Below are 111,192 nucleotides of genomic sequence, written 5' to 3'. Positions count from 1 at the left end.
GACCCCCTGCAGTTCTGGTGATCCTTCCCTTCGCCAGCAGAAGTGTTGTCTGCCCCCACCCCAGCCCCCGTGCCTGGTCCCCAGGCATCTAGCAGGACCCAGAATGTTCCAGAAGAGCTCATCCCTCCAGCCTGGAGGAGGCTTGGGGACAGGGACAATAGTGGGTCTGTGTGACCCTGGCCCCCCGGTGGCAGCCCCACCACACAGCATCCCCTCCCGCCCCCTCTCGCCCACCTCTACCCCCCGCTCCCCGCCCCCCTCACCACGAGGCCCTCCGACTGCTCCCAAAGGAACGCGCCCACCCACCCCTGAGGGGCCAGGTCCCTGGGTCCCCACCCTCCTCCTCACTGAAGCCCCCCTGGGTCCCTAGCCCTTGCTTCAGGGGGCTCTGGGATGCGGGGGCTCCGGGCACCTGAGCACGAGTCCCCCTGAGTTCCAGACACTGCATCGCTCCCCCGGCCCAGGGAGCAGGGACAGGGTGGCTTTGGGCAAAGGCGAGTGGAGGTGCTGACGGCAGGACTCGGGCGGCCCCAAGCCCTTCAGGGAGGGGGCTCCTCTCTCAACAAAGGACCTTTGAGGGAGGGACCCTGGGCGTCACGGGGTCAGGCAGGGATGGTGGGGAGAGGGGAGGACCACACCGGGAGACCCGCCCACCCGCCATGGCCTTCCAGAGTGGGACTGGGCCTCGTGGGTGGCCATGGACGTGGGCCTTTTGCACCTGGTAGCATGGGAGACACAGTGGACGCAGCGGGACCCGCAGGGCCACCCCTGGCCGGGCACCCTGTTGCCTCAGCCCCCTGCCCCCGGCGCCTCTCAGAACCCCAGGAGCCCCCTGCTCTTTACCACAGCTCCCCTCCTCCTGGACCGTGCCCCAAAGTGCTCCAGCCACACCCCTCTCTCGCTCCATACCCCTCCGTGGCTCCCTGGGGCCCTGGGGCAGCAGCCTGAGAGCTCACTCAGTGCCAAGGAAAGCCCCTCCCCTCACCGGCTCCTGCCCATCTTCTCGCCCTGGCCATGCCCACCTCCTCTTCCACGAGCGTTTGGGGCTCCAGGACACCATCCCTCATCCCTTTGTTCTCCCAGCAAGCTCCTACACATCCCACAAAACCCAGCTAGACCAACCCACCCCACCAGGCCTACTCTTCCTAGGCCCTGAGGTTAACCTCCCCCACCTCTGCTCTGCTCCCGGCTTCACCCCCTGGCCGGGGCCTGGAGGATGAGTGTGCAGAGCGGTGCCGGCGGGATCCGCCCGAACTCCACAGCTGAGGGGTGGGGCTGAACTCCTCCTGCGGGCGGGCCCACAGGTTGGGCCCTGCACCCCGGCAGCGGGTCCTCTGGCCCTGCCTCTAGGCCTGCAGGAGCTCTGGACAGGTGCCCCCGGGGAGGGCTGTGGGGACCCAGAAACACGTGGGGCCAGCCCCGCCCCTAGGCTCAAAGTGGGCACAGAGCGGGGGGCTGGCTGATCCGTTAAATACGCAGGAGGAGGGAGGGCCTCTGCTGGGGTGGATTTAACCTTTTGGCAAATGTCTTCTGCTGGCACAAATATTGTTTCTTAATTCCTTTTCTACCAGAGCCGGCGTGGGGCTGCGGGAGAGTTAAGCATTCTCCATTCTCCCCTGGGGCCAGGCAACCCCAGCCAGGGCCGGGGCTGGTGAGGTAAGCGTGGCCCCTCCGGACTCCACACTCTGAGCAGCCAGGTGGCTGGAGGGGTGTCCGTACACCCAAGGGTCCCTGGGTGTCCTGCAGAGCCTTCGCCACGCTCCAGGACGGTCCTCCAGCCCCTCCTCTGCCCCAGCCCACTCACCAGCCTCCACCCTAGGCTCCCCGGGAGGGCGAGCTCTGGCGTGGGCCTTCACAGGCGAGGCTCCTGTAGACCCATTCTGCAGCTAGGAAGGCTGAGGCAAGCGGTCTCTCTGGGCCACCCGGCCACTGGCCCCAACTCCCAGGACACTGCCCTTCCAGGGGCCCAGGGGCTGGGGCAGCCCACCAGCATCCGCTGCCAGCACCCCTGGGTAAACAGACCCCAAAAAGCAGAGCAGGGCTGGGAGGGGCTCTTTGCAGGAAGGGGAGACAGGGGCGGGGGTCGAGGTCAGGGGTTAGGCTTTGGGGTGACCTGGGAGGGGGCTGGCATGGAGGGGACAGGAGGAGGGCTCCCACCCCCCGGCTCCCGCCTGCACGCCCCCTCCCCTCAGTCACACTGAATCGCTACAGCGGCAAGGAGGGGGCACCGAGGCCCCAGCGCTCTCTGCACAGCCTCTCCCCAGGGCTTCCAGGAACTTAATAGCCTGTAATGACAGCGGGCGCACTGCCGGCGCGGGCACCCGGTCCGGCGGGGGCACAGACAGGATCCGCAGCTCTCGGCCTGGCTGCGTGGCCTCGGGCCCCCTTCCCGGGCCTGGGAACTGCTCCCTGCTGCTGCAGACCCCCGCCCCCGGCCCCTCGCCCCTCGCCCCCTCCCAGGGCAGGGCCCAGAGGCAGCAGCCGAGGGGAGTAGAGGCGCAGGGCCAGGGGGCCTGGTGCTGCGGCTCCAGCATCCTCGTCAGAGGCTGCTTGCAGGGTGTGAGCAGGGGAGGGTCCCTGTCACCTGCATGTCATTAGTGTCCTGGGAGGATGGTGCACACAGAGCTCATCTGACTAGGTCCCCCGGATGCCTCTCCTCACCCACCCCTGGGCCCGGGACCCTGAGCCCGGACCTGGGACCAGCGTCCCCCTCGTGGGGAGAAGGGCCTGCCAGGACAGGGACGCACACCACTCTGAGGACAGAGGGCACGCTTGACGTCAGGCTACCTTGGGCTGTCCCTGGGCCCCGTGGTTCCCGGGGCTGCGGGGGACTGTGAGGTGGCCCCGCCCCCTCCTGTGGCTACCGAGGCCCCGGCAGAGACCAGTTCCCGGGGGGAGGGGAGGGCAGAGATGGAGGGGCAGCAGAAACAGAGGCCCCGCCCAGCCTGAGGCCCCCACGTGTGGGGGACGGTGGGGGAGCGGCCTGCCTTCCTGCACAGTGGGAGAAGGCACAAGAGCCTGTCAGAGCTGAAATGTCAGTGCAATTAGCTGTGGAGCCCCTGGCAGAGCCGGGCTGCAGGCCGAGAAGGCAGGCGGGGGCTGTCGGCGCCTGGGCCGCCCGCCGGTCGATGGGTGCGCCTCGGGGTAACTGGGTGGTTGGAAGCCAGACCCGCGCCCAGCGAGCCTGGGGCAGGCCCCCACCCCGGCCCCTCCGAGGGCCCCCACCCTCACCGGGGCGTCCTGGCTCCCCTCCCCTGCCAGACGCTGCCAGGTCCTCCGGCAGGTGGCCGCCCCTCTTCCTCCAGGCAGGCCTCCCTTCCGTGTGGACGTTTATGTGTGTGTGAATGTGTGTGTGTGAGCACGTGTGTGTGAATGTGTGTGCATGTGCGGGCATGTATATCACTGAACGTGTGCGCTAGTATGTGGTGGTGTGTGCGGAGATATGCTGGCACGTGTGTTGCATATGCACATATATGTGCAGACATGTGTGTACATGTGACCGTGTGGTGGTATGCGCGTGGTGCCTGTGAAGGTGTGCCGGTGTGTGGGGGGTGGGCACAAGCATGTGTGTACACACGTGTGTGATGATGCGTCTGAGCCTATGTGTATGTGTGTGCTTCTGCACACGTGTGCATCTCACTGGTGCTTGCATGTGCCTGTGGTGGCGGCAGGGGCTCAGCAGGCCCAAAGGACCCTGGGAGGTGACGCACAGGGTGACCGCTGGGCCCCGCTTCCCCAGACCCCCACGCCATGTCATGGCAAGGCCACGGGCTCCTGCTGGGTGCTCTTGGTTCCTGGGGTCCCTCTCCAGACCCCCGCATTACCCCCAGGACAGTGACTCAGCCCGGCCACTGCCCTGACCCTGCACCCTCTCCGGGCCGGTTCCAGGTCTGACACATCAGCCGGGAGACAAGCGGCAAGGGCGACATTCAGGTCCCATTAGTCACTCGCACAGGCGGCCGCAGCTGTGCTCTGACAGCCGTCAGGCCTAATTGCAAGACCCGGCCCCTCCGCCCCCTGCCCAGGACCTGGGCACTGGCACCGGCCTGCGGTCCCACAGCTCTGGGCTGCCTGCCCCCTCTCCCCTCCCAGGACACGCTCCCTGTCCCACAGGGCGGCCCAGCTCCCCGCCCTGGCCTGGCCTGCACCGTGGGACTGCACAGCTCTGGGTTGCGTGGGTGGGGGTAACAGCCACAGCACCGGCGGACAGCATCGGCGGGCAGCCCCACTCTGCCCAGCGGGGCCAGACCTCGCCAAGGGCACAGGGGGCGATCCTCAGCCCTGGCTCCGCTTCCCCACCATGTCCCAGCCCCCCCGGCGCTCCCGGCCCCCGGCCCGCCCTGGCTGGGATTCCCGCCGCCCATCTCAAGCCTTTTCTCCCCGGGGAGGGCTGCACCGCCCCTGCCTCACGGGGCTCCTGGGTCAGGGAGGCAGGGGGCTGCTCCCAGGTCCCCCCTCGGCCTCCACACGGACATTTTCAGGACGGCACACAGTGCTGCCTCCCTTCTGGCCAGAACAAAAGGCCCCAGAAAGCGCGCTGACCCTGCGGGAGGCCGGTGACAGATAGGGCTTGTCCCTCGACGCTTCTCTGTTCCCACCACCTGTCCCTTGAGACACCCCCGGCTCTGTGAGCCGAGACCCAGTCACTGGAGCCCTGGGAGCGGAGTGAGACCTACAAGGAGGAGAAAGCAAGGCACAGAGGGGGGTGTTCTGGGGGACCACACCCCCGTGCGGGGCAGGGCCGCTGTGAACCAGCAGGGAAACTGAGGCTCAGAGAGGACCTGGACACGCACCCATCATGCAGAGAGAGGGGCAGCCTTGTGGTTCCCTAAACCGCACCCCTGCCCCTGCGGGGGTCTTCTGGGGCTCCCCGTCACCCCGCCGCACCCCAGCTCCTGGTCTGGACTCAGGTGTTTGTCCCTTGCTCAGCTCCCCCTGCTAGACACCCCCTGCAGCTGGCGACCTTCCCCAGAATCCTGTGCGACACCCCCCCCCAACGAAGTTGCAGCCCTGGGAGCCTCTGCCCAGGTGGCCAGCACATCATTCCAGGTGCCGAGTGCAAATCCCGGGCCTCGAGGGAGGCTCTGCCCCAGCTGACATTTCCAGGCCGCGCCCCGCCGACCAGCTTGCCGTGACATTTAGACAGGGCTCATCTGTGATTACTTGTGTTTGGTGACTCTAGGGCTCAGGAGGAGCTCGCTGACACCCAGCTGGCCCGCCTTGGTCTCCAGCTCATTTTCAATAAACCGGGCCTGGCTGAGCCAGCTGCCTCCAGCCGCGGCTGTGGCCCCACCTGGGCCAGCACGAGAGCTGCGCCCAGGTTTCCTGGGGATGCTGGGTGGGCTCTGGCTTCCACACCAGGGACTGCCCCCGCGGAGCCGCCCAAAGCGGAGGCTGTGGCTCCTTCGTTCCCTGACTCGTACTTCCTAGAAGGCCCCTTTGAAAGCTTCAGGGCCTTACCACCTGAGGGTCTCAGACTTGCTTGGGGAGACCCATGGAGGGTCCCCACAATGCAGGTGAGAGCCACTCAGGACTCTAGCCCCAGGCCGAGTCCTGCATCAGGGGTGGGAGACCCTGGCTGGCCCTGCCCCCTTCCCATCCCAGCCTTGGGGTGGGTGCCCAGGCCAGGTCCTCAGTTGCACAGCCCAGGCCGGCTTCCCAGGGACCAGGCGACAGAGCCCTCTGGTCCCCCTCTCAGGGGACACAGTGGGGGCCCAGGTGGAAGCAGGGCAGGCACGATGGGCTGTCCCCTGGTTCGGGCGGGCTCGCCTGGCACAGAGGGTGGGCTGGGCCGCCACCCTCCAGAGCCGCACTGCCCCTGGCCTGGTCTGCGTGCGTGCCCCCACCCCGGGGGGCGGGCAGACTGCCCTCCCTGCAGATGGCCGGGCTGCTCGTCTATTCATTTCCTCTCCACGAGAGGCAGCGGCCGTCATTGATTTTCTCATTAGGATGCGTTATCTCCCATCGTGCAGCAAAGCGCGCAAATCCGGGGAAAGGAAGGGGTGGGGGCCGGACTCCCACGCAGCCGCCCTGCACGCAGTCCGCCGCCACATCCGTTACCCTCATCGTCGCCGCGGGACACGCACGGCGAGGCGTTTGCCCGCTCACCAAGCGCCCCCTCCGCTGTCCAGAGTCCCCCTAATTCAATCCGGCCTTCAGGGCACGGGAGCCACGGCCACGGTGATTGTTATCCGTCCACAACCACGCTGCCCGGCTGCCCGAGGCCTGGCGCGCGGACTGCGCGCACGCACGCACGCAGGAGGGTAATTGCAGGAGCGTGGAGACTCAGACCCCCATTGGCAGCGCCGTGGCGGGGGCTGGGCGGGTGGAGCCGTGTGTGCTGGGGCTGGTGCCGGAGGAGGTGTGGGGGCCGCAGAGGGATTCGCCCCTGTCGGAGTGCGCCCCGGGGCCAGGCGGCCACAGCGGAAGGGGGACTGGGTCGTCCCCAGAACCCTCTGCACCATGGCCGGTTTCACCAGCCGCACTGTCCTCCTGGAGTCAAGGGCCTGGGGTCATGTGTGGCTTCCTCCTTGTGACGAAGGAGCCTCCGTTTTAAGAAAAGAAACTACAAAGATGTAGTGTTTCCCGGCTGGAAAAGTAACCCGGGCTCTTGAGAAAAACTGGGAAGTAACAGACGCCCGAAGAGAAAAGAAGTGACCTCCCAGGTCTCCAGAGCACCCACCGCAGGCGCAGAGGCTGCTGGGAAGGCGCCCAGTCAGCCGGGTGCCCTGGAGAGACTGCCCCATGCAAGACGGCGGTGGCCGTGCTGGGACGAGACTGAGTGGACGTGTTTGGGGCCTCGACGGTTCCGTGTTCCGTAGCGTGTAAGGCAGGAGGCAGACGGGCCTGGCCAAAGGGTTGGCCTGACGGTCTCTGTGAATGGGAACGGCAGATCCGTGGGCACCCCCCACCAGGGGGGGCCCCTTATTGGGCCCGGTGTGACATCTGGACCCCATAAACCACCCGCTCCAGCTTGGCACCGGACCGCCTTCTCCACAGCCCCCACAACAAGAGGCCCCAGCCCAGGCCAGGCTCCCCTCAGGCGGCCCCCAGTCCCCACCCAGAGGAGGCGGTTTTGTCTCCGGTAAGAGAGGCGGTGCTGGGGCCCCGGGAGCTGTGGCCAGCAGTCAGCAGGGCAGCTGCCCCGCCTCGTGAGCTCGTGCCCACAGGGAATGGTGCCCGCCCGCTCCCCGGTAAGACCTCTTCTGGTTGAGGCGTCCCTGCCCAGGAGGCCTGTCCCCTGCTCCCACCAGGCTGGGGCACCTCCCTGTTGCGACGGGAATGTACCTGCTACCAGAAGGCGGGGGAGGGGGCCCTGCCAAGCCCCCAGGGCCTGGGCCACTTCTTCAGGGGAGCAGCCTCTGGGACCCCCAAGGCCAAGTGCCAGGGGCCTCAGGACCAGGCGACTCCGTGAGGGGGTGCCTGTGGCTGCTGGCCGTCCCCTTCCTCTGCATGCCCAGCAGGGACAGCAGGCCTCCGGCTCCTGGGGCTGGTGCCGGTCACTGCCCACACCCTCTGAGGACAAGCCAGGGTCAGGGCTCATGGTGGCCCCATAGCAGGGGGGAGGGGCAGCAGGCAGGCTTGGCCAGGCATGGGTGGGGGACCCGATGCTGCTTGGGGCAGAAGGCCCTGCTTGGCCAACCCCGATGTGCCCCGGTGTCCCCACCTGTACCGGGTCCTGACACCAACCCGGGGGCTGTGGTGGGGGTCACCAGGCCACGGCAGCAGACTCGCAGAGCCCAGCGCCCCCGCCCCAGGTGGCCGGCTGGCCGCTGCGGGCACACTGCGCTCTCTCCGGGGTGCACGTCCCAGTCGCAGCCTCGGGCACCTCAGAGCCACTGTGTTCCTTCTGCCTCCCCAGCACAGTGGCCCTGGTTTCTGTCATCCTGACAGGTGACACCCTCTCCTCCACCGGGAGTCAGCCATGCGGGGGTGGGGGGAGTGGGAGCCAGGAGGAAGGCCACAGTGAGAGGATGAGAGGACGAGGTGCGGACTGGGGGTTGGGGGCCGGGAGAACCTGTGGGGCATCAGGAAGTGCGGGGGAGGGGGGGCTCCAGCCAGGCCTGCCCTCGTGGGCAGAGGCAGAGCAGGCCTGGGGGCCCCTGGGGCGCAGCAGGGGCACACGCAGGGCAGGCTGAGCCCTGGACCCTGAAGCCCTGCTGCCCTGGCTGCCTCACGGGGGGAGGGCGCCGGGAGCGGTGGGACGAAAGCTCCAAGTCACCCTCAGCAGCTTTCTGCCCGGCGCCCATGCGGGGCCACAGGGGCAAAGGGCGCGCGCCCAGCTCGCCACAGGCCCCCCACCCTAGAGACCCCCCGGGGCCAGTGCTCCTCCCCGGGACAAACGGCCGGCCCAGCCCAGTGCACCTGGAGCCCAGGGCCCCGAGACACAGCGGCACTGTTGTGGCACACTGCTGTTTGTGGGCTGAGTGTGAGTGTGTGCACACGTGCACACGAGGGTTGTGCGTGGGTGTGCACACGTGAGTGTGTGACTGCGCCTGCCCTGGGGTGGGGAAGGGACAGCGGCGGGGGAGAGGGGTTCTGGTCCTATGGGCCCGGTGGGCCTGGGCTCCACCAGCACCGGGAACGCCAGGCCGAGGGCAGGGAGGGGACAGAGGCCCATCCTGACCCGGAGCTGGTTGGCAGCCCTCCCCACGCACCCTCCAGTGGGGGAGAGGGGTCTGGGTGGAGCGGGTGTTGGGGTGCAGATTTTCTCCAGGCTCTGCAGGGGTGTGGCACCCACAGTGGGAATGGCCATGGGTGGGGCGGGGTCCTGGGACCGTCCCGGCACCCCCACTGCCTGGCCCCTGCCGACCCCCAGCCCCTCAGCCTCACCCAAGCCCCACTGCCCACCCTGTTACCACCTGCTCCATTCTCCCGCATCACCCTGCCCAGGGTCTCCCAGGGCAGCGGCAGGCCAGTCCCCTCTGGCAGCTCCCAGACAGTCAGTCCCCCGCCTCCTGGCCCTGCTCCTTTCCAGCACTTCCTGAGGGCGGGCGCCCCCACGTGGCCATCAGGAGCATGGCTCCTCCCAGCCTGTCGTTTTAGGGGGTCAGCCCTCCTCCCAGGAGGGGTCCGACAGGTGGCCGCTGGTCCCACAAACCCTGCAGGGCCATCTGTGGGAAGGTGACGGGGCCCCTGAGGGACCCAAGGATGGCCTGCATCTGGCTGAACTTTGGGAAAAGCCAGGGGTCCCCATTTCCCAGCTCCCACAGCTAGAAGCAGGGTCTGCCATCCTCTGGGTCCCCAAGACCCTGATGTCGGCAGCCAGTGGGTGGGGTCGTCCAGGGCGGGGCCTGAAGCTCGGGTCAGAGTGCCAGAGACCTCACCCCAGCCCCAGACATGCAGAGGAAGCGAGGGACCAGGAGGCATCTAAACCAGGAGACGGGGTGCGTGGTGGGTGGGGTTGCCCTGCTCTCATGCGGTCCCCTCCCCCTCCCCACCTGCACAGCCCACCAGGGTCACCACAGCCCGGCAGTGGCCACTTATGGCTCCTGGCCAAAGGCAGGCCCAGGGGGCCAGAGCCCTCCACCCGGACTCCGGGCTCAGGCTTGGCCCCAAGCAAGGGCACCCCCAGCCCCCAGCCTAGCAGCTTCATCGGGCACATTTTTGGGTGCCACAGAGGGCTGGGGACTCTGTAGCCATTGCCTTCCTGGGACAGGTGAGGAAACAGGACCCAGAGGGGCAGGGAGTGGGGACGGGCCACGGGGCCTCCAGCACCTTGGGGGGCTCTCAGGGGAGGTGTCCCCCGGGCCCCGGCTGTGAATCACACCTCACATTCAGGTGAGCCACACCGAGGCAGCGGGGCTGGTCCGGGGTCCTGGTGGCGGGTCTGCGTCTGGTCTCGTGGGACGGACCGCGGGCCGCCTGTGTCCTGCTGCTGCGGCCCAGCGGCTTCGGGTGCGGCCACCTGCTCCGGATGTGAGGCTCTCTGCCTGGCAGGGGGAGTGTCAGTGCCCGTGTCTCTCCGTGCCTCTGTGCCACGTGAGAGGAGGGAGGAATCTGATCAAAGGCTGCAGAGCCGCCCTGCGGTGTGGCCAGGCGGCCACACGGTGGGGTCCCGGCCCCGCTCTGGAGCTGCTGTGGACCAGATCACTCAGGAGACGGGCTGGCTCTCCCCGGGGATGGAGGGGGATGAGGGGGTCAGAGGTCAAGGGGTGCTGGGGAGGGGTGGTTGGGACCCAGCGGCGGTCTCCGTCAGGATGCTCTCAGGGAAACCAGGGTGGCCCCCAGGGCCAAGAAAAGTACAGTGGACCGTGACATTTGGGGGGCAAGGTGGTGGTGCCCAGAGCCCCCTCCCCAGCCTGTGGGACTGGCCGAGGGCAGGCCCTTCCACAGAAGAGCATTGCTTGTGTCCACCGTGCAGGCACGGTGTGGAGTGGGCCCTCCAGGGGGTCTCACCGCTCGCCCCGAGGCAGCTCAGCACCTGTCTGCTCCCTGCGCCCCGCCTCCTGGGGGCCTGTTCACACACCCTCTCTCTCCCATCCTCCACACACCCGACCACCCTCAGTGCCTGCCCAGCGCTGACCTGGCCCCTTCACTGGTCTTCCTGCGCCTGCTCCGGTGCCAGCAGCTCCCACTCAGTGAGCACGGCGCCCTCTGTGCAGAACAAACTCAGCATCACGGTTGAGCAACAGCTGGGACTGTCCCACCTTGGGGACGGTGAGCACAGATGTCAGCGCTCTGGGTCAGCCGGCAGCCCCACTGCTGAGGGGTTGCCCCTCCTTCCACCAGGGACTCTCAGGGCTGGCTCCACGTGCCGTCTCGGTGGGCCTGAGAGACCTGGGGCACCAGCCCGCCAGAGGTTCATCATCTAGTAAGAAACAAATGTGTCTTAACTCATATCCCATTGTTTGTAAAAGTGACGAGGTTTAACGAGCAGATAGATGGGAGAATAGATGGATGAAAGGATGAAAAGAGGGAGGGAGGGAGAGGAGAGGTAGATGGATGGTGGGTGGTGGGTGGTGGATGGATGGATGGTGGATGGATGGATGGTTGGTGGATGGTTGGTGGATGGATGGATGGTGGATGGATGGATGGTGGATGGGTGAATGGTGGATGGATGGATGGATAGATAGTGGATAGATGTATGGATGGTGGATGGATGGATGGTGGATGGATGGATGGTGGATGGTGGTGGATGGATGATGGATGGATGGTGGATGGTTGGTGGATGGTTGGTGGATGGAAGGATGGTGGATGGGTGGATGGTGGTTGGATGGTGGATGGTGGATAGATGGATGGTGGATGGTGGTGGATGGATGATGGATGGATGGTGGATGGTGGTGGATGGGTGAATGGATGGATGGTGGATGGATGGATGGTGGATGGTGGTGGATGGTGGATGGTGGATGGTGGTGGATGGATGGATGGTGGATGGATGGATGGTGGATGGTGGTGGATGGATGATGGATGGATGGATGGTGGATGGTGGTGGATGGGTGGATGGTGGATGGATGGATGGTGGATGGATGGATGGTGGATGGATGGATGGTGGATGGTGGTGGATGGATGATGGATGGATGGTGGATGGTTGGTGGATGGTTGGTGGATGGAAGGATGGTGGATGGGTGGATGGTGGTTGGATGGTGGATGGTGGATAGATGGATGGTGGATGGATGATGGATGGATGGTGGATGGTGGTGGATGGGTGAATGGATGGATGGTGGATGGATGGATGGTGGATGGTGGTGGATGGGTGGATGGTGGATGGTGGTGGATGGATGGATGGTGGATGGATGGATGGTGGATGGTGGTGGATGGATGATGGATGGATGGATGGTGGATGGTGGTGGATGGGTGGATGGTGGATGGATGGATGGTGGATGGATGGATGGTGGATGGATGGATGGTGGATGGTGGTGGATGGATGATGGATGGATGGATGGTGGATGGTGGTGGATGGGTGGATGGTGGATGGATGGATGATGGATGAATGGATGGTGGATGGATGGATGGATGGTGGATGGATGGTGGATGAATGGATGGGTGGATGGTGGATGGTGGTGGATGGATGGATGATGGATGGATGGATGGTGGATGGTGGTGGATGGGTGGATGGTGGATGGATGGATGGTGGATGGATGGATGGATGGTGGATGGATGGATGGTGGATGGTGGTGGATGGGTGGATGGTGGTGGATGGATGATGGATGGATGAATGGATGGATGGATGGTAGATGGGTGGATGGTGGATGGTGGTGGATGGGTGGATGGTGGATGGATGGATGGATGGTGGATGGTGGTGGATGGGTGGATGGTGGATGGATGGATGATGGATGGATGGATGGATGGTGGATGGATGGATGGTGGATGGGTGGATGGTGGATGGTGGTGGATGGGTGGATGGATGGTGGATGGATGGATGGATGGATGGATGGTGGATGGATGGTGGATGGATGGATGGATGGTGGATGGATGGATGGATGGTGGATGGATGGATGGATGGTGGATGGATGGAGGATGGTGGATGAATGGATGGTGGATGGTGGATGGATGGATGGATGGATGGATGGATGGATGGTGGTGGATGGGTGGATGGCAGATGGATAGATGGATGGTGGATGGATGGTGGATGGTGGATGGATGGTGGATGGATGGTGGATGGATGGTGGATGGATGGATGGATGGATGGATGGTGGTGGATGGGTGGATGGCAGATGGATAGATGGATGGTGGATGGATGGGGGATGGTGGATGGATGGATGGATGGATGGTGGATGGATGGATGGATGGATGGATGGATGGATGGATGGTGGTGGATGGGTGGATGGCAGATGGATAGATGGATGGTGGACGGATGGGGGATGGTGGATGGATGGTGGATACATAGATCGAGAAACTGAGAAGGTGGACTGTTCCCATCTTCCAAACTCCCTTTAAATCTATACCCCTGGGACCCCCTCTGTGCTCCAGGAGGTGCTTGGGTGGATTGCCTTACAAACATGCGACCGAATTGCCTAAACCCAAATTCTTCCCAAAACTCAGACCAGTTAGCAGTCAACCCAGCCCCCAAAGTGCTGGTCACCTAGGTCCTCACAGCCCAGCATGGACACTGCCCAGCTGCTGACTGTGTGACCTTCCGAGTCCTCTGCCGAGTGTCCTCTCACCCAGTTGGGAACAAGTGGATAGACTGAGGGGTCACAGCCAGACAGACAGACGCACACATCTGCACAAGGGACTCCCCCCTCCAGCACTGAGCCTCAAGGCCCCCTCGGAGTGCTAAGAGCTACCTGCTGGTCCATGCCCCTGTCTTCCAGGCCAGCTGAAAGGGCACCCCTACAGGACACTCTCTGAAACAGAGGGGCTCCCCTGACTGGTCCATCTGAGAGCCCCCTGCACCCCGGGCAGAGCCATTCTCCAAGGTCCATGGATGGATGGTGGGTGGATGTTCTGTCCTGAGCAGGGAACAGGGCCTGAGAATGCCATGTGGGGGCAGGGTGAGGCTGAGGGCAGACGCCCTTCCCCTGGCCCTGCATCTTCCTGACAGCCCTGAACCAAGGCCCCCTCCTGCCCACCCTCCCTGCAGACCCCGCCCTGCAGAGCTCCTGGGGGTGGAGCGTGGCCCTGGGCACAGTGGAGACAGCAGGGGCTGAGCCTGCTCTCTGGACTGTGCCTGCAGGCTCGAGGAGGGGGGGCGGCTCCTCTATCCTGCCCCTGCACCCAAACCCACGCCCACTGGGGTGCCCAGCACCCGGCAGGTGTAAGGAGGTGAGGGGCCCCAGTGGGGGAGCCCAGCTTCCAGGCTGGGGACATCCTCTCAGCCCCTGCCCCAGAGTCCCCCACGGCACCCCCCACTCAGAAGCTCAGCAATCTGGAGTCATAACCTGCCGGTCCTGTTTGGGAGGGAAGGGCGGCCAGCCTCCCGCAGAGCACGCGGCTCGGGCGTGGGCCAGAAGGGAGCTGAAGCGTGCAGGCGGCAGGCCCACGTGACCGCGTGGCAGCCCCGTGGCGTGCCCATGGGGCCGAGCGCACGGGGGCGTGGCCTCCCCACGCAGCTCTCAGCACCCCTGATGGGCGCTCTGGGTCCGCAGGGTGACCCCCTGCTGGGCCTCATGGACAGGGGCTCCCCAGGGGCCCGAGGCAGAGGGCACCCGGCCACTCAGCAGTGTCCACGTTGAGCTTCGGGTGGCCACCCAAGAACAGGGTGTGTCTGGCATCTTCCAAGGCCCTGCCCCCCGGAGGGGTCCAGGGGTCCCAGGAAGTGGGGGTGGGGGACCAGAGGGCACAGTCCTCAGACCAAGAGACCCCAGCAGCGCAGAGTGGGCGGGGCCATCACTCTGCAGGCCCCGCCCAGTGCGGCCATCTCCGGGTGGCGTCAGGGCCGGTGGTCAGCCTCCCGGTGTCTGTGGAGGCCCGTGGGGCACTCCTCTGCTGGCCGTCGGCGGCCCAGGAGGGCATCAGAGCCTTTGTCCATCCCAGGAGCGGCCATGGGGGAGGCTCCTGCAGGCTCCCCTGGACCAGTGGCAGGGGGTCCAGGAAAGCCCCTCCGCCCTGGCCGGGCCGCCTGCCTGAGCAGCAGTGTCCCCTCCTGGCCAGGAGGTCTCTGTGGCCCCGAACCACATGGAGGCCACCTGCCTTTCTGACTCTGCGATTTTATAGCAAAATGAAGAGATAAGTCAGCTTTGATTCTGGCTCGGTTTTATGAGCTTGAGTTTTACTCCCTCTCTCGTTCGGGGAACAAATGGGCTTACGGCTGGGCTCCCGGTCCCTCCGTCGGCTGCAGGTGGGGTGGCGGCAGCCGCTCTGATCCGGCCGGCTCCGGCCCCTCCCGCACCCGCTGTGGGGTGGGCTGGGGCCTCCGGGGGACCGAGGGGGGGGACAGGCGCTGCCTTCCCCCCCAGGAAGGGCGTGTGGCACGTGGGGGCTGAGAATGGACTCTGCCAAAGCTCGGCCTCCACCCGGGCCCCCCAGAGACCCCTGGAGTGACAGACCTCTGACCCAGGACTGGGGTCCCATGCCTCCCCCCAAACCTGGGTGGACTGGATGCCGCTGGTTCTGCCATGTGGAGCCACAGGGCTGAGCCCAGTTCAAAGAGGCCGAAGGAAGACTGGGCCCCACCCCTGCCGGTCCGGGACATCAAAGGATGCGCCGAGGGTGGCGGCTGCCGGGGCAAGCACAGAGCCGTCGGGGACTCCATCTCCAGAGGGAGCGCCCGGGCGCCCCAGGAGGCCCCCTGTGGTGACCCCGGGCACCCCACCCCTCCCTGGGACCTCAGGGCCTTCCCCCAACTGGTGGCACCTGCAGCCAAGGTGAGGGGAGGAGCGGGCCTTGGGGGGGCTGGGATGCACCCCACACCAGGCTTGACGGAGGTCCAGCAGCTTCTGGACACTTGAGGCACTCACAGCCCCAGGACAGCAGTGCTGGGGACCCCACAGCCCGGGGCCCGCCCCCAGGGCCAGCTCAGGTGCCTCCCTGGGCCCTGCAGGTGCCTGAGGGCAGAGCGGCCCATCGCAGGGTCCGGCGAAGGGCTTGGGTGAGCCCCGCCTGCCCACTCAGGACATCACCTGAAGGCGGCCTGGGACGTCTGCTGGTACACCAGGGGGCCGGGGTGGGGCGCCGGCACCCCAGTGTGCTATAGGGTTCCAGCTCCCGAGGCCTGCCTGCCTCCATAGGTGGGGTGGGGCTGGCCCTGGCTGCCTGCGTTCGGGGACAGGGTGACAAATCGCTCCCCAGCGTCTGGCATTCGGGGTGGGGACGCCCCGACCTGGGCTGTCCTGGGACTAGTGGTTCCTGGAGAAGCCACGTTCTGCCTGCTGCCTCTCGGCCCCACCGCTGTCCCCTCTGCCCTCAGCGGGTGCAGTCTGACAGGTGACCCCTCTCCCCAGGGGGCCCCTGGAGTCAGGGCTGGGCTGGTCGTGCCATTGGGAGGACAGGCGGCTCTGGCCGGACAGGCCCCAGGCCAGCATCACAGAGAGAGAGGGCAAGGCGGGGGGGCTCAGGCCACAGCGACAGCCCCCCTCGCAGCGGAGGAGACTGAGGCAGCTGTCAGCCAGGCTTCACTGGAAGCCTCTAGAGTCTGCCTGGCAGCGGGGTCAGGCCCAGTGACCAGGCTGGGCTTCATGTGGGGGACAGTCCAGGCGAGGGGCCACTGGGGGAAGGGACCCACACTGGACACAGTTCACCGACCCAAACATTTTCAAATCTATTGTCTGAAGTCAGGTCTCTCTTAACATAGCCGTTGGCCAGGGCGGTCACGGTGTAGTGGCCACATCTCCCGTTACCTACTTGGGCCACGAGGAGGCCGGCTGCCGGGCGCCCATGTGGTCCAGCCCCCGACGCCTGAAGCCACAGACCAGGAGAAGGGGGGGCTTTGGTGTGGGGGTGGCACCCACTATTTACAGGCACCTTCCAGCCTCAGCGCCGCCGAGTGACTCGGTCCTCCAACCCTGAGCAGCGAGAAGGCACGTTTCCTGGTGGAATCCCGCTTTCCTCTCGGGGAGAGGGGAGCAGAGTCCCGGTGAAAGTCACCTCGGGGTTTGAGGCAAGGAGGTGCCGAGTCACCGTCCCTCACTCACGCCCTCCTTTCCCCTCCAAACTGCTGGCAGGCAGGCCCTGCCGTCACCCCCATTTTCCAGGCTGCAAAACTGAGGCTGGCTGGGGCATGACCTCTGCGGGGTCATGGGCTGGCAAGCAGGCAGTCAGCATGCCGGATCAGAACGCGCCATCGGCCGTCACTGCTGCCACCACAGTGACTTCTGACAGAGGCTGGTGGCTGTACCGCCTCCTGCAGCTCTGGCTGCGGGCTCCCCAGGGCCCACACGTGGCTCCGTGTCCTCTGGGCTTCTCCCAGCGCTGCGGCTGGGCCCCCAGGCCCATCAGCGTCCCGCAGACTGAGCATGTGTCCGTCCATCTGTCCAGTGCCTGCCGTGGCCCCGGCCCTGCTCTCGGTGCGGAGACGGTGCCAGGAGCCAGAGACAGGCCCTCCGACCCCCGTCACCGTCTGGTGGGGAAGTCAGACAGGAGTGACCGGCACACTCAGAGGGCCCGGGGGCCGGCACCCAGGCAAACCCGCCAGGCAGCGGGCTCAGGGGCTCCCAGCCGGGCCAGGGGCTGCAGGTCCGACAAGACGCTCTCGGTGGGTGTCTCTGAGAGGCTGTGGGGCGAGGATCTGCGTAGAGTGTCTCCCTGCCGAGCGAGGGGCTCGTGCAAAGGCCCGGTGGCAGGAAAGGCTGGAATGTCCTTCGGGGTTTAAGGAACAGCGGGAATTGTGGCCGCTGGGGGAGTGGGGGGGGGCTGGAAGAGCAGGTTGGGGTGGGGGGCATGGCCGGACCACAGAGGGGAGAGGGACGAGGGTGACCATGTCCCACGGGCAGGAAAGGAAGTCCAGGGCGGCAGCTGGGCTCTGGAGCCCTGATCAGTGGACCACAGAACGGCCAGCAGTTGGTTAAAATCCGGCCCCATCCCGGCTGAGGGGCCGTGACCCAGCCTCGCTGTGCCTGCTGATGCTCTAGGGACTGGCAGCCCAGTGGGCACGGGGCCTGGGGGGCCGGGAAGGTGAGGGGCAGGGACAGGTCCTCCCAGACTGGAGGGTTTGGAAAGTCAGGGGTAAGGGCTGGGGCTGGGGCCTGGCCTGCAGGTGACCCTGTGTAGCCCGGTTCCGAGGTGGGGTGGCCAAGGTGGGGAGCCCAGTCTCGAGCTGGTTGCCAGCAGAAATGGGGTCACTCCCCCTGCCTGCGAGCTGGCAGCTGCCCACACCTCTCCCTGAGCCAGGCCGGCCCCACATTCCAGAAATAACCGTCCCGGGGCTGCCCACTCGGCGGCAGAGGCCAGACCGCTACAGGTCTCAGCCTGTCTGCTTGGCGCAGCCTGGCCCTTATCCTCCCAGGATGGAAGTCGGCGGGCCAGGCCCGACAGCCCCAAACGGACAGGGGCGGGAGCTGGAGAGAGGCTGACGGGACGACTGAGGGCTGGGACTGGGAGCCAGCTCCCACTTGGGCCCAGAATGACCAAGACGCGGTGGCCAAGGGGGAGGCAGGCCGCGGGCCCCACGCGGCTCTCTGTGATCCTGCCAGTCTGGCCCCTCATCCGCTGGGGGCCTGCAGACCCCATCTGGCCTCCTCCCTCGCCACCCCCCTCCTGTCCCTGGGAGAGATGGTGGCAGTCAAGTCCTGCCCTCCCCGTGAGCGGGCTCCAGCCTCTGAGATTACATACTCCCGGGAGCTGGGCACTCACTACCTCCAGAGGCCACCCTGATGACAACATCCTGCCAGTGGCCCCAGCACAGCAGGGACAGCCCTGTGGAGACCCCAGGACAGGGCCGCCTCCCTCAGACTGACCTGCCCCGCCCAGCCTGGTGGCCTGCGCACAGCCACTGCAGGGGGAGGGTCCCGAGTCTGCAATCGAGGGCTTCCTGCACCCCGAGCAGAGTGGCTAATGTCCGGGCAGGTGCCAGGGGCACTCGGGCCTGGCCCCACAGTGCCCCTCCAGCAGGGCAGCAGCCCGCAGCCCAGCCACCCGCTGCGGGGCTGCCTCTGCGTGGCCGCTGCTGCAGCAGCCCAACCTGCCCCCGGCTGCCCTCCCCTCACGGGGCTCTCTGCTCACGAGGGTGTCCGGCCCCTGGGGACCCCATGGACATGTCCCAGGCTGACCCTACTTGTGGTCACAGCCCCTAAGGGCCACATGACCCGCCTCCTGTATCCCCATCCTGGAGTGATTGGCCCCTGAGATTGTGGGTGGGACTCACTGGCTTCTGACCAATAGAATGCAGCAGAGGTGACGACATCACTTCCAAGAAGAGGTCGCAAAAGGCCTGTAGTTCTGTTCACAAATCCGGCTGTCTCGTGCCTTACTCTCTGCTGTGTATGCCTGGCGGGGGTGGGGGTGGGGGTGGGGGACAGAGTTCATGTCCAGGAAGCCCAGGGCCGTCAGGGGTCAGAGAGAGCTGGTAGCCCAGGGTCCCGGGCCCTGAGCAGCTGTGGTCTCCCCAGAGACCAATGAAGGCACGGACGTTCTACTTCAGCCATTCACAGTGAGGGGGTGACTGGTCACCCAGGGGGAGCTGCCTGTGCCGCCCCCGTTGCACACGTGCTCACACTTGCACAAGTGCACACACTTGCGTTCCGAACACACACTGCCCCAGGCTTCTCGCAAAGAGTCAGTGTTCACGGTGTGGCTGACCGCCTACTCCAGAGCTGTTTTCGACCATTCCCCGCTGGACTTGGGAGGTCAGGGAAGGCTTCCTGGAGGAGGAGGAGGAGGGAGGCCCAGGTGGGAGGAGGGGAGTTGGGCTGGGCTGGTGCTCTGAGTCAGCTGCGATCCCAGAGGGCTCTCCAGCCCACCTGGCGAGGACGTACCTGTGGGGCGGGGGGTCACAGAGCCAGACAGCTGGGTCCCTTGTGCAGATGCTGAGATGACCCCAGAGAAGGGACAGAAGGGCAGGCCTGTGGGGAGGTGTGGGTGCAGAAGCCTGCTGGTTGCCTGAGCTGGGGACTGGGGGGCATGTCTGGGGGAGGCCCAGGCTCAGGGACAGGTGGGCCGGTGTCCCCCTGGGCCCAGGACAGCAGAAGTAAGAGCAGGGCCCCCGCCAGCAGAGTCCTGGACTCGAGCCGCTGTCCTGCCAGGGTGTCTTGAACTGCAGAGCCAGGACCCCCGCCCCGGGCCTGTGTCCTGTCACAGCCTGGGCCCCTGCCGCTGTCACCGTTCCTGCCCCCATGGGCTCCGCTGGCAGCTCTGCCTGTTGCACTTGTCCCTGCGTGTCCCTGCGTGTCCCTCTGGCCCCTGGAAGACAGGGGGTTCACGTCCAGTTGTCACACGCAGGCAAAGGAGCCGGCACAGCCCGGACCACCTGCCGCCCACTCGGCCCCAATTGGGTGGGGGTGGGCTGTGGGCCCACTGGGTCAGTGTGGCCACCTGGGGAGCAGACCGGGAGGTGGCACCCAGCAAAGTGTCCAGGGGCCCTTGGCACAGGCACAGAGGGTGCCAACTGTGCCCCGTCCGAAGGTGCCTGCCCTGGACACAGCACCCCAGCCACACTGGGCTTTAGCTGAGACCGCTGGTCCCCTGACCCCTGACCCTGGATGCCCACTTTGGGGACAGAGCCCCAGCAGCAGGTGCCTGACAGGTGACGGAGTCCCCCTTTTAAAGGGACCTCCTGGGCTGTAAGAAGAGAAGTATCTCACTCAGCCCCCGCTGCTTTGGAAAGCCCGCCACGTGGGAACTTGGGTGGGAAGCCAGGCGGCTCTGAGAGCCTGTCCACCTTCCAGCCTGCACCCGCTGGGCAGGCCTCAGGGATGAACAAGGGTGACGTCCTCAGGACCCATGCTGGGGACACCAGCAGGCCAGCCTGGAGAGACAACAGGCCTCAGGGGACAGGCCACTGGCTGGGAAGGCCGGCTGGCCCAGGGGAGTTCACGGCCGCCTAGCTGAGCCCCCAGCCCCGGCAGCTGGCCCGGCTTCTGCACCTGTCTTCTTGTTTGCACAAATCCCTAATAGACTTAGTCACCGAGCTTTGATGGCTGTGCCAGGGCCCCACGCGGCCCCCCTGGCCACAGCAAACAAACACACCATTGTCTGAAGCCCCACCGCCGTCCTGTTAATGGGTAAACCCGAGGCCTGTGTGGGGAGCCGCTGGCATGGCCCGGGCACACCCCCATCCCACCAGGGTGCTGCTGCCCTGCCCCGGGGCCCCGAGTGGGCAAAGAGCACCCAGCTTCTCCCCAGTACTGGAACCAGCCTCCAGAAACCTGCACTGGGACAGAGCCCCAGGGGACCCTGGCAGAGCCACCAGCAGGACAGGCACACTGCAGCCCCTGCGATGGGGCGGGCAGACCCGGACACCCCGGGCCCCCGTAGACACATCAGCAGCTCTTGCCATCTGTGTGCAAGATGGCAAAATGGTGTGAACCAGGGCAGCTCCTCAAAGCGATGAACCGACTCTTGAAGAGCCGGTGGCTCTGCTGCCGCATCTGGACGGAGGCGCACGGAGCGCAGGGCCTGGACCAGATGCTCACTCACACCAGTGGTGGTGGTGGGGCGGGGTGTGCCGTGGCCGCGCTGTGAGGCACCGTGCCCAGCGGAGGGCGCCACACGGGTGGCTGCCTGCAGGGAAACTGTCCCGAAGAGAACAGCCCGCAGACAGGGGCAGGCTGGTGGTTTCGGGCTGGGAGAGGGTCCCATTGGCTCGGCGATGGGGACGTTTGGAACTAGACAGAGTCGGCGGCTGTACGGCCTTGTGAATGGATTGGACGCTGCCGAACTGTGCACTTCGCCACGGCTAATTTGGTGTGAATTTTACCTCCGTTAAAAACATACACAAAACCCGACTGAGATAGGTGTGCGGGCAGAAGGTCCCGGCACGTGGCAAACTCTGAGAGGCGCAGACTCCGCCCAAACCCCAGCTCTGCCCTCGTGGCTGTGAGTCTGGGGACCCCCACCCGTCAGCGGGGCCCCTTGCTGTTGGGCGCAGGGAGCCACTGGGCGGCGAGGGCGCACGGTGGGGGTCAGCTGTCGCCCCCGGAGGCCCCCGCCAGCCGAGGCCACACACCTGCCCACCGGCCCAGGCTCCTTTGCTTACACCCACTCATCCCGTCCCGCCGATCAGTGAGACCTGCTTCTCGCCAGCCTCCAGGTGGCTTCCTGGGACACAGGAGTGAGCAGGCAGAGCCAACTCCTGCCAGCACTCAAGTCTAGGGGAGACAGTCAAGATGGGGTGACTGAGCACCCACAGCCCAGACAGGGGCGTGAAGGTGGGGGCAGAGAGTGTGGGGACCCTTGGGCACCTCCTCCCCCTCACTGCCCCCCCCACGACCCCTGACCAGCCTACTGACCACTGCTGGGTGCCAGGCCGGGAGCTGCCCCACCCGCCTCTGACCCCCAGTGTTTTCCTCTGTGAAATGGGGAGCGTGGAGGGATCTGCTCTTGTTCCTGCCTCTTGCTCATCTCACTGCCAGTGGGGACAAAGCGGCTTGTCCGCGGTCACCCGGGTCTGGAGGCCCCAGGCCGGAACTCCCGGGTCTGCACAGGACCCCACACAGTGACCCTGCGCCGGGTCCGCTCTCCTGCGGCACAGAGGCGCCCTCGGCAGCGCCCGACGCTGGTGGGCGCCCATCCTCCAGGACACCTGGCACCAGGTCACCGCCGCGCCTCCCGCAGGGTCCGGCGCTGACCCTCCTGCCCATTTGCTGCCCACGTCCGCGGGCTCGCTGGCCACACTCTCTCCCCAGGTTCTTCCTGCGCTTCCTCGGACCCTCACCTGAACCACCCCTCTCCCTTCTCGTCTCTTCACCTCCCCCCACCCTCCCTCTCCTCCATCCGAGCCCCCGCCTGAATAACCGCCCCCGACAACGGCATTGCTGGGGTCAGGACTTCGTACCCGGGGCCGCAGCCCTGGGAGCCCCCTCACCGTCCCACAGATCTGTGCGCCCCCTCTCCTGCGTCCCCCGTGTGGCCCCATCGGACCTACAGAGCTGTGCCCCCCACCCAGCCGACTCCCGGACAGGAGCTGCCTCACCATGTTCAACGCCCCCCCCGTCCCCAGCTGTCCCACCTGAGAGCCCACCCTGGACAGGACCCCACCTCCGTCCTAACGACCGAGTCCCCCCAACAGGATGCGAGTCCACGGGATTTTGTTTTATCTTTTTACCGACAGCCTTTATTTTTTTAGAGCAGATTCAGGAAAACTGAGTGGGAAGTACAGCCCTCCCTGCTCCTCACCACCGCTGTCCATCCCGTCACCAACACCTTGCGGGTGAAGGTGAGGGCCAGCCCGGGCTCAACATGGGCACCTGTGCGAGCCTGCGTGGGACCTGGCTGGGCTCCGCTCGCACCCGGCCCCACGGGCCCTGCTGGTGACATCCCGGGCTGTCGGGCTCCCCCAGGGCCGGGGGGTTGGGAGCTGCACCCCCCCCACCCCTAACAAGCAGAGACACCGCGCAGACGTGGGTGTGGTGACACCCACCCCGCACCCACAGCGACCCCTCCTCCCGGGTGCCGGCTCCACAGGCACCCACAGCCACCGCCACACCCACGGGACCCAACCCTCCCGCCCCAGCCGGCGGCGACACCACACAGGCACACGTCCCGGGCCCGGCCTCGTCCGCCTGGCGGGCAGGTTCAGACACACACGTGCCCTTCAGAGCCTCAGGCGGGGCGTTTGCGGGGAGTGCAGCCTGCCGGGGGGTGGAGGGGGGAGGCCCCAGGACACCTGCCCCACCCCCGCCCTGGATGGCTGCAGACTGCTCACCGCTGCCCGATCCAGGGGACTCTTTCAGGCAGACAGGAGGCCATGCCCACCTCCAGGTCAGCCGTCCAAGGAGGGGCCCCCGCTCAAGCCAAGAGCAGAAAAGGCCGGCGTTGTCCTCGGGGCAATCACTCGGTGCTGCCACCCAGGCCCCAGGGTCCCCACGAGACCTTCTCCTTGCTTATTTCCTCGGTCCTTCCCCTTCTCCCCGGGCACCCCTCCCACTGCCGGGGGGACAGGCCAGGGAGGCGCTGGGCAGCCCTGCCGGGGCTGAGCGAGCACAGGGACTTCCGCCCGCGGGGGCGCTGGGAGCTGGAGTGGGGTGTGTGCTGTGCTCCCCCTGGGCCGGTGCTGCGTCCCAGCCCCCGACAACGGCAGGGCCTGGAGCCGGAGGGCAGGGGGAGGGGCATCTGCATCTGCCCCTCGGAGTCCCGCGTGAGGGCCCCAGGGGGCAGCAGCCAGAGGGGCAGAGGCTCAGGCCGAGGGTGGGCCCAGGGCTGGGTCGTGCGTGGGGCCCTGAGCTGCAGAGGAGGCAGGACCGTCAGCCGGGGAGAGTGGCTGATGGAGAATGTGGACCCCGAGACCCTTGCACCGGAGACCTGAGGCCCCTGGGCCTTCTGGAAAGTGCCCCCTTTGGAAGGTAGAGCCCACACCTGCACAAAGACCACAGGGGGGCCTAACCCAGGCAGGTGCCTTACCAACCAACACCCGTCCTTCCTGTGCTCTGCCCACCTTCCTGACCAAGGCTAGTGTCCTCTCCACATGGCCCAGGGGAAGGGCTGGCCTGGATCAGGTGGCCAGAGGCTGCACACCCAGGGAGCTGCAGGGCAGGCGGCGAGTCCCTCAGGGCCAGGGGTGGGGTCCGTTGTAGCAGCGGGGCAGCAGTGGACAGGGGAGAGCTGGTGGGGACGAGCCCTGTCCTGCGTCACGGGAAGGGGGCCTGGGGGCCCTCGGGAACGGCGGAGGCCTGGCAGTAACGGAGGCAGAGGCCAGAGCCGTGTGGCAGATGGCGCAGGAGGGAGGAGGTCCGGAGAGGTTGGCGTCCCCCCCGGTCGGTGTGGAGGCCCGGAGGGTGACCAGCCCTCGGGAGGCCCCAGCGCACTCCACGTGCCAGGACAATCCGAGGGGCTCGGCAGTGGCCAGGACCTGCGGGCTGGGGTGGGGGTACTCCTGCAGACCAGGGCTCTGTCCAGCGAAGGGCAGAGATCCCGGGGGCAGCACAGGGCAGGGCAGGGTGGGCCTGCCAGCCACAAGGGGGCATGCCAATGTAGGGGGCGGTGTTCTGGCTGAACCGTGTCCCCCTAAATTCCACGATGGAGCCCCGCACCCAGCACCTCAGAGCAGGGCCGTGTTTGGAGACGCCGTCTTCACAGAGGTGGCGGAGGGAAAAGGAGTTCGACAGGGTGGTCTTCATCCAGGGCAACTGGGGGCCTTACGAGGAGAGCAGGGCGGACCCTGGCGCGGTGGCCCGGGGAGCTGGGGCACTGTCCCCTGCACCAGAAGAGTCTGTGGTCAGGACGTGTGCAGCTGGCGGCTGGTCAGCATTTCTCTTTCACACCAACGCCTCTCTCTCTCTCTCTCTCTCTCCCTGCCCCAATTCTCACTCTCAAATCAGCAAGTATATCCTTGGGTGAGGATTTTTTTTAATTTTATTTTTAAAACTCGGAGATCAGGACACAAACACACACAGAGGGACGACCGCGTGAGGACACAGGGAGGGGACGGCCGTCTGCAGACCCCGGAGAGAGGCCTCGGGGGCAACCAGCCCTGTGACGCCTGGACGGACCGGCACTGTCTCTGGTGCTTGGTCACGGCCGCCGAGCTGACTCACAGAGGCAGCGAGGCTCACCCCCGGGACCTGTGAGGACCCTAATGGAGTGTGGCGCTTTCAGGGGGAGGTGGCCGTGTGGCCTGCAGGCCATCGCCTAATCTGTAGAAATAAGAGACAAGGCCACACAACCTGAGGCCAAGGTCATCCTCATCTATGCAGAGCTGTGACCCTTGGCCAGTGCCCAGACTTGACCCCACTCCCAGGCCCTGCCCATCAACGCCAAGAGAAGCTGGTCCCTGGGAGGAAGGACCCTGCAACTCACCCCACGCTGCCCACAGTGTGTGTCCCTCTGTCCTCCCCTCCAAGGGGCCTCCAGCTACAGAGTCGGGCAAGGGTGACTAGGGACACCCAGACTTTCTCAGGGTTGTTGCATTGGGCGGGGAAGGTCTGAGATCATGTTGACACAGGGACCCGAAGTGCCATCCTGGGCCTTGTTTAGAGAAGGATCGCTGGGGGTCAGGGAATAAGTGACAAAAACTGAAAGAAAAATCAGACGGAAACACGAGAGGGAAAACTGCCGCGGTGGAGCTGGGAAGGAGTGCCGAGGGCTCGCGAGAAACCCAGAGCAGGAGCGAACCAGTGAACCTGAAGACAGGCCGCTGGGAGGCTTCCGCATGGCAGTGCCTGGGGGCGAAGTGATGAAGAGGGGGCCCCAGGGCAGAGCACCCAGCCTCTGACGCCCTCAGGGAGGCGCACCTGGAATCTCCGGGCCACGGTGCAGAGGACGGCCCGGAAGACACACCCGGGGGGTGTGTTTGGTGGGAGGGTCACACAATCACCGAAGGACGACCAACCTCGAACCCCAGGAGCTCAGAGGACACCAGACACGATAAACACCCTAGAAGAGAACCCAGGGCATGCCGCGCTCACACCGTGGAGGGAAAGGGGGCCACGCGGTAAAAACTAAACCTGCCTCTTTCTCGTTTCCATGGCGCTTGGAGACAGCCACCGTCCTGAGAAAAAAACAGTGGGCGCGAACTGCGTGTTTATAGCGTGACATGGGGTGTGACTGATGACCACAATTTCTCAGGAGATACAGCCGTGTGCTGTGATCCATGTGGGCATCGCAGTTGTGTACCGTAAAGCCTGGAACAACCAGCAGTGTTTGTAGAAAGCGACTTATCGCCCTGGGTGGTGAGGCTCAGTGGATTGAGCACAGATTTGCAAACCAAAAGGTTGCCGGTTTGATTCCCAGTCAGGGCACAGGCCTGGGCTGCAGGCCAGGTCCCCAGTAGGTGGCGCGAGAGAGGCAACCATACACTGATGTTTCTCTTTTTCCTTCCCTTCCCTGTCTCTAAAAGTAAATTAAATAAACTTATTTTTTTTAAAAAGTGACTTATCAGGCAATAGTGAAGATACAGTGAAATAGTATAAAAATACTCCGACCAAAAAGAGGCAGGAAAGAGGGGGAGGAAAGCCAGTCACAGGTGGAACAAACAGAAAGAGCTGGCAACATTGTAACACTGATGCACACACAATGACGTTACATTTAAACAGACTCAACCCCCCTGTGAAGAGAGAGGGCTTGTCTGAGTGAGGAAAGCCCGGCCCAGCCAGCTGCTGCCTGTAAGAACCCGCTTTAAAGAGAAAGACTAAATGGGCGTGAAGTGAGGGGTGGAGAACGCGCACGGCTCTCTCGCCCAGACAAAGCCGACTGCAGGGGGGAGGGACCTGGCGAAGGAAGAGTGGGGGCTCCCTCGAAGATAAAGGGGTCGGTCACCTAAGGCGGGAAGGCAGCCCTAGATGCGCAGGCGCCCGGCAGCAGAGGTTTCTGCACAGAAAGCAAAAAACAATCCAACAAAATTCACCATCTGCTCAGGATGTTTTAAAAAAAAAACCCTCTTGGCCAATGAGGAATAAAACAGAACCTTGATAACCTAATGGAAGACATTTTAAAAAACCTACTAAGCGGTGAGAGGCTGAACCCGTCCCCTCAGCTGGTCGGGAGGCAAGGACACCCCTCCGCTCTCACCACCAGGGCCCGGTGTCCTGCTGGAAGGTCCGGCCAGGGGGTGAGGCGCAGCCTGGGGAGGAAGATGCACGAGCTGTCGCTATTCACGGGGACAGGGGTGCTTATGCAGACCGCGCCCCAGCCTTGAAAACCACTACAGAAAACTCCTAGAACTAAGAAGAGAATTCCGAGAGATCTGGTATCATGTCAACACGCAAAAGTCATTCCACGTCCATGGGCAAACTATCAGAACCCTGCATTTTCAAAAACGGCCCCACTCACGATAGCACCCCACTCACGATACCACCCCACAATGAAACACTCGGGAGTAAATATATACCGAAAACATACACCAAAAGTGTGTGGACTCTGTACGCCGGAAACTAAAACCCCGATGAAAGAAATCCAAGGCCAAAACCAAGGGAGAGATGCCCTGCCCGCGGTGGGATGGGTGTGGACTCTCCCCAACTGACCGGCAGGCTCGCCCATCCGAGCGCTGACCCACCGACTGTCCGCTCCATGCCAGTGAGCTGATTCTGCACTCAGTGTGTCCATGAACCAGAAGGGTCAGGACGGTCTGGAGAAAGAACACGGGAGGACTCACGTCACCTGGTTTCACTTTATTCTGCCAAACGCTTTCTATGTACTGTCTGATTTTACTCACACTGACAGTGGCCAAGCCCCTGTGTTACCGTGACCGTGTGTCTCTGTGACTATGTGTCACCGTGACCCTCTGTCACCATGACTCTGTGTCACCATGACTCTGTGTCACCATGACTGTGCATCACTGTGATCGTGTGTCACCATGACCATGTGTCACTGTGACCCTGTGTCACCATGACCCTGTGTCTCTGTGAGCACATGTCACCATGACAGTGTGTCACTGTGACCCTGTGTCTCTGTGATTGTGTGTCAGTGTGATAGCGAGTCACCGTGACCCTGTGTCACCGTGACTGCGTGTCTCTGTGACCGTGTGTCAGCATGACTGTGTGTCACCGTGACCCTGTGTCATTGTGACTGTGTGTCTCTGTGACCGTGTGTCAGCATGACCGTGTGTCACCGTAACCGTGTCACCGTGACTGTGTGTCTCTGTGATCGTGTGTCAGCATGACCGTGTCACCGTGACCCTGTGTCAGCGTGACCCCGTGTAACCATGATCGTGTGTCACCGTGACTGTTGTGGTGACCGTGTGTCACCATGCCCCCATGTCTGTGTCTATGCAGGTGTGTGTGTATACTTGCAGGAATGTGACTCGTGTGGCTGTACCTGTGTTTGTGCCTGAGTGTGACATGTGTGGATGTATGTATCTGTATGTCTCTGTGTTGGCGAGACTGTGTATGTATGTGTGTCTATATGTGTGCATAGGAGGTTGGCCTGTGTGACCCATATGTGTAGGAGGAGGGGTGTCTCTGCCTGCCTGACCCTGAGCTCTGACTGTGTGACCTTTCCTGAGCAAAGGAAAGGGCCTGAGGCTGAGGGAGGGGGGGCACAGGGGCCGCAAGGCTGGGTGGGGGCGAGGTCGCTCGCCTTCAGGTGAAGTGAAGCAGAGAGGGCCCTGGAATCCACCCCCGGCGGCAGCGGCGGCTGCACCCAGGCCCTGCCCAGAACAGGTTGGACCTGAAGGAGCTCTCGGAAGGGAAAGGGGGAGCCAGGGTGGTGGGGTGTGGGCCTGGCTGAGCCCTCGCCTGCTTGGGCTCCTGCTGGGTCCCCTCCCCCTGGGGTCCTGCATGGCACGTGGGCCTGCTCTTGGGCCCGAAAGTTCTCCATCCTGTGGGGTTCCCCATTTCCCGCCCCCCCCAGGAAGCCCCCCCAGCAGTCCCGGCCCCTCCAGCCCACAGGCTCTGGGCTGTTCTGTAGCTGAGCTTTGACCACCCACAGGTCACCTCTAAGCACCCACAGGATTTCAGAGGGGCTGGGCACCCAGGCCTCCAGGAGGAGGGCTCCCTGAGACCCCCACCCAACACCTCACTTCAACATTCCCACAGCTAGGGACGGAAGACTGGGGTGGGCGCTGACTGCAGTCAGAGGGTCCTCACCCTAAGCCCAGCACCACCCGGGAGTCCGTCTGTCCCCCCAGCCACACCTCCTAGCTGTCTGACCTCAGACAAATGGTCTGTTTTCTCTTTGGTTTTATTGAAAGTCGGTGCATTTATTAATTTTAATGACATTCTGCCTCGTTCCAAAAGGAATGTGAGTCGGGGAAGCAGAAACTGGGCCTTCCAGAACACTGGGGTCCCTGACCGCCTGCCAGGGGCAGGGATGCCCACTCCAGGGGCGCCATGTCCCCTCTGTACCCACACACCGGCTGCTACCCTGGCCCCCCAGTGCCTCAGTGTCTCCCCACCAGCGCAGCTCACAGGGGCCCTCGGGCCCAGCTGCACACAAACCCACTGTTCTTGACAGAGGCCAGTACAGGGAGGTTGGGGGCCGGGGAGCCGCCAAGCAGGGACAGTGTGGGTGGGGATCGGGGCGCAGGGTGCACAAGCGTGTACGCACACACCCCAGACTCAGGAATTTTAGGTGAACTCTACCCCGACTGCCTGACAGTGTCCCTGAGACCCGCAGACCCTCCAGAGGCGCCCAGAAGGCCCAGGAGGACAGGGACCCAGGCTAAGCACAGGGTGGCTGCAGACTTCCAGAGCAGCCACCCCGTCTCCGCCAGGCAGCCCCTGAGGGGAGAACTGGGGGGCCAGGGCTCCAGGGTGAGTCCCCAAAGCCCAGGCTGCACCCCTCCCGCTAGGGCAGTCTGGAAGGAGTAAGCTGTGATGGGGGCTTGCAGGGCTGGGCCACCCGCACCCCAGGCAGGCAGGTGACTGCCCCCTGCACTCCCGCGGGGTGTGGGGGGCTTCCATCTCATCTGTCTGCGCCTCAGCTGGACCCTCCCGCCTGCACGCTGTGGCAGCCCCTCCTGCCCGGCTCTCCAGGGGCCTGCAGGCCGGGTCCCTCCCTGCTCCCCAGGCGAGGTGGCCCAACCAATGGGGCTGAGCCCCCAGGGGACAATCAGCTTTTCTCGTGAGACTGAGGTCATAACTCTGAGCCCTAAGGGGCTGGATGCTTACTGCCCCTTCCACCTCTGACACCACCACCAGCTACCTACCCCCGCCCCTCCCACGGCTCCTGCTCTCTGCACCCTCCCCCCAGAGAGGAAGGCTGGCCGGGGGCCCTCACTGGGCCCAGGGGTGAGTGCGGCCCACCGGATTTGGCACCTCTTGTGCTGCTTCCTTGGTCAGCCCCTCCTTTCTCCCTGTCTCCCCAGAGGGAGCTGGAAGCAGGCCTTTGCCAAGCCTGTCCCCTGAGACCGGCCTGGGACAGCTCGGGTGGCTCCCTGGAGGAGGCATCCAGAGAGGCCACACTGTGATCATGTTGGCACGAAGGCAGCTCGGCAGCAGTGTGAAGGCGGCGTGGGGCAGAGTCAGCCCCCTGCGGATGACGGAGTGGGCGTCAGGAACCCCGGCAGGCCACCCTGCCCTGCCCTGCTCGCCCACCCTAGCCCCCCCTCCAGGGTGCAGGGAGCCCCCACCCACCGAATCTTCTACACTGACGCTCTCATGGCCCAGCCCGGAAGCCTCGGCCGGACGGCCTACAGGCCAATGAGCGAGGTCTCGCTGGGCTGAGGGGCACTCAAGGGAGAGGGGATGACTGCCAGGGGCAGCTGGACACAGGGAGGGCGCCCCACCCCACCATCCCATCCTGGCAGCCCCTCCCTGGAAACAGTACTCAACCCTGACCAGCCCTGGGGGCACATCTGACACCCTGAGCCTCAGTCTCCAGGTCTATACCCTGGGCACCATTGCCCAGAGGGACTGAGCCCTCCGGGACCACCCTCGGGCAGCCAGGACAATGGCTACGGCAGCCTGGCGACTAGAGGGAGTTTCCTGGGGGGGGAGTCAGCCGCACCTCCCTGCACTAATGCACGCACACTCCGTGCCTCACGGAGACCCACGGGGAAGAGGCCTGGCGGAGCTGGGGGGCTCCACAGGACCCCTGGGGCTCCCGAAGGCCTCGCCAGGCGGGGCAGGCAGGACCTGGTCTCCGTGAAGAGGGGGCGAGCCTGGCACAGCTCAGGCCACCCCAAACCTCGCGTGCGAGAGCCGGGCTCTGTCTGCTGCGCCCCTTTTCAACCCGCTGGCCTGCCCACAAAAGGCATTCAAATGAGAGACAAATATTTGAGCTGGAGGGGAGGCCCGGCCCGGCCTCCGCAGGCCCCAGGGAGCCACTCCCAGGCCCTCATTTGGGTGTTAATTGGATTTCACTTAGAGATTTGCATGCCTATCAGTGGGGGCAGTGACCAGGCTCTGAAGCCAGACAGGACCCAGGGCTTGTAGGCAAATGCCCGGTGGGAAGTGGGGGTAGCACCTCTTCACTGAGATAGGACAGGGGACCCGAGCTGGAGGAGGGGACAAGCCCCAGGGGGTCCTGCGGGCAGAGATCTGATGCCAACCTCTCCAAGACACGGCTCCCCGCACCCTGCCCAGGGGCCCCCTGTCCCCTGGGTGGTTAGGACCGCCCCGTCACAAGAGGTCACAGACGGCCCCGCAGACGGGCTCTCCCTGAGGGGACAGGAGTCTGTGCCCCTCTCTGTGAGGTCCTTGGGGTCCCAGGAGGGGAGGTGCTTTGTCCAGGCCACCCAGGGGACCCTGGCCTCTGTGTTCTCAGGTCACCTCCCTGTGGCTGGTGGCAGTGTCTCTCTGAGCCGCCACCCCGGACAAGAGAGGCCCAGGAGGGCGAGGAGGCTGCCACCACAGAGACGGTGAAGACAGAGTGGTCCCGTGGGGAACGGAGGGCAGCGACCCCCGGGGCTGAGTCCTGGGACTCCCTCAGCTGTGGGTCGAGCTGCGTCCCGCAGATTCATACGGTGGAATCCTGACCCCGGCAGATCCGAGTGTGGCCGTGTGTGTGGACGGGGTCCATGCAGACGCCATCAGGGGCCCGACCCTGTGTGACCGGTGCCCTTACACTAAGGGGGACTGGGACACAGGCACCCAGGGAGGAGACACGGAGCCCGGGGCCGGGGCCAGTGGGTGCCTGCTGCCCGGGCCCCCAGCTCCGGCCTTTGTCAGGGGCCACCCCCACCCCATCCCACCATCGGGGCTCCGAGATCTCGCTGCCGCTCTGCCAGCCTGCCCTGGTGCGTGGGCCGTGGGTTCTCCTGGCTCACTGCGCACAAAGGGCTTTGCTGACGGCGGGCAGGCCGGACCTGGCTCCAAGCCCCGCTGTCCCCCCCTGAGTGTGTCCCAGGGGTCTTTCCTGCCCTGGGCCCGGCGGGCCAACCGGGCACGTCTCTCCCTTCTTCTGGTGTGGCCTTCGGCAGGAGTTGCTAGGCCGGAGGAGCTGGCAGAGTGGCCCCCCTGCAGGCCCCTCCCCGCCTCTGGGAAGCTGGAAGCTCAGAGCCCCGGCGACAAAGGCCTGTCTCATGGTGTCCGGGCCCGGGGCCCCAGCCTCAGCAGGGGGCAATGCTGGAGGCCAGGCTGGCTGATGGCAGTCCCGCGTGGCATTCAGGGCCCCCACCCCCTGCTGACTGGCCTGCCCCATCAGTCACAGCAGCAGCTGGGCCTTGGGGTTGTGGGGGGTGCCAGGCAGGGGCCTTGGGGGCCCCGGGAGGTCGGCGGGGGTCGGGGTGCAGCTCACAAACATTCCTCCACCCGCCCGCTCTCTATCCTTTTCCTTCAGCCCCGGCCCCGGAGAAGCCGGGGGAGCAGGCGGGGCACCTGGCGCCCGTCTGCATCCAGAGCCGGGCCCCTGGTGGCCTGAGTGCTTGTCCTGGCTTCTGTGTCCCTTAGTGCTGACAGCGCCGGCACCTCTGCTCCCAGCAGAAAACCAGCAATAACAGGCCGTCCAGGCAGGTACGGAGCCCCCGGAGGTGTGACAGGAAGCGTGACGAGGCTTCGCCTGGCCAGTCCGCTCTGGACCCTGAGCACCTCTGGTCCCTACAGCCTCGGACCGTCACTGAGGCTCCAGGGGCCTGGGTGTGGGGGCAGGAGCTCCCAGAGGGGCCGGACTCCTGGGGACCTGGTCCCACATCACCCCCTAATCACTCAGGACGGCATCGGCCAGGCCCTGAAGGGTCACCAACCCCCAACTTCTGTGGAGTGAACACTGAGCACCTGGCCCACCCCACCCGCCACAACCGCACAGTCATGCCCGGACCCTACCGCTGGCCAAGGCGCCCGGAGCCCTGCTAGCCAGCTACCCCTCACCGCCCAGGCCCCCCCGAGCCCCGTCTCCATCCCTCCCCCACGGAACATGCAGGGAGAGGCAGGGGGATCAGGAGGCAGGCCCAGTGTGGGGCCAGCACAATCCCTGCCACGTGCCTGTCCCCTTGGCCCCCTCCGTGGCCAGGCAGTGTGCCTGCTGCCGTTCTGGGTCCCTTTGGTGGAGCAGAGGTCGCAGCTGACCACCTCCCCTCCCGTGAGACTTCCAGCATGAGCCACCCACGTCGGGGACAACGACCTGGGAAAGGGACGGGCCTCGGCGCAGGCAGGACGTTCCCGTCAGGAGTGGCGTGAAGACAGCCACGCCGGCTGCGTGTGCCCTGTTCTGGTGCCAGCGGAGCCTCGAGGCGCGGGACCCGGCGTGGAAGGTGAACGAGTGCAGCTGGGCACTGGAGGCAGCCCCGCTCGGTGTCCACGTGGGAGCCGAAATCGCGCCCCTGTTCCTGTCCACTCTTCCTCACATGGAACTTGCAGGTTTAAAGCACCGTAAGCCAAGGCGCAGACCATGCCAAAAAGAGAAGAGCTTTGTTTTTTCTCCAGTTCGTGAACCGGGGTGCTGCATTCTCACTTGCCCCAGGACCCAGAGAGTACGGAGCCGGGCGAGGGGAAGGGCTGTGTGGACTTGCCCCCCCCCCCACAGACCTGTGGACTGCAGCGCCCCTCCCCCACGTGAGACCGAAGCCAGGATGAGCTGTCCCGGGCACCAGTGAGAGGGCCTCTAGCAGGGGCAGGGCAGGTCCCCGGTGGCCCCGGAGCTGACCTGGGTCAGACAAGCGCCCCCCACGGCACGGCCTGGACCGGGGGCCCGGGCTGCCCCACTCAGCCCTCAGCCATGTCCCAGGACCTGGCGTGTCCATCAGGGCCGGACTGTCTGCCTGACTCAGACAGTGCTGGGGGTTGGATCCGTGTCCCCACCCCCACCCCCGCCACAGAGTGTGGACTCTGGGAGTGTGGGCATCCCCTCCTGCACACCGGTGCACCCTGAGTGCTGGTACCGGGGCGCCCAGAACAGCATGGAATGCATGTGGGGGACTGTGACGGGCCAGCGGAGGCCAGCCCCAGTGGGCAGGGCCCTGTGCTTGTGCTGGCCTGCAGCGGGGCAGCCCTGGGTCCTCACGGCCCCCGGAGTAGACAGACAAAGGGGACCTGTCCATGTCCTGACATGTTTGGGACAAAGGGTTGGGGCATGCTCTGTCCGCAGGGCGTTTTGGGGATCCCACAGTGTCCAGACAAGAGCAAAGCACCCCGAGCGCCCCCCAGGGTTCTGGTCATCGGGGCTGTGCCACCCCCCCCACCCACAAGTCTCACTCTGTGCAGTCCCTGCCATAGTGACCTCAGCCCCACAGCCTCACCCCAAGGCCGAAAGTACCATCTCCCCAGCCTGTGGATTGGGGTTTCCCAGTGTTCCCGACCTAGCACCACCCTCCAGCACCTGGTCACCTTCCACTTGGAACCGGCTTCTAGGTGGGGACAAGGCCTGGGCCACCTGGGCCAGGTGGGGCTCTGTCCCTGTGAGCAGGTCTGGGAGGCCGGCTGGCTCAGGCACCCTCCTCAGGCAGCCCCGCTCCCTGGAAGGGGACTCTGGAGGGACTTAGGAACGCAGGATCTGTGACCTCAGGCCCTTCGTCCCTGGGGGCCAACATTCCGATGCTGTAATTGGGGAGGGGAGCGGGAGGCTGCGGGGGATGCTCCAACGAGGGTGACAGGACCGGTGTCCTGGCTGGTCACCAAGCACAGGTCACCCCTCTCAAAAAGCACCCTCACTTGGACAACTAGCGACCTGCCATGGGGACATGTCACACCCTCCGAAGTGCAGGGACCCAAACCAAGCAGGCGCCTGATTGCGTGTCTGCTCCTGAACCCCGCCCCCGACTCCCAGAAGGAGGACGCAGGGACAGGCAGGCGGCATCTAACACAAGGAAGGGAGGTGCTGTCCGCGGCCCCCAGGGCCCGGGAAAAGCCCCAGAACCAGCGTCCTGTTCGTTCAGCCCAGAAATGCTTACGGCTGAGAGGCTTCGGCACGTGGCCCTGGGCCGGTCCTGGGTCCGTAAACACCCGGACCCCCAGAGGCCCATGCCGCTGGCTGGCCATTTGATGGAATGAAGGGACAGGTGTCCGTCTGGGGGAGAGCTGTATCGGGGGACCAGTATTTGAGGACTCATGGATGTGTCCATACGGTGTCTGGGATCTGCTTCAAAACCCTGTGCGGAAGGGCCGCCGCCGCTCGGGGTGGGGGAGCTCCTCAGAGGGTCCCCGGCCCCGCAGGCCTGTCAGCGGCCTTCAGACCGACACGGGACACTGCTTGTGGGTTGGATCCCGTGTTCCCACTGGGCTGTGGGCCCCAGGAGGGCAGGGCTCCCGCAGACGCAATCCCTGCCGCAGGAAAGGTCCAGAATATCTGCGGGTCTGGAATTCTGTGTGATAAGACGGCAGAGTTTCGCCCGCAGGGGGCGTGGTCCTTCCCTCCCCCAAAGCCAGGTATGCTCCCACCCTGCCCACCTCCACCTCTCCCTGGGCTCTGGGTCAGAGGTTGCAGCAAAGCCCGGGTCCTGAGGCTGGGTGAGGTCCCTGGGAGAAGGCTGGGGGGGCCTTGTGTGGATCACGCCCCCTTCTGTCCCCTGGAGGGGGCCCGTCCCCTCCACCCTGCAGCCCCCGAGCTGTGGCGGGTCTCCTGACCCCAGCTGAGGCCTCACCAGACCCAGGACCCTGTGGCCATGCTTCCCAGAAGGCTTCTGCTCTTTGCCAGCCTCCCAGGGTTGCCACGGCTTTGAACCAACCACTCCCTGCTGAAGGGGTGCCTGGGGATCCCCACCAGCCCCGCCCCCACCCCTGTAATAAAAGGCAGCTTTGGGTGCAGCCTAGGCTTCAAAGCTGCCGAGGCCCAGGTCAAAGGTAGAGCTGAGCAATGTCTCCGAGGGCCCTCTGAGCTGGGGGTGCTGGGGGTGGGGGCCCGCCTGTCCCTCTCCAGGGTGCACTCGTGCGCCCATGCCAGGGGCAGCCGGGGCCTTGCCGCCGGCACCCTGGTCCCCGGGGCCGGCACCACACATGCAGGCTGGGGCTCCAGGCAGAGCGGCAGGGAGCCTGGGACAGGGTGCCCACCCCTTCTCCTAAGTCCCACTGCACCCTGCAGGCTGGCTCTGCTGCCATCCCCACACGCAGGCTGATCACTGGCCCAGGGTCGCCCGACGGGTGGCAGGACTCACAGCTCTGAACCCGGGGCAGCCCAGCCCGGGGCCCCAGACCCCCGTGCTGGTCAGCGGCCTCCAGGCCTCAACTTCCCACCTGTGAAGGGGCCCTGCCTGGACCACCCCCAGCCCGCTAACACCTGCAGGAAGCCCCCGGCCTCACAAGGTGCCCTGGTTTCTTCCACACCAGCTGGTGTCCAGACCTCACACCCCCACTCCCACCCTATGGTGGCAGGAGAAGCCTGGGGAGAAGTGACCCCAGGACCAGGTCCCCAGGGGCCGGAGTCTGGGCCTCCACCCTCCCACCCATGCCAAACCCTCCTCTGGGAGATGGGGGGGGGGGCTGAGGGTCTGGAGAGGGCAGCCCCCCAGCACTGCTAAGACACAGCCCTGGGTTACTTAGAGTCCACCTTCCCTCTGAGGGTTTCCGACCCAGGCCTCTGCCCAGCGGCTGAGCTGCCCGGCATCAACCCGGGGCTGCCTGGGGCCCCCTTCCCGGCACCCAGCCCCTCAGGGGCTACGGCGTCCAGATCGTGGCCAGGTAGAAAAACTCCAGGTAGTGGGCGTGAGGCGGGGTAGACCATCTTTATTGTGTCCCGAGTTACGGAGTCTTTGCGTGAAAATGTACTGTCAGCTCACCAGCGACCCGGGGAGTGCAGGGTCAGCGTGGGAAGGCGGGTGCTCTGTGTCCTCAAAACCTCGTCCCCCTTCGGAAAACGTCCCAGTGTGAGTATGGGCGCCTCGGCCCCAGTGCAGGGGGCGCCGGCAGTCAGTGTCCGAGGTCCTTGCCAACCGGGGCTAGGCAGGCCGTGCAAACTGGCACGTGGTCAAGCTGGACCACTCGGGGAGCCTCATCCTTTGGGGTCCCGGCCTGGCGGTGGCTTGGCTGGCCAGGCCGCGGGGACGGAGGCGCGGGCTGCCCACCATGCTGGTTCCCAGGGGATGGGTGCACTCGCCCCTCCGCATCCAGGGCTCAGCTGCCGGAGGCAAGAGAGACAAGAGCTCAGGTTAGTGCGGGATGCGGCCCTGCCTCCACCTCCCACACTCGAAGGCGGCAGTTTCGTTTGTTTGGTTGGTTTTGGAGCTCGACTCCGTGGGTGCCTCGGCGTCGGTCTGCAGCCCCAGCCAGGGCGGGGGGGCAGGGCAGCGCTCCCGCCGCAGTGAGTCAGGGCCGCAGCGCCGACTCATCTCTGCCACCCGTCCCAGGCGCGCGATTTGCAATGCAAACTCACCCCGCCTCCCAGCACCCTAATCTGCCCGGGGATCCGCTTGCACTCCGGGCCTCACCCGCCGGAGGGCCGCGCCCCCCGCCGCCCCACGTCCTCCCTCCCCCTTCCGCGGTGCGGCAGCGAGAGGAAGTTTTGCAATCCCGGACAAACAACGCTGGTCTTGCTCAGGCTTGAAAAAGCTGAGGGAAAATGAAGCGTGAGCGAAATCGAAGCTACCCCCGGGCCGGGCCCTGGACTCGGCTGGCTGTCTGGGAAACGGGCGGAGACGCCGGGGGTCCTGTCTACTCCAGCGCTCCAGGCCGCCCTGGCCTCTGACCCCCACTCTTCCCGGCCGCCCGGCGTTTACCTCGCGGAGCGGGGCGCTCAGTAGCCTCCTAACCAGCCGGAGAAGTCGAGCAGCTCCCGCTCCCCGGGGCTCAGCGCGGCATCGCAGCCGCTGTCGTCGGACGAGTAGGCGGAGCGCGGGGAGCCGGGCTCCGAGCTGCCCCCGCGGCCAGGGGACGAAGAGGTGCAGGAGGGCGAAGCGGCGTCCGCGGGAGTCCCCGGCGACCCGCGGGGCGCTGGGGGGCGCGCGGTTGGCGCCAGCAGACTCCCAGCCAGCGCGGCGCGCACGGAGTCGTGCTCAGCCAGCAGGCGCTGCAGCGCGCCGATGTACTCCACAGCCGAGCGCAGCGTCTCCACCTTGCTTAGCTTCTTGCTGGCGCCGCCGTGCGGCACGTGCTGCCGCAGCGCCTGGAACCCCAAGTTTACCAACTTCACGCGGTTGCGCTCGCGCTCGTTTCGCCGCGCCACGGCCGCCGCACCGCCCCCAGTCTCCTCCGCGCACGGCCGCCGCCGCCGGCTACAGCGCAACAGCTCCGGGGACGCGGGTCGCCGCCGAGCGGCGCAGCCGCCGGAGACGCCAGGCGCGGGGGGCGCGGGTGGGGGTAGCGCGCCGCTGTCCATCGCGTCCGCATCCACTCGCCCGGAGCCTCCTTGGAGCCCCGCGCACCGCGGGGAGGTGCAGGCCGAAGAGCCGGGGACGGTGGGTCGACGGCAACGCCACAAGGGGGCCTGTGGCACTTGCGTCCCAGGTCTTCAGAAGTCCGGGACGGCGAGCCGCAACAGGTCTAGAAGTTGGGCTGTGCGCGCAGTGGAGCGTGGGGCGCTCGTGTCTAGCGCGTGCAGTCTGACGCTCCCCAGGTCTTCTACACTCAGTGCAGACGGGCCGGTTTTTAAATGTATAGATAACCCTCCTCCGCGCGGCCGCCGCCTCCTTTCTCACGCCCTCCTTCCCTTGCCTCGCCCTCCCGCCACGCTTCGCCCTCCCCCTTGCTAACTCAACTTGCAAAGACCAAGCCGACAGCGCGCCCCCAACCCCATCCCTGGGGAACAGTGCGCAGGTCCGTGGTGCGCCCCCCTTCAGGTGCAGTCCGTAGGTCCCCTGTGGACCCCCGGTCACAGTAGGCGCTCAGTGCGCCCCCCAAGACGCGTTATGCAGGTCCCGTGAGAAACGCCCCCCGCCCACCCCCAGTCGCTGTCAGCAGGTCGCTGGTTGGACTCCCGCCCCCGCCCCATTGCAGTCCACAGGTCTGCGTCAGTCCGGTACTCCCACCCTGGCGCGCAGGCTGTTAGTCCCCGGAGCTGCCAGTCGCCCGCACGCTCAGCGCACGCCGTGGAGTGGGGGGCGTGGCCGCTGGGCCTGCACAGCTGTACCCAAGGCGTGCGAGACCCCTGGGGGCCGCACGCGCGGAGCTGCCGGTGTCCGCATCCCAGTCTCCTGGGGTCGAGAGGCGGAGGCCTGAGTCTCAGCCAATCCCCGGCCGCCCGCCTGTTCACCCAGCAGCTGCGGGCGGGGCCCCACGCCCGGGCCCCCAGGAGGAAGCGCGTACGCTCGGCGCGTGGCTCCGGGGAGCGCCTCTAACAAAGCTTGGCTGCCTCTCCGCCCCTCCCAGTCCCTCCCCCCGCGACCGGGGGGTTCGGGTGCGCGGTGGCGGCACACCCCCAAGCACACCTGTTCCCCCGCCAGCTGCCCACCTGTGTGATTCCTCCACCTGAATGGAAGCGGGCGATGCAGCCCTTCGGGTAGGGCGGAGCCCGAGGAGTACTTGGGACCCGGTGCGCTGGGGTTGGGGGGCGAGGGGAAGTTGGGGTTCAGGTGCCTGGAGTGCTTTCTCCTCAACCTCTGACGCACACTCCCTGCCTGTGGCTTCCGTGCGCCCTGGGCCTGGGGGAGCCCTGAAGCATAGGACCCCTAATCCTAACACTAACCCAGGGCGGTGGTCCACAGACCAGCACCCCCACAAATCCCTTAGGGTCCCGTAGTCCTCCCAAATCTTCCCGCCTTCCCGGTCTCATTTGCCAGGGCCGCACACCTGCCAGGGCCCTCTTTTTTTCTATGTGGCATCAACCCTGGTGGCCGCCCATCCCCAGCTGGGACCCCCTCCCGCTGCCCTAAGGGCTTGGAGGAAGGCTGCCCCGAAGCCGCCTTTTACCAGCTCAGTCCGACTCCCTGGGGAAGTGGGACAAGAGAGTTTCCCTCTGGCGGATGGAGGGGAAATGTTAGGTTTGGAGCAGACACCGCCGAGCTGGTTTTTCCACTAGGGTCACCAGACTCGCCTGGGCCAGGGCCTCTGTGAGTGGAGTGAGGAGCAGACCCCCTCCCCCACCGCCCCGGTGCCCCGCGCCTGGGGCAAGGCAGCTGGGGAGCATTTGCTGCGGCCCCGGTGCCACTGGCTCCCGCCTGCCGGGCTCCTGCAGGGCCCCCCAGGCAGGTTGCCGCCCCGGGGCCGCCTGCCCAGCAGCCTGGGGGTTAGCACCTGCCCGGAATGTGTTGGCCTGGGGCTGCACTGTCTTCTCGGAGCCCTGACTCAGAGAGCGAGGGGTGTGTCCCGAGTGACAGAGTCACACCTCTGGCCAGAAGAGTGATCCAGACAGAAATGGACGCCAGGACTCGGACTCCAGGTGCCTGGCCTTCTTCCCCTCCAGGGCAGGGGCTCTGGCTCCCCTCAGCCTCCCGCATCAGAGGCCCTAGGCCCCACCCTGCAGGTCCCCGGGCCCACCTCAGCCAGGGGCAGAGCCGCCTGTCCTCCTTCCCCTGCCCGGGTGTGAGGAGAGTCCCTGAGTCCTGCCAACAGGGTCCTGAGGGTCCTGGCTGGGCATCCGCTTGGCCCCTGGGACCTGGACACCCTCCTGTCTGCCGCCACGAAGCAGGCCACCTCGGTGCCAGTGGCCCTGATGGTGGCCTGTTATTTCCCAGGGTCCCCAGGGTGGTGGGTGGTGTCCCTCTGCCGCCGAATTCCGCTGGGAGCCTGGCGGGCGACTGGCCCTCCCCGGGTCCTCACCCCGCACGGGGCAGCTGCATCACAGCAGGACAGCACAGGCCCTGCCGGTGCTCACCCTCTCTGAGGTGAGGAGACGGCCAGCAGTGGCCGTGCGGACGGCCGCACAGCCCTGCGAGCGTAGTGACCACCACGCGGTTGTGCTCTCTAAACGGGTGGACTGCACGGTGCGTGTGGACGGCCTCTCGACAAAGCCGATCGAAAGGTCCCAGGCCCGCCGCCTGCGCCCCAGCACCCTCCCTGGGCCGCTGTCCCACCCAGCCTCGGCCCTCCCCTGTGTCTCCTTCCTGAGCTGTCGCTCGGTGCCCCCACCATGTACTCGGAGTGAACCTGACCCCTCTTTCCTGGGGCTGTGACTGCAGTCATGCAGTCCCGCCCGTCCCTCCGTGTCTGGCTTACTCGAAGTCAGCACACTGGCCTCAAGGTCCCCCCACGTGGTAGCAGGCGCACCTACAGCCAGTCTGACTGTGGACCAGCCCCAGTGGGTGTGGCCAGTGGTGACGGTACCGGACACTGCAGGTCTGGATGGAGGGAGTGTCGCAGCTGCGATGCCCCTCTCGGGGCCCGGCTGACCCTGGTGTGGTGGCCCTTCGCAGGGCCGGCCTGTAGCTGGAGGTCACGGAGGTCTGGGCTGCGAGCTCACCCCTCACACCCGCACCCTGGCGTGCTCCATCTGCCGTCACTGTGCAGGGCAGGCCCCAGACGGCCGGGGACAGCCCCGGCGCCTCAGAGCCCGACAAATTACCCAAATTAGCCAGCTCTACACCTGCTCACCCGCTTCCCTCGGAAACCACAGTAAAGGCCCATGTTCTGCCCTCCCTCTGCCTCCTGCACTGCCTGGCGTCCTCATGTGGCCCCGGATGGCGTCACCTGTCCTGGCCTTGGGGACTCTAGCAGACCCTTGGCCAGTGGCAGCCGAGTCCTGACCTCCTGGCCCTGCTGAGAGGTGAATCCTAACCAAACGCACATTTGAAATACGCTTAGCCTCAGGTGACAGGCAAGTAAACTGAGGCCAGAGAGGGGCAGCTGCTTCCTGAAGGCTGGCCCTCAAGCAGGAGAGAGGAGAGGACCAGCCGGGTCCCATGGATTCTGTCTCCCCCTCGTGGCTCCAGCCTGGGCCTCTCACGAGGCTGGGGCCCACAGGGGCTCCCGGGGCTGTGACCCTGTGACCCGGCCAAATCCGCTGAGCAACTGCCCCCCCGGCCTCTGGCTCAGAAGAGGCCGCCCCTACAGGGGTCCACCCCACACTCCCAGGGGCGTGTGAGGCCGTGAAGAAGGTGGACACATTCGAGACGGGGCCAGTCCTCCAGGCCACCCCCTCTGACCCAAGGCACAGGGGCAAGAGTGGCCCCCCGAGTAACTGGGGGTGGAGACGGAAGCCAACAGCTGGTGGGGGCTTCCAGGAACATGCCCACAACCACGGCCCCTTGTGGGGACCAGCCCCTCCGACAGCCTCAGAGCTCGGGCTTCTTACAAAGGAGGCAAAGGGGAAAAGAAGGCTGGAGCGGCCGCCTTCATGTCGGGACAAGGACCTTTCTGAGCAGAGTCGAGTCCCAGGGATAAAGAAGGTCATTTCATGACCATTAAGGGGTCGGTGGAGAGGCTCCGACCGCCCCAGTGTTAGACCTGCAGGTTCCAGGAGGGCGGGACGCCCGCCCTTGCACAGGAGAGGACCGGCGAGCAGAGGCCTTGGGACGCAGAGAGCAGTCACGGTATCTCACTGCGTGTGACGTGCACCCACAAGTTCCTGCACGCGACACACAGGGTCATGACATCCGTGGCATGTAATCACTGTACCCACGTATAATGAGCATCCTTACTTCTCCCTCAAGGGTTTGGGCAAAAAGTGCCCGTGACACAAGGCACGACGTGGCGCATAACGGTGTCATCCAACTGGGCCCGACGTGGAGGTAACAGGAAAGTGCCACTGTTTTAAATGCGCGTGGAACAGTCACCAAATTAAACCATCCGACGAGCCACAAAACAGTCCTTGAAAACTGTAACAGGAGCCAAGCTATGCAAAGTGTATTCTCTGTCTGCCATGGAACTGGGTTAAACTAGCCAGAGAATGATATCTGGAAAATCTCCAAATGCTTAAAAATTTTTTTAAAAAAGGTCAGAATAACCCCTGATCCGAATTTGAGACCACTCACTGAGTGGAGAGGAAAACCCAATGTCTCCAAATGGGGGGAGGCGGGACTTCGAGGGGAGTTTAAAACACTGGGCACGTGAAACAGCTCAAGTCACCGGCTCCAGCCTCCTGGGGGTGGGGTCGGAGAAACAAGAGCAAGTCAAACCCGACGTAAGCAGGAGAGACCCGGACGCGAGAACAGGGGCAGGAGCAGGGCAACGGGAAGCAGGAAACCATCGGCAGCAGTGGGCGGAGTCGAAACCGGGCAGGGAAGTCCGTGGAATCCAGCAGGTTTTCCTGAAGAAAAGGGAACACAAGACGGTAATTACCCACGTCCGGGACGAGGGCGGTGACCGGACAAATGCCGCAGAGAGTGAAGAACAGCGAGAGAATGCCAGGGACTGGATGCCAACGACGTCATCACCGCAGACGAAATAGACTCCTTAACACACACCAATGGCCAAAACTCACTCAAGAAGATACGGGACCTGAGGAATCCGCTGTCTCTTCAGCAAACCAAACGTGTGGCTGGAAGCCTTCCCACCGGGAAGACCGCAGGCCTGGGGGGCGTACCTGGGGGACCCTCCCAAACGGCCGCCGCGAAGTAAAACCGCTGCTACATAGGCTCACTCAGAACCATCGGAGGGCGGAGATGCCTCCCAGCGGGACGACTTTCCTCTGAAATCAGGAACGAGGCAGGGATGTCTCTTCTCGCCACTTCTCCTTAACGCCGTCCTGCGGGTTCCAGCCAGGTCAATAAGGCAAGAAGCAGGGGGGCGGGCCCAGACCGGGCAGAAAGGGGAAACGGTCTCTATTCTCGGAAATGGGACCGTCGACGAAGGGAACTGGGCCAAACCTAGAAACACAGGAAAGTGGGGTCAGCGAGGCTGACAAGAGGAAGACAAAGACGAACAAAACGCGGCAGAAGGTACAAAGCCCCGGGGGAGAGAAACCAAAGACAACAGTAATGCGGAGAGAGACCCCGTTCTCCGCCCCCGAATCGGCCCCCGGGTGCCGCACGGCCCCCAGCAAATCCACGGCAGACCTCGAGTGCACACGGGGGAGCCGAGGCACCCGCCCCATGCCCTCCATCACACACACATGTGTTCCCAGCCCTCGAGAGCTGAGCTGGGCCCCACCCCAGGAACGCACCGGACGCCTGCCATGAACTCAGTGGGGATGCGTCTCCCCTCGAGGCTCTGCCCGGAAGGGCTCTCACCACCCAATTCACATTTTTAAGCACAGAACCTGAGTGTGCAGGGGTCGGCCTCCAACCCCGGCCCCCCACACTGTCGTTGGTCTCACTGTGTTCCTTGGCACCCCTGTGCCCTTGGGGTTTTTTTCCTAAGACTTTATGTATTTTCAGAGAGAGGGGAAGGGAAGGAGAAAGAGAGGGAGAGAAACATCAGTGTGTGGTTGCCTCTCATGTGCCCCCTACTGGGGACCTGGCCTACAACCCAGGCCCGTGCCCGGGGTGGGATTCGAGCCAGCAACCCTTGGTTCTGGATCCACGGAGCCGCACCAGCCAGGGCCGTTTGCGGTTTTTCCATTGGCTTCATCAAGAGTCTTAACCTTGAACAGGGCAGGCCCCTGTTTGTCGTCCTTTCATTCAGAGCTGACCCACCTGCATGTGAGGACTGCAAGGTCAGTGTCACGGTGAGGTAAAGAGCGTGTCCAGCTCCCAGCCCTGATGGTGACAGGTGGCCCTGGATGCCCCTCTTTAGGGGGCTTTGACATCTTGTCCTTTAAGGCTGGTTGTTTACCCCGATCACATCCACGGGGGTCTTCTTCAGCCCCCGGGTTTTTCCACGGAGAGGCCCGGCCACACCCTGTGCCGGGGTGAGTTCCCAGACACGCCGGGTTTTGTGGCTGGGATGAGCGGTGTCCATGGCGTCCTGGCAGCCTCTCGTGGTGGTGGCAGGCACGAGGCAGCTCCGTCACTTGGCCGAGTGCCGGCTTCATGGCGTCTGCTGGCCGAGGACTTCGTTGGGGTGGATGCGGGTGTTCTGGTGGCAGGTATTCTAACTGTGCGGAGGCTCCATGCACCTGGAAGTTCGCCCCCCCCCCCTTAAACTATAGGATGCTGTCTAGGACCCTCCTCCCGTGCAAAGTTCCTTCTCTCCCGCTTTCAGAATTCAACTCCTCCTCTTGCATGTAGCGTTGCCCTGGAGAAGAAAAATGTGAACCTCGTTCTTTCTGCCGGTCTGAGGGAACGTTCTGGAACTTCGTGTTTTTAAGTGTCGCCGTGACGCCTCTCCTCTCCCCCTCGTAGGTCCCGTTGGCCCTCGAGGGCCCTCACGCCGATCTCTCTAGGGCAGGGGGGCTGTTTTACTACCCCTTCGAACGTGGGCTCCCCTCGTCCGGCAGGCCCGCTGATGGGCCTCCGGGCCGCCCCCCGCCTCGGGCTCTGCCTCGCTGCGCCTCCTGAACCCGCCCGGGTCTGCCCTCCGGTAGCCCGTCCCAGGGATGCGTCCCCGGGCCGCGGGCCTGCTCGTTCTGTGCTGACCCGCCACGCTCCCCGCCCTGACCCCTCCCCCGGGCCCCTGGCTGGGCCTCCGCAGCCCTGTTCTTACTGCTGATGCTGCCCCCGTGTCTCTGAGAGTCTCTTGGGGTGCCCCGGACGCCTCGTCCCCTGTCCCTGTAATTCTGCCTCCAATGCCACACAAGTGTCGGGCCGTGGTTTCCCTTCTCCAGTCGGCACCCAGGGTCTGTGTCCTCCCTGAGGTGCCGTGACTGCGTCTGGTCCTGGGCGTGGGGTGGACCCAAGCCCGGCCTTGTTGGGGTTGGTCAGAGCCAGGAGAGGGTCTCAGCCTCCCCCCTTTTGTTTTATATCATTAAACATGCTGTCGGTTTCCTTCCTGTGAGACAGGGGGGTCCTGAAGAGAAAGAGGCTGGGGGGCAGGGGAGGACGGGCGCAGGCCGGGCAGAGGTGTCAGGACTAAGGAGGCTGCTGGCAGGCCCAGGATGGGCCGGGGACCAGGCACGGGGGGGCACCAGTGGGTCAGGGGGTGGTTCCCGAAAGGAGGGAACGGCTCCGCGCGTGTGCAGAGGACGGCGGGAGCCGGGTGTCTGGTGGTTGGAGGGACTGGAGCCGGAGATGAGACGGGAGACGCCTGGAACATGCCCCGTGATGCTGGACTGGAGTCCAGGGGTGGCCGTGACCTCATGGCTTCTGATGTAGAGCCCGGTAGAGATGCAGCTGTGGGCGAGACAGACAGACTGACAGGCAGAGGGTTCTCGGCTGAACAGCCAGAGGAGTCGGAGCCCGAACAGCCCTGCGTACGCCTCGTGCCCAGATCTTGGCTTCTACGCACCACCTTCCACGAGTGGCAGCCGGAGCTCCGGGGAGCCGCGGCTGGTTCCCCAGCAGAGGAGGGAGATTGAAAGATGAACCTGTAGCATCCTGACGCTCAGAAAGTAAGCAAGCTGCTCGGAAAATGATGCGCGTTTCTCAAAAGGACACCAAAACCAGCTTGAAGGGGCTCCTTGTGGGCTGTATCAGGAATTTTAGCATCAAAATAAGGAGAGAGTGACAGCCCGCAGCCCTCAGGGGCTCATTCAATCGCTCGTTCCCTGCAGAGGAGATGGGGCTCTTCTGCAGTGGATGGAATATGCCACCTGATGACGGTGGACGGGTCGGGCCCCTCATCCGGGGGACGTGCTCCAAGCCCCCCGTGGATGCCGGAGCCCATGGGTAGTACCGAACCCTGTTCACACTGTGCCTTCTCCTGGACGTACATGCCCGCGATGAAGTCTAATTTGTGCGTTAGGCACAGTGAGAGCGTGAGGGCCGCAACCAAGCAGAAAGCAGCACCGCCGTGACAATGTGCCGCGTGTGAGGTATGTGGGTGCGGCACCCCCCCGGGATATCTCGCCCCGCGTCTCGTGCTGAGGTGGGACGCTAGGCATCCACCCGGAGGGCCGCAGCGCGGCGACTGCCGGGGGCGCCGGGGCGGTGCCGGGCCAGGCCGACCCCTCCAGGAATGTTCGGCATCCCCACTCCTGCGCTCTGGGGCTCTGACCTCAGGTGGAGGGAGGGACAGGCGGTTCTCCAGCAAAGTGCCTTTGCAGGGAAGACCTGCTGCAACATCTGCGGGAGCACACGAGCCCAGAGGCTCAGAGCAGAGCCGCTTTTCACGGACCGGGGCCCGGGGGGCTGCTGGGAACGGCGCCCCGGAGGGAGGTGGGGGTCAGTCCAGTCACCAGGGCTGAGAAGAAGGGCCCCTGAAGCACAAGCTCGGGGACACGGGGCCCACTGATCCGATAAGCGAGGTCGCCACCAGGTGACTAATAGGGAGGGACCCTGGACGGGGCAATGAGTCAGGTCCCGGGCTGCACAGGGCGGGGCCAGGAGGTCTCATCAGGCTGCTCGGAAGGACCAGCCACTGACAACTCGCAGATTGTTAGTTTCTGCCCTTTGGCACAGTTGGCCGCGGCAAACTGAAGCCTCGGAGGGCAAAACGGCGGCTGAGGGGGGCGACGGTGGCCCCCGATTTAAGTGCGATCGCCAGTTGATGCTGCCCAAGTGAGTGCAGTTCTGAGGGGCAGCGGGGGAGTTACACGGTCTCCGAGTTCCTCCCCACAAAATATAAACTAGGAAGGGCGAACGCTGACCCCCTTGGAGGACCCTGCCAGGCACAGCTTTAACCCAGGGTGCCGAGTCCACCCCCAGGGCACCCTGTCTGGGTGCAAGCCCCCCACTGCCTCCCACCGTGAGCACCTAGAAAACGCGGCCCGTGCAGAACATGTGTTCACTGGGACTTCGGACGACAGGTAGTGAGTGAGGCCGGAGGGGCCTGAAACGGACCCGGCAGCGCCCTGAGCGTTTCCAGGCTCAGCCCCGGGGCCTCCTGAGGCTGAGGAAGTGGAGCCCAGAGATGGGGAGATGGAGGCAGTTAGAATCCGCAGGGCAGGTCCCTGGGCCGAGGGCCGGGGAGAGGCGGAGATGGAACATGCTGGACATCGTGCTCCGTGGAAGAAGCCAGAGACGGACAAGCACGGCATGGTCCCACCCACAGAGGGCCTCTCCATCTGTCAGCTCACGGGGACAGGAGCCAGGACGGCAGTGTCCCCCATGTAGTGATGTTCACACGCACGGGAATTGGTGAAATAGCCACAGCAGCCAGAGCAAGAAGGGAAAGGGGGGCTGCCTCTACCCCTGGGGGGCCCCAGTATCTCAGCAAGGGGCAGAGCGGATGGAGTCCTCAGCAGCCTGAGAAACGGCACCCAAGTCGGTGACGCAGACACGGGAGAGACAGTGCCCTGGGCGCTGCGGGCTCTCGGGTGGAGGCGAGGCAAGGACGGGCGTCCCGCTGGACTCGGGAGCCCGGAGGCGTTGGGGAGACCGCGATGGCCAGGGGGATGGCGGGCTCCGGGCTGGACGGGCAGCGTCGGCCTCGTCCATCACAGCAACAGGGCGGCTGTCAGCTGGGTGCTGGGCGTCAGGGCTGCTGGGCCTGGGGCTGCCCGGTGAGGTGGCCGGATGAGCCCTGGTGGGCTGAGCAGCACCCGGAGCAGAAAAAGTGCCTCGGCTTCAGTTCCACCTTCAAGGCTCACACCTGGCACCTGGCCCGCCCCACCAGGAGCTGGGCAGGGAGCGGATTCGGGAAACACTTCCAAATGTCGCCCAAGGGGAAGCTGAGGGAGTCCACCAGGGGCCGCCCTCTGCCCCTGGGCGTTCATGGGCATCTCTCCTTTTTAAAATAAAAAGAACAGCTTTATTGAGACAATTCACATACCACAGAATTCACTCTTCTGAAGTGCTCAGGTCGCCCTGGCCAGGTTGTTCAGTGGGTCGCAGCGCCGTGCCACGCACTGAAGGGTTGCGGGTTCGATGCCCAGTCGGGACACATCCAGGAAGCAGCCGATGAATGCTCCTCTCTTACATCGATGTCCCCCCCTTCCTCTCTCTCTACAATCAATAAACATATTCTCGTGTGAGGACTAAACACATACGTGTGAAGCCCTCAGGTCAGTGGCCTGCAGTGCATTCGCAGCCACACGACTGCCACCACTGTCCAGTTCCGGACCGTTTTCAGCGTCCCCTGGCTGCCGCCCCATCCCCGTCTTCCTGCCAGCCCAGGCCACACGGATGCCCTCTGTCTCTGGGACGCGCCCCTCTGGACGCTTCCTGAGATGGAGTCTGTCGCCCCAGGCGCACCTTAGCCTTGGAACTGAACTTCCGAAGACAGACGAGGCCCTGGGCCGTGAGGACCGAGACGGAGGGTGGACTGGTGGGACCCCACTGTCACTGGTGCAGGGGCACGGGAGGGAAGGGGAAAGCCGAGGACTCCGGTCACATCCGCTACCTTCACCACAAAGTAAGGGAGGACGCGGACAAGGCTGCCCGGTGCCGCGGTGCACACCTCCCTCCAGAACCGCTGGCAGAGCCTCGGCAGCACCAGGCAGGTGCGGCTGGGCCCGGAGCGGGAAGGCACAGGCCTTCACTCCTGCAGGGTCAGTGGTGGCCTGGGCCCAGGGCACACAGGCAGAGCTGGGGGCACAAGTGACAGGCTCAAGGCACCCCAGGACACCTCGGTGCTGACCTGCGGCCTTCTCTCGGCCCTGCCCTCGGGGTCGGGAGCAGGAGTCACCCTGGCGCCAGCCCTCAGGCCTTGGCTTATCTCTGCCGGGAAGCAGGGCGCCCTCTGGGTGAGCTTTGGAGGGTGGAGGCTGCCCCCTGCTGGCCCAGGGAGGTAGCTTCGAGGTGACAAGAAGGGCCTGCGCGGGTGCTGGCTGCCCCCACCCCGCCACCCCCCCTGGATTCACGGGGGCCCAGGCAGCAGGCAGAGAGCAGGCAGGAGCGAGTGAGCAAGTGGAGAGCTGTGTGAATGAGGACGAGTGGGTGGGCGAGGAAACAGGGTGGGCAGGTGGGTAACTGAGCAGGTGAGCTCATGGGCAGGTGGGCAGCTGAGAGGGTGGGCAGGTGACATCACTGGTGTGCAGACGACTGGGTGAGCAGGCAGCGAGCTGGGGGCAGAGCCCAGAGCTCTGGGCCCGGTGAGCAGCGCCGGCTCCCTTCGGAGCCGTGAGACTGGGCTGCTGGATGACCCTGGCTTTTCAAACACAGTGTATGTAGGACAGACTTAGGGTGGCAGAAAAGTTGCAAAGACAGCATAGTGGGTTCTCAGTGCTGTACACCCGGGTTCCCCTACTGATGCCTGACGTGGGCGTGGCCACTTGTCACAGCAAATTGGTACACGCGGACCTGTCACTGCTCATCATGCCCTGCTTGGTGTCCTTACTTCTCCTTCGCCTCCTTTTCCCCCAGGACCCATCCAGGCCCCCTCACCACACTCAGCCCCCCGTCCCCGAGGCTGCTCTGGGTGGGGACGGCTCCTCAGACCCTCCTCGTGGTGGAGACTTGGACGGAGTTGGGGAGGGTGGCCGGAGGTTGCAGGCTGTGCTCTGCTGGGGTCTGTGTCTCGGTAGCCTGGGGGTGCGGGTGTGGGAGGACCCCACCACGTCACCTCGGGGCACGTGCTGTCCGCGTGGCCTGTCCCTGGGAGTCTGGCTGCCGTTGCCTGGCTGTCGGGTGTCATCCATCTGTCCTTCGTCCCCAGTGGAGGAGGTGGCTGTGCACAGTCCCACTCAGGGGGACGGCGGCTCCCTGCCCTAATGGAGGTGCCGCACGCAGCACCTGGGATTCTCCTGCACAGGTAACTGGGTTGTAGCCCAACCTGGAGGTTTTACTGCTCGATGGCTCCAGTCCCGGCCACTGGGAGGGCGGGCAACAAAACAGTTTTCCATGGGCCAACTGAACATCAGCTGAGGGAGAGAAATAGGGGGGCGGAGAGGTCCCTGAATGGCAAATAACATGCTACACACATGCGGGTGCACACACGCACACCCAGGCGTGCACACCCAGACACACTCATGTGTGCGTGTGAGTGCACACGTGTACCTGCATGTGTGTACATGTATGCACACTCACACAGACGTGATTGTGAGCACACATGGGCACACAGATGCAAGTACAGTCATGTGTGCACGTGCAGAACCACACTTGCACCCACACCCAAACACCCACACACATGCACATGTGTGCACACAAAGGCACGTGTGCGTGTGCACACCGCACATGCACACACATGCACACACATGAGCACAGGCACACGTGCACATGCAGACACAATAGCCCAACACCCAAATACATGTGTGGGCACATGTGCATACACGCAAAGGCACCCGTGCATGTATGCACGGCACACGCGTGCACATTGGTGTGGCACGTGGACATGTGCATACATGTTGCACGTGTACACACACGGATGTGTGCGCCCCCAGGTGCACATTTCAAAGCCCCGAGTCTCCGTGGCAATGCAGGCAGGAGGCAGCCAGCCCCCCTGGGCCCACCCCTTGGGGCTGCAGCTGCTGTGTAGGGTCCCTCCTCAGCCCCACAGGTTGCCCCGGGGTTGGGGGACCGCCCCAGGGGTCCAGAGGGGAGGGGTGAGTGGCCCAGGGCTGGGGAGGGCCAGTGGCTTTCTCAGGTGTCACTTCCTCTTGAGGCTGGAAAGGGAGGGCATTGCTCATGGGGGGGTAGGCGTGATGGTGCCTGAAGTCTGCAAGCTGCCCCTCCCAGCCAGTGGGCACTGGGAAACCGGGCTGTGGTCAGAGGCCTGGTCAGGCCCCGCGTGGTTGGTCTCTGGGAGAGCCTTCTCACAGTATTTGCCCACAGAGGGCTCTGGTGCCACCCTCTGGGAGGTGCTGGGCACACAGAAGGCGCTCAGCGGGGGCAGCCAGGAACCCAGGCCTGGCTCCCACTCCCAACGTTTTTCTCCAAACTCGCCAGAGAGGCGCCTGGCGAGCCGGCCACACGCAGTATGACCACGCGACTTCTCTCCTGCACCGGGGAAGTGAGGTGGACACGGCGCGAGTGCCTGGTCTCTGGGGGAGGGTGTCAGACTGCCCAGCCCCACAGGCCACACCCTCGGGCACCTCCCAAAGGTGCACTCCACAGGCTGGTGGCATTGAGGATCCCTCTGTGTCCCCACAGGACCAGAACCCCCCACATTACAAGACATGGAATGGAAGCAACTCCAGCAGAACTGGCGTCATTCACAGGTGGCCCCAGCCCGTCGGCAGTGGCCCCCAAGGTATACACTGGCCAGGACCAGACCCAGACAGCAGGTTCACCAGGGGTCTCCCGGGACCCACGCTGGCCCCCAGTGTCCCACTCAGCAGGACCTGCCCCTCCCTTGGGTTCCATCAGAGGCCCAGTGTGGGTGTGAGCCAGCCCCCTCCCTGCGCCCTCGAGACAGCTCGGTTCCAAATTACTCATTTGTGCCGCTGAAGCATCGAAAATCAAGTTACCTTTTCAAAAATTTAGTTGTCACAGAACATTTCTAATGGCGTGACATAAGACATGCTTCTTCAAGAATGAGGTTCCAATTAGACCTGCCTCCCAGATTCCTCCCAGGATTAAGGCCTGGGCAGGACTCACCAGGGGGCTAGCCTCTGCTTGCACACTCCCGAGACAGGGAGCTCACCCCCTACCCAGCTGCCTCCTGCTTCTGGCCCACCTCCTCCCAGGTGTCTTCTGTGGCCACACCGGGAACAAGGAGGTGCCCTTCTGGGACAGGCCTCAGACCCCCGTAACTGTCCTGGCCAGGGCTGGGATGTGGGGCCTCACCACCCCTCCCCCTCCTGCCTGCCCTTCTTCCTGGGCGCCCAGCCGCTCAGTTCTCAGGGTGTGTTGACAGGCAGTTGGGCGGACGCAGCCTACCTCCTGGGCGGGCAGCTGCGGTCTGAGGCCCCCGCCCGGCTGGAAACCACAGTGGGAGGGGAGGGGAGGAGAGGGGAGCAGAGGAAAGCAGAGGAAGGGAGACCACTATGGGCCCTAGGAGTCGAGTCAGGGTGGCCAAATGCCAGATGCTGGTCACCAGCTTCTTCGTCCTGGTAACGGGCAGGTTGAGTGGGAAGGGGTGGGGGCAGGGTGGCAGGGCAGAGGGGCAGCAGCCGCGTGACTGGCTGGGCCTCTAGCCCAGCAGGTCCCCGCCACACACCAGCTCTGCTGTCTCCATCCTGCCCCAGGGACACTCATCCGGGGTCCCTGGTGATGGGTGCCCCAGAGCACCTGTTGGGGTGACTGCCCCCCCACTGAACAGCAGGCCTGGAGGAGGTCCCAGGGGGCTGGTGAAGGAGATTGGCGCAGCGATGCCGGAGGGGGCACTGGGTGCTCTAGAAGGGGTGGGGGACGTGGCTGCCGGGCCGGGCCCGCTCCCTGCTCAGCAGGGTGGTCCACGGTCCCTGGCTCCTGGAGACACTGGACAGTGGGGGTGTCTTTGGGGGTGGGGCAGTGTGAGCACATTTATGTGTGTGTGAGTGTCAGGGTGTCTGTGTGTGTGTTGGGGGGTGTCTGGGGCAAAGGCCTCCCTGGGACCACCCTGCAGACACACCCGAAGCAGGGGCTGTCTTGGGTGAGACCGGGAAGCTGGAGGGAAGCCGCAGGGGGGGGCAGGGGGCACCCCTGGGGCCGGGCACCCACCAGCCCTGCCCCAAACTCCGGCTCTGCCCCACCAGCTGCTGGGCCTCCTCCTGGCCACCGGGGTAGTGCTCACCTACTTTGGGGCCCACTTTGCTGTCATCAGGCGGGTGTCTCCAGAGGGGTCCCCCTACGAGGCCCTGCACCACTGGGGTAAGTGAGGCCCTGGGTGGCCACTGTCCGGGGCGGGGCTTCAGGTGCTCAGGTGGCTGGGGCGGCCCCCCAGGGGAGCCAGACAGGCATAGGCCTGGGAGTCAGGGGCAGAGGGTCCTGCTGCACGGAGCCTGGGGTCTGCAGCCCCTCCCTGGGAACCCGAGGACAGTGTGACAGGTGGCATCCAGACTCTGGGCTCTGTGTCCTGGAGGGGGTGTTCCCACAGAGAGGGGCTGGGCCCCGAGGAGTCCTCCAGCAGCTCAGAGGGACGACGGTGTCCCTTCGGGGGCCTGAACCTTAGGTGTAAGCACCGAGGGGGATGGATGTGGGGAAACTGAGCCCCCTGGGTTGGGTGGTGGTCCCAGCCCCAAGCCTCATGCCCCCTGGGCCCCACTTTTTAACCTTGACATGCACCCCAGCCTTTGGAGCAGGAAGCCTGGGTCTGGACTGATAAGATTATAGCCCCACTCGGCCAGCTGTCAATAGGGCATGGGAGGGGGTGGGATGTGGCTTTGAAGACAGCCCCAGCCAGTAGGCAGGAAGCAGAGGTGGGGGGCAGGGCCCGTGCCCTCTCTTGGGTCCCTCTGAGTGTGCCAGGGGAGGGAGGCAGGGGAGGGGGTGTGGGGGGCACGTCCGGTCCCGATGGGGAGACGGGGACCACTCACAGCTCCCAAAAGTCCAGGACACACCCCCTACTTCGGGCGGATTTCAGACCCAGGCTCTGCACTGGGGACCCCTGGCCTGGGCACCGCTAACCCTCCTCCTCTCCCGCCCCACGCAGCCTTCTTCACAGGGGTCAGTCTGGCCGGCCTCCTCGGCCTGGGGGCTGTGCTGAGTGCTGCCGCCGCTGTGCGGGAGGCCGGACGCCTCATGGCCTCGGTGAGTCCTCACGCCTCCCGCTGCCCCAGCCCCCCGGTCTGCACTCTGGACTGGCGGGGCTACAAACCGCCCCCTTCGGTGTCCAGACAGAAAACGTGGACAGAGGGATGTGGGCCAGCCAGGGCCCCGCCCCCAGACCAACCAGGGCCCCGCCCCCAGGCCCTACGTCACTGCGTCATCCTCCATCCTCTGCAGCCTCGCATCCTCTGAAGCAGAGGCCTGGAGCCTTTCTTCCCAAACGCCCAGGGAGGCTCAGGTTCTGTTACCCTGGAGGCCCGCAGATTTCCCGTGAACTTCGTTTCCTGGTACTAGCGGAGGGAGAGGCAGGGAAAGGCCCCTCTGCCCACCATCCCCAGCCCCGGAGGTCTGGGCGTTCGGGCAGACTACAGCCCACGCCCTCCTGAGCTCCACGCTGACCCTTGCAGCTACTGGAGGGGGTCCCTCATGCCCCTGACGGTCCCACAGTAGTGGCCTCGTGTTGTCCCCATCTAGGGCCCCTGAGACTTGTCCTGTTGCTGCCCCTGCCAGCCCTGCCCCCTCACCTGAACTGGGGCCCGTGCTCTCACCTGCACCCTCAGCTACCCCCTGGCGCAGCCTTGGCCCTTGGGATGCGCGGAGTCTGGCCCCGCTCCTTCCGTTCCAGCTTGGAGGCCCCTCTTTGGTGCCTCCAGCCCTGGGGCCAGAGACCTCCGAAAGCTCTCGTGGGGCATGGGGAGGGGTTGTACTTCTCCCGGTGGCCGCTGAGCCCCAGGACAGCCAGGGTTCTCTGCCCAGCCTGTGTCATCCAATATTTGTTGAGTGTCTCCTGGTTGTAACTGGCCCCAAGGGCAGGGACAGGGCCACCTCCAGGAGCAGCGGCCCCAGGCCAGCCAGCCCTCGGTGTGCCCCTGGGTGAGGCTGGGCCCGGGCGGCCCAGCCCTAATCGGGACCTGCCAGCGGCAAGGGGCAGCCCGGGTGCCCCTCTGCCATGGCTGCGGCCTGCGCCCGGGGCAGCGATTTCCAGATCGCTGCCGCACAGGGGCGAGCCGCCAGAATCTTAAAGACCTCCCGTGCCCTGGATTGTCAGACAGTATACAGTGGGAATAAATCAAAAGTATACCTATTTTTGTTGTCACATTGACAAAAATATATATTTGGGGCTGGATTTTAGTCGTTATTGTGCGCTGCGAGATGAAAAAGGTTGAAAATCGCTGGCCTGGTGGTGAAAGGAGGGAAGCCGACGGCGCAGAGGACTGTCCCCCCAGGGGAGAGCCTGCAGCTGTGGGGCCTGACAGGGGAGCGGACATTAGGACTGGGAGCCCCCGGGGCCTGGCCAGGGGTCCCGGTGAGGCCGGCGCCCTGGGCGTGGGGGTGGGAAGAGCTGCAGCGTCGGCCGCCAGGGGGCGCCGTTGTGCTGGCTAAAGGCGGCAATCGAGGTCGCCTCTTCCCCGTGTCCCCGGCTCGGTCTCGCGAGCTCAGGCCTGCTCTTGGCCCAGCCAGGCACCAGGGCCGCCCCCAGCGCCCCTTGACCCCTGCCCAGCCCTGCGCCCTGACCTGGGGGCGGGAGGCAACCTGGCTCCCAGACACCTGCGCGCTGAGCAGCCTGCGTGCACGTGCTGCATCCTGCACCTCTGCCTGTGTGCGCGTGCGCATGGGAAGGGGCTGGAGGTGGCTTCTGGTGGGACAGGCACGGGATGCTCCCCCCTTCCTGCCCCCACCCCCTCCGGCCTCTAGAACAGGAAATGAGAGTGCAGCGCTTGCCAGGGTGGCCCAAGGAGGCCGTTGCGACTTATTTACGTATTTTTGTTTGGAATGAGCACAGGGACGAGGGCTGGGGTTGGACCTGGCTACACCAGCGGCTGGTCTCCGGCGGGCAGAGGCCTGTGGGCCGGTCCTCCCCCAGACGCCCTCTGCAGGGTGGTGGGTGGGCCAGCGGGCAGAGGCAGGGGGCCATGCTCTCTCCTAGGAGTGGAACGGTTTCTGGAGCATGCAGGTCTCCTGAGCTGGCTCAGGGCCCCAGCCTGGGAGGCAGCCCTGAGCGATGGCTTCCAGATGGGAAGGTGGCCCTCAGCCAGCTAGGGGGGAGGAGGGGGAGGGGGAAGGCCAGAGAGGAAGGAGGAGGCACCTTCAAGGACGTCCTGAGACTCAGGCCTGCAGACTCCCAGACAGGCAGCGGGACAGGGAGGGCGGGCAGCCGTGTACACCAGAGCGGAGCGGGCCCCTGCGCCCACACCGGAGCTTGGGGGCTGGTGGGTGGTCCGCTGTCTCACAGAGCCACCCCCCTCCACACACACGGACTATTTCTTCATCCCTGCCTGGCCTGGCCAGTGTCTGTGTGTCTGTCTGCACCAGCAGGCACCTCTCTTTGTCGCCCTGGGCGTGCTCGAAGCCTATCCCAGGCTGTGGGCAGCCCGGGAAGGGGGAGGAATGGGGCAACACACTTAGAGCGTCCCCACTGAGGCGAGGGGACACCCTGCAGACCCTGGTGTGTGCAGTCAGTGGCCAGACTGGCCATGCAGAGCCGAGCTGGGCTCCGAGGTGGCAGTGACCCTTTGATACTACCTGCCAAGAGTGCTGGGGCGTTAGTGCCTTTTTCAGGGGAGGGGCCCACCACACTTAGTCAGTTCTGCAAGCTCAGAGCCCCCACCCAGAGAGAGGGTGCAGGGAGGGGCTGGGGATGGGACTCTCCAGGGACTGCCGGGCACCTCCAGCACGGGTCCAGCTGCGCACAAGTGAGGGGACCGGCACCCTTGGGCCACTGGGAGGAGCAGGGTGCGAAGAAAGAGGGAGCTCGATGCTGGGGAGGGGCGGTGGTCACACCATCTGGGTGTGTCTCCCCTGGCCTGAGCTCTCCCAGCCAGAACCAAACCAGCTGCCTCTGCTCAGCGAGCCCCGGGCCACCTGAACGGGGCAGGTTCTCCCAGACCCTGATTCAGGCCCACAGAGGGCTCTGCCTGGCCCCTCCTGGTCAGTGTCCCTCCCAGCAGCAGTGCCAGTGAGCAGGAGAGTCTCCTCCCTCTCTGGGGCGAGGGGTTGGCATGGCAAGGAGCAGGCCCTGGGAAGGAAAACCAGTAATGGCGGAAAGCTTCCCCAAAGGGGTCAGAAGGAAGGGTGGAAACTCATGTGCCTGCCGCCCCAGGGCTCTGCCTGGGCAGGGGGGAGCTGGGCCGGGGCTCCTCGGCCCAGGCCTGCTGGGCCCTGCACGGCCGCTGGGCAGTGGGGTGACCGGCCCTTCTCTCCCCAGGGCTTCCTGTGCTTTGCGCTGGTGTTCTGCGCCCTGGTGCAGGTGGCATTCTGGAGACTCCGCAACCCCACCCAGGTGAGCACCCCTGCCCCGTCACACAGCACAGGGGCCCGGGATGGCGATGAGAAAGTCTGTCCACGCTTCCTCCTACCCCCGTCACTAGAGATGGGTGGGTGTTTCAGGGCCATGATGGGGACATTATCTGCCTGGGGTGGGGTGGGGACAGCAGCTATAGGAGGAGGGAGGGGAAGCCAGTGGAGGCCTCAGACTACCCCAGCCAGGTGCCCCCATTCCTGCCTCGTCCTGGCGGGGAAGACGGCTCTGGAGGGTTGGAGAGGCGGCAGGTGGAGGGGGGCCCTGCCTGCCCGAGGGATGGATCTGGGGCAATCAGTATTTTCAGAGATTCACTGCCAAGGTCTGCACTGCTGACGGGGCGTGGCCAGGCAGGGAGCGATGCCTTGTGGGGGCTGCCAGGAGGGCCGGGGGGGAAGGGTGTCCAGGACGCACCCACGGGACCCTGACCTGCCTGGCGATGGGGTCTACGGGTGGCCAAGGGTGAGGTGCCCTGCTGGTTCCATTCTGAATGCGGGCTCTTCCCCGGGGATGGTCTGAGGGACCATACTGGGGGAGGCTGGGGTGATGATGCCCCGGGCGGTGGTGGGCGTGAGTCCCCACAGCAGGGCTCCATCCATCCGTCTACTCAGCCAATGCCTTCTGGGGGCGTGCTGTGTTAGCAGGGTGCCCAGGGAGGCTCCGGGCCGAGCAGGCTACCTCCCAGCTCCGAGGGAGGGAGGGAGGCCCTGGCCCCGGGATAATTCGGCCACGTGGGGCCACAGCCCCCAGAGAGTGAGAGTGAGCAGGGCTAGGCACCTGCAGGCTGTGGGTCTGCTGTGGGCGTTCACCCCAGGGAGCAGCTGGGGACAGAGTCCTGGGGCTCCGGTGGCTGGCCCTCCAGGAATTCTGTCTGGGGCCGGAGGAGCACCTGAGAGCCCGCCCTGGAAGTAGGGCTGGCACCTTCATAAGTGAAGCTGACCCCCTGCCAGACCAGGGATGAGGGGGGCAAGGCCAGGCCCACCCAGTCTAGGCAGAGGACAGGGGTGTCTAAGAGGCTCAGAGAGGGGGGCAGGGGGTCCCCGAGGGGCTCTCATGTGGAGCCAGCCCAGCCCCAGCCCCAGCCTCAGGACCCTTTGCCTCTCGGGACTGGGAACTGGGGAGACCATGAGGGTTCCAGGGCTCTGGGAAGGGACTCTGGTGGCCCCAGTCAGCAGGTGCCAGGCCAGGGCACGGAGCGAGATGGGCCGGTGCCAACATCTCAACATCTGCCCCCAGGACCCGTGCCTAGAGCCCCTGACAGGTCAGGCTTCTCCCTGAGCCTCTCCCCACCGCCAGGTCTCACCTCTGTCCCCAAAGGGGCCTCCCACTGGGGACCGTGTCTGCTTTCAGAGCTTGGCCCAGTGCCAGGTGTCACCTAGCCCTGCAGCCCCGTTGCCCACCAGCCAAGAGGCCACAGTTGGGATCGGGGGCTGGGGCAGGCCGCCCCCCGGTGGCTCCCAGCCCTGGATGGACCCTGGTGTCAGAGCTTATGCCCCACCCTTTACCTATGAGAGCCCAGACCCAGGCGAGGCACCCCGCCCCCCACCCCCTGGCAGCCCAAGGAGCCCCTGGGCGGGCGTGTGGGGCTGAGAGAGAGAGAGAGAGAGAGACAGACAGGACAGCCCAGACCATGGGCCCTGTCTACCCTGGCTTCCTGTGGCCCTCAGCTGTCCCCTTTCCTCCTACTGGGCCTCAGTTTCCCCATGCGCTTGGCAAGGCCTGGCCCAGTGACACCAAGACCACCCAGCCAGAGTGAACTTGGTTCCTGTGTAGGCCCCCCACAGGTGGTGGGTGACAAGCAATGCTTTCTCCCCTGTGGGCCGTCAGGAGCCCCGCAGCCCCGGCCCCTGTGCATTAATTAGGGTGTCTGGCTGCTCATCACCCCCCCTCAGCAAACGAAGAGGCTCACAGAGGGCAGCGGGCCGGGGGAGCAGGCTGGCTCTCCGGCTGAGTCTGTGCTGTGTGCTTCAGGTGTGTGACCACCCTCTCTGGTCTTTGCTCCTCGCCCTCAATCGAGGGCCTTTTTCCCTCTTATGCTTCCCGGTGTGGGTGAGGCCTAGTGGCCGGGCCACTCTGAGTGTGGGGGCACCCCTTGGTTTGCACGTGGAGGGCTGCCGGCCGAGAGGGGGATGAGGTCACCCTGGTGGAGCCAGGCAGGAGGGGTCCCCGCCATCCAGGGCCCTATGCCCCAAGTCACTGTTACCCCAAACTGCCCACCACCCCCTGTATCATTCGGGGTCACGCACCTGTGACCAGATCAGTGAGAGAACATTCCTCTGGGTTTTGGGGAGCTCAAAGTCCCCCCAGAGGTGGCCTCAGCTCTCAGCAGGGCAGGCATTTCCGCCTCCTGTTCCCCAGCCCTCCCCGCCACCCCAGCAGCGGTCTGGGCCACTGCATGGGTGGTCCCTGTCAAGACAGCTCCCAGGGTGCCCTGGGCCCCATCTGGCTCTCCTGGGGTGCTACAGACCCTCCACCCTCTCTTCTCCGACCCGTGTGTTTACAGCTGCAGCCCAGGGTTTGACAGGCTGCAGGGGACAGGGACAGAGGCCACGGCCAGCTGGGGCTCCCCTCAGGGCAGGACAGGGGTGCTGGCTGATGGCTCCCAGCTGTGCCTCTTCTCCGTCCCACCCCCGCCACTGCCCCCCCTCAATCATCCAGGTCTGGTCCATCCTCCAACTAGCCCTCAGGGGTCACTTCCTGGGGCCCTGCTTGACCCCAGGCCCCCATTTGCCCCTTGGGCGGCCTGTGCGTGTCCTGGCCCACATGGGCACAAGGCAGCCTGGGTGAAGGAGCCCTGGCTTCGGAGTCTGGGGTCGGCCTCTCCGTCCAGTGCTCTTGGTGCTCGTCTCCCTCACGGAGCCTCTCTCCTCCGCAGTGAGAGGAGCACGGAGACCCCACCTTGGGGGCTGTGGCGTGGCCAGTGCATGCGGAGGGCTCTGTGGGGCCCACTGACACCCCAGGCCAGGCCGGCCCTCCATCCTCTGCGGTGCGGCTGTGCAGAGCTGTCCCAGGCTCGCCCAAGGCGGTGGTTGGGGCCGGGCCCAGGCCCAGCCCCATCCTGTGCCCGTCACCCCGGTCGTGGGTGGGGCCTTGGCCTCCAGACACCCCAGGCCAGATCCCAGCCAGGCCCCTTTGCTCCAGGCCCTGGGAGCACAGAAGGTCCTGGGGGTCCAGAGCCCGAGCCAGCAGGCCCCGGACCCCCATGTGCCCCACCCCATGCCTCCTCTCCCCAGAGACCCCCTGAGCCATCCTGAGTCAGGGTCATGATGGCTCCTCCAGGGCCCCCCTACAGATGGGAAGCCAGAGGACAGAGGGGGGCAGGGACCGCCATGTCTGCACAGCCGGGAGGCCAGGCTGCCGCCCGGGCGGGTGGGGGAGGGGCCCTGGCAGGCGCCCCAGCGCTGGCGAGGGCCAGCAGTGTGGGGACTGGGTGGCCGTGCCATGAATGCAGAGCGAGAAGACAATTAAATATGCGCCGGCCACAGCCCAGGAGCCACCGTCACCGCCCGCCTGTCCCCAGACGGGGCCATGGAGATGAATCACCGGGCTCCGCTCAATAATTCATTCTCAGATTGAGTGCACCCGTGCTGGACGGTCGCTGTCCTCACAGCTCCCCCGCCCCAGGCCGCTCCCTCCTCAATTGTCCGGCCACCGTGCGGGCTCTTCAGAGGTGGCTGTGGGTCCGTGGGGCTGGTCTGCAGAGCCCCCACAGGCCACCGGGAGCCACCCACGAGGGTTCAGCAGACACTGGGGGTCGGGGCACAGCCCCGAGTCACCAGCCCTGGCTCAGGGCCTGGAAGCGGGGGCCATGGACTCCCCGAGCACCTGGTCTGTGAGTGTCTCAGATGTGTCGTCCAAAGAGAGATGTCCACAGCCAGGGGCACCCCTGGGGCTCTGGAAGATGGGCTTGAAGGGCATGGCACCCTGGGGTCAGGCCCTGGCCCCTCCAAGGCCCTGGCACACCCCCAGTTTTCTCAGGGAGAACACGGCCCCTCCGCTCCTCCAGCAGGCCTTGGGCAGGGGGCGTGGCTTGGCCAAGTCTGCTCCGCCCCCTGCTTCTGGGGCCCTGGGGCCGGGGACAGAGCTGGCAGCTCAGCCCCAGTGAGGGCCGTCCCTCCTGACGATATTACAGGAGTGACCACTTGCCTTGGAGGCACCGTCCCGAGTGGGGGAGGGCGGGGGAGCGGGGTGCGGATAGAACCAGAGGGGGCGCCCCAGCTGGCCTCCGTGGCACGGCCACTTGCCCTCCGGACCCCAGGCCAGCTCCACCAGGGCCCCTGTCGGCACCCCCATTTCCCTGAAGGAGACAGGCTCCCAGTCTGGGGACCCCGCCTCCGCCTGCCCAGCAGTGGGAAGGGAACTGCTGGCCAGGTCTGGGGTGACTGGCAGAGCGACGTGTCACGGGCAGTTAATGAACGCCAGAAGCGGGGTTCAGGACAGAAGTCCATCTGGTTCCCACTGGGGTGTGGGGGCTTTGGAGGAGGCTGGTCGGGCAGGACAGCCCCCACTGCCCGTTGGCTGGCTGCCCCGAGTCCTCTGGGTGGGTGTGGCACCTCTCCTTCCTTCCCAGGGGCAAGCATGAGTGGCCAGAGCAGGCCTGGGTCCTCCGCTCACCCCCAGCCCATCGGGCACAGTCAGTATGTCCCAGCGGTCAGTGTGGCACAGGGGTCAGCGTGGCACAGGGGTGCGAGGACGGTGATGGAGGGCTCGGGGGAAAGAGGTACCAGTGGGCAGGACACTTCACAGAGGCCTCGCCTGTGCCTGGAGACCAGCAGCCCCTGGGCAATCCTGGAAGCCTTCCTGAAGGAAGCGAGGTTCCAGTTTGTCTTTGAAAGAATAACTTGAAGAGGAGGGCATTCTGTTTTGGGGAGCATGAGGAAAGGCATAAAAGGGGTGCTTAGGTGGGCAGAGACTATGAGGTCTGGGTGATGTTAGGGTGCGGAGCGAAGGCAGAGCCCGGCCAGGCCCCTGTCACTCCACGCCCTGCTCCATCATCTGTCCCAGGGGCCTTGCTGGACCCGAGGTAGCCCTGGGTGCTCACACCTCCCCCAGCCAAGGACCTCCTCGGCTGCCGGGGCTTTCTGGAACGCACCGGATGGTTCTGGGGAAACCCCCAGAGCATCACCGAGGACCTGAGGTTCGACACTCGGCCCGGCCTCGCCTGCCCACTGTCCGTGTCTGGAGATGGAAGCAGGCGGACACCCCTCGGCCGGCCCTCCGTGCTCCTGGGGACCAGAGCTTCCATCTCTGGCTCATCCTGCAGGACCACCGGGGGGCAAGGGTTGCATTCACAGCCAGTCGAAGTCCAGGGAGCCATTGGGCCCGGCCGCCCAGGAGAACCGGCTCTGCCCTCGGGGGCTCCGCCAGGGAAGGAGCTGCATGCCCTTCAGATGGCCCAGGCCGCCCTCGGGGAGGGCTTCACGGAGACCCTCCCGACGCAGGTGGAGGATGCCGCGTTGGACACCTACGACCTGGCCTACGACCGGGCAGTGAGGAGCTCGCCAGGCACCCAGCGACAGGAGCTGCTGGCCATCCAGGACACGGTGAGCTCCCTCACTGGCAGCTCCCACCACAGCCCCCTCAGCCAGCCAGGGTCAGGGGCTGAGCAGGACACAGACCGTCACTGCCCTGAGGACAAGGACCCCGTCATCCTCCTTCTGCCTTGGATAGGCCACTACCGAATCCGCGGGGTCCGAAGCAGGGTGAAAGGCCCACTGTCCAAATCGAATTCAGAATTGCGGGCCGCCGATGGTGCGGTTTTGACAGGGCCCCGGTGAGGGCGGCCCCGCCCCCCAACAGGGGTGTTCGGTCCACCCACAGGTGGGCGCACGGGGTCAGCGAGGACCTGCCAGGTGCCGCAGGGCCCTCCTTCTCCAGGGGAGCCCACTGGGCAGGCGGGGCACCCACAGAGGCAGCCGCGTCACCCGGAGCCCCAGTCCTGATCTCTTGGGGTGCCCGGCTCTGCTGGAGCCTTGCGCCTCAGTGTTCCCCTGTCTGACGGGCACCCCAGGGTCCGGGGAGCCAAGGCCCCTCTGTCTGCCCTTGCAGTTCCTGTGCTGTGGGAAGGGCTCCCCGTCCAGCCTGCCGGGCAGCGCGGAGGCGGACCTGTGTCCGGTAGAGGAGGCCGCCTCACAGGTGAGGGGCAGGGGCCGCCGCTGGGGGACCTGCCCACCACAGGTCTGGGGAGGCCGCGGGTGGTCAGGGGCAGCAGGGAGGGGTGGCCGGGCTAGTGAGCCCACTGCAACCCAGGTCAGGCCCCGCCCTCTGTCCACTGCTTCACTTCAGCTCTGGTCCGCGGGTCCCCAGGGTCAGGAGAGGTGCCGAGCACTGAGACCCTGCCCTCGGAAGCCTCTAGAAGAGCCAGGCCTGGGGTGGCCAGGGCAGGGCAGTCAGCTGTGTGGGGAGGGGGACCGGTGTCCTGTGGGCCCCCGAAGGAGCCGGCCGGAGGGCATTCGGAGACGAAGCTTGCCCACGGCAGGGGCGGCCGGTGCCAGTGTGGCCGCCGGAGGCTCCGGTCACAGTGAGCGCAGAGGCAGGAAGCCCCTTCTTCCTTGAGGCCTAGAGAGGGACTGGGCAGCCCCCTCCTGCCGGCCAGCCTCCCTGCACCACGGCCTGCCCAGCTCCCCTCCCCCGCAGCCCGGGAAACAAACCACCCCTATCTCTTGGGCTCCTGGCCACCCTCCAAGAGACAGACAGGAGGATGCACGTGGCAGAGGCCCAGGGCGGGGTGCGGCCGCACAGCACCTTGGGTCCCAGCGGGGCTGCCCGCTGGGGATGGGTGAGGGCAGGGAGGGCAGGGTGCGGGGAGGAGGCGACGGGTGGGCGGCTGGTCCACGCCAGCCAGGGAGAGGCCTGAGGTCCCACCTGGGCCCAGCGTGAGGGCCTCCTGGGCAGGGATCAGGCGCGGGGCGGTCTCTGCAGACTGGCCCTAGGCCTGGGGGCAGGGACAGTGTCCTGGTCAGCGGTCGGCCCAGAGCAGCCTTCTGGGAGAAGAGGGGCCACCCGGAGAGCTGCCTTGGGGCCCTTTCCCCGAGGGGCTGCCCAGCCGCACTGCAGGACTGGCCGGGCTCTCGGGCTGTTTCCCGGCCAGAACAAAGCAAGTGCTGGCCAGCCTGGGTGGGCTCCAAGGGTCTCTGGGGGGCAGGGCGGTGCGGATGGGCGGGAGCCATGGCGCTGCCCTCTGTCCAGGACTGCCTGCAGAGCATCCGAAGCTTCCTGAGGACACATGGACACATCGTCTCCGTCCTGGCCAGCGTAGGCCTTGCCTCCACGGTACCTTCCCCGCCACCCTTCCGCCTCCCCTGCTGGGCGGGCCGGGCTGCCCCCAGGGAAGCAGCCTGGGGTGTTGGGCCCCCCATCTCCCTTCCCTAGGAGACAGCCGGTACCCTACGGCCCAGGTCACTTCCTGGGGAGGCGGGGGGCCCCACCGAGACCCAGTGGTGCAGGTGCCCCTCACCCCCGCCCAGGTGTACGCAATGCTGCTCAGCTCCTTCCTGTGGTTCGCCATCTGCTCCGGCCGCAGCTTGGACCGCAAGGGGACCTACGCCCTGAGCCCCAGGTAGGCCCGCCCGCCCCTCCGCAGAGTGGGGCCCTGGAAGCCAGGCCAGGCCGATGCCCTAGAAGATCCCTGGCCACACGGGGGGCGGGGGCGGCTGCAAAGTGCCAGACCTGCATGCTGGTCACCCTCCACTGGCACAGGGACCCCCTGCTGGCCCCCAGCCCCACCAAGACCCAACCTCACAGGGGCCATGTTCACCTGCACCAAGAGATGGAGGCTCCTGGGGTCCCCAGGCTACAGCCGCAGTGATCTTGGGGACCCCGGGCCCGGCCACTGAGCAGCCCCCGCCCCAGTGCTCACAGCCGTCCCTGCCCGCCACTTCCCCGGCTTTGCCCTCCACCCTGTCACTCCTGGCCCGCTGGGTCCCCCGCACCCGGTCCAGGCGCCTGCCCCGCCCCCCTCACCCTAGAACAGCCTCCTCGTTCCTCTGCCTCTCAGAGCCCGTGGCCAACAGCCCTGGGAGCCCAGCTTCTTCAGACGCTCCCAGGGGGGGCCCGCCCTTCATCAGCTCGACGACCTGGGCCCCGGCTCGGGCGGCTCCCGGCTGCTCCAGGACCACTGATGCTCTGTGCCGACCCCCTGCCCTGCCACCTGTCTGCCCACGGAGGCACGGACGCCCCTGCCTCGGGCCCCCCCTGCCCCTCTGGAGAACGAGCAGGGTCCTCCATGTGCTGGGCTGGGGAAGGGGGGCCCGGCCAGAGAAGAGGCCCCACGTCCGCCGACGGGGTCGGGGTCCCACACAGGCTTCTGCTTCCCTGGAACAGGCTGGGAGCTGGGTCAGAGCAGGGAGCCTGGTGGTCTCTGCAGGGAGGCGCGGGTCTCCTGGGGCCCCCTCACCTGCCCCGCCCCCCTCCCGTCTCCAAGGCAGCGGTGGTGTGGGCAGTCCTGCGTGGAGAACTTCTCTGACTTCCCTTCTCCACCGGCCGGAGAGCGCGCTCGACCCTTGAGGGCTCGATCCTGTGGCCAGACGAGGCCGCCCAGGGGATTCCTGGTCTGAAGGAAAAATCCCGTCACATGTCCAGGAGGGCCGTGTGCACCGGCCCCACTGGACAGCCTGGCCGCCTGGCCGGGGAACCTCGACTGTGCTCAGACCACACGGCCCTGAGGCAGACAGCACTGCGCTTCACCCCGGCGAGGCCACGGCCCAGCCCCGCTGGCGAGAGAGAGAGGTCCCCACGCAGCCCCACAGAGGGGACCAGGCCTGGCCCAGCAAGGCCGTCCAAAGGGGACCTCCCTCCGGGGTGCGCAGCCAAGGAAGTGACAGGCACCTGCCGCCATCCCTGCCTGTGGCCCCGCCCCGCCCTCATGTCCCCCCCACACGCACCTCCCAAAGCACGGTGCCCACCTGCACAGCACGCAGCTGTCCTCCCGCCGCGGTCCCTGTCCCCAAAGGAAGGCCGCCCCGCGTCTCATGAGCCCTGCGGTTCTGTCCTCGCCATCCCCCTATGAGATAAGTTATAAGTAGGGGCCAGCAGGACAGTGGGGGGAGAGGGGGGCAGAGAAGTGAGGTTTGGCCGAGAGGAGAGGCCGAGCAGGAGGAGAAATTTTGCCGGAGGCCACAGGCTGCTCCTCGGCTGCTGGCCTGAGACTGGTGCCCGCGGGGAGCCACCGCCTCTGCACCGGGCCGGGCCGCATGCTCGCCGCCCGCCCGAGCCCCGCTCCTGCGGAGGGGCCCACTCCTGGTTCTGGGGGGAGCTGAGGAAGGAGGACTGTCACCCGGTGGTCCTGGTCTCCCACCAGCGTTCATGACCGGATGGGGCAGGGTGAGGAAAGGCCTCGGGGACCCCGATCCCACTCACTGAGTAGTAACACCCCATTTCCTCTGGATTGGATTGGACCGCCCCACCGTCACCATGACCTGTCATGGTCGCTTAGCCCAGTGGCAGACCAGGTGGCACCCGCAGCTGCCAACTTGAGGACACCGTGACTGCGTTCTCCGGTCAGAGTGTTCCTCTGTTGGTTACTGAGCTCTCCCAGCCAGGGGACTGGGGGCCAGCGGGGCCCCGGGGCACACTTTTGGGAAAGGCTCATTAGCTCTGAGCTCCAGCGGTGTGGCCCCTCCTACCCCGTGCACTCTCAGTGGGGGGAGGGTTCCGGGGGCCACAGCCTGCAGGGCCCCCCAGTCCAGACGATGCTCCAGGGTCAGGGAGGCAGCTGAGGCTGACAGCGATGCAGCGGAGACACTCATGAGCGGGGAGCAGTCAGCCCTCCACCCCACGGGCGAGAGCTCACACACCCCAAACGTCCAAGTCGGTGAACTCACTGGTGAGCATGAAAGGTGTCTCTTACTTCACAGGAAAGACTGAACAGTCTTTTTGACCCAATTTTAAAAAAGGACAGCCTGGCTGCTGTGGCTCGGTGGCCTGTGAGCCACAGGGTCGCCGGCTCGATGCCCAGTCAGGGCACACGCCTGGGTTGCGGGCTGGGTCCTCGTGGGCGGGGGGGGGCGGCGGGGGGGCGCTGGAGAGGCAACCACACATTGATGTTTCTCTCCCTTTCTCCCTCCCTTCCCCTCCGTCTAAAAATAAATAAAATATTTTTAATTAACAAACACATAAAGCAGACACACAGGCGCGCCCTGCGAGCCCTGCCTGCCTGCCTGTCAGGGAAGCCCCTGTTCCACCTGCTCCAGCGGGGGCACCGGCCCCCACGGCCCCCACGGCCGCCGCCCCGCCGCTGCCCCTATGAGGACCAGGCTACGAAGGGCCCACCCCCCTCCTCTCACCCCCTCCTGCTCGTTCGCACGGCCGGACAGAGGCGGCCTGCAGCCCACAGCAGGCTGGGGCCCGGGGCTTGTCCCTCAGAGGAGCCCAGAGCATGGGACTGGGCGCTGGGCCACGCGGGACCTGGAAGGCAGCACGTGGCCGCGGTTTGGGGCCGCTAAGCTGTGGGCTCGTGGGTCCCCTTCCACGGCCCTCGGCTGCCCGTTGGCGACAGAGCCTCCCCGTGGCCAGCCAGGACGGCAAGGCTCTCGGTTTTATTTCATCTTTCTTCTTTTTAAAATAGTCGATGTACTTCCCGTCCGAGAGGGAGAGAGGACAGGAGGGAGGAAGCGTGGGAGGGGAACCTCAGGTGGGAGAAACGCGGATGGGCGGCCTCTCGCGCGCACCTGACGGGGCAGCGGCCTCGGCACCGGAGCCGCTCGGGCCGGGGCGAGGCTTCCCTTTCTGCCCGAGTCCGTTTTGTCAGTGTTTCCTTTTCATCTCGTCGACTTGCTCAAATTTTGTGGTCGGAAGCTCTTTCCCCCTTAACACTCTGATTGGGGAATAATTCTGGGTTGCAGGGGGTCCCCGAGAACTGTGCAGGGAGCTGCCTGCCCCTGCACCCGGTCTCCGGGAAGACTTCTCTAGGAATTCGCTGTCTCAGCTTCCCCCCTGGGCCTCACAGATGGGAGCAAAACCCTAAACTGACGAGAAAACGGGGCGAGGAGGCCGCGGAGGGAGGTCCCTGCACAGAGGAAACCTGTAGGTGGCCAGGAAATTCGACACTCTGGCAGGACCCTGCCAGGGACAGGTGGGGGTCTGCACGCAGCGCCCTCCGGACCCCATGGGCCCAGGGACCCCATCCGGTCCCCAGACATGAAAGGGCCCCACCCCCGGGCAGATCAGGCGGGGTGACCCAGCTAAAGACGGACAGGGGCGTCTGTCCCTGTGCTCCAGCCCCCGTGGGGACCCAAGGCCTTCGGCACAAAGTGGGCTCAGGGGTCAGAGGCCAAGGAGAGAGTTCAGAGCCTGAGGCCCGGGCCGGGGAGAGAACAGAACTGTGAGGGCCCCGGAGCGGGAAAGTCGCACAGGCCGCGGGGCGGGGCTGGACCTGCGTCTTCGAGGGGAGCAGGGCCCGCCTCCCCTCCCCCCACACACTCCTTTACAGGAAACTGTTGAGTAAACCTGACCGTTTTTCAGAAACCAGGCCCAGAAAAAAACAAACGCAAACCCAAACCTTTGACCTTCTCCCTGTAAAGTGATAAAGAGCCGGAAGAGTGATGGCACCCAGGGGACCGCAGGTCGCTGAGGGCCAGGGTGACGGGCGGCCAGGACTGCCCTCCGGGCGAAGTCCTCCCGGGTCCCATGGTCAGAGATGGGCCAGCAAACATTTGTTTAACAAACATCAACTGCTCTTCTCTGCCTTTGAGGTGCCTCCTTGCTCTCTGGAGCCCAAGCCAGAGTGCGCCCCACCTCCCCCTTCCCCTCAGATCCCACGGCAGGCCGGCTCTGGCCACGGCGCCGGTCCTGGGGTCCCCGACTCCTACGGCCAGCCCTGTACGAACGTGGGTAATAAATCGGGTCATTTCCTTGTCGTCACCGTGCCCCCCATCGACCTGAGTGTTAGTCCAGCCAGGAGGACTTGGACGGGCAGGTGGGAAATGACCTCTCCTCCTGCGCTGTCTTCACACCAGGGTCACCCCGGCATCCAGCCCTTAAACCCCAGGCCGGCAAATGCCCCTCCAGCAGCAGACACGCTGGCGGTGGACTGGAAGCTTGCCCGAGCCCCCTGGTGCGGAGCAGAAGCCAGACAGCCGGAAGGGACCGGATCCCTGTGCTGTGGCCCAGCGTGGGGGTGGGGGTCCCCTCGGCTCATGGCCCACACCTGTGTGTGATGACCATGGGTGGGAGAATGTCCATGGGTGGGGGCAGCCGTGCCTTGCCAGCAGATAGTCATTGAAACCGCCCAGACTGGAGGACAACACAACCCCGAACCTGAAACACCCCCGAGGTCTTGGGTGACATCACAGCAGCTCTGCCGGGAAGTGGAGCCGACCCCTGCAGGCTGTGGCCGGGGAACCGGCGGGGACACTCCAACAGGGAGCCCTTTGCCCCTGGACTGGCTCTGAAACCACTGCAGGGGCAGCTGAGTCTGTTGTCACTTGGCCGGTGCCCACGAGCAGCTCTCCACTGCCCCACTGACCGCCAGAGAGCGGCTGGGTTCAGGGACGCAGCCCTGCGGTGGACAGTGGCCTGATTGGAAAGCCACCACTGGATGGACAGCAGTGAAAACAGGTCACAGCTCGGCGGCCGACCTGAGCGCTGTCCCCCGCACAGAAGGGAGAATCGAACGTGGGGAGACCTCCCATGTTGGGGTCCTCCCGACTCCTGGGCGGCAGCCAGCGGCCTGGCCACACGGTCCTGCACGAGGGCGACGGAACCCCGGCCTATGTGAGGGCGCCTGTGTGCGGCACGGCCCCGTGGAGGTCGCCGCAGGAATTTGAGGGGTGCACTCAAGCTCGGCCCATCAGGGCCCATCAGGAGAACCCCCTTGAGGGCTTGGAAGGAGACTGTCATCAACAAACTCATCACGGGGAGAAACGTCCAAACTGTAAGAATTTTCATGACTTTATTTGAGCCCAACCAACAACCGTTGCCAGGAAGCAAAACCTCGGCGGACTGAGGAGGTGCTCCGGACGGAGAAGGGCAGTTCTGCACCACCTTCTACATCCAAACCGAAGCCGGTGGGGGTATAGGGAGGCGGGAGAAAGCAAAGCCGGGAGGCCTCCGGGATTGGACGGGAGGTAAACTGACTGACACGTGCTTCCTTTACACAGGTGGGCACAGGCGGGCCCAGCCAGCAGGGAACGCGAAGATGGAGACGCTGCGGGGCTGTGCGGTCTCCCTCTGGCGAGCTCCCCCGCTCTGAGGGGCCCGGAAACGGGGCACTACCTGATCTTCCAGAGGTGGGTCGTCACAGGTGCACACCGACGATGACAGATGGGCTCAGAGGAGGCCGAGACGCTGTCGGTGACGGTTCCCACAGTGTTTCTTAACCTACTTTCTCAAGACGACTTTGGCCGTTCTGGGGCGCCTGTATTCACAGGATGTTTCGGACGAGCCTGGGGACAGCCAGCGGGGACGAGGGTGGGGCTGTGGGTAATTTGGGGTGCGCTGGCATCTGGGCCTGGCCGAGTCTCCCCGGCAGAGTCCGCTCCCAGCGCCGAGCTGACGGCGTTTGGCGGTTCCCGGTGCACAAGCCTCACGCCTCTTTGGCTAAACCTGTTCCCGGGTGATTCATTCTGCCTGCTGCCGTCACAGCAGTGGGGCTGTCTTCTCCACACCTTGTTTGTCCCTCGCTAGCGTGGGGCAGTCAAACTAACCGCTGCGTAGTGCGCCAGCCCGCCCATCGCCGAACACGCCCAGTTGTTTCCCTGGGTTTCGAGTGGGATTGATTCTTAGGGTTTTCGACGCTTGGTGTCCTGTCCTGGAGGTACAGAGAGAATCCATGGCTTCCTCCCAGGATGGGCACCTTCTTCTTGCCCACGGGCCCCGGCCAGGACCCCCAGGAGGACGCTGAGTGAGCTGTGAGGGGCGGCTGTGCCTCGTTCCTTGATCCTCGTTGGGGGCCGGTGGGACCACGAGGCCGGCCCATCAGGAGTGACGTCGGGGGGCAGCTCTTTGTGGCTGGAACGCGTGCCCTTCAGTGATGGGGTGCTGTGGCTTTCACCGTGACCCCGTGCTGGGTTTCATCGCAAGCTTGTCCTCCCTCTCTCAAGATGCTCCTGGAACACACATGTCTGTTCTGGTGACATGGGGCACACCTTCACTGTCTTTAGGGCGTTCAAGTTGTTCTTTCCCAAAAAGTGCACGGCCGCTGGGGCCTGCCTGGGACTCTGGGCAGCACGTGGGGAGGGGGAAGCAGGTTCCCCGGTGGCGTTCCTGGCATCACCAGCCTGTCATTTATGTGGTCTTGGTTGGTTCCACAGGAAATGGGGCTCAGTGGTCCCCCAGACAGTGTGGCCCTGGAAGCGCGGTGAGTCACCAGCGCTCAACACTGTGCTGGCAGGGAAGCCGCTCAGTCCAGCCAGCTCCATGGAGGCAGGGGCGTCCTGCCTCTGGCGGGCCAGGCCCACCCTGGTCCCCACACGCTCCAGGTGGTCCGGCCCTCCCGCACACCCCGCTGCAGGTGGGGGACTGAGGAACCAGCCCGAGGCCACCAGGCAGGGAAGACTCAGAGCCAGACCCGGCAGGGCAGCTGGCCTGACCTTGCCTCCTGCCATCAGCCCCACCGGACCTCCGACCTCGGCAGGGGAGGTACAAGAGGGTGCCCCACCCCAGCGTGGCACAGGCAGGCCCTTCCCTTCTCTCCCTCCTTCTCTAAGGCAGCCCAGCTGGGTGTTTGTCTGAGCTGCTCGTCTCCTCCGTGGGGGCGGGGGCGGGGTGAGCTGAAGCTCCGCCATCGGCCCACAAGGGAGCCTTTCTCAGGGCACACATCACTGGTGCCTGTGATGCTCAGTGTCCACATGACTGGCCCCGGGGTTCCCAGACAGAACAGCAGTGTCCCGGGGTGTCCCCAGGTGAGGTCAGCATTTGAATGGGTGGGTTCAGTGAGCAGGCAGCTCTCCCAGAGAGGGGGTGGGGGCCCTTCCAGACCACCCAGGCCTGAGCGGCACTGAGGGTGGAGGAAGGAAGAATTCTCCCTTCTCTCTGTTCACCCCTTGATCTGGGACACGTGCTTTTCTCCAGCCTCCCCTATGGGAAGCTCCCCTTGGGCTCCCTGGCTCTGGGGTCTCGGGATCAGAACTAAACCATCCCTGCTCACTTCCTCCCAGGGTCTCTGGCTTACAGGTGGCAGGTGCTGGGACTTCGGGGCTCCTTAATCGCCATGACGGTACATAGTATATAATATAACACACATCTGCTGGTTCCATCCCTCTGGAGAGAGAGCCCTGACGTGTGCCTGGCAGGTCCCTTCCGTTCTCACCAGGTCAGTTGGTGGGCCACAGGGCCACGCACTTCAGAATGGGTCCACGGGACAGCCTGCACGTGCCCTCACCTTTGTGCCTGTGAGTGCGGGTCCCCTGGGGAGCTGAGGCAGCCCACTGCCCTTGGAGTCGCCTCTCAGGCCCGGAGCTTCCCTGCAAAACCCTCCATCACTCCGACTGCCACTGCAGTCAGAGGGGGCTCCACGCCGACCTCCCCACGCCTGCTCAGCCTCGGCATCTAGCCCGCTGCCCCTGCCGCACCCCAGCTCCTGCGCCCTGGCTTCCTCTCTGCTTCTCCGCCCTGTGCCCCCGAACCCGGACAGCAGGGCTGGCTCCCTGGTAGCCCACCGAGGACGCCTGCAAGCGCCCCCACAGGGGTGGGGGGAGTGCCCCCGTCGCTCCAGGTTGCTTTGTCAAGCATCCTGGGAATTCCCCTTTTCCCAGAAACGAGGAGACATGATGGACATCTGTCATTGTCACCAGGGCTCAAGGCCCCCGAGGGAAGGGTCCTGGGTGACCAGGTCGCACAGCTGGCACCCGAGACAGTGCCCAGCACGAGGCAGGCACTGAAGAGCCAACTGCTGAGTGAAGCACAGCACAGGCCGTCAGGACAGGCCCGGCTGGCTGGCGCGACCTGCGTGGGGGGGACGGGGACCCAGGACACAGGGCAAGGCCCTGCTCTGGCCCCACTTGCCCAGGGTGGGCTCCACGTCCCCTCCCCCTCCCCCGAGGACCCAGGGACGGCCACTCTCTGAGGGAGGATCCCACCCACACCTGTGGCAGGAAATGTCCTGTGACTGTGGGAGAGGGGGAGTGGGGGGGCAGGGGCCCAGCACGTCTGAGAGAGTGTTTTCTGACACCCGAGGCCTGTTCCGCCTCCTTTTCAACAAAAACACCCCCAGCTGACTCTCAAGTGAAGACCTACATTACTCTTTTCCTTTCTAAAAGACTTTATTTACGTACTTTTGAAGAGGGGGAAAGGAGGGAGAAAGAGAAGGAGAGAAACATCGACGCGAGATGCGAGATCTCTCCTACGTGCCCGACCGGGGACCTGGCGGGCAGCCTGGGCCTGTGTGTGCCCTGCCCGGTGGGCTCGGGGCCCTCGCTCCACCTTTTGCTTTGAGGCAAGACGATGCCCAACCCACTAAGCCACCCAGGTCAGGGCTGACGGTACTTTTACTACAATGTTGCCCGGACGTGCTCCGGCGGAACAGGGGGCGTCAACATGGGCCTGGAGCTCCTACTCAAGTGTGCCACCGACTTGAAAATGGGCCGAGAATGCTTCGGAACCAGCGGGGTGCAGTTGGGCACCATTGGGCCACTCTGCAGGTTCAAACCGCAATGAGCTGCACTGGAAAGCCCAGTTCTCGGTGGTGGTGGCGGCGATGGCCACCTTTCCAGTGCTTCGTGGTCATTCCCACGTCTTTGGTGGCACGTCGTCACCCAGCTGCCGGCCGGCTGTTATCAGGCAGTGTGGCCTGGCCCCTGCGCCGCAGCACACACAATCGGGAGGTTCTCCTGCGGTTGGCGTGGGCTTCCTAGGCACTTCGCCCTGGCCCAGGGGAAGCACAGGCAGCGCCCCTTCCAAACAGACCCCTCTGGCGGCAGCCAGGACTGGGGCTCAGCTGGGCACTGTCCACAGAGGCCCACGGGTCCCAGCCTTGTCAGCCACCCAGGGTCCCCTCCCGGCAGCAATGTGAGCAGAGCACTCTGCTCTCTTGGCTGGGCCCTCACTGGAGCATCACCTCTTCCAGGGAGTCTCCTTGGGTTAGTCCGAGGTCCCCGAGGGAGGACTGGGGGAGTGTGGGGAGCAGGACAATAAAATGGTCCTGGTCTGGTCAGGACGACAGAGTCTGTAAAGCAAAGCAGAGTTGCCTGTGCCAACCAGGATGGCTGCCGGTCGGCCACGACTCTCTGGTTCAAGAGGGAGACAGACCTAAGCCCCTCTAGACGCTTCTGGCAGGGAGACACCCCTAGGACATCCGCACATGTGACCAGAGCAGAGCAGGCTTCTGGCAGGGAGACACACCGAAGACATCTGCATGGGTGACCAGAGCAGGCGAGCTCTGCAGAGCGGGCTCCTAGGGAGATCCCCCACTTACCATCGGGGTCCGAGGCACTCACTCATTCAGAAGCGTGGAGTCCACCACTCTCAAGGCATATCCGGGCAGGGTGCAGACCACCACTGAGACAGACGGCCGAGCCCCAGGCCCCAGAGGGCTGCACCATCGCACGCTGACCTCCCTTGGCGTCAGCTGCCCGAGGCTCTGCCCTGCTGGATGGAGGACTTCATCCACCCTGCTGCCCACCTGGCTCAGGAGGTCTTTCCTTGAAAGATGCTGACGGCTCCCTGCCCACGGAGCTGGCTCCGGGACCTGCAGACTGAGGCTCTGGGGCGCCGTCCGTTATCCCCAGTTCTCTCGTGTTACGTTATTACCGCCCATTTCCGAGTGGTTAGTGTGGTTGTGAGGTGAGTATGGATGCGGGTTAAATCTGCATTCATACAGCCTGAGTGAACCTGCGTCCATAAAGCCCGAGTGGACGGCGCAGGCACCTGTGTTGGCGCCCCGTTACCCCTCCCTGCTGCCCCGGAGGACTGTGGTCCCTAAGGCCGGGATCAGACTTCGGGCGGGAGGAAGGCTCGCGTACGGGAAAGACAGTGTCTCGCACAAACGCTGGGGACAGGGAGAGATGGGAAGGTTCTTCCCTGGGCGTCCTGGCTGCCGGCCTGTGCTCGGGCGAACTCCCTCCGGGGCTAGGAGGGCGCCCAGCGCCGCGCGCGGGGGCCTGGGGGTCCTCCTGGCCCCAAGACCTCGAGGCGCGTCCGCGGTGCCGCAGGGCGGCCGCGCCGCGGCTGGCGGCGGGGCCGGGGGCGGGGCCTCCGGGGGCGGGGCCTCGGCGCCATATAAATAGCGGGGCCAGCGCGCGCGCGCCCCAGCAGAGAGCGAGCGCCCAGCGGCTGTGGCGGCGACCTCGCTTGTCCAGGAGCCCCGTGACACTCGTCCCCGAGTCCCCCGCGCCTCCCGCGTCCCTCGGCTGCCGCCTCTGCTCCCGGCCGCTCGCTAGGTCCCCAAGACCCAGCGCCCCGCCGCCCAGGACCGGCTCGCGCCCCGGAGGCCCCGCCGCCCGCGCCGCCATGGGGGTGGAGGGCTGCACCAAGTGCATCAAGTACCTGCTCTTCGTCTTCAATTTCGTCTTCTGGGTGAGCCCCGGCCGTGGGGGGGGGGGCGGCGGGGAGGGGCGCCCTCAGAGCCCGCAGGCCGCGCGCTCCGCTAGGCCCCTCCGAGAGGGCGCAGTGGGGCCGCCAAGTTGTGGGGCCACCTGTACGTGCCGGGCGCGGGGCAAGGGGTCCTAGGGGGGCAGGCCGCGACGTGGAGGTCGTCCGGGCTGCCGCACTCCTTGACCACGGGGCACTGCGGGGGTTGCGAGCCTGTTTTGGGGGGCTGTGGTCGTCCGGACCCGGAGCTCCGCGGTTGGGCCGGGGCGTTTCGGGGCCTCGGGTCTGTTCCCGCTTAGTGATGGCGGAGGGTGCGGTGGGTGTGAGCTCGGAGCCTCCTACCCTGCCCACTCGACCTGCTGGCTGCTGTTTCTGGGACCACCCCGCCTCGCGGGGACGGGATGGGGGGGCTCGGGGGCGGGGCTCCCGGCGTCCCGCCCCCATGAGCTCATCTGGGCCGCCGCCCCTGGGTGGGCGGCCTGGACCTGTGGTGGGTGCGCTCTCGGTCTGAGTGGGACCGTCCACCCCATTCTTGGCCCAGTCCAACTCACCCCGCAGTCAGCTCTCGCAGCCCTGGGGATCGTTTGCGGGGTGGGGGTGGGGGGATCCGGGCTTACTGGGCCTGGCGTGGCCTGTGTGCTGGGGTGTTGGCACCATGGTGGTCCCAGTTTGTGGGGGCCAGTCCCCTGCCCTCCTCACCCAGACTAAGATTCCAGCCCAGCCTCGCCTTGGGGAGCAACGGTGACCCTTCCAGTTGGCACAGGGCAGGTGTCCCTGGGCTCCAAGGACCTGAGTCTGGCCTTGGGTATCCACTGTGGGACGAAGTGCAGACCAGATGGTCGTGTTTGGGGGCACAGGGTTCTCCAGCTGCCAGCCGAAGAGCACGTTTCCTGCCCTGGGTCCTAATCGCTGGGCAGTGGCTGGGGGGGTTTACTTTGTTTTCACTTCCTGTCAGTGTTGGAGTTGGGCAGGAAGTGGAGGAACCGGGAGTGGTGGGTGGGCATCGTCTCCTGACTGGGCCCTGCTTCCCCTGGGCACCCTCCCAGGCCCCTCTGTATCCTGGGCTGCTCACCGCGCCTCATGTAGGACCAGGATGCCCTCGGGTGGACGGTGCATTTCTCAAGTGAACGATAGCAGGGCAAACTTTTAAAATGGCCCCTGGAGCAAGTACGTGGGGTGGGGACATCTGCTGGGCATCTGGACAGCCAGGACCTGGGCGGTTCCCAGGCAGCGAGGGGTCCGGTGAGAGGACCGGATGAACCGAACTCTAGTGGGGGTGGCATGGGGGTGTCCCATCAACCCCAGGGGTGGCCCGGGCCTTTGCTGGAGGCACAGTGTTGTCGCGGACTTAGTGTGGGCCTGCTTTGGCCTTGGCAAGCAGTAGAGGTCAAGGGGGCCCCCAGACACCCCTCTGTGCCTGGGTGGGAGGATGAGTGCTTTGTCCGGGAGGTGGGAAAGTGGAGGGCAGGCGCAAGAAGGGGACTTCTCCTGGAGGGAGTCGGTACTGTTCCATCTGCCCCGTGGGGGGTGGTCTCCAGGGTACCCACCCCCTGCGGAGCTCAGCTGGGCGAGCCTGGTAGTTTCCCGGGCAGCTAGGGTGGAGGCCGGCGCATCCCAGGGGGCATTCTTGATCGAGACTTAAGGAAATGTTCCCAAGGCCACTCCCCTCCTGGGCCGGCCCAGCTGAGTACCCCGTCTGTCCACAGTTGCTGCGGCCCCACCCACCACCCACTCTGGGTCACCCCTGTGGTGGGGGATTACAGAGCCGAGCCCTGTGGACCTGGGTGGAGACCCCACCCCACAGCTCCAGTCCTGGGCCTCGGTTTCCTGTCCTCCAAAGTGGAGTTCTCTGAGTCCTGCCTCCTGCAGTTGTTGCTGAATTAGCTCACCCGGAGAGGCCAGGCGGGGCGGGGCTGAGCTCAGGAAATGGAGGAGGGGCCTGGGGCAGGGGCTTCAGGCCCTGGGTGGAGGGAGGCTCCCGGGGCTCCACTGAGCCCCTTGGCTGAGGGTGCTGCGGGAGGCGAGGGAACAGGGTGCAGCACACAGTGTCTGGGTGCTGAACGTGCCGGGGCTGCATTTCAGACGCAGGGAGGCTCCCGGAGGAGTCTTGGGCCACCCGTGCGCCCGCCCAGACCCTGGCCCCAGGCAGCGTCCACTCAGAACACCTGAGCTACCACCACTTGCTCAGAGGCTCCCTGGCCAGCCAGGTGTCGGGCTGTGAGGCAGGGACAGGGCTGGAGGCCCAGCATCACCCCAACCCGAGCAGAGACACTGCCAAACCGCGGTGGAAATCCTGCCCGTCGGGGAGGCCGGAGCTGCCTGGCAGAGGTGGCTGGAACCTGAGCTCCCTGCCAGGGCAGGTCAGGGCAGTGAGGATCCCATCCCTGCCCACCGCCCGCCACCCTGGCCCCCCGCTGGCCATCTGCCGCAGGCCACGGCCCTCCCGAGAGACAGGCAGGCTGGGGCCCTCTCCTTGGGCACCGAGAGCCCCGGGCCTTTCTGGGGGAGGGACAGTGAGCGTCCCTGCCTGGGACTGGCTGTTCCGTGCCTAATGCAACCGGTGGCTGCCTTCCAGAGGCCGGGTGGCCAGACTGGCTTCCGGGAAAACCCTGCTAACTGGCATTTAATTTTCGCTTCCAGACAGCACATGACTGTCACAACTCTGTCACCTCCTGTCCCGGAGAGAGGATGTGGCCCTGGGAGGCGTGGAGGGGTGGGGAGGGGGCATGGATTTCCTGTGCCCCAGTTTCAGCCGGCGGGCGGGCAAGTGGACTCCCCAGTGCTCCCAGGCGTCTGGCTATGGGGCTGTGCGGGTGCAGAGAGGAGGTCCCTGGGCTGGTGGGGGCGGGCCTCAGCAAGGGGGTCTGCGCGGCGAGGGGCCCTGCTTGCAGGCTCCCAGCACCACCCAGTCCGGCCCTGCCCCAGCCGTTGGGTTCAGCACCCTCTCCTCGTCTCCTCCTGCCCCCACCAGCTCCCCCAGATCCTCTGGGCCCGGGCCTCCACTTCCCAAATCGTGACGGGGATCAAACTGGGTCATGGAATCAGTAAGGATTAGAGTCCAGGAGCCCGGCGTGGGTGTGGGGGGGCAAACCCAGGGGCCATCGTTCTGGCCCGGCACCGAGCGGCTGGGTGGCTGTCAGCCTCGGAGATGTCACCTGCCCCTCGGCCGGCTCTTCATCCTGCACAGAACACTCGGCTCGCCCTGAATCGGCCCAGCTCGGGCCCCGCCCCGCCCCTGGGTCGTTCCCAGGGACCAGCCTGGCGAGCGGAGGCCTGCCCTGCCCTCTTCCTAAAGCCGGGCACCACCTCTGACTTCAGAAGGCACCGGGTAACTTGGCCACTGCGGAGAAGGTGAAAGGTAGGAAGACAGGGCTGGCCCGCCATTCGAGGCTCCCCTGGCGCCTGGTGCCACCCCACACCTAGGTGGGCCTCAGGGTCATGCCTGATGGCGCCTGAGAAGCTGTCACCTGTGCCGCTGCCCGTGGGTGGCATGGAGGTTGGTGCTGTGCTGTGACCGGCCACCAGCCCCTGGCAGTGGGCGTGCAGGCCCAGGCTGAGCTCCTGGGGGCAGAAATGCAGGGTGCACCTGTGGGCTGAGAGGGCCCCGGGCCAGGCCACGGTGCCTTCCCCACCAGGGGCTCACAGCTGCGGCTCTGCGCCCACGTCAGGGGCCCCCCACCCTGGAGACAGACAGCCTTCACCCTCAGCACAGTCACGGCTGCGTTCCCAAGAAGTAGCTGTCCCCTCCGGCAGATGGCACCCGGCTGGGCCACCCCTTTTGCCTTGCCCTGGGGCCTGGCCGTTATCACTCTTCTCTGGCAGGTCACTGGGACGTCTGTGTCCACGTGCCCCCCTGCAGAGCCCAAAGGGGTAGGTTAGGGCCGCCCATAGCGGACACCTTTCAGCCCGTGGGTGGGTTTGGGGAGGGGGAGCAGGCCATTTACTGCCCCCCCTGCCTGTGGCGTGGGTGGCAGACTCAGGGTGCCAGGTTCTGTCCCCTGCACCCTGAGAGGGGCTGGGGTCCTCAGGGGCCTGCATTCATTTCTTGGTGGAAAGTGGTACTTGGGTTCCCTAGCCGGCGGTGCCCGGGAGGGCCGGGGCCTGGCCCCCAGCCCCCACACCGATTCTGAGAGGCCTTGCTGGGTGGCTTCCTGAGGCCAAGGGGCGACAGACGTCCCTGCTTCCTGCCCGGCGTCCCTGCTCTCCCCCAGGCACATTCTTTCTGCCACTCTGGGTCCCGGGGGCTGCTGCCCACGGCCGGGACGCCCCAGGTGGACCCTGGGTCACCCAGGGAGCAGTCTGGCCCTGTCCCCCCATAGCGGGCAAAGGTGAGGGTCAGCCTGCAGGGTCCTCTTGTCCCCTGCCCCACCCTCCTCCATCCCCCATCTCATCTGGAAAGCGTCCCTGCCAGGCTGACTTATTCCAGCGTCTGCAGGGGCGTGTCCGGCCTCACTTCCTGCCTCTGGCCTTCCCGACCCTGCTGGGCACGGTCTCCCAGGGCCTCCCCAAGGCCACTTTCCCAGGCAGTGCGCGGGGGCACCCCTTGCAGTAGCGGGTGAGCTGGGGCCCAGAGCGAGCCCCGCAGGTGGCCCTCCCCGTTGGGGAGGGGCTGCTGTCCAAGAGCACAGGCCCTGGGGCCCGGGCAGAGACGGCCCTCCTTTGCAGGGAGCTGTCCTGCTGCCCGTGAATGCAGGGGCAGGACTTGGGGTGACAGCTGCGCCTGCCCCCTTCTGTCTGGGCCCTTGCAGGGGGTGGGGCCCCCTTGGGACCCCTCGGGACCCGGAAGAATCACATGCCCCTAAAAGCCTCTCGGCTTAGAAGCTCGGTGACAGGTGTGGGGTTTTCTTTTTCAAGTTTTATTTGACATCAGCGAACGCACACCTAAGGTGCACAGCTTGTTGAGTTTTGAGAAAGGAAGACACCCGTAAAGCCACCCCTCCACTCCCGACCACGGGCACCTCGTGCACCCCGAAGTGTCCCTGGGCCCGCGGCCCTCTTGCCCCCACCCCCATCGCCACAGCCACCTGCACGGTTTCTCCCGGGGGAGGTGGGCCTCCTGTCCGGACGCTCTGGAGTCAGCCAGGTGTGGCTGCGCCCTGTCAGTTTGGTTCACGCACCCAGTCCCCGGTGGGGGGAGGGGGACACCCGAGCTGGTCCCAGTTTCGGGCTGTTTCCTGGAAGCCCCGGGGACAGATGTCTGGGGAGAAACCTGGGGGGATTCCCTGCATGGAGGGGGTAGCTTTAGCTTCTGAACTGCACCCCCCCTCGGTAGCTCTGGGTTGGTCCTTGTCACGTGGCCCCTCTTGGGGTGCAGGGGGCCCACAGTGTCTCATCTGCGTGTCCCAGGGGACTGGTGGCAATGCTGAGTGGCTCTCACTTGTTCACTTGCCCTCCTGTCTCCTCCGTGAGGTGCCCGTTCAGATCTTTCGTCTTTTCGGAAAATTGGGCTGTTTCCTTTTGAGCTTTGAAAGTTCTTCGTGAACTTCGGATGCGTGTCATTTCTCAGCCACTTGCAAGCCCGAGAGCAGGCTTCTCTGTGCGCTGTTTCGGGGCCCCACCCGCCTCACCCCACACTGAGCTTAGGGGTTCTGGGCCCTGTGGGCCCCTCCCCGCCCCTCCCTCTCCCTCTCCTCTGTGTGGTGGTGAGTCTTGTAGGCCTGGGGTGACCCAGAGCAGGGGCACTTCATCCAGGCTCCCCCAGCCCTGGAGGCATGGCGGGGCCACCGGGAATCCAGAGGGGCCTTCTCCCACCCAAGACAGGGCGGGCGGCAGCGGATGACGGCCATGTGATCCCACCGGGAGCACTGCAGGTGGGGACCATGTGTCCCCAGGCTTGGCTTGTCCCCTCCGCTCCTGGGGTGAGGGGCTGCCACCCAGGGAAGGTGGCAGGTGGTCCCAGCGCAGCCAGGCCCTACTCCACACTCTGCCCCGGGGAAGCGGAGGCCCAGTCGGAAGGGCTCCCGCCCCCCTCTGTCTGGGGGCCTCTCGTGGCCCCCCTGTCACGGCTCTGTGGTCCAGACGACGGTTTCCAAATGGAGAAGTGATGTTTCCAAGCCAGAGTTACCACAGCAACCCCCGGCCTCCCCTGGAACCGCAGCCGGCAGCCGGCTGGGAGCAGCCAGGGCTCCAGGGCACCTGCCCTGCCCGTGTCCCTCGGGCCGCCAGCCTTCTCTCTGGGTGACAGGTGCCAGAGAGCAGGGACGGGCTGCTGGGTGCCCGGGGCCCTGTCCTTCATGCAGCAGGCTGGGTGGCGAGCAGGGAGAGGGAACTGGGCCCCTAAGTGCACTGGAGGATGGTGAAGGGCGGGGGAGCTTCACAGCATGGTTGCCCCCCCCCCCCCCCGTGCCAGACTAGGGCCCTGTTGGACTCGGGGAGGAGGGGTTGAGGCCCCAGGCCCCAGCCAATGAGGGTGGAGGGTGCCGGGACCTCTGGGGTGAGGACAGCTTCCCCTTGGGGTGGGAGCGCAGCTGCTGTGGGTGCTGGTGTGCACCCAGCTGATCCCGGGGCCGAGAGTCCCAGCCCACAGGCCCTCCCGGCCTCTGCTGCTGCCTCAGTTTCACCTGCCCAGGAGTCTCTCGGGCCACTCAGGGCTTTCCTCCGGGTGGCTCCTGGAGCTAGGCCTGAGCCCCCAGCCCCCCACCCGTTACCCCCTGCAGCCCCTCTCCCTGGCCATGGCACCATTTCTCCAAGTCTGTGCTGGGTTTCTCTTCCCCATCAGACATGCAGCTGTGGCTGCGGGGTCAGTGGCGGGGGGCAGAGGGGCCCTTCAGACCACACCCTCTTGCAGCTCTGGGAGCAGAGGCCCCCTCATGGGCACTCAGGGCTGGGGGAGCCTGGGGAGGGGCCCGGGCTCTGAGGGCAGCGGGGTGCTGCCTCGCTTGCCCAGGGTGCCCACGTGTCCAGGCAGGCGTGGGCCTGGCTCTTCAGGCTCCGCGAGGGGCCCTCCCTCCTGCGCCGCGGCCCCGGGCAGCCTCCCGCTCGGCCTGGCCGTCTATTCCGAGCACCGCGACTTCCTTCCTCAGGCAGCAGCTGCCCTTCCAGGGCGGACACGGCTTCGTCCCCACATCGTCCGTCCCCCCCCCCACCCCGCCCGGCCGCCTCCCCTTCCCTGCACTGGTCTCCGCCAGCCCTGCCCAGGCTGGTGCCATCAAGTCCCCACCCCTCTCCTGGCAGCAAACTTGGAGTCTCCACCACAGGGTGCTCAGGGGCTTCTGTGGCTTCTGGCCAGATTTAGCAAATAGAAAAGCAGGACATCCACTTGAACTTGAGCTTCAGGTAAACAACAAGCACACTTTTGGCATTAAGTGTGCCCGTCCCATGCAGTATTTGGGACACCCTTGTACCCAAGGAGCATTCGTTGTTCGCCCGAAATGCAGGTTCAGCGGGGTCCCCCGCACCCTGCCTGGGCGCCTGCCCTGGAGTCTTTCTGAAGTGGCCGGTGGGGACTGGCAGCCTGGTCCCTGGCAGCGGGAGGGTCCCCCTCACCGGGGCTGTCCCGGGGCGTCTCTAACGCCAGGGCAGCAAAGCAGACATCTAGAGGCCGCGGGCGGCCCTCGGCCATCTCCCCGCTCCGTGTCCCAGCTTGCCCCGGCGCCACGGTGCTCTGTGCCGTGGCTGACACTTGCCTGTTCTTTCCCCAGCTGGCCGGAGGCGTGATCCTGGGTGTGGCCCTGTGGCTCCGCCATGACCCCCAGACCACCAACCTGCTCTACCTGGAGCTCGGAAACAAGCCTGCACCCAACACCTTCTACGTCGGTGAGCCCCCCGGGGGTCTGGCAGGAGCTCAGCGAGGCCACAGACAGGCGGTCGGGGGCTTCCACGAGGAGGTGGGGCCCACGTGGTCTGGCAGGGCACCTGGGTATAGGCCACAGGGGTGGGGGAGCTCCCCGGGCCTGTGGGGTCAGGTCAGCCTGGGGGAGGCACTGGGGCCTGGGTCCCCCCACCTCTGGGGGCGGAGCCAGGGCCAGAGGGCAGCAGCTGAGTGGGGGAACTATGTCCGGCCGGCCACGGGTATTTTGGGGAAGGCTCCCAGGCTGGGTGGGGTCGGATGCCTGGGCAGCCAGGCCAACAGCTGAGGCGGGAGCCTGACCAGAGTGTCGGGGGAAGGGGACTTGGGCCCCAGGAGGGAGAGTGGGGCCCAGGGACGCCGACCACCCACAGTCACACCTCACTGCTTCCTGAGGCTGCCGGTCAGCCCCCAGGGCACCAGCTGTGCCCCCTGGGCGTCTGTCAGGCTGGGGTGATGGGGTTCCTGCGCCCAGCCCCCCCAGGGCAGGGTGACCCCGGAGCAGGGCCAGCTTTGCAGAGCAGCACCCTCCCTGCACCTCGTCCCAGCCAGCGGGGGCGGGGCCTGGCTTGGCACTCTGGCTGCAGGAGCAAGAGCAAGAGCTTCTGCCCTTTAAAGGAATGGCCCCTGGGCCCACCCCCCTCACCCCACCCCAGGGCCTGCCTAGGGAGTGGGTGTGCAGCTCCAGGGCCTCGGCTGGCTGAGCGAGGAGGGTGCTGAGCTTGAGGTCGGGCTGGCTGGGGCGGGGAGGCTGCTCACTGCTCCAGGCCACGGCTGGGCTGAGGCCAGAACAGGCCCCGGGCTCCAGCTTGCTCAGCGTCAGGGGTGGGTCCTCATGAGTGGGGGTGTCAGGGCCTGAGGGGAAGGGCATGGGCTTGAGGGCTGTGCCCCATGGGCGAGGCCCGAGGGTGGACATGGCAGGAAGTGTCCCTTCCGCCTGCTCCGCTCTGTGCTGCCCGAGGCTTTGTCTGTTCTGGGTGATTCCAGAGCTTGGCAGTGGGTCCTGAATGCCAAGCCCCCGTCCCTGGGGCAGGCCGGTGGTGGGGGCACTCAGCACTGAGCACTGAGAGCCGAGAGCCGGATTCCCAGCTCTGGAGGAGCTTGGGGCTGCCAGAGGCCTGGGGGCCCCTGGAGGGATGCACAGGGGACCATCTACGGGGACAAGGGCACCAGGAAGGGTGGCCTGGCCAGGCCGGAGCCTGGGCCCTTGGTGCCCCCTCTCCCCAGGCAGCCCTTCTGCCGCCTCACCCCACATGCCATCGCCGCGGCCACACCCCACCCTGGCAGCGGGCCTGGCCGCCCGGCCCCCAGCCTCTGGGCAGCCTCGTCCCGTGGGCTCTGCCTCCAGAGCGGGGCCTCAGGGGCAGAGGGTGAGCCTTGGGCTCCAGTCCACAGAGCAGCTGCTCGGAGCGGCTGGTCCAATCCCTGCCCACGAGTGGGTGCTGTGCGCCACTGGCAGGGGGTGGCAGAGAGTGCCCCAGGATCCCTAGGCTGCTCCCCTGCACCCCACCCCCAGGCCAGCAGCTGGGCCTTCCCCTCCATGGCACCAACACGGGGTGGTCCTTCCCAGCCCCCCACGTCCCAGAGGCTTGTGGGAAGCAGACTGGGGCAGCTTGCAGCGCTGACCCAGGGAGAGACGGCCCCCACAGAGCTCTGACGCTCCCGCCCCCCGTTCTCTGAGCACTTGTGCGAGTGCCAGTCGGTGCCCCGAAGAGAGGCACTGGGAGAGCCCCCTCTGTCCTCGGGCGTCTGGCCCCTCCCTGGGCAGCAGGGTGTGTGTGCGGCTGGCTGGGGAGAGTTCTGGGGTGGGGGGCAGGGGAGAACAGCCCCAGATGTCCCTGGCCAGTGGTCACTGAGGTGCCGTGGCCCCTCCCCCTGCAGGCATCTACATCCTCATCGCCGTGGGCGCTGTGATGATGTTCGTCGGGTTCCTGGGCTGCTACGGGGCCATTCAGGAGTCGCAGTGCCTGCTGGGAACGGTAGGTCCCGGCAGGGCAGACCCGGGGCTTGGGTGTCATCTGCAGGGGGTCAGGAGCTCAGGCGCCCCAGAGGCGGTCTGGCCCTGGAGGCGGGGTCACAGCAGCCCAGAGACCTCTCCTAGAACATTCGCCTCCCTGCTCGGTCCTTCCATGCAGTTGGTTGCTGCTGTGTCCAGGACCTGAGTCCAAGTTCCAAAGTGGCTTTTTTGTTTTTTTAAAAAGCCCCAGGTGCAATAAATTAGGGAGTGGGTTCCCGACCCCAGGTGTCCCTGTCGTGTCCCTACGTACGGGTGTGAAGCCGGAGCCTGGCTGTGGCATTTGGGGCCTGGCCAGCCGGGAGGCATGGGCTGTGGGGGTCTGTGCCAGTGTCTCTGTGGAGACACCCACGGTGACACCGAGGCCCCCCCAGTAACCCGCTTCCCACCTGCTGAGCTCTGGCCACAGCCTCTATCTTTGCTGCTCCACCCTGCAGAGCTCAGCCCCTGGGGACAACGGGAGCGTCAGGCCAGGCCCTAGGCTCTGTGCCTCTTGGCTCCATGTGGCTCATCCCAGGCGGGATGTGGGTGGGTGGGAACCGCCAGCCACCCCCACACACTGGTTGGTCACCTGAGATGCTGGTCATCTGGGGAAGTGAAGCCCTGAGCTGCCCCCCGCCGGCCGTCTCCGGCCCGCTCCGACCCTCCTCTCCTGTCCTCCCTGCCTGCCGGGCCCCGGGTGGCCTTTCCAGTTCTTCACCTGCCTGGTGATCCTCTTTGCCTGTGAAGTGGCTGCCGGCATCTGGGGCTTTGTCAACAAGGACCAGGTGAGCCTGGGTCCCCGGGGAGGGCCAGCCCCAGGTTGGGGCTGGAACGGGTCGGGCTGCAGAGTGCACTTTGGGGCTCCTGGGGTGGGCCTGGTGGGAAGGCCACGGAGGTCCTTCTGGAGGAGGTGGCCTGGGGACCAAGCTTGGGGCACCGGGGATGGGAAGTCTGGGCCTGCCCTGGAAGCCACCCTTTTCCTGGAGAGCCTGGTGACGGCACGCCCCCCAGGACTGGTCCTTACTCGGTGGGCCGGGTCCCTCCCCAGATCGCCAAGGACGTGAAGCAGTTCTACGACCAGGCGCTGCAGCAGGCTGTGATGGACGACGACGCCAACAATGCCAAGGCCGTGGTGAAGACCTTCCATGAGACGGTGCGAGGGGCACGGGCACGAGGGGGGGGCATGAAACGGGGCGGGGCCCAGCTGCCCTTCCATCGAGCCTCAGCTCAGACTTCAGGAGCAGGAGGGGCCCTTGGGGCCTTGCAGCCCTGCTCCTCAGAGGCCCTGGGGCTCCTCTGGGACATGCGGGCCCCTGGGGGAGCCAGGTGGGCCACCCGGCCAGTGTGCGGGGGTCTCTGAGCAGTGTGGCTCAGCAGGAGGGAGCGAGGAGGGACCGTCTCGACCCCGTGCTGGGGCAGCCTCGGGGGACTGTGTAGCTTGCTGGACGAGTGTCCTAGGCCACCTGCCCTCAGGCTGTTTCCATCACGCGAGGGGCTGACGGTGTGTGCCCTCCGTCTTCACAGCTCAGCTGCTGCGGCTCCAACGCCATGACGACGCTGACCACCTCATTGTTCAAGAACAACCTGTGTCCCTCCAGCAACAGCTTCCTGAGCAACTTTAAGGTGCGTGGCAGGGGACGGGGCTTTCCAGGGGGGGTGGGCCGAGCCCTCCTCCCTCCACAGGTCCTGGGTGGTGGCCAGCTGCCCAGGGGCTCTGGCTGGCACCAGCAGGCATGCCGGGTGGTGCCGTGGCCTGAGTCAGGGTGCTCTGCCCAGGAGCTGAGTTTTGCCAAGTGCCGGCCTGGTTCCTGACCGGGCAGCTCTCTGGGTCTGGCTGCCAGTGGGTATGGCGGGCACCCTGACCTCCCAGGTCAGTGCCCATCTGGTGCTCAGTGGTCTGGGAGCACACAGCATGCCCCTCGTCCCTGTGTGCTTTTTCACACGGGTGTCAGCTGGGCCCTGTGCACCCCTCTTCTGCGGGCGGCCGGGCCTGGGACCAGCACCTCTGACCACTCGCTGGCCATGCCCTGCAGGAGGACTGCCACCAGAAGATCGATGACCTCTTCTCCGGGAAGCTGTACCTCATCGGCATCGCGGCCATTGTGGTCGCTGTGATCATGGTGAGTGGGCTGGCCAGGGGCGGCCTTCTCAGGCCCCCATGAGCCTCCGGGTGCTGACGGGCCACCCGCCCCTCCCTGCAGATCTTCGAGATGATCCTGAGCATGGTGCTGTGCTGCGGCATCCGGAACAGCTCCGTGTACTGAGGCCTCGCCCCTCATGCCGCCGGGACCCCTGCGGCGCTCGCCGAGAGACCCGGCGTTTCTGAGGAGGCGCCCTTCCCGCCCGTGTATATGACTTTTCTGGTATTACTCTGCTACACTTATTAACCTTGTTACTTTGGAGGTTTTGTTTTTGTCCTGAAGCTCCCTCATTACCTTTGGGGGCTGACGTCACCCGTAGGTGGCATGTGAGTGGGCCCTGGGGAACGCAGGGCAGGGTCCCCTCTGCCTCTGCGGCCACTCGGGGGCTCTGCCTGCTCTGCCAGGGCTCTCCAGGCACCTTCCCCCCGCCCACCGGTCCCTGTGGGCCACAAGGCGCGCGCCTTTTTTTAATCCTTGCCCCATCCGGCCACCTGCCTCTAGAGCTGGGCCTGTGAGCAGCCTCACGCCTTCACCGCACCTGTCCTTTCTAACGCCTCACCTTTCATTGTAATTACATCTTGAGAATCATTCAATAAAGAAGAAAAACCAGGCATGCTGAGAAACCGTCGGTCCCCGCTTACACCGCAGCATTTGAGGCCGGGGGCAACGGCTCGGAGGGGCAGCACGGCCCTGCACAGGTGGGCTGCCCGCCCTGTCGGAGGACAGTGATGGGGTCCCTGGGGAGCACTCATGTGGCAAGTGACCCTCTGGGGGGCCCTGTGCCTCCTAAAGCATCCTCCCCCCAGCCTCACACCCACTCCTGCTCCTACGCATCCCTGCCTGGAGGGGGCAGGAGGGGTTGGGGCAGAGAGCCAGGTGTGGGATGTGCTGGAAATGGCCTTCAGCATGACTTGCCTTCCTCCCTGGCAAGGAACAGCTCCTCCGCAGAGGGTGGTCACCCCTCCCAAGTGTCTCCTCACTCCCTGGGTGGCTCCTGCCAAGCTGTATCTCCCAGGGCTGGAGGGGGGGTGGGTTTCAGCCACTGCCTGGTGGAGTGTGCCTGCCCAGCCACAGCCGGCTCTTGCATCAGGCCACTGCCCCCCTGGGGAATGCTGGGTGATGTCATCCTGAGCCTCCTGCAAGCACCTGCCCGTGTGAACTTTAAATTGATCCCCTGAGGCCACAAGGGCCCCCTGGGAGCTGATTTTGGAAACCAACCCGAGCCCTGCAGTGGGGGGTCGTGGAGTCTCAGCAGGTGTGCCCCTACACAGCCTGTGCCAGGGCGGGTTGTTGGGAGACAGGATGACCCAAGGGACCTCCTCCTCTTGACTTCCTCTATGCTCAAGGGCCCCAGGACATCCTGCAGTGTTAGTGCTGGGGGTTCAGCGGAGGGCCTGGGGGCACTTAGGAATGAGACGTCCCAAGGTTACAGGGAAGAACAGGCCTGAGCCTTGGGTTCCCCGAGCACACCAGACGGCAGCTCTGGGAGAGGGAGCAGGCGAGGTCAGGCTGGGGCCGAGCCACATGGACTTTGTGGGCATGAAGCGACCAGCGAGCCCAGGCAACTGCTCCCAAGCTGGGTACAGCGGCTTCGCCCTGGTCAGCCCTGGCTGGCTCCACAGTTAAGACACACGTTCAATTACGCGCCCTCCACTCTCCAAAGACCCGGGACAAGAGCGGCCGGCCGCTTCCGGCCAGAACCGGAAGTGCTACAATGCACTTCCGCCCTGAGGGGCGGCCATTCTCACAGCTTCCAGCAGGGGGCACTGGGGCCCCCGGAACGAGGCCCTGATTATTAGCCCCTGCGCATTCTGGGAGTCGCAGTCCCGTCTTCCCCACCCTCAGTACCCTTTAGTCAATTCCGGGCTCTTTTCGTGAAGGAGTGCCGACATTTCCGGGGAGGGGGAAACTGGAGAGAGCGCGTGCGCAAGGATTACACGTCCCGATAGGCCTCGAGGAATAGCCTGCTAGGCATGTGGGAAATGTAGTTCTTCAGGCGTGGCAGCCGTGGCGCTCGGCCGACAACGGACTCGGTTTCCCAGAGGGCCAAGCGTGACGCAAAATGGAGGCGGCCAGGCAGCAGTAATCCGGTAGGTTTGTGTGGAGGGAGGACGGCGGGGCTGGCTGGTCGCGCCTCGGGGACCCCTCCGTGTGTGCAGTCTAGTGCCCCACCTGCTCTGTGTCTCCTGTGCCTCCAGGCCTGGCCTCTGGGGCCGTGGTCTCTCTCTCGACGTGGCCCTTGAGACCCAAACCCCATGGGAAGAGCTTCCTGGGCCAGGCTCTGGGCAGATCAGTGCAGAATGTCAGGCTATGCTTCCCAGGGGGACAGAGTAGAAAGAGGCTGGGGGTCCTGCACCCTGGGGTCTGGCCTGCCCATACCCTCAGCGTGCCTCCGTCCCCAGCCCCATGTCCTGGACGAAGATTCGCCCTCTTCGGAGTTAGGGTTACGTCCCTTTGGGGCCTGTCGCCGTCTCCCCGCCGGCGTGTCTCACCGATCAGACTGCTTCTCCCCGGCGGTGGCGTCGCCGGCGTGCGAACAGGAGTGTGGAACCCCAGCTTTGCCTCCACACACTGCGGGAGGGGTTGATGCCGCCCCCGCTGACCCTGCCAGCTCAGGCCGACACCGCAGGGTGTGCCCTGGGTCCCCCTTCACTCCCGGGGGTGTGCTCTGATTTGGGGAGCTGAGCCCCAGGAGGATGTAGGTCTGGCCTGCGTTTGACTTGTGTAGAGCACTCAGACGCCGCTCCCCGGATCTCCCCGGCCTGGGCTTGGGGGTTCACCAGCGACGTGTCACTCTGGGCAGGGGAGGGGGATGGGGGGCTTGGTGCTGAGGAAGAAGGAGTTGGTGGGTGGGCAGCTGAGAGCAGTGCAGAGGGGGGAGGCTGGGCTGTCCTCTGGGCCGGGCCACACTTGGCCAACAGTCGCTGTGGGCACGTCTCTGTGCTCAGCAAGGGAAGTTACGGGGTGTGGGGAGGACTGCAGAAGTGCCCTTGGAGGTCGCTCCAGGTGGCGACTGACTCCTCTGTTCCATGAGGGCCTGACCCTCAGGTGCCCAGGACTTGCCTGCAGACCCCTCCGGAGCTCTCTGGGCATCTCCCAGCAAACAGGGGCAAACCTTCCTGGGGGGCACTCATCACATGCCACGGGCCCCACCCCCCAAGCGGCCTATGGGTGGCCCCACCTGGGTGGAGTGTGCAGCCGGGGGCCCCTGTGGCCCTGGGCAGGCCCTGCCATCTGCTGGCCCCATGGTTGCCCCATTTAGACCCCACTTGACTGGATCGTTGGGACTGAGGGGACCCATCAAGGGCCCCCCGCCCCCTGGCCTGCACTGCTCCCTGGGTGGTGCCGCTACCAGTACTCGTCCGCTGTCTGATCTGATGGTCGGCTGCCCCTCCCTGCCTCCCTCAGCTACAGCAAGCCACTGAGCAGAGACGTGCTGAGGACCTCCAAGCCGAGGCCACCGTCCAGCCTCTGCAACCTGTGCCCACTCTCTGCTCACCAGCAGTCAGGTATCGGCACCGACGTCCGGCACACAGGAAGGTGAGAGGGCTTTCAGGGGAGGGTGGGTGCCAGGGGCAGGGGCTTTGACCCGCACGCTGTCCTCAGAAATAAACTTCAGGGGCTATTTTGGTCTAGGTGGCTGTGGCCTGAGGACACATGGCTGAGGTGGGGGCAGGCGAGCCCACCCCTGGCTTGGAGGTAGAGCAAGGGACAGAGTGTGATGCCCCTCCTTCAGACACCGTCTCCCCCAGCGACTCGGACTCTGACCTCAGCCTGCCTGGCAGTACTGAGCTGGAAGCCCTGTCCCCAGAGAGGCTGCGGGGGGAGGCCCAGGGGGACTCGGACCCCGATGAGGCCCCCTCGCCACCCAGGGACCCTCCCACGGCCGCCGTGCAGCCTTTCCACCTGCGGGGCACCAGCAGCACCTTTTCCCAGCGGAGCCGCAGCATCTTCGACCAGCTGGAGGGCGCGGCCAGGCAGGCTGGGCCCTCGGCGCTCCAGACCGGCCTAGGCGGCCATGGGGGCTTCAAGCAGCCCCTGGCGCCCCAAAGCCAGCCTCAAGCAAAGTGCCCGGGCAGAGCCAGTCATGTCCCGCAAAGGGTGCCCCCCGTCCCTGACTATGTGGCCCACCCTGAGCGCTGGACCAAGTACAGCCTGGAAGATGTGGCCGAGGCCAGCGAGCAGAGCAACCGGGCTGCTGCCCTGGACTTCCTGGGCCGCCAGAGCCTGGACGCCCCCAGCGACTATGTGCCCTCCTTCAACCAGGACCCCTCCAGCTGTGGTGAGGGGAGGGTCATCTTCACCAGACCAGCCCGTGCCGCCGAGGCCAGACCTGAGAGGAAGTGGGTCCTGAGGAAGGTGGGGGCGCCAGGCGGGGGCCAGGGGTCTGTGGAGCTGGCCCACCTGGCCAGGCCTGGGAGCCCGGAGGCCGAGGAGTGGGGCGGCCCACGTGGGGGCCTGCAGGAGGTGGGCCCGCCGGAGGAGGGTCCCCTCCGTGAGCCAGCAGCAGGCCCCTCGGTGGTGGAGACAGTGGGCTTCCAGGGCAGCAGGAAGCGGAGCAGAGACCACTTCCGGAACAAGAGCGGCAGTCCGGGGGCCGAGGCCTGACTGGAGGGGCTGCCTGCCCCTCGGGCAGGGAGCCGGGGGGCTGCCTCAGGCGGCACCACTGGCCCTGGCTCCGGTGCAGGCCGTGCTCTTTGGAGCCAAGACCTTGCCCCAGAGGACAGCGGCGGCCCTGGCCCACTCCATGCCCTTGGGGAACAGTAAAGGTTTGGCACTCCTCAGGCTCAGTGTCTCTGTGTAGATCGACCCCTCCACGCCCACAGTCAGTGTGGCCGGAGCCCTGGCTGTCCAGCCCACCCAGTTGATCTCCTGTTCCCACCCGAGAGCCTCCTGACTCAGCGCCACGCACTCGGAGAGCTTCTCCATCCCTGGCTGCATTCATCCATGGCAGCTTTTCCCGAAAGGACTGAGGGGCCCGCCTCTGTCCAGGGCAGGGGGTGGAAGCAGCACGGGACTTCTCCAGGGGCGAGCTCATGGCCTCGGGCACCTGGCTTGTGCCCAGAGGCCTCGACCATGGGGCTGGGGACACTTGTTCCAAGGAGGCCAGGGTAGGGGGGGCGGGGGCCCTCCCAGCCCTCCCAGCCCTCCCAGCCCTCCCCGCTCTGGCCAAGCGTGAGGGTAGCCAGTGTCCCGGGATCGTGTCGCCAGGCCAGCTGGGTTTGGGTCCACCAGTGGCGGGAGGAGGAAGGTCCCCTGCGTGCCAGGGAAGGCGGCCTGGGCCGGCACCTGTGGCTGACCTGGCTGGCCCCGCCTAGCAGGGGGAGTGGAGGTGCCTGGACCCCAACCCTAGGGGTCCACTTTGGCCTTCGGGGCCCCGGCCCCAGCCCGGGCATGTTCTCCAGGCCCCAGTGGGGGCGGAGCGGCTTGCGGGGTGGCGTCGTGAGCGTGCTGCTGGGCCCGGCGCTGTCCAGCGTTCCCTGAGCTGGTTGGGGGTGCAGGAGCGGGAGGCAATGCAGGAAACCCCTGGACGCAAGCCTTAAAAGGCACGAACTCTGACCACAGCTATGTCATAAACAGTAGTTTCTTAGCAGGCAACACAGGCTGGGGAGGGGACAGGTGTGCCCCCGCGGCTGCCGTCCACCCAGCGGAAAGCAGACGGGTGCTCAGCGGGAGCTCGCTGTCCAGGCGAGGACTGCGGGTTCTGAGGAGTCCCATCCGCAGGGAGCAGGCCTGCGCCTGGGTCCCAAGCTCCCAGGCTGGGGGGGGGGGGGGCAAGAGGGGCAGGACAGAGTGTGGAGTGGTCCCTCTGACGAGGTCATGGTGGCAGGAGGGGGACAGTGGTGTTGGTTGGATCTGGGGTAACTAGCCGAGGGCCATGGCCCCCTGCCCACCCTGGTCAGGATGCGGGGGCCAGGCCGCCGGCTCTGGGAGACGGGGCACTGTGTGCTGACAGTCTGGTGCCTCAGGCATCCGAGGCCAGTGGGCCTGCCGGTGGCTGCTCCCTGGTCCCTGGGCCACCAACGTGCTCGGCAGGGGCCTGCCAGTTCCTGGTGCCAGAATTCCGGGCATCTAATGGGTAGGAAGGGCACTCAGCAGGCAGGAAAGGGGGCACGCAGAGGGAGGTGAGCGCGGGGCCTGGATCCCTGAGGGGAGGCTGGGGCGTAGCCTTGGAGTCTGAAAGGCCACAGTCTTGTGCCTGGCGGGGCCAGGGGGCATTTGCTCCACCAAAGCCAGTGGTCGGCCAAGGGCATCAGAGGCCTGGGTACATCCCCACCTGGACAGGGCAAGGCAGCCGGCAGGGCCCTCCCCAGACCCACACTCACTGTGGAGGACGGTGCCCGGGGCCAGCCTGTCTGCCAGGGAGGACAGGAGCGCTGTGCAGTCACCCACCTGCCGGAGGGAGAGACGTCCTGGGAAGCCCTCGGCTGCACCCCAGCTCTCTGGGAGCATCGGGACGCCCGGGCACCCTCCCGTCCGCATCCCCTCTCCCGCCAGGACCCCTGCTGCCCGGGGACCCTCGTTCTGCACAGAAGGAAGTGGGTGGGAGGCTGAGACTCCAGCTGTGCGTGGAGCGGGTGGTGAGGGGCTGTGCAGGATCCCCCCCGGGCAGGGCACCCCGTCTTAAGTGATGGGTGGGGCAGGGCTGGGTGCGTGGGAGCCCGGCCCGGGTGCAGGTGTTAGTTCGGAGGTGAGGCAGGGCTGCCACCCCATGTCTGCTCTGCAGCCCACCTGTGACTCCAAGCCCTGGATGCGCTTCTCTTGCTCTCTCAGCCCCACAAGGTGCTTGGCTATGATGTCCACCCTGCAGCAGAGTGGGGTGGGGGGTGTTGGGTGGCAGGGTGCAGCAGGCCACCGTTAGCCACGGGACACTGAATTCAAGGACTCCCCCTCCTGGCTCTGTTGCCTGGGCCCTTGGAGGGCTGCTTTGGTCCCTCCCCTTGCCCGCGTGATGGATGCTGGGCACCGCTCCGGAGAGAGGGCAGGACCACCCCACCCACAAGGAGGGAGGGCTGGGGGGCACCGCCCTGGAGAGACAGCAGGAGGGCTGGGCTCCACTCGAAGACCCTGGAGCAGAGGGGACACCAGGCGTGTTGGCCCCTCTCTCCCAAGTGCAGGGCAGGTGAGGCCTTGGGGTCAGGAGCCCAGGTCCTGGGCCCCGAGACTTAGTCACGCCCTGCCCCTCTCAGGCAGCCTCAGTTTCCTTAGCTCACCCTGAGCAGCACGGGGCAGCGTGGTGGCCCCAGCGATGACAGCAGGGGCCCCGCCCGCCGCAGCCCCGGCCCCGCGCACCTGTGGGCAGTTCTGCGCAGCACCTCCACCTCGCTGTCCCGCCTCTGCTTCTCCAGCTTGCTCAGGTAGCTCTCCTTCTGCACCGCCTCCCAGGTGACCATCTTCTGCTCCAGGGGCTCTGGCAGGTCTCTCTCTGGGAAGGCCAGACAGCCGAGGGCTTGACTGGAGCCAGGTGGGCCTTGGGGACAGCCCGGGCCGGCCTCCGCTGCGGCGGGAAGCCCGGGGAAGCCCGGCCACCCCAGGGGCGCCCACCTGCCGCACCCCAGTCAGTGCACGGGGCACAGGGAGGAGCAGGGCCAGCCTGTGCTGGCCGCCCGGCCCCTCCCACTGCTCCATCCCGGGGCCTCACCCAGGCGAGCCCGCCCCTGCCTGGCCTCCTTCTGGAAGACCCTCTTGAGCACCAGGCTCAGGTGGCTGAGCAGGATGAAAGGCGGGGCCAGGGCGGGGCGCTCCTGGTACTCGGTGATGAGGTGGTAGCGCTGGGACCTCCAGAAGGTGTCGGCGTTGCCCTGCACCATCTGGAACGTGTAGCTGTGGGGCCCAGGCAGCCTGAGCCCTGGGGGTCCCTGCAGAAGCTTCCCCCCTGCCCTCAGATCGCTCATTTCTGTGGGGGCACGCCCAGAGTGGGGGCCAGGTGTCTGGGACTGTCCGCCAACCCGTCTGCCATCCGGGGGGACACACCGCTAAGCCCCCAGGTTTGAAGACCCAGGCCCTGGGTGGGCGAGGGAGTGCCCCTGGGGCAGGGGCCTGGGAAAGCTCCGCCCACCACACCCCTGCCTGCTGCCGCCTGCACCCCAGGCCCCATGGGGGGGGCACTGGCCAGTGTTTGAGGGGACGCCCCCACCATGCCTCTCTGCACTTGGGCCGCGGGTCTGAGGGTGGGAGCCGGCTGGCCCTGAGGAGGCCAGTGGTGGGGTCCCTGGGCCCCCACGGCGGAAGGGTGGGCGGGGGGGCACCTGAACATGGCGATGAGCAGGTTCATGAGCAGCACATTGGTGACCAGCAGGAAGGTGACCAGCAGGAGGATGACCAGCCAGTTGGCATAGAGGTTGGGGCAGGAGGGCGAACCTTCCGGGAGCAGCGGGTCCGCCGAGCAGTTCACGTTCACACGGGCCTCTGCAAGGCGACCAAGCGGTGGGGCCAGGCGGGCAGCACGGGGGGCGGCTGCAGCAGCAGCTTCTCCTGGGCGCCGAGGCATGTGCCCTGCAGGCACAGCAGCGGTCCCGCCCTCCGCCTGGCACGGCCCACCAGAGTGCGGTGGCCCCTGCCACCTCGAGGCCTCCGGCCCCAGGCCTGAGGTCTGTGCTCCGTGTCTGCGGCCCGGCCCCTGTGCCGTGTCCCCAGGGATGGACAGAGGGCACTTGGCACGGGAAGTCCCCACCGTGGACACCCTGGTCCCCAACAAACTGGAGGGTCAGCTCTGGCTCCCCTTGCGCACTTCTGCCCCGCTGCAGCCTCAGCCTCGGAGGGTGGGGGACAGAGGCCCCTGCGTTTCTACTGGGTGTTGCCGGGCCTGAAGTCCCCTTCACCCGCCTCTTCCCAGGGCTCTGCCTGAAGCCAGACTGGGGAGAGCTGGCCTTGGAAAGGCAGACGGCGTCTTCCGAAGCTTCTGGGGCTTCTACGGCCCTGACGCCCGTCTCGGAGCACCCGTGGGAGCGGCTGAATGCCCGGCCCTGGGCCCCCACCTGCAGAGCAGGAGTGGGGCCCGTTGTGGCCCCCTCACGGGGGGTGTGCAGACGCACACACAGTGGACTTGTCCATGCTCCGGCGGAGCTCCCCGTGCGCTGTGGCCCCGTGGGTCCCTGTGTCCTCACTGGAGCACCCTCCCCATCCCGGAGTTCTCCAGGGGGCGGGCACACAGCCACCTTCCCCTCCTTTCTAGGGCTTATTCCTGACCCCACTCTGCCTGCCCAGGTTTCGGAGGGGGCTTGGCCGGCCCTGGGCAGAGCAGTTTTGGCTGCAAATCAGAGAAAAGTGGCTCTGCCCACAGGAGACCCCTGACTTCCTGATGACGCACCAGAGTGCCATCAGGCCGGGCCTGGAGCCCCAAGAAGGACCTTTGCTGTCACAGCTCGGCCCCAGGGCTCCCTCCCACCTGGCACGTGGGGAGCAGGGAGGCCACCTTCAGCCCAGGGACGTGCAGAATGGGGGCTGCCCGAGCCTCAGTTTCCCACTTTGTCCCACAGCCCGGTGGGCTCACGGCAGGCAGGCGGCTGGGGTTCAGCCCCAGAGATGGCACTGAGTGGCACGGGCCCCCCCGCAGGACTCCGTCCACGGGGCCACAGTGGCCAGCAATGCGGGGGCTCGAGGGGGTTGGACCCCTCGGGGGGCCCCAGGGGACACCACACCACGCCATCCCCCATACCAGCATGTGGCTGCAGCCGGCCGGGCCCAGGGAAGTGGCCGCTGGGGCTGGTGCGCCTCCTGCCCAGCACCAGAGGGGCCCCCTCATCCTCCCCCCGCCCAGGGGTCACAGCACGGCCCCCGGCCGAGGCACACGGTGAGGACCGTGGTGTCCTGGTGACTCACCGTCTGGAAAAGTGACGCTGAGGAGGAGCAAGGACAGGGAGGGGGTCGCAGGGCAGGGGGGGGGGACTAAGAAAACAGCCGAGGGGGGGGCCTCGGACACCCCACCTGGAGGCAGTTTCCCTGATGTTGCGCCCCACCCCCTCCCACAAGCCTGTTTGCTTCAATCACATGCCATTCCCGTGGCAAATATTTACTGCCGGCTTTTGCCCCATTAGCTTCAAAGATCAGGCCTCTATGCCCCACAGTGCCTCTGGTTGCCTGTGGTCCCTGCACCCCTGCTCTGTGCCGGGGAAGGTCCCAAGGGCCCAGTGCCCTGGGTCCCTCACACTGGCACCTGGCTGCTGGGCCACCGTCATCTGGGGGGCAGCCCTTTCCATCTTCTACTGAGCCCAGCCATTCCAGGTGTCCCTCACCCAGGGTCCCCTGCAGCTGACGGCCAGGCAGCTCTGTCCCCCGCACTGTCCCCAGTGTGGGAACTTCTCAGAGCCTCCTCCCAGCCCTCCACCCAGCTTGGAGACCCCGGGCCCTCCAGCAGGCCACACAGCGGGCAGTGTGGGGCCCTCGCTGGGCAGCCCCAGGAGAGGCAAGGGTGCCATCGGGACTGGCGGGCATCGGAGCCTTCCCCGCAGAGGCCCCGGGCCCAGTGACTAGGCCTGGACAGATAGGGGACGGGGAGATTGGCTGCCCCACAGGGTCATGCAGAAGGGGAAGGCCCACAGACACAGGGTTAGCCGGAGGGGCCGGGCCCCAGGCGCTGGTCGGGGCGGACGGGGGTGGCCGCCTGCAGGCACAGCAGCGGTCCCTCCCTCCGCCCCGCACGGCCCACCAGAGTGCGGCGGCCCCTGCCGCCTCGAGGCCTCCAGCCCCAGGCCTGAGGTCTGTGCTCCGCGGCTGCGGCCCGGCCCCTGTGCCGTGTGCCGCGCCTGGGGTCCCAAGGGCTGCACGTCCAGGGCCTTCCCGAGGGACCCAGCACCCCCGGACTCAGTATGCCCCCACCGGCTGGGCCCCTTCTGAAGGGGCGCCCAGGCGGCCCCGCCCCCAGGCCGGCGCTGACCGTCGATCTCGTCCAGCGGGATCTGCCCGAAGATCTGCAGGTAGGGCCGGTAGAGCACCCGGCGGAACAGCCACTCCAGGCGGCTGTCGTGGGGGTGCAGCAGGGCCTGCGTGGCCACGCCGTAGGCCACCAGCCACACGCTCAGGAAGAAGAGGAAGAAGAAGACGTCCTTCATCTGGGGTGGGGGCAAAGCATCAGTGGCCCAGGTCGGGGGCAGGGGGTGTACCCCATCCCCCGGGTCGGGGCCCCGGTCGGCGGGGGCCCACCATCCGCTCCACAATGATGATCTTGGGGCCCAGCTGCTTGTGGACGGCGAAGATGTGGATGAGGCGGAGCGTGAACACCATGAAGTCAACGGCCAGGACCGTGCGGCCCGCCTGGAACAGCGCAGGCAGCATCCTGGACGGGGAGGGACGGCGGCTGTTGCTGGTGCTGGGGAGGGCGGGGGGGGCGGCTCCCCAGGACACAGGGCGGGCCATCGGGGCGGGCTCCCCCTGCGTTTGTCCCCCAGGCCCCACACACCTGCAGGCGACGCCAACGATGAACAGGAAGATGGCCACCATGTCACACTTGTTCCAGTTGTCTTCCACGTAGAGCATGAACTTCTTCCTCAGGTGCGTGTCCTCGTCTGTGAAGAAGCCCTGGCAGTGGAGGGCCGGGGGGCCCGCAGTTGTCGGCCTGGGCTACTTCCTCGGAGACGCCCCCCACCCCGGGCGGGGGTCGGCGTACCACCGACCTGGCGGACCTCCTCCAGCACCAGGGTGAAGACCCAGAAGTACAGGGCGACCTCGGGCCCCGAGGGCCCCTGGGGGGGCGGCCTGAGGTCCACCAGCAGGACGTAGGCGAACAGGAGGAGGAAGGCGAAGTACATGAGCACGTTCCCCAGGAACACGGTCACGGGCGCGCTCCAGAACCGGCGCCAGCGCGAGAGCAGGAAGGCCGCCCCGGGCCCTCGCCTGCCCCCGGGCCTCCGCGCAGGGGCCGGCGGCTCCGCCCTGCAGCAGCGAGGAAGACTCAGTGTGGGATCGGGCGGGGCCGCGCCCACAGGAGCCCGGCCTCCCCAAGCCTCCCACCGGCCCCTCCACCCCACGCGCACCTTTGTGCAGGCCTTACCCAGGGCCGGGCCTGCAGAGCGGGCTGTGCTCCAAGTCCAGGCTGTCCAGCTCCTGCAGGTCCTCCCAGCCCCCCTGCAGTGGGGCCTCCTCACTGCAAGCACAGGGGACTCTCTGGGCCCACGGGAGGGACACCTAGAGGTGCCCAGCCAGCGAGTAAACGCAGGGTGGGCGGAGGAGGCGTGCAGGGTGGGGCTGTGCCCAGTGGGACCCAGGTGGATGCCGGACCACTAAAGCCTCGGGCCCCCCGGCACCCCGGCAAGCGGGCTGTGGCCCCCAAGAACCTGAAGGTAATGAGGTTGGTGTAGAGGAGGGCAGGGCAGAGGAAGGCACTCAGCAGCCGCAGGATGGACGTGCCGGAAGCCAAGTCCCCCCACCAGATCTTGGTCAGGAAGGCCTGGAACAAAGGTTCAGCTGCGGCCTCTGCACCATGCCCACCCCTGGGGCCTCCGCTGAAGCCGCCCCTCCTCCCTGCCCGGCCTCCTGGGGCCTCCATCCTGGCAGGCAAGGGCCTTTGACGCAGGCCAGCAGGGTCGGGGTCCGGGAGGGCCAAGAGGAGAAGTGGCACTCGTGCTGAGAGGCCGTGGGACTGGCCCTGGGACGCGTGGCCCGGTGGCCAGTGGAGCAGGCCGGGAAGGCACCTTCCTGTGCTCCTGCCTCCCTGGGACACAGGGGGCCAACAAGGGGCAGCGGCTGACCAGGGGAGTGGTGAGGTCAGCGGAACACCCTGTCTGCTTGGAGGCCCCCCCGGAGGCCAGCGGCTCGCCCACCTGCACTCCTTCGTGGGCGAAGAAGGCCTTGGTGTCGGCCTCGGCAGCCAGGTGCAGACAGGTGGCCCTGCTCCAGGTGCGGCTGCGGCGCACCAGCAGGGCGAAGGCGCGGTCCTCACTGTCGCTGTAGCACTCGGAGAAGAGGCCTGCCGGCAGCAGGCAGCGCGGCAGCGGACGCTGAGGCCCCCTTTCCCCTGCCAGGACCTCAGCTGCCCCCCCCCCGGGCACCCACCCCCACCCTAAGGCCAGCGCTTGTCCCAGTGTGGGCCGTGTGGTCATCAACGTGCCCCTCCACTGGGAGGCGCCCACAGGCCCAGAAGGGTCGAGGGGTGACCTGGGGCCACACATGTGGGTCTGTCCAATGTCGGGTGGGGGGCACTCACCCAGGGCCAGCTGCTCGTAGGCTGCCTGGTGCGTGGTACAGTCCACCTCGGCCTCGGTCTCCAGGTGGGACAACTCCCTGACGATCTTGCAGGCGGCCAGAGCGGTGGCCACACCCTCCTGGCCCTAGGAGAGTGTGTGAGGAGGTCGCCAGCCACCCGCCCCCCCCGGGCTCCAGGTGGCCGCTGCCGCTCACCATGGCCCAGAAGTAGGTGGCCATCTGGTGGCGGCCCTGCAGCACCGCCCACAGGAACAGGTCCCGCCACGGGTCCTCGCTCTTCTGGCTCAGGTCCGGCTGCCACTTCTGTCCGCCGGGCCGCCGGGCCGGTCCCCGCTCCTGGAGGACACGGGGGTCAGCCCTGGCCGCGGCCCCACCCGGCCCCCGCGCCCCGCTCACCTGGTAGAGCCCCCGGCAGGCGTCGTGCAGCAGGTCCTTGAGCACACGGGACACCTCGTGCAGTGAGAAGGCGGGCGGGCCCGCGGGCGGCGGCCCCCGGGCGGGCGCCGGGCGGCCCTCCTCCAGCTTGCGCTGCAGCAGGGAGAAGAGCAGGCTCTTGGGGGGCGTGGCCCGGTACAGCTGTTGCAGCCGCCCGTAGGTCAGGAGGTCGGCCACGTTCGCGCCGTGGTCCACGAAGAGGCGGACGAACTCCGGCTTGTCGCTCAGCAGCGCGTCCATCATCACCTCCTCCAGGTCTCGGGACTGCGGGCCACAGGGACCGGCCGGAGCGGGGCGCACGGGGAGAGTGAGTGGAAGCCGGGGGAGCGGGGGCTCCCGGCCCGCCACCCGCCCCTGGGCCAAGGGTCGTCCAGCACCTCCCATGGGGCACACTGGGGGGCCGAAGAGTGGCCTGGGCCCCCTCAGTGGCCCCGGGGGGAGGAGGGACTACAGCCCTTGGACGCCGCCTGGCCCAGGCCCTATCCTCTGCTGGCCAGAAGCTGGGGCCCCAGGTGGGGGGGGCACCTTCCACTCCACGTCCCCGTTGAAGAGCTCGCTCTTGGCGATGTCCACGCGGTCCCAGGCCACTGCCAGCTTGAGCTCATCCAGGTAGTCCCGTGGCTCCTGGCTGTGGCTCTTGCAGGCTGCAGGTACGGGGCAGGGGTGAGGGCGAACCCAGGGTCCCTCCCGGGGGCTCCTCTGGGGACGCAGCTCCTGGACCTGTGCCCTGCCTCGAGCTCGCAGAATGACAGGAGAGAGACAGCGCTGGGAGCCCCGGCAGGAAACCGCCCCGCTGGGCAGAGAGGGGCGGCCGCCCCTCACAGCCTGTGCTCATCGCCAAAAGAGCCCCCAGAGGCAGAAAGCGGACAGGACCCAAGCTCTGAGCGGCACCACCCCGGGCCCGCCGCGGCGCCGCACCTTTCACCAGCGCCCTGAGGATGACGGTGTCCAGCTCCTCGGAGCCCTCGGGCTCCAGGTCGTGCACGGTGAGCAGGTGGGGGTGGGAGGTGATGTTCTGCAGCTGGGCGGTGGGCGGCGCAGGCCCCGGTCAAGCGGCCCCCCGGCAGACCGCCCCGCCCACAGCTCAGCCCGCCACCCGGTGTGCCCCCCCACCCCCGCTCCTTGCAGGCCCGAAGCCAGAGCCGACCTGGCACTCTGCATTAGGAGGGGCTGGGGCGGCCTGGGTGGGACGGGCCAGGGAGCCCCCCAGGGGCCAGCCCTGCTCAGCAGCGAGATGCCCGGGAAGAGCAGGGCCCACCCTTCGGACTGGCCTCTGGGGGCTCCTACCAGCTCCGTCCAGTGCAGGATGTCCTCCCAGGGGAAGTGCTCGCTGGGGAACTTCTCTCTGAGCTGCCGCTCCACCTCCTGGGGCAGCAAGGGCCTCGGGTGGCCGAGCAGGGCGGCCAGCAGGTCTGCCACTCCCCCGGAGCCGGCCAGGATCAGCCACGGTGTGGCGAGTGCCAGGGCCCTGGCAACCCTCTGGGCGCAGGGTGGGGAGGGGGCCCGTCAGCTCCCGGTGCCGCCCAGGCTCCCCTTTCCCTCCCTGCCCCGGTGGGGGGGCCCTGGAGGAGGCCGCAGCAGACCCCCAGGAATCCAGCCAGGCCCCACCCCCTCCTCCTACCTCCAGGGTGCCGGGGTCCCCGTTGACCAGCAGACACAGGACGGGGATCTCGATGCTGCCGGTGCCTGTGGACGAGCACCCGTGAGGCCCTCCCCCGAGCCTGGGGCGAGCGGGGAGCCGTCGGTCCCCCCACTGCGGGCCGTGGGGCCAGCCCCCCGGCCTTGGCCCTCACCCCACACTTTCTCTGAGCGCACACCGGCCCCGAGGCCTTTTCTGGTGAAGTGTGGGCTCCAGGCTGAAACCAGGGGCCCCGTATCAGAGGCCCTATCACTTGGACACCGAGCCCACCCCCATGTCCCCCCCATAGTGTCCAACGAGGCCACTTTGTGGCTCCGGAAACAAAGTAAATGCAGGTGAACACTAGGCCCCGGGCCGTCCTGGTCATCGGCTGTGCCCATTGCCGCGGAAGCTCAGTCGGACAAGGAGCCACCTGGGAGGTTTCCCCCCAAACCCAGACCAACAGGGGGGCTTCCGGGTGGGAAACAGTCCCCTATACACGCCTGCTGCATGGGAAGAGCCTCGGCTCCTGGGCAGAGTCCCCCCAACTCCCAGAGGTGCCCACAGACAGTGAGCAGGGGCCCCCGTGGGCCCCAACGGCCCCGGGCCCAACTCTGCTGCACGGTGTTGGTTTCGACACCGCTGTCCTGACTTCCTCTTTAAAAAGTTCTCGGTGGATAAGCATTTTACATTGTTAGTCACTCAGTAGTGTTTCTCAGTGAACCCAGCCTGGGAACGCCCACAGCAGCCCATTCCTTGGGCGGCACCGCCCCCTGGTGGCAGCATACCCTGTAGCCGGTGGAAATGGCAATGGGCAAACCTCATTTCATTGCTCGCCCTGAGCCCCCTGCCAGAGCCTCTGGCCAGCAAAGGCCCCGTGGACATGGAGCCACCACCGCTCCCTGGAGGGGACCCACCAGCCACACTCTCAGCTGCGGCCCTCCACCCCCCCAGGCCCCCGCAGGCCCCCGGTCTCAACATCCAGGCACCCATCTGTCCCCGGGCCTCTCTGGGCCCCTCACCCCCGTAGCCGGTCCTCTGCTCCGAGATGTGCTTCTCCAGCCGCAGCCACAGCGCGGTTGGCCCGTCCCCGTCCCCGGGGGTGTCCGGCTCCACCAGGACGAAGTGGGAGTGGTTGTTGTCCAGGGGGCAGAGGGGGCCCCGGCCACCGTCATCCATGGGGTAGTGGACGGGGCTGTGCTCCTGGGCCCCGTGCACACCGTGAGGCCGGGGCGAGGCTTCTGCCCAAGTCGGTTCCCGCCCCCACCCCGAGGGCCCCCAGAGGGGACTCAGGGCTGCAGGACGCTGCACTTGTGGGGTCTGAAGGGCGTCCCCTGGCCCTGCCTCAGACAGACCCTGGGGCAGAAGCCGCTTGCCCAGGCCTGTGGGGCAGGGGCCGAGGCAGGTGTTTGGGACCCTGGGACCCCCAGGTCTGTGCTGCCACCTGCTGGCCGTGTGCTGGGCGCACACTGCCTGTCACAGCTCCTCACTCTTTCAGAGCTCGGGCCTCACTCCTGCCCGTGAGCCCCGAGGGCAGGATCTGGCCTGTGCACAGTGGTCGGGGCCCATGGGGCCAGGCGGGGGTGGGGGGACTTGGGGAATGTTCACTCAGTAACAAACAGTGGGTGGCAGGGTGTTGCCACCCTGCCGGACCCGCTGGGGGCTTCCCTGCCACCTGGGGTGGGCGGCACCTGGGAGCCTGGACCCCTCCCAGTCCCCGGGCTCACCGGGGCGCCGTCCAGAAGTTGACGGTGCAGCACTCGGCCTAGGGAGGCGATGCCGACGGCCACCACGCGCGCCTTGGGGGACGTGCTGGCCAGCCAGTGGTCGCGCACGGCCTGCCCGACGTGGCGGGCCAGGCCCGTCCGGAGCGCGCTGGTCAGGATCCAGGCACCTGCGGAGGGGGACTGGCTGTGCCCTGGTGCGTCCGTCCCGGTCAGCACGAGGGGTGGGCCAGGCCCTGCACCCCGGGAGGTTTGCCCGCCTGGCTCAAGGGTCCTTTCTCTTTGCCACAGTCACTGCTGTGCTGACGGGGCTCAGCACCCCCCTCTGTGCCAGGCTCTCTGCAGGCCCAGTGGCCCGAAGGTAGAAGCCCATGACTTGATTCTGGCCCTGACAACCAGTGGCCAGAGTGGTCCCGTGAGGGAGGCAGCGGGGACGAGGGGCGCACTGTGGGTAGCAGGTGTACAAAGTCACTGTCCCCAGGGGCATCTTGCTGAGGCCCCTGGGCCCCAGTGGTCGACAGGCCAGGCCTTTGTCCACAGGGTGCCTGGGACCCCTGGGGGAGGCCCTGGGCCCCTCGGCCGCGTCCCCACGAGCTGTGCCCACCCTGGTCACCGGCAACGATGCCAAGGGAGGGGTGCCAGAGCTAGCTGTCCAGGCCCGCCAGGCGTGGGCACGCCGGGCGCCCTGGGGCCAGGGGCCGGGCGGGGCCTCACCTGTGCTTTGAGCCGCCGTCACCAGCCCCTTGCGCAGGACATCCCGCAGCCGGGACCTCATGTTGAGGGGCCGCTCTGTGCCCACCAGGGACACCACGAGGTTGGGGGCTGGCAGGTGCCACTCAGCTCTCAGGAGGTTGAAGAGGGCAGCGGGTGCCGCATCGCTGGGCACCTTCACAAACTGTGGGGTGGGGGCGGCAGGGGGCGCTGGGCACAGGGACCTGCGGTGGGACCTGGACCACCCTGACCTTTTCTAGCCCAGGCCTTGCCTCTGCCTTGAGGACGCCGCACTGCAGGAGGGTGGGGCGCTCTGAGCAGGGCCCCCAGGACAGCGGCCCTGAGGAGGGGAGCAGGCACCCGGATGCTCAGGGTTCAGGGAAGGAAGCGGGAAATGGGGTCCCGGGGGCCTTGCTGTCACACGCAGCGGGGTCACGGGGGTGCGGGTGGGGAGGTTTACCCTGCCTCGCTTCTTTCCGCAGCCTCCGAACCGGATCTCGCCCCGGCACAGGCCCAGCCCTGACCTGTCGGCAGCTCGCCCGGGGTTGCCGGGGCAGGCGCCCTTCGTGTCCTGCAAAGGGGTCTCTCTGCAGGGACAGAGGAGAACCCAGTCTTCTCCTACCCGCCTGTCTCTGAGAGGCTGGGGGCCGCCTCCGGGGAAGCCCCCCACCCCCACGGCTGGCCGGCAGAGGGTCCCTCCCTCCACCTGAGCCCCAGCATTGCTGCCTCCTCCCCGGCCCGCACCGTCCCCCGGAAGCTCCATGCAGCCAGGCGGGGTTGGGGGGTGAATCCTGGCCCCTCCGCCCCTCTCCTGGTCCCACTGCTCACCCCTCGCCGGGCAGGTGGGACCCAAAATTCCCGTCGCCACCCCTGCGGAGGCTTTGGCGGGCGGTGTCCTGGAAACCCAGAAAGACATCGGGTTTCCGGGCTTTTCCTAGGCTTTTCTGGACCTGCCACCCGCCCCTCTCACACCCTGTCAGCGCCGGACAGGGAAGGGGACCTGGGCCGGCCGTGGGCCTGGGGAACCCGGCATGGAGGAGGGGGGACCTTGGCTCCTTGCTCAGGGGGGCCCTGGGGGTCCTGGCGGAGAAGGCTCTCACCCCAGAGCTCTTCCCACCATGTTCCTGCCCCACCCCTGGCCACAGGGCCCCGCACCTCGTTCCTCACCCACAGTATTTCCCTGCAGCCCCCAGGGGTCCGGCGTGTTAGCTCCAGGCCACGCAGCAGAGACCTGAAGGGCCAGGGGCCCAGGACTAGGCCGTGGGACAAGGGCGGGACCCCAACCACCTCCCTGGCTGCAGGCCCCCCAGTGCCCCTGACCCCAGCCCTCTGCTTCCGTCCACACCCTCTGTCCCCTGGCAGGGGAGACTCTTCCCGTGAAAGGGGCAGGTTGGGGGGTTCCTGTGCCCACAGGAGGGGACGGCATCAGGGGAGCAGGATGCCCGCAGGCAGGACAGGGACTTGCAGGGCCACTGTGCTCCCACTTTGTCCCCCAAGAAGGTGTGACAGGGCCCGAAGTCCTGGTGCCAGGGACGGGGCCTTTTGAGGAAGTGAGCCCTTTGCAAAGTATGGTCACTGAGACAGGCCCTCGCCCTGGCACCGATGGCCTTCGAAGAAGGGGACAGAAGTGTGTGACCGTGGAGACAGAGGGGGAGGGAGGCGGCCATGGCCCGGAGGCGCCAGGGACCCCTGAAGCGGACCACGGCAGGGAGGGGTCTCCCTGAGAGCTTCCTGAAGGTGGCGGCCCGGGGACACCTGGATTCGGGCCTTCTGGCTCTGAAAGGTGAGAGGATGCCTTTCTGTCGTTTTTGCGGTCACTTGGGATGGCCACCCCGGGACACCCACTCAGGGCCGCAGCGGGCGGGCCAGAGGGCACCAGTGCCACACAGGGCGACCCCCCTGTATCAGCACTCTGGCCACGGAGGCCTTGGTCCCGAGGGCCCAGCCCTGCGGTGGGAGGATGCAAATCCGCCTGGACCAGGAACCGCGCGCCAGGATTTGAATACGGCCTCTCCCAGCCGGCGGTCGTGGGCTATTCTTACCCTGGCTGCTGTCTAGGGACAAGGCCTGTGTGTGGCTCGGGAGGTAGGGGACAAGACAGGAGCCATGGGGGTGTCCACAGGCAGCTGTAAGGAAGCCCCACAGACAGGGAATCTGGGTGTCCCAGGGCAGCGCCCCTTCCGGACGCCCCAGTGGTGGGTCCTTCCTGCCCCGTCCAGCTTCCAGGGCTCCGGGTGTTCATTGCTGGGCTGGTGGCCACGTCCCCCGGCCTCTGTCTCCATCTTCACATGGCCTCTGTGTGCCTGTGTCTCCCTGTCCAAATGTCCCTCTTCTTACAGGGACACCAGGCATTGGCTCAGGGCCCAGCCCCCACCTCCGTGGCTCAGCTGAGCTTGTCACATCTGCAAAGGCCCTACTCTCAAGCAAGGCCACATTCTGAGGGTGCGGGGGTGTGAATTTTGGGGGACACCCTTCAACCCCGAGTGCAGGCCTCGAGGAGGGGATGGCGGGCAGAGGGCCCACAGGGACGGCCCTCACTCCCCCGCCCCCCGCCACTGGCCTGCCCTGATGTCTCCATCCGGGCCTGTGCCCCAGGCAGGGGCAACGCAGCTCCATGCACCCCCTCTGGGGTGTGTGTGGGTTGGGGGCTCAGGGGCCTGGATAGCACCCACATGCTCATACCAGTGAACCTCAGGCAGGCTGGTGCAGAGAGGAGGCCAGGGGTGCGGGGGGACACCCCAGCCTGAAGGGGCGCTACGAGGCCCTCCCTCACTGACAGGCCGCTGGTCCTGGGCAGGAGTGGGGCGGGCGGTGCGCAGACGCCAGGCAAATGGGGCCACCGAGGGGGTAGGCCATGCAAATGAGCGAGATTTGCAAGGACAGGTGTGTGGTTTTTAATGCCCCCTTGTTCTGGGGGGGTGGCGGGGCAGCTGGGGTCCTGGGTGGCCCCTGGCTGGGGCCCCACCCCACTCTCCTGGGAGAAGAATGGGCACAGGTTCAGCCCCAGCAGCACAAGTGCCCTGGGCCGGGGGAGATGGCCACCCTCTCGTCACAGGCCATCCAGGAAAGGTCCTCTGAGCTGGCAGAGCCCCCCAGTGCGAGCCCCTGGCCACCCAGGCTCTCTGGGCCCAGCCCCCATCCCTGAGATGCAGGAAGACAGAGGTAACAAGAAGGCTCAGACCAGCCCTGCCCAGCCCCGCCCTTAGCAGCCCAGCGGTTGGCACTGTGGTCCCTCCAGCCCAGCATAACTCGGGGGTCTCCCTGGGCCAGGTGTGGACCCGAATCCCAGACGGGTCGTTAGAGCACACAGCCCTCCCTGCCCCACCCCCACTGCCCCAGGTGCTTCTTAGCCTCCTGCCCCAGAGTCCTGGCCCTGAGCCCCCACCTGCCCCTCCCGGCAACTGGGCTCCTGGGCCCAGGGCGCTGGGCCCTTTTCTCTCTGCTGCCCCACCTGCCCCACCTGGGGGGGCATCCCCACTCCTGACCCCACCTGGGAGCTGACGGCAGAGTAACCTACCTGCCTGGTTTCTCCCTGGTACCCCGACATGCTGCCACTGGCCAAGGAGCAGGGTGGAGGCTGCCCAGTGCAGAGGCACCTGCAAGCCAGCCTGGCCCCTCCTCCTGCCTGCCCTCCCTGGCCAACCGGGGTGGGCGGGCAACTCGGCACGTTCTGGCCCACAGGCCTGCTCTGGCCAATGCCAGGGAGGTGACCACGTGGGGGGCTGCTGGGCCACCTCAAGTGCCATGGTTTCCCTGGGGGGCCATGCTGGGGGTGGCCCGCAGAGCCAAGCCCAGCCGTCTTCCCCTGACCAGTCTCAGTTTTCAGCCCACCCTCAGTTTACCTCTCCAACCAGCAGGGCCAGCTGCCCCCAGGGTGTGTGCCCAGCGCCCCATGGAAGACCCGTGGCAGGGGCAGCCCCCCACCCCCCAGAGTCCTGCAAAGCCAGGAGGCGTCGGCCTGGCACGCTGCGCTGGGCAGGTGGCCGAGCCCAGCTGGCACTGTGGGCACGGCATGGACATGGCCCCTCCGTACCGGGGCAGGACGGGTGCCAGGGGCTGGGCCCTCTGGGGTCCCACGGCCCTGGGCTCCTTAACCGCTCTGGGCCACATTTTCTCTGGAAAATGGGGCCCTCACCTCTGGGAGCTGGTGGGTAACACAGCGAGACCAGGCCTGGATGACACTTCTGCGTGTCCCTCCACAAAGAGACCCCAGGACCCCCTCCCAAGGGACTCTTGGTCCCCTGAGTTCGAGTAGGGGTCGGGGACAGGGTCCAGGCCTGGCGCCCCGGAACCCCACAGAATGCTCGCCCGTCTGGCCCATTGGCCACCAGAGGGCGCCCCAGGACCACAGACAGAGTCCGGGTGGGCGCGAGGCCCCTGCAGAGGAGACTGGGCAGCTTTCCCGCTGGAAGGAGGGACGCAGCCACTCCCACAAGAGCCAGCTGCAGGCTGTGCTGGTTCAGCAGCTTCGCTTGCAGCCCAGACAGGGCCCCCAAGAAGTATCAGACTCTGGCAAAACGGGGCTCCGGGGCTAGGTTCCCACAAGCCTTTGGGCCCGGTTACTGACCTCGGGGTGCCTCTTCGGGGCCCTCAGGTCCTGCCAGGGTCGGGGTATGTGGAGAGTGAAGGGTCTCCCAGGCCCTCGGAGCCTGCGGGACGAGGGGCACCCAGTGCTTGCCCACTTCCCTTCCTCTGTTCCAGCCCTGCCACTGTAGCTCTGAGCCCCTCCCTGGCCCCTCCGTGGCTCCCTACTGCCCCAGTGAGAAGCCCGCCATCACCACCAACCTCCCCAGCCAGGCAGCCTCCTGCTTGCTCCCTGGACCAGCCTCGGGGCCTTCCCTCCTGCAGCCCTGACCCCTGACCCCTGACTGTGGGCTGCCCCGGGTCTCTCTTCCCCTGTGACCTGGTGTGATTTCTCAGCGCGCCCGGCCCTGGGAGGTGACCTTCCATTCCTGTTCGGACCTGTTGCCCTCGGGCGTTCACGGCTGCCCGGGGCCGGGACCCACGAGCCGCTGGAGGACTGAACCCAGGTGGGATGACGGCGGGAGGGGGAGGGTGTGGCGAGTGTCCATGAGGGGGCTGCTGGGAGCGGCAGGGTGGGCAGGGCCAGGCTCAGCTTGGCTGGGTTCTGCCGCCCGGGGTCAGGGGTGCCTGGGGGCCCACCTGCGTCCACGGACACCATCTGGAGAGGTGCCCGGGATGACCTGCGCTCCAGCTTTACTTTATTCACTTCTTTTTTTAATCCTCACCTGGGGACATTTTTTCGTTGCTTTTTAGAGAGAGCGGAAGGGAGAGAGAGAAACATCGATG

General features: G+C 66.1%; 5 protein-coding genes across 9 annotated transcripts; 3 read left to right on the top strand and 2 right to left on the bottom strand.

The window, feature by feature from the left end:
- Positions 1-36,942: 36,942 nt before the first annotated feature.
- ASCL2 (achaete-scute family bHLH transcription factor 2) lies at positions 36,943-38,841 on the bottom strand. Its single transcript, XM_037156342.2, has 2 exons — positions 37,931-38,841; positions 36,943-37,332 (listed from the first exon to the last, which is right to left on the bottom strand). Exon 1 carries the CDS (start codon positions 38,527-38,529, stop codon positions 37,948-37,950), a length of 582 nt encoding a protein of 193 aa, XP_037012237.1. The 5' UTR covers positions 38,530-38,841; the 3' UTR covers positions 36,943-37,332; positions 37,931-37,947.
- A 13,991-nt stretch (positions 38,842-52,832) lies between these two features.
- Positions 52,833-74,542, top strand: TSPAN32 (tetraspanin 32). 4 transcript variants are annotated; one of them, XR_008390307.1, is made up of 11 exons: positions 52,833-52,932; positions 53,557-53,671; positions 54,453-54,550; positions 57,774-57,848; positions 63,308-63,409; positions 63,915-64,001; positions 65,055-65,138; positions 65,333-65,424; positions 70,964-71,092; positions 71,650-72,443; positions 72,962-74,541. XR_008390307.1 is itself a non-coding variant. In XM_053658576.1 (10 exons), exons 1-10 carry the CDS (start codon positions 52,867-52,869, stop codon positions 71,708-71,710), a joined length of 909 nt encoding a protein of 302 aa, XP_053514551.1. In that variant the 5' UTR covers positions 52,833-52,866; the 3' UTR covers positions 71,711-74,542. The 4 variants fall into 4 exon arrangements, 2 of the variants coding, with proteins under 2 accessions (XP_053514551.1, XP_037012253.2); XR_008390308.1 differs by having other exon boundaries at positions 71,650-73,195; positions 73,559-74,541; XM_053658576.1 differs by having other exon boundaries at positions 71,650-74,542.
- A 1,503-nt stretch (positions 74,543-76,045) lies between these two features.
- Positions 76,046-88,865, top strand: CD81 (CD81 molecule). The gene is made up of 8 exons (XM_037156327.2): positions 76,046-76,316; positions 83,972-84,086; positions 85,999-86,096; positions 86,824-86,898; positions 87,162-87,266; positions 87,638-87,736; positions 88,147-88,233; positions 88,315-88,865. The coding sequence occupies exons 1-8, from the start codon at positions 76,251-76,253 to the stop codon at positions 88,375-88,377; spliced, it is 708 nt and encodes a 235-aa protein (XP_037012222.1). The 5' UTR covers positions 76,046-76,250; the 3' UTR covers positions 88,378-88,865.
- TSSC4 (tumor suppressing subtransferable candidate 4) lies at positions 88,862-93,038 on the top strand. Of its 2 annotated transcripts, XM_053658495.1 has the most exons (4): positions 88,862-88,952; positions 90,135-90,344; positions 91,663-91,794; positions 91,891-93,038. In XM_053658495.1, exon 4 carries the CDS (start codon positions 91,912-91,914, stop codon positions 92,860-92,862), a length of 951 nt encoding a protein of 316 aa, XP_053514470.1. In that variant the 5' UTR covers positions 88,862-88,952; positions 90,135-90,344; positions 91,663-91,794; positions 91,891-91,911; the 3' UTR covers positions 92,863-93,038. The 2 variants fall into 2 exon arrangements, with proteins under 2 accessions (XP_053514470.1, XP_037012221.2); XM_037156326.2 differs by having other exon boundaries at positions 88,952-90,344.
- Positions 93,039-93,829: 791 nt separating this feature from the next.
- TRPM5 (transient receptor potential cation channel subfamily M member 5) lies at positions 93,830-109,429 on the bottom strand. Its single transcript, XM_053658241.1, has 26 exons — positions 109,400-109,429; positions 106,711-106,778; positions 106,343-106,469; positions 105,886-106,066; positions 105,175-105,341; positions 104,470-104,650; positions 103,951-104,064; positions 103,451-103,515; positions 103,117-103,308; positions 102,748-102,850; positions 102,355-102,473; positions 101,590-102,093; positions 101,396-101,519; positions 101,013-101,158; positions 100,527-100,639; positions 100,244-100,336; positions 99,867-100,125; positions 99,653-99,771; positions 99,397-99,529; positions 99,131-99,305; positions 96,504-96,663; positions 95,897-96,078; positions 95,548-95,680; positions 94,987-95,059; positions 94,581-94,647; positions 93,830-94,326 (listed from the first exon to the last, which is right to left on the bottom strand). The coding sequence occupies exons 1-26, from the start codon at positions 109,427-109,429 to the stop codon at positions 94,220-94,222; spliced, it is 3,735 nt and encodes a 1,244-aa protein (XP_053514216.1). The 3' UTR covers positions 93,830-94,219.
- Between the last annotated feature and the right edge of the window lie 1,763 nt (positions 109,430-111,192).

This window comes from Artibeus jamaicensis, unplaced genomic scaffold, assembly GCF_021234435.1.
Source record: "Artibeus jamaicensis isolate MK-2021 breed Jamaican fruit bat unplaced genomic scaffold, CSHL_Jam_final scaffold_537, whole genome shotgun sequence".
NCBI lineage: Eukaryota > Metazoa > Chordata > Mammalia > Chiroptera > Phyllostomidae > Artibeus > Artibeus jamaicensis.
This window is presented reverse-complemented; position numbering and strand designations above follow the sequence as displayed.

Bases quoted from the DNA above. Each gene is read 5' to 3' on its own strand.
- ASCL2 (XM_037156342.2), bottom strand. From the start codon at position 38,529: ATGGACAGCGGCGCGCTACCCCCACCCGCGCCCCCCGCGCCTGGCGTC.
- TSSC4 (XM_053658495.1), top strand. From the start codon at position 91,912: ATGGCTGAGGTGGGGGCAGGCGAGCCCACCCCTGGCTTGGAGGTAGAG.
- CD81 (XM_037156327.2), top strand. From the start codon at position 76,251: ATGGGGGTGGAGGGCTGCACCAAGTGCATCAAGTACCTGCTCTTCGTC. The intron at 84,087-85,998 runs GTGAGCCCCCCG...CTCCCCCTGCAG, and splicing joins ACCCAACACCTTCTACGTCG to GCATCTACATCCTCATCGCC. The intron at 86,899-87,161 runs GTGAGCCTGGGT...GTCCCTCCCCAG, and splicing joins GCTTTGTCAACAAGGACCAG to ATCGCCAAGGACGTGAAGCA.
- TRPM5 (XM_053658241.1), bottom strand. From the start codon at position 109,429: ATGTCGGGGTACCAGGGAGAAACCAGGCAG. The intron at 100,126-100,243 runs GTAAGGCCTGCA...TCGCTGCTGCAG, and splicing joins CTCTGCAGGCCCGGCCCTGG to GGCGGAGCCGCCGGCCCCTG. The intron at 99,306-99,396 runs GTGGGCCCCCGC...CCCCCACCCCAG, and splicing joins TCATCATTGTGGAGCGGATG to ATGAAGGACGTCTTCTTCTT.
- TSPAN32 (XM_053658576.1), top strand. From the start codon at position 52,867: ATGGGCCCTAGGAGTCGAGTCAGGGTGGCCAAATGCCAGATGCTGGTC. The intron at 52,933-53,556 runs GTAACGGGCAGG...CTGCCCCACCAG, and splicing joins TCACCAGCTTCTTCGTCCTG to CTGCTGGGCCTCCTCCTGGC. The intron at 65,425-70,963 runs GTAGGCCCGCCC...TCCTTTACACAG, and splicing joins ACCTACGCCCTGAGCCCCAG to GTGGGCACAGGCGGGCCCAG.